Below are 105,671 nucleotides of genomic sequence, written 5' to 3' on the forward strand. Positions count from 1 at the left end.
GATGTTCCCTTCCTCCTCTGCCAACAGCCATTTTACCTGCCTGGTTTTCTGCTGCACCTGAAAACCTGACCACATTGCACTTTTTATTTGAATTTTTAGATCCGGCTGAAGCTGCATCGGATGAAGGTTTCCCAATCAAATCTACTTTAATTGCTGCCATGCAGGCAGCATCCTGTTATTACGGGCATGCAGAAAGGGAAATGTGTGAGCTTCTCCTCAATGGTCAGTGGTGCTGGGTTGGCTGCAGGAGGTCAGAGAGCCCTGGGTTTTCCCGTGCTGTGTCACCTTTCCCACCAGGGTGACCAAAGGCAGATTTGGCAGAGTCCAAAGCATGGCTCCCTTGCTGGGGTGAATGTCCTGGCCACGGTTTCAGCTCCGAGCACACCCATTTTGTAGCTCTGTGGTAACCAAAAAGTGTGTTGAGGAGAAAACAAGAGAGAAAAACATTATCTGGAGCAAGACACGTAGCACTCGAGCCTGTTGGTGTAGGGACATGCCTGGCTGAATCCTATGGAGGCTGGCAGGGAAACGTGAATCCAGGTGACTCCAAAAAAGGCTTCAGGCAGTCAAAACCACACGGATGGTACCGGAAAAGTCACACCTAATGCTAGAAGGCTGTGTCTGTACAGTCCCTGACATCCTGGGGATGGGAGCACCAGCACACGTGGAGGCTGCTGGGCATACAGGAGGCATTGGCCTGGCACTGGTGAGCGTGGCTCCATCCTCCCTCGGTGCTATATTGCCTCGCTGAGTTATAAACCTCTCCCTTATGTTCTATGTGCCAGCCTGCAGGGAACCCACGAGGTAGTGCGAACACGTGTGTGCTTCTCGGTGGAGGGAGAGGGGCAAGCGGGGTGAGACTTGAGGCTGCTGAAGGTGATGGGGACAAAGAAAGTGCATAGAACATCGAGAGCTGCTTAGATTCAGACATACAAAAATAAAAGGGTGCCTCCATCAGTGTGGCACAGCAGGAGCTGGACTGAAATGACCAGCACAGTGCTCACACCTCCTCCTGGGGAGGAATTAGCTCGGCACCAGGCTCACTTCCCACCTGTAGAAGTGGCACTGGGACGTGGTTTGGGGTCTGGGCAGCAGGGTGATGCTGTGGTCCCCTTTTCTCCCTCCTGCATGCACTCTGCTCTGACATCCTCGTGGTCTCAGCGTGATGCTAAGCGTGCAGAATGCCAAATACCCAACCCACGAGAGAGGAAAGCAAACCCCCGATCACCAGGCAGGCACATCCCCTTGTTCACAACTGTCCCAGCCCTCACCCTACATACGCCATACCTGGGTGAAACAGATGAAATTCATCCCCGAAGCCAGGCTCTTCTACAGGGTTTTCATTCCTTTGTCTCCACTTCCTCTTCTTTGCTCTTATATACATATAAGTGTATATCTATATTTATTTTTTCTCTAATACACGTGAACACAAATGTGATGTGGAGATAAATTCCCTTCTCTAAAACACTTTGTGGTCACAGTAATGTACACATTTGGATTTACATACCCACACACATTCCAAATATCAAAAAAAAATATAGTCCCAAAACTAAGATGCTTTTAAAAAAAAAAAAAAGAAGTTAAAAGGCCAGATTCCTCTATTGGCTTTTATCCTTCATTAAGAGTGCGAAGATTACCTGAAATCATGATTTTTTTCTTCATATTCTGCCTGAGTTCATTTTGAAATTCCAATCAACAGATGCAAGAAGGAGAAGGGGAAAAGCTAGTGGGGGGTCACACTAGGCTTTGAAAAGGAAAATTAGAGAGAATATTTTTCTTTCTAATTTTTTTTTTCCTCTCTGGGTTGCAGGTTATAAGAAGGTTTTTTAAAGGATGCTTTCTCCAAAGCGTTGGCTTCAAATTACGTCCCCATGGCATCTGGATTAAACAGAGTCAATCAGAAAAATTTGGAGTGGGAGTGGGAGGGAAAAAAGAAACAAAAGCCCTAAACCAAGCCCTTCTTTCTATTCTTGGTTGGTTCTGAGCATCTTTCAGTGTAAGCATCTTATTATTTGGTTCAGCAACCTTGGCTGTTTAGTTGTTTGCAACAGGGATTTCCCATCCCCACTGCCAAGGGGGAAAACAGTTTTCTCCAAGGGAGTAAAAAAAAAACCTCCAGCCTCAGATTTGGGCACTGGCCGGGCTTTGAAACTTCACACAAGCTGGAAGAAGGGTTGTGGAGGATCCACACCTGGCTACTCTGGTGCAAGCAGTGCAGAGAGGGACACGAGGGGACCTACGGACATTTAATGGGGTCGGGCACATCCCATCCCACACGGGGCAGCTGCCACCCGCCTATGCATGCATGCACACAGCCAGCTTGGTACAGGGGGGCCAGCACGAGAGAAGAAAGGTTCAAGAGCTGGATGAGATGTGGGCGAAGGCAGTGCTCCCTCGAGCATTAGCAAGCCAGGCAGATACTTAACCTAATCACGTCGCTTACAACCGCACCGAAATTTAGAAATCAATAAATAAAATAAGCAACGGCAAAGTGTGTGTCGGGGAGGGGGGGTTAAAAGGCCTTGGCTGTTGAGCGACGGGGTCGGGAGGTGTGAAAAACATTTAGCTTCGTCTTTTTGCTGTGCTGACACTTCAGACGTACTGTTCCTTAGGACAGATGTAAGGGGCCCGGGAGCCGGGGGGTGGGCAGCAGAAGGAGACGTCGGGGTGCTGAGGGTAGAGGTCTCGCGGGAGGTCTGACAGGGGGGCGTAGGCGTGGGGGATCTTCTCCAGGTATCGACCTTCGCGTGGGTAGCAGCGGCTCAGGTAATCACTCGCATTCGGTACCTCTGAGTGACACTTTCCAAAGTCCTGGAAGCAGAGAGACACAAGGGTGATTTGTCACCCGGGTGATAAATCCTCGCATTTTTAACATCTTCACATTTTTAACATCCTGCCTCACTTCCCAAAATGCCCATTTTGCTACAGAATAAAGGATTTTGCATCCTCTGCCCCTTGCCTGTAAGGGCTCTGCCTCTCTCAAAAAAATAAGTGTCAGGGCAAGAAAGGGCAGTTTATTTTCAGTCTTCCCAACTCTTCCACACCTGAGTTTGGAAAAAAGCCCTGCTTGTACGCATCGCTGATCTAACACAGCCTCGTGCTCTTTTATACAAAGGTCACATTGCTCTGAGCACAGGCTCGGGAGGCACAATGGGTTATTGTGCCCGGTGTTTGCCCAGCAGCTCCCAGTGCCTCTGCTCAGCTTTACCTGGGTGAGCAGCTCCTTTGTCAGCCACATTTGTGAGTTAAAAGGACTGCGGGAAACATGAAGGACTTGCAAGACAGAGGTGGTCCCAGCACCTTCCTGGGGTGCTTGGAGAGTGTTTTTAGGGACGCTTTGCAAAACGTGATTCTTCCTCCCCAAGTGCCACATGAAATGAAAAGCTCCCGGAGTCCAAAGCGCTTTGATTCCCATTGAGGTAATTTTGCGGAGGGGCAGCAAGCAATGCTGAACAAACGCTGCTTGTTTGAGTGCAAAAAATCACAGAGACACCTTTTCCCAAAAAAGCTCTGGGCAAACAGCACGGGCGCTGGGATGGCAGCGTGAGCTCCCAGTAGTGCAGAGCAACCTCCCAGCCCCAGCCCTGCTCCCCAGGGGGTGGCAGCAGGTGGGGAGGGCTCCTCCTGCTCAAATTCCCTTTCCTCCCAGTTGAATCCCTGCAAAAGGACCCAAGCAGGAGGGACGCGTAGCACTCACCAAGGTCTTGGTCTCAATAAGGGCTATTCTCATCTCTAAGAGGCAGCAAATCCACTGGCAATCACCTTTTATGCCTGTGGATTGATTTGGGGCTGGCTGGAGCAAGTAACTTGCCCTGCAGTCCTTCCTTGTTCTCTTTCAAAGTACCAGAAACAATCAGTTTAGAGAAGAGGACAAAGATTTGACCCTCGGGAGAAAAAGCCTGAAGGAACAGAACAATCTACTCAGCTCCTCCGCCGCCAGTGCCTGGATAAATATTTCACCAGGACACTTAAAAAATCACATAGAAAACAAAGTGTCGACAATAATTTATTGATGGTTCAGCCTGCTACAAGAGGCAACAAGAAAGCTGAAGGGCTGCACAGTCTTAGGCCAGCAGCAGCCTCGCAAAGAGCCGTGGAGGCCACCAGAGGATGGGAGGCTGGAGCTGCAGGAAAGGAGCTGCAGTGCTAAGGTCAATCTGACTTTATTTCTCTTTCCTTGGCAAAACGCTGCACCCACTGCTCAAGCTTTTTAAAGTCAGTGATCCTGACCTGGGCAGACAGCAAGGGGCCGCATGTTCAGCTCTAGATCCCTTCTATTTGGAGCTGCTGGGCTGGTGTCTCTGAAATTCAAGTGAGCCGTTCCCACACCTATCTCCTAAGGTTTTCATCCACTTCTGGCTTCTAAGTGCAAAGTGTAAAAGGGAAGAAGCTGGGCAGCAGCATTACAGCTGTTTAACAGGATCAATCCAAGCTGGGGACATTAGGAAGCTGCTCTTGGTCCCTTACTGCTAAGGCACAGCAGCACTGAACCTTAACCCCTATAATCTCTTCCCAGAGGGTTTGGGCAGCCCTGCCATACAGCTCTCAGGTGGGAGTTATGTTTACGCAGCAAGTCGAGGCCTCTAAAGGATTGAAGGCTGAACTGTGCACAGCCCTGTGGCTGGAAAACTGGGCAGGCTGTGGCAACACGCTTAGAGAACAAGAGAACAATCCCCCTACAAATCCCATAGCAGGCACAGGGATCCATACCATGATGGGAGAAGGGAACAAACAACAGCTGATTGTTATTCTTCTGATTGTAACAGCTGATAAAAACGGATGGAGAAGGGCTAGCAGTTAAGGAGAGGGGTAACTAGAATGTGCAGAGGTGCTCTCCCTGCATAATCTGCTCTCAGGAAATGTTAGATGCAGCAGAAAACTCCTGAAAACTTCTTTCCATACCTGTGGGGAGGGTGGAAATGTATTAACCCTGCTCTCCTGCTTTAAGTGGTAAGTCATTAATGGGTAACTGAACCTCCTGGGTAAAGCTAACCTGAAAGGGAAGTGGTCTCAGGGACTGGGGTCCAGTAGGACATAGCAGGAGAGGAGCTCTTAGCCAGCAATCAATCCTCAGTTAATGGGAGGGTGGGTTTATGTGTGTTTGGGGCATACAATGGAAAAATATAGGGCTTCGTACAAAAATGAGTGCTCAAAAGGTCTGGTAGCAAAGAGGCTCTCAGTTAACACAAATAGACATCTTGTGTAAACCGAGCTCGTGGGTAGCATCCGGAGCTGCAAGAAGCACATCATGAGGCGCTACTTTGTGGGATGCCCATTAGCAATGTGCTGGCTCAGCAAAAACATCTTTCCTTTTTTCTGTCTAATGATTAATGTGGGCACGAAACAAGCATCCATGAAGCAAGGCTAGAGAGAATCAGTGCAGTTCTGCCAGCTCTTCTGGGCAGGTGAGTACAAGCATGCTTTCCTTTCCTTTCTTGCCATTTTGGGCTCACTTTTCATGGGTCAGCAGGGCCAGGGCTGGGCAGCTGGAGAATGCCAGCACTGGGGCAGAGGAAGGGAGTTCCCTGTCTCTTTTCACCTTCCTTTAGCCCATGAAGCCAGGAGTCAATTGCTCCTGCTTTGTTCCCTTATCTCATTTCTAAGTACCGAAAGGGAAGAGAAGAGAATCAGCCTGATGTTTATTAACATCTAGCAGCCGGTGCCCTTTGACTTCCTTCCCCAGTCCCACTGTGACTTTTTCCAAATCTAATTTATCTTTAACAAAGTTTGAAATTAAATTAGGGATAATGAACTAATTAAATTGAACTGCCACTTTCCCCCACCTGACTTCTCCTGCTTGTCTTTGTTTCCAGTATGGCTGCATACAATTCCTCGTTATCTGGGTTACATCCTCCCCCCTCAGTTTTATTTTCAAGGGCTTGATTAAAGGGGATGTCAGCAATCTATCCATTTCAGACAGCCCAGCAGATTACCTTTAAACGGTCTTTATTTGATTGAATTAGAGAGCTTTCATTTCTGCTATGACTTATTCTCATCCCTTCTCCATCTCCTATGCACTTGTGATCATCTCCTTGGTAGGACTAGCTGTGCCACAGCTTTCCCTCCAATCTGACCACGTGCAATACTTCTTATCACTAAATAATCAGCTCTTACTGATCTAAAAGAGACAAGTTCCTTCTCAATGTTCTGAGGATTTACCTGCTCCAGTCTCTGGAAAACCCCAGAGCTGAAATTCCCCCAAATTAGGGAAGGAGCTATGATGAAGGATGCACCCACAGATACATGCAAGTACTATTTCTGCAGTAAGCTCACTCCTAAGGTTGCATTCCTCCTTACGGCATGCTTTTAGCTCTTCAGCTATAGCTACTAACCTGTTCTCTCTTCCTACAGCATCTTAGGCCATCAATAACCTTAAACCTTTACCCTCATGCTGTTTCCCTTGTGAGCTGTCTCTAAAACTTCACAGCCAGGGTAGGGTTGGTGCCCTCATCCTACAGCTGGGCAACTAATGGGGAGCCACCTCAGCACTTTTCTTAATTCCTCCCACAAACTGGAAATGGGTTATTGAACAGGGGCGTGCTCAGGCAACTTCTGTGTTGATAGGAAGGAGAAGTGGTAAACGGGAGCTGAGCCAGTGTTTGGTGGTTCTTCAGTATCCCCAGCTCACACTGTGCCAAATCTGTGATGGGTGCAGATTTAGTGGTTTTATAGTGGGTTTTGTAGGGAAAACAGAGCTGGGAATCTGATCCCGGCTCTCTGATTTACTGGGATCTTGATGCAAGTCTCAAGGTTTGAGCTATTCTTGCTCTAACAGGGACAAGAAATTCCCAAACAAAAGTGAGAACAGGAGTGTGGGGAGGTGAAGGGGGAGGAAATAATTAAAAAAGCATAAAAAAAATAAAAAATCACCCTGATCTGTGGTGTGTCATAGCAGGGAGATTTCGTGGCGGTGAGATTACACCTTCAAAGCACCATATGACTGGCTTTATTTTTGCTTCAGAGAAGCTGGGAGGATTTCCAAATTTGGATTTAGAGGATTACTGTCCTTTTGCTGACAGTAAAATCCCCCACCCTGGGGAGGACGAGGTGAGACCTCCCAGGATGGATTAGGCAGCGCCTGCCTTGTTCGTACCCAGGCGAGTGGTCCTCTGGTGCAGCCCGAGGAGCTGCAGCGATGCGGAGGTGAAGGCGTAAAGAAAAGAGGCTGCTCCCAACCACAGCCTCCTCCAGCCTGTTGGAGCTGGGCAGGCTGGTGCCTGGTGCCTGAGCACAAATAGACCCCAAAATCGAATGGAGATGAAAAAGCAACCCCAAAGCGACCCAGAACTTACTGTCCGCTCTCGCTCGTTACGTCTACGAAGACCTTGATCCTCATTCTGGGAGCAGGGGTGGGCAAGACACCGCAAGAGAGAGAGGTTACCGCTGCGCTCCGGGGCCGGCCCCGCTGCAGGCACTTACCTAGGGAGGTTTTTGCTACAGCAGGGGAACTACAGGGCTCCTTCCAGCACGGGAAAGCCAGGGGGCACGGGGGTAGAGGCAAACTGAACCAGCCCACCACGCGCCTTCCTCTCAGGCTGCTCTGCCCCACTGTCACCCACCTGGTGGCACTGATGTTCCTGGTCTGCAAGGGGACTTCTTTAAAAGTCGTTTTCCTCCCGCTCACCCCCCTGCATAGAGCTATTTCCTTCCAAGGGAATTCCCAAGGTTTCAATTCCCTTGCCACTTATTCTCTCCTCCAACCCAGCCCTCTCCATCCCCAAGCTGCTGTTTCTGTGAGCATCCTCTGGTGACCCCGGAGGGATTTGGGGTGCTGCAGAGCACTCCAGTACCCCCTCTACTTTGGATAGGGAACTGGTGGCTTTAATCCCTGAGAAAGGGGTAGGATTATAGGGTAAGGGGGTGGGAGAAGACCTTGAGGACACCAGTTTTCTCTTCAAATGCCATTCTGCTTCACAGTGTCACTGGTAAATAGAGAGGCCCCAGGACCACCACTGGTGGGTTTGAATGTGAACCGAGTCCTAAGCAGTCCCTGCTGTGGGACCTGAGCCTAAAGGGCCTGGGTGACACTCCGAGTGGAACAAACAGGGAACAAATGAGCGGGTCTGATTGCTGGTTTTGAGAAGGAGAGCACCAAAGGAAAAATCTCCCTCCCTCTCTCAAGCACTCCAACATGCCATCTGCATCAGCCCCGTGCAACGCAAGCTCTTTATTTTGCATACGCAGTCCCTCCCTGGCTGCCTCGCGTTCACTTTCAGATGCAGGAACCTTTCCGTGTTCCCATATTCTCTCACATACTCTCCCACCTTGTTCTTTCACACATGCACATATGCTCCCTCTTATCTATAGTCTCTTCCACGCACACAAACCCATTTTTCCCCCCCTCCTTCTTTCAGTCCCATTCTCTCCCTCCCCTTCTTGTACTGGGTAGCTTGGGAGGGCCTGTTTAACATCTCCCCAAAGTTTTGTCCTCAGCCTCTGCACGTCCTAGTGATGCTGCTTTGCTTTGCAAAAAAAATGCCCCCAGACAAGCTGTGCCTTTCAAACCCACCTCATTCCTCCCTGTGCCTCCAGCCCAGCTGGCTGCAGAGGGGCTGCTTGGGTCAGAAACCACCCCATTAACACTTCCCCCACCCCATGCCTCTCATCGCTGCAGAAAGCAAAGGAAAACGCTGCAGAGAGCATGCACAGAAGGCAAGGAGATCCCTGCCAGCCCCCCCCCGGCACGAGGGGAGCAGAGGGGCAGCATCGCGTGCAGGGCTATGGGGTGGGTAGGATGGGGCCGGGGGGCTGCTGAATGGGGAGGGCAGGAGGTGCAGGGCAAGCACTGGCTGCAGAGGAGCAGGGGGAGGAAGGCAGAGTGCGATCGTGTACCTTGAGGCCAGAATCTGAGGGGAAAGGGCCTAGAGTGACATGCGCTAGCGTAAGTTGGGCTGGATGGTTGCGTACTCGACTAGGTCTCCGCCAGCATGGATGGAGCTCCGAGGGCTGGGTGACGAGGCCAGAGCGGACGTGTCCAGCTCTGCATAGTGGACATCACAGTCCTTGTTGCCAGAGTTCTGGAGAGAAGAGAGCAGCAAGGCGGTGGGGACACAGGAGGAGAGGATTTGGGGGTCAGGAGGGGGGGGGTGAGGACACGGGAGCCGAGCCAAAGGGAGCGAGTGAATGAGGTGGGAGAGGGGGGTGTGTAATGGGACGGGGAGAAAGAAGAGAAGGGTGAAGGGGGGAGGAAGAAAAAAGAGTTAGAAAGAGGGAGGGAGGGATGTAATGAACAATCAGTCAGGTAAAATCCCAAATCAAACCACAGGCCCCCCTGGCATTGCTCCCCAGAGCTGCCGGTGAGCAGAGCTCTGAGCCCCCCTGCCCTGCACCTGCTCCGATCTCCCCCTCACCCCCTCTGGGACCAGCACCTTCCTCACCCGGGGCTGGTTCAGTGATTTCAAGCCTTACAGGCTACCTGAGCTGGCACTTGACCCAGGAATTTGGGGTGATGATGATGGGGAAGGATTGAGTGTGGGGTGTCAGGCGGGAGATGCCTGCAGGGAGTGGGTCCAGAGCCATGGCACCAAGGGTGGGGGGAGGCTGCAGGCACATTGCTGTAGGAAAATGCTACGGCTTAGCCAGTGCTGCTGTTTTTTATTTTTTTTTTTTTGCCCAAGTGTGGGGGCTGTAATGGTCTTTTTTACATGCTGTGTTTTTGCACAAGGCTTTACTGCACATTATGCTGCTGCGGATTAACTCTGCAGCGTGATTTTGTCATTGTGGTAATGTAATAGATGCTAAAAGCATCCTTCTTTTGGCATGAAAATATTTACGGGCTTTTCCTTTCTAAGCAGGCTTATCAGCAAGAACTGCATGAATGGAATATTACCCAATTTGTCTGATCACTCCTATCCAGACATCCTTCATGCTTTGCAAACGGCAATGGCCAGAGGACCTTGGGAAGCAGCAGGACCTGGAGCCCTCAGTGCTCCATAGGGGAAAACAGCCACCAGCACGAGGAAAGGTGCATTTTTGGGACAGCCCTGATGTCAGTAGCCAAGGTGTGAGGGGTACCCTGGCTCCTTCCCCCGTGGAGTTGCTTTAATTTCCATGCTAGCATTCAGCAAACATCTGCTGAGCCTCTCTGAGAGGAGAGACCTTGCTCTTCCACATGAAATAGCTTTCACATTTCCCCAGCCTTTTTCCAAAAAGGCCACATCGCGCAGAAATTATGCAAAAGGTGTTGAATCCAAAAACGTTTCCCTTCCTTTGGTTTGGAGCTGTCCTCAGCCACGCAGCAGCTGTGGCAGAGCCATTCTCAGGAGTTTATGGCCCTGTAACGATGTGGTTTAATGCCTCTTGCTGGAAGGGGCTGTTTGGGGATGATCAGCTCTGGCCATTGCAGATTAAATATCCATGGATGTTGAAGAGGATGAGTGGTGCCAACTCCATTCTCAAACCTAAATCTATGCCCTGCAGAACTGTCCCCTTGGTCGTTGTGTCTCAGCACCCTCTCCAACCCCAGGGAAGGGCAGACCAAGCCTTTATCTCCTTCTCCAAACTAGTGCTGCCTTCCCCTGGTGGTGATATCTCTGTGGAGTTCCCCTGCTCTCTGCCACTCCTGGGCTTGCTCCTGCTCCCTGCTGCTTGTTTGGAACAAAATTTATTACAATATCAATAATGTGACTTGTATACAAGGTCTAGCACTGCTACATGCAAGCGCTCTGTGTAAATCATCAGCATCGGCACCCTGGTAATTGCCCTGTAAACCGAGAGGAATTATTTTGCTGTCTGCAGCAATGAAACTTTCCTTTCTGCTCCGCAAATGGGTATCGCTGACACTTACACTAATCACACCACAGCTCCCACATGCGCTCGTGCTTCCACCCCTCACGCTCCTCCTCGCTGCCAAGCACGCAGCGTTTGCATGGCGCAGGCACTGCTGGGCACGCCTCTGCTTTTGCACACCCACTTTATTTAACACACCCACTGATGTGCATGGATGCCACCGCTCACAGACACACGTCCTGCTGGTAGGTGTCACCTGAAGCGCACACACATCCACCCCATTCACTCCTGCTTGGATGCCCTCGCATCAACCAAAGCTTTTGCCCCACGAGGGCTTGGAGACAAACGCTGCAGGCAGCCTCTTGCACACATCTGTGCCCTTAATTGGCCCCTGCGCTGTCCTTGAGTGTCTGTGCACTCAGCTTTATGTTCATGGTATCTTTCCCACAGCTTAAAACGCCCAAGCACCCCTGTTCACTTGAAGCCCCTGTCCCTGCAGATGTGCTTCAGCTTTTTACCTTGCCTGGGTCCTGCTGGCACACACCCACATGCTGTACCCGCACTTGGGGCTGCTCCCTCCCCACCTCTCCAATGTTTTCTCCTCCTGGCACCTCTCCCACTCCCCCCACCCTCCCTCTTTGCCATCTCTCATTGGTTTCTGACTCCCATTCTCGTGCCATGAAATTGTCGACCCCAGGCAGTGGCTCTCACACAGCCTGGCGATGAAGCCGGCTTATCCCAAATGAGGAGGGTTTGCCCAATCCATTTAAAGCCAAATGCGCCTGCTCCGTTTTCCTGCAGAATCGCTTCCCTTCAAAAAGGAAAATGGGGTGTCTGTGAGCGGTCCTGCAGGGAGGGGGGCAGGAGCTGGCTCCTCTGCAAAGCACGGCTGGGCAGCGTGATGCGCACCTGGCCCTGGCTGCGTTATCCGAGCAGGATCCAGCACATCCAGCCCGTGCTGGCAGCAAAGGGACACCCTCCCTCCCCTTGCCAGCCACAAACCCGCACAGCCTGCTGCCTGCCCAGCGGATACGGCGATTTAGCAAGAAGCAGGAGCAAGCCTCATCTCGCTCCTGCAGCACGAAGCCACAGCGCGGTGCGCACGTGTGATGGGAGCCCAGTGGCACCAGCACAGCCAGCAGGACAGGGGACACGGCCAACCCACAGATCAGTGCCAAGAGCGGTCACAGCTGCAGCAGCAATGGCCGAGACACCCGGACCCCATCCCCAGCGCAGAGGGACTTTTATCACGGGACAGAGGAAGCCAGGGCTGCGCAGCTCGTCGCCACTTGGCTCGAGGCACAGCGAAGGAGCAGCGAGTGCCAAGCATGGGATGTGGAGATGCATCTTCTCAGACCAGGATTGAGAGCAGCAAACTCTGTTCCCATGGTTACTGAGCAGCTACCCATCAGGCCCCATCTCACATCACTAACTCTGCCACTTAATTAACCGACTGCTCGTTATTTCCCGAAACGAGCTCCTCCATCCTCCTGCTTGCCTGAAACTCAGCTCTCAGATGCTCTCCACAGAGCAGCCCGTCTGGCTCTAGTGCCCTGTTTCATTTAAACCTCATCTGCCACTCAGCGAGGGTTGGAAAGGGCTGGAGACAAGCCCCGGGACTGCGGGAGGGCTCCAAGGGGAAGTTTTTCTTTGGGGACACCAGCCACTTCCAGCTCGGGTGAAGTAAATAAGATCACATCGGCACAGAGCCGCGTCTGAGCCCTTTTATCGCTGAGCCCTCGGCGCCTGCCTTGCTGCAGACTTCTGCTAGCGAAAGGTCACTGGGCCCCATCCTTCCATTATCCGCACAGGAATGCGCATCGAGGGGTCATTTCGGGATGAGCCGGAGGGAAGGGAATAATTAGCCGCGTTCATAAAATATTACTCAGTATTGGCTGGTATTTCTGCTGCCCCCTCAAACAAACGGGCTCACACTGCAGGGGTGCAGAGGCTCACGCGCAGGACCCTGAGCCCTGCCTTGTTGTCCCAGGCCTGCTGGGAGGAAAGTTTTTGGTTTTCCCTTCGTGGAAGGACTCCAGAGCTACCTGTGCTCCGTCTCCTCTGCCTTTGCCCTTCTGTACTCAACCTTTTCTCCAGCAGCCTCCCTCCTTGACGAGCAGCCCTTCCCGCTAGCAGCTCTCCCTGACCCTTAATCTCCCTGCTGCTGCTGCCTCACATTAGCATCCCTTTCTCTGCGAGGCTGAACAAATCCACACAAAACAAGGGGGTTTAAAGAACTTGTCGATTGAGTCAAACTCTGGCACACTCTGCCCGGCAGATAATTGCTTGGAGGAGCTGCTGCTTTCGGCTGCAGGCACTCGCGGGGCTCAGCTGCAGGAGGTGACCGGGGTGGGACAGGGGGTTTAACTCTACAGAGGAGGTCCTCTGACGGAGATTTGGAAGAAGAAAGGTGTTTCAGTGGGGAATGACCCCTAAAACCCCAGCTGGAGGACCTGTGGAAGCCAAGAGGCAGGTGCTGAAGCAGGGCCACCAGTCTGTGCTCTGGGATGGGATGCTCCTTGCTCTGAAGGCTGCTGGTGCACCCGCTGGCTTTTGGGGTTTTTGGTTTCGTGGGGTGAGGGATCTTGGGGGAAAGCAGTGAGGCCGGGGCTGAGGATGCCTCCTGTCTCCTTACCAGCTTGTCGGTGTAGGGAGAGGGCTCGCTGGCTGCCATGTCGTAGTACGGAGGCTGCAGGGGGAGCTTCTGGATTTCCTCCTCGTGCTTCATGTTGTCCAGGTGAACAACCTGTAACAGGAGGGAGAAGAGGGGTGAGGGGAGCAAGTACAGTCCTTCTGTCACAGCCTGGGACACCACACGGTGCCGCCATGAAGGGCAGTGCCTCTTACCTTCTCCCTGGCCATATTATTTGCCTCCTGTTCTTATTTCATTCTCACATTCCTCTTCTCATCACCACCACTCACGCCATACAAAAAAAAGTGAGGATGCTCAAAAGCCCTCACACCTAAGAGCCCGTCTGAACACCAGCTCGTTCTGAATTCAATCCCTCCTGAAGGGAGCAAGCAGGATCCAAAGCACCCCTTTCCGTTTGCACTTTGGGCTCATGTTTTCCCTGCCAGGGGAAGGGGCTCGCCGCGAGGCTGGGGAGCCGTACCTGGATGTCTTCTGCAGTCAGGTGGCTTTTCAGCTCCTGTTTCCTCTTCGGTGGAGGGGCAGGCTTGTGGGATGGAGGCAAGTCAATTCTGCAGGTAAAGAAGTGGCTGGTGGTTAGAGGGCAGGAGGAAGGGGTCTCGTACACCAGGACAGGCTGGATCCTGCGTGCACTAAGGGTCTGGTTGTGTTTGTCTGCCAATGCAGTCACTTGTTCCTCTCCTGGGGCACCACAGAGCACCCAGCAGTGGTAATGGGTAATTAGCAGGAGGTAATATCACACCCACGGCAAGCTCGGGAGCTGCTCTGGAGCCCTAGCCCCTGCCCCAGGCTTTCCATTAGGGGATTGAATCTTCCTCCTCCATGCCAAAGGGGTTTTGTCCCCGACCCCCCATCAGGGGATCAGCTCCTGTCCCAGGGCACAGGGCTTGGCAGCCGTTGTAATCCCAGCCCGGAGCCTGTCTCTCTGCATTCTGTTCGTGCGCGCAGATGTGTCTAATCCTGTTACAAAACTTATTAAAACTCCGATCTGCTAATTAGCCGGCTTCCCCTCTCCAAAATTCACCAGATCTTCTGATAGGGATGGGCGGCTTCCCTGGGCAGCCTAACAGCTTGCAGCATGGGACCCGAATTTATGGGTGAGAGGAGGAGTAAAATGGGTCCCAGAGGCTCTGCAAAACACGGACTTGATGGCTCGAAAGAAAAGAAAAGCTATTAACTTTCCGAGGCTTTGGAGCAGACCCCACAATAGAGGCAGCACCTCTGCAGTCCAGGGCACCGTTGTGTTTCTATTCTCAGCTAAAGTGGCTGTTCCCTGTTCCTTCCTGGAGGGCCATTGTGGGAAGTGGATGGTCTGAATGCATCTCTGTCATGGGGCTGATGCTGTTGATGCAATTTCACCTTGTGGTGCTGTTTTTTTGTTGTTGTTCGTGTGCCTTTCTGTCTCCCTTCCTGCTTTCCGCGGTTCCCTTCCCTCCCTCCCTCGCTATCCTCCGCTGCCCTCTCTCAAATGGGATTAAATGGAGCACAAAATGTGGCCGCGTGTAGCAGCGGCGCGCTGGGGAGTGCGGAAGATGAAAGCAACTTGTGGCCTTGGGGCTCTCAGGGCAAGGTGGGAAGGGAGGGGGTGCCGCAGCGAGGCAGAGCTCTGCGGGGAGAGGACAGGGAGAACATCTCTGCAGAGGGCTCTGTCCGTGCTGCACTTGGCTCTGAGCTCCACGCCATGCATGGAAAATCCAGGAAAATATATTTCCCTCCTGGCTTTTCTTGCGTGCAGGCAGGGAAAGGACCGGCAGCGCCCTGCGTCTGCTGCCCCATCCCGCGGCACCCGCGGGCAGCACAGCACTACTCACAGGTCGTGGTCGGCGTCCGTGCGGTTCTTCTGTTGCCTCCTGTAGACGACGAACACGGTGACAGCCACGCCGATGATGAGCACCGCGGCGATGACGCCTCCCATGATCCCAATGATGCCGCCCGGGGCGCCCTGAGGTAGCGGCTTGTCTGCAACACACAGCGAAGCACAGGGCAGGGGGTTAGAGCCACACGGCTCACCGTGCCTCCAAGGGCTGGCAGCTTCCTAATTCTGCTATTTGCCCTTAAATTGGGTGGTTATTCCTGGATGTTCCCTTGTTCTGTGCTGGAAGAAGGAAGGGTCAGGGAATAAAGGTGCCCCAAAGCAGCCTCCCATGTTGGGCACTCCTGTGGGACTCATGCGGACCTGCCACTAGATATTATTTAATTATCTCAAAATTATCTCATTCTGCAGGGCTTGGTCACAGCCTCTTCACTGAAATCCTGTCCCTGTTGAGATGAAGAAGAGCTTTGCTTTAAATGTAGAGCTTAGAAAAGCTGAGGACCAACGCTCGATTCATTGAGGTGGAGCAGAGGGATGTGCATCAGAGCCTGGCACCCCTAAACCTTACAAAATGGGTGTCCCGAGTGGAGGATTTGGGGATGAGGGAGGGATGGATCACATCTCGTGCTCCATCTCCTGTCTGGCCCATTGCTCTGTGGCATGGGACGGCTCCTCGGTGACTACCGTGGACCTCATCCAAAGGAAGCCAATCCCATGGGCCTGACGGGAAACCGCTTTGAAACGTACGATAAAAGGATTTAATTTGCTCTACCTTCCAACCTAATTAAACTTGAAAAGTAGCTAATTGGTACTTTGTACTTACAGCGCTGGCAGTGATGAAAGAAGGAGATAATTGGAATGGAGGAAGAAGGAGGAGGAGGAGGAGAAGGAAGAGAAATCCAGGGGAAGGAGCAAGACAGGGAAGAAGGAAAAAAGTGCTTTGTAGAACTTGTCTGTCACACCTAGTTTTTGTGCTTTTCTTGATGGCTACTGGCTGCTCTCAGAGAGTAGATATTGGACTATAGATATTGGATAGAGACAGAGAGAGAGATAGAGAGAGTAGATACTGGACCAGCCTGGTGCAGAGTTGGCTGCGCTGACCCTTTGGCAGCAGCCCCGTTCCCAGCGCCCACCTCACCGCCAGCCTTCACCATCCACCTTCCCTCCTGTCATCCAGGACTGAACCAAGATGTACAAACATTTCCCAGGGAAATCCCCTCTCCAGCAAATCACAGCCCAGAGACCCGGAGCATTTAGTGCACCAGCGCCAACCACGGAAATTCCCAGCACCACGCCAGGACACTGCAACCGATGAGGAATTCGCCCCGAGAACTGCCTTGACACTGATCCCGCACCCCTTTCCCCATGACTTCCATGCAAACCTGCTTTTCCCTTACTTCATGAGGACACCGGCAGCCCCCTCCCTGCCTCCCCACACCCCCGCTCCCCAATTAAGAGCTCCGAGCTGGATGTCTTCAAGTGGCAGGATGCCGGAGTCATCAAGACGCGAGGTTCCTCTCCCCATCGTCCTCATCTCCGGCAGTCACTTTTCTCTCTCTTCCCTTCTCCACATTATCTTGTAAATAATATTTCTGCCCTGAGACAGCTTGCTTACAGCCGCGCTCGGGCAGACAGCTGACAAGTCACAATCCGAGCCCCCGGACGGCATTTGAGATTGTGGCAGGGATGGTGACGGTGAAGGATCTCCCAGTCACTTTGGCTGGGGCATTTCCATGATGGATCAGCCCCTAATGGCTCTCGGGCTGGCAGGTAACGAGCAGGGAACATCAGCCTCCTGCTATTGCTGTAAATCAGCAGGTGTGTGCGTGAGAGATGGGGACGGGGGCGGGAGGAGAAAAGGAGGGGTGGGGAGGCAGATGGATAAAGCTGAAAGGAGTCTGCAGGAGCTGGAACGGGGCTGTGCCACAGCAGAAAGGGGGCACGGAGGTTTGGAGAAATGGAAATGCAGCCAACAGGTTGCAGATTTAAACATAAAGCACTGGGTAAAGAGAGTAAGGGGATGAGGGGAGGAAAAGATGGGGGAGCACAAGGAGAAACGTGTTTTGGGGGGTCAATCACAGCGCTTCCCTATAACCAAGCTCTCACCGCTGTGGTGTGAGCATCCTGCTGTTGGTACCCACTCCGGCTGCCTAAGACAGGGCTGCACAGCCATGCAGCTCTTCCAGAGAGATGGCTGAGCTGTGACAAAATCCTGCCACAAGTCCTGCCCCTGCACGTGTGGGTCTGCTCCCCTAGGGCTGAGCCAGCCTGCAGAAGTGCTGGGCTCGTCTCTGCAGGACTCCAGCTAGAAGAAAAAGAGTAAGAGGCAAAAAGACCTTCCCTTCTGCTTTCTCTTCCCTCTTTTTATTTATTTATTTTTCATTCTCCTCTCATCTGCATCCCCAGCTGTTTGTTTCCTCGCTCTCCCCTTTCCTGGGGCAGGGCTGCAGCTGGTATATTGCGTATTTTGAGGGCTGCTTCCCCAGGTCGCCTCCTGCCAGACCCCGCTGTCCTGGAGGGCAGGAGGCTGTGGGAAGGCTGCTGGGCTCCAACTGGAGGGCACTGGGGAAACATCAGGAGCAGATTGTACAAAGCAGGGGGTGAGGGCTCGGTTACACTGACAGGGCTTTTGGGCAGCCCCAGGAAGATGTTTGCAAGGCTGGAGAATCGGGGATCAGAATAAATTGGCAGGACAGCTCAAGGGCCTCTGGAGTGGAGTGGGAAAAGGCTTTGCCAATTAAGAATGCAAAACCCCTTGCTCTGTGTCACGCTCAAATAATTTAAAACTCTCCAAAAAGTTGGTGTGAGGCACTTGGCAGGGAGGCAGGTACCAGGGAACCCAAAGGGGCTGAATGAGCAGCTCAGCCTTATCTGGATGTCTGAGGGCTGCTGGGAACTCCTCGTTCCTGCTGGAAACTGAATTAATTCAAAGTATTACAATTAAGGAGAAAACAAGGACACCCCGCCCCCAGCCTCCTTCGGAGCAGTTTGGTTCATTGCTTTGTTCTCCCACGGCTCTTCTGGAGATGGAAGCAGACACAGGAAAGGAAGAAATGTGGTTATCTGCCCATAAAGCCTCCTTCCAGCCACCTGGTAGCGTGTCTGGCTTTCCAAGAGGAACCAGCGCTAGGCGAGGATCTTTCTAGCAAGAAGATCGATTGAACCATTTTCCTGAGATGCTGATACTGTAATCCACCAGCGCGGATCCTCAGTTAAATCACGTCCAGCAGCCCAAAGGTGCTGGCTGTCCCCACCTCCCCAAAAAATTAAGGATGCCCACTAACAGGAGAGCCACACCGGGCGCAATCTCAGCACGCAGCCCACGCAGAGCTTCCTAGCTCTGGCTGTGAACCCTCCCTTGTCCAAACAGCCTCAGGGCTGATGGCTCCGTGGAGCCGTGGCTGTGATTTACTGCCCGGGCCCTGCAAACAGCCGTGGTAGCGTTTCAAACCAGCAAGACAAAGGGATGGAGCTGTCCACACACGCCGTGCCCGCGGGGTGAAATAGTGCAGCTGCAGAGCGCACCAGTAAATAAAAACAGGGGAACAATGAAGGCTTTGGAGAACCAGCTCACAGGAGAGAGAGAGAGATGTTCCCAAAGGGAACTCAAAGTGAGGCGAAGACGGGTGAACTGGAAAGCTTCCAGAGGAGGGCACGCCGGAGCAGAGGAAATGACTCACATGCCCTCGGTGCGGGGGGAGCGATGTGGAGGACTTCACGGGAGGAGCAGAAAGGAGAGGTGGTGTCTGCCACGCTTTTGGGGGTAGTCTCCTCTTAAAGATGCTTCAGTGGCTGGGTTGGTTGCATCGTGAAGCACCTGGATGGTCTTGGGGTCCTGACAGCAGGACCCATCACATCCCCACCGAGGGTCTGTGCTGCCCTGGGGCTGGCTCGTAATATCATCTTGTAATGTCCCTGTGCACAGGGATGTCCCAGGGCACAGAATGGGTCCTGCATGCCCTGCTGGCATGAACAGGGTGGGATGGAGGTGCTGCTGGGCAGAAAGGCTTTATTTATGAGGATTCTGTCCCATATTTTCTGTCCTGGCCATCTCCCATGGGGCCAGCTGAGAGCGAGCCCGAGCCCCATCGAGCTGCTGGTGCTCAGCCTTCATCCCCCAGGAAACCTGAGGCTGGGTCATTCCCCAGCCCCAGCTCACTGCAGCTCACACTCTTCTGCCTCTGCCTCCTCCTAACTTCAGCCTGATCCTTCAGTGCTTCACAGAAAGCAGCACAGCAACTCGCAGCACTTCTAATAAACCATTTGCTGAAAGGTCTGCCCGCATCTGTAACCAGCTGCGAAGAAGGGTTCCGTTTCTGCTTATCCCCTCCCCACACAAAACAAATCCCCGTCTATTTCATGGCTGGCTAGCCAAGGCACTCAGCAACGTGCAGCTTTGCTCGCAGACACATTGCAAATCAATGGGAGGGAGTCGTGATTCTTCTCCTTTCATTAGGCTGGCAGCTAGCAGAGCCTCAAAGCTGCCAGCCTTGCTAGAGTTAACGCAGCCTCAGCACGAAATTGCACCCCTGTTTGGGCACACAGAGCCCGTGTGGCTAAAGCAGGCTGTCCCAGTACAGCGCCAGCTCCCAGTAAGCCTGTCTGTGCCCTGGATTGCTGTCCTGATCCAGTGGAAGGGCTGAGCCCTTTTGCTGGACTCCTCCTGCCCGCTGAACCTCCGAGTAACACGATGAGATCAGACGATGCATATTTATAATGCACCCCACCTGACACATTCCAGGGAGCCTGAGACGCAGCGAGTTTGCCGAGCTAAATTAAACCGAGCTGAAAAGCTTGGCAGAGCAAATACGTCCCCGGTTAGGTTTTAAAGACGAGCAGGATTGTCTAATTCGAGACGCGCCGCAGTAGCGCGCACACCCCCGGGCACAAGCTGCTTGGGAGCCTCGTGGCACCTCGTGTCTGCAAAGGGTTAAAGACACTTAAATAAAGGCTGCTCCCAGGGGATGTGGGCACAGGGCTGATGGTGGGATAAGCAGCGGTCCCTGGAGGTTTTAAAGGGATCTTAAGTCCGAGGGAGGTGGGTTTCTCAGGGGCAGCCCCATTCACCGAGTAGCTTAAGTGAAGCCCTCGCAGGGACAGTTACCGGGTGCTCATCTGGTGACCTAAGCTGGGAGAAACTGGGGGAGGCAGGCCTCAGCCTGGGGAAAAGAGGAGCATTTTGGCTAGCCGAGGTTGCTAGCAGGGATTTCGGAGCAGGAGGAGCCTCATGGCTTCACCTGGTGGCAAAGGCATTGCAGGAGCAGAGCGGATCCAGCAGCCCTCCCCAACCCTGCCCAGAGACTCAGCCAGCCACAGAAGGAGCTCAGGACCTCTCTGGTTGCAGGAGAAGATTTTTCTGGTTTTATATCCCCCGAGGAGCTGGAGGTGCACCCAGACCCCTCTGCGAGTGACCTGGTGCATCCCCCCCCCCCCCAAATTGCTCTGCTGGGAACCGAGGGGCTGGGTATCCCGAGAGCATGCAGGGACACGGGTACCCCGCTGTCTGGGCACTCATCGTGACATCCCTTTAAGATCCCTGCCCGTTTTGTTCCCCTCTGTAATTTTTACAAGCCCGACCAGTAATTAAAACCTCTGCAAGCCACTCGTTCGTCTCAGATGTGGTCTGGGGAGACCCTGGCAGAGCGGTGGCCGAGCCAGCCCTCCGCGGGGAGCCGCTTGGAGCAGCGCGCCCAGCTGCAAGCAGACACAGGGACGAGCTGGGTTTTATCAGGGATTTCACACACATTCCTGCACAGGCAATCTCTTTGCCATGCACCGCGGGTGGGGGCAGCTCAGCCCCGTCCCATAACCACCAGCTCCCTCCCTTTCCCCTCCTGCATGGGAAGCGCAGAGCCAGCCCTGGTTAAGTAGCTGCTGGCTGCAAAAGCATGTCTGGAATGCGGCTTTAACCCCTGCTGACCTTCCCTCGCATGCCTCCCGAGCCTCCTCCTAGCCACTAGCAGGGAGGATGTTGGATTAGAGCAGGGGGAGCAGCCCATTAACCCCCTGGGATCCAGCAGAGGTAGGGCGAGTTGTGCTGGGAGATGCCCCGCAGGTTCCTCTGGCCGCGCTGGCTTCTCTCCTGCTTCTGGAGCAAAGCGTGGCAGCTGTCAAACAGCACCTGGAAACGCGCCCTGACAGCTCAGGAAGGAAGCTCTTCGCTTTGTGGGAGGACAGAGCTCAGCACGAAGAGCCAGGAGACCAGAGGATGCGACAGCAGCCGCGTGTTTGCAGCAGAGGCAGCGCCCTTCTGCACGCACACTGCACCCCAGCCAGGATCTGTCCCCGTTACCTCCAGGCTCTGTGATGTCCCTGGCTCTCGGTGGCACTTGGTGGCTCTAGCAAAGAGGGGGACCTTATTTCTGCTGTCTCCAGCTCTGCCCTCTCTGCAGCCAACACCACGGACTGCCCGGCTTCCCAGGGTGTCTCGGTGCAGTTAGGTGGAGAGCACCCAGGCTGGGCTGGGGGCTGATGAGCCCCGGGTTATCTGATGTTTCCTCTGCCTCCCAAGCCTTAATTTTAGTTCTGCTTCATTTCCTTGCAGCTCGGCAGAGTAATGAACAATCAAATCCCTTTTGTAATTTATTTCTCCTGCTGTACAGTCTCGAGGAGGTGATGGCACTCGAAATTGCCTCTCCTGGAGGAAGGAAGGGGCCGGATCCCAACTCCCCTTACACCACAGCATCTCCCTGGACCTCGGCAGCCAGCCCCAGCTGCCCAGAGAGCAGCAGGTCTCAAATCCGTGTTTAGCCAGAGCTACAGCCTCGCTTCCTTGATGAGCCCATTAAGGTCGTGCTATTACAAGCAGCCACCAGATGAATCGTGTCAGATCGACGGCACAGGGACTGCAGCTCAGGCTCTGTGTTAATAGAGTTAATTTGCTCAGCAATCTTCAGCATCACTCCTGGGAAACATCTCACTCTGCTCGGCCACGGGTCCTGGGCCACTTTTACCTGGTTTTGCCCGCAGGGTGCTTGCACCCCAGGACTGGTGAACCCTGGATGTCCCCAAGGGATGAGCTCAGCTCCCTGCTGGCATCAGCTGGAGGCTGCTTGGGGCTGGGTGCGGGCACAAGGTGTGCGTGACACGAGGGGGAACTGCTCTGCGTCCCTGTCACACGGCCAAAAACAAAGAATTGTGCAAATGGAAAGGGGAGCAGGGCCACAGCTCTCACAAGAGGCAGCCCAGGCATTGTTTTCTCGGCCTTTTTCCTGCTTTTCTGTCTCCTTCTCACCGGAAGGAAAGACTCCTAACAAAGGATGCCTCCCAGCTTCCCAAACGTCTCGCAAGCAGTCTCTGCCTTAGCATGCAACCACCAATATTTATCCACGTCACCTTCTCCAGCTGGGCGTGTGCTGGCTTCCCCCACCTCCAGTACAGATCAAACAGAAATGCTGCAAGAAGAAGGACCCGTGAGTACGAATGAGAAGCTGTGAAGCTGTTGATACAAAAGCTAAGGTCACCCTGGGGAATGCAACAGGGGGAAAAAAAATTTGCAGTGCTGCATAGGCACTTTACCAGATGGAGATGGTCAAGAGGGCAGTGATCATTCAGAAAAGGCAGAAGATTTGAATAACTGTTCATGATCTGTCTCGGGAGAGAAACGGAAATTTGTTCGTGGCTTTTGAGATGACAAAACAATTTCTGCATGTTAGGAGATGGCAGAACCAAGCAATTGCTGGGCAGCATCTCTTAGGATACTCCACTTATTATAAGAAAATATGTTGGAAACTTAGCCAAAGAGCCATCTAACTCACCTCTGTTAGCTTCTTCTGTTTTTAAATACATTGGGCCAGTTAAATTCTAGAAGGTTAATTCTGGCAGACTGGAAGAGGGCACAGAAAATGACCTGAAACCTGTAGGCTGATTTGCTGGCATCAAAGAAAAAGCTAACACGGGCTGCAGTTAATAAAGAATTAAGAGGCAGGAATATAATCAATGCCAGTCTACACGGTTCATGGAAATAGGTCTTGTCAGTCAAACACAATGTCATTTTTTGCCCACTAAACCAGTCATCTCATCAAAGTAAGCACAGAGATGGAACAGAAAACAGATTAAGAGTGACTAACTGACAGGTCTCGGGAGGAGCTGTCAGGAGGGAATCGCCCCTGGTGGACACGTTTCTGCCCAGGGTAATGGGGGAAGGAGTGGAGGGCCTGATCCAGCTCGGTGCTTTCATCAGGTGTGTGCAGATAATCGCTGCCTGGGTGCCTCAGCGGTGCTGGGAGAGGCTGAGGATGCTGCATAAAGGCCACGATGGATGCAGGATGCTGTAATGCAATCAGTTATAATTGTACGGCCACAGTACCCTGCATCCGCATCCTTACCCTTAGTTTTAAAAGGAAAAGAAGAAATGAGAAAATAATTGAGTAAATCTAGGTTTCCAGTATGTCTACTGCAAACAGGCCTTAAGGGGTGTTCCTTGACACCTCCCTGCAAGAAATAAACCGGTGGCAAGGTGCAGCAGGCGTGCTGGGAGCTGCACACATTGCCCCAGGGGCTGCCAGGGCTGAGCACAGCCCCAGGGTCATGTCGTAACCACCCCACGAGCCTTCCCCATCCCCAAATCTCCTTCTCCCCACCCTAATCCCTTGCCATGTGTCAGCCTTTTTGGCTCAGCAGTCAGCCGGATGCTGAGAGCGGGGACGTGACCTCCTCTCCGACACAGGGAAGGTGGCGAGCCCCAAGGAAAAACCATCCTGGGGGGGGGGAAAGGGGTCCTGAGGCTGTCGGGGAGGGTGCGGAGCTGCTCCGTGCCTGCTCCTCTCCTGTTGCTCAGGTAACACTTCCAAGGCAGGTCCTCCAAGCAAATTTTTAGGTCAGTTATAATTGGGAAACCTCGCATGGAGCTATAAAACATCGGTTAATATGCTGGAACTATCTAGTTAAATGCCAATTATAAAACCCCATAAGCTCCTCAACTCAAATATATTAATAACATAATTAAACATTTATTGCTTATGCAAATTAAAAGTTAAGTTAATCGGACATCAACGAAACCCTGGGAAGTGACCATTTAAGTAACTAATTTCTATTTAATTACGATTTCTTCCTATTATAAAGCCCCCATGCCATTATTTCTGGACTGCTCGGCAGTGTTTACTGGAGACTCAGCATTCCCACCCCGCTACCCATCGCTAATCCCAGACAGCTGCAGCATTCATCCCGCAGCCGGGGCCTCGCACAGCTGGCAGCAGCTGGGCTGGGTGCCCCCGTTCCCTGCTCCTTCTCCCACCTCCTCCTTCGTTAAGCTGCTGGGGAGGCACAGCCGGGATTAAATCTCCTCCGTCCTGGAGCGGAAAAGGGAAGGGAGATGCACCAGACCCATGGCGAGGCACCTGCTGGGGATGCCAATGATGGGTGTTGGTATAGATCCGACAGGCAGAAGGGAAGGATTTAGCTCTTCCGAGCTCCTCCCCGAGCCTTGTCCCTGGTTCCCTCCACCCTTTTGCCAAAATCACATCACTTTCTCCGCATCGCCGCTGGGCCAGGGCACTTTTTGCACAGTGGGGAGATCGCCGGCCTCGGAGGATGTGTTCCAGCTCCTCGGGTGGACAAAGCTGCGTGCCAGCAGCAAGCTCCTGTTCATTACTGTTGTAAAGCGGTAATTGAAAGGGCTGGGAGCTACAGCAGGACAGTGAAATGAGGCCGGGAGATGGGAAATGAAGCATTTCGTTCCTCGAGGGATGGAGATGTTTCCCCTGGCGAGCCCAGCCTGTGAGGCCAGGGCCATACGGATGGGCTCCCTCCCTCCAAGCGACAGGCAATCAGTTAAACCTGACAGGTGTGAAGTTGGCAATTTTCTTTTCAAAACTGTGAGATAAACAGGCTGGCAGGAGTTTGAGAGGAGCCGAGAGATAAGGGAGAAATAGAAACGTTTCAGGCACCTCTCTCCGTGGGGCTCGCGATGGATGGAGGAAAAAAGTCTGCCCCAGATGTAGATCGGGAGCTAGATTAGAAACAAGGCTTGGTGAACAGGCAGGAATGATCGAGAGGAAGCCCTTCCCCTCCCGGATGCTCAGAGGGTGATGCCCTCGGTCCCACAGGATTTGGTTTGTGTTCATTTCTAAGGATTTTGCAAGAACAGAATTCCTCCCCCTGAGCCCCCCAACAAGCCACAGGGCAGGGTTTTCTGCAAAGGGGCAGAAAGAGCATTCGATGCCTCTTTTGCACTCAGACCATTTTCTTCCCCAAATTCAGACCTTTCAGTCCCCCTGGGGCTGAAGCAACCTTTTCCATGCACATTTAAATCACGTACACATGCACAGCGCGGTGCCCCTGCTTTGCTTGCGCAGCCACGCTTGGTTCTCTTCCTTCTGCGAGCTAGTATGTAAAATTTTAGGAGTGCAACACCCGTTGGTATTTTACAGGCTGATCCTTGTTCTGCAAACACTATATAAGAGGGAGCCTGCATCCAAACACGTCCGGGAAGGCTGTGAAATGCCTTGTTGGGAGGAGGAGTGAGCCAGCCCCCCCTTCGCCTTCTGCCAGGCACCACGGAGGGCATCTGAGGCTCAACAGCACTTCTCGGTGTCACAGGTCCCCCAGCTGGAATACATTTGCATAAAGCAATTTCCTCTAACAAATACGTTCGTACAAACCAAACTCAAGTTCGCAAATAACCTGAAAACATGGGGGGAAAAAAAAATAATCAGGCGTATTTGTTACTACAAGTAATTCACCCAGCTCTGCTCTGAAGCAGCGAAGTTCTCTCGGTTCGACTTTTCGGGCACCGGCTATAGGGGGCTCGGAGGGATGTGTGACCTTTACCTCTCACATTTACGTTAATCTGCATGGGTGGCAATGAGCATCACTCTGTCCTAGTCAGGAAAGCTGGGTGTGCTTACACCACCCGGGAGCCTGGCTCTGTACCTTCAATGTGGATATTTCCCTCCTGCACCCTGCGCACAGCCAGCCCCAGGCAGGCACATCCCCTGCTGCTTGCTTGGAGCTCGCTGCTGGAGCAAACACGATCCCCTTGGTCATCCCCAGCCACCCCGACCTCGCTCCTCCACCACCTCCCTGCTGGCTTCTCTGCTCACTGACCGGCCTCTGATGTTGCTTTTGTGGCCAGCAGCGCTCGCCTGCAGAGCCGTGGCTTTGGGAAGAGATCCCAGCCACGCTGCCACCTTTCCTGCACGCATTTGCTGGCGTTCCTGACCCAGCGTGCTTCTGGTTTGTTCCAGAGAAACACGAGACGTGGGGGTGCTCCAGGGGAGTCAGCTCCCGCCGCGCTCAGCGCTCTGCAACCTGAGCTGCCCAGGAGAGGCCCCCTGCCATGGGTTTTATCCATCATCGCTTCGCTGCAAGGCACGGCCTGGGAAATCAGCGCAGCATTTCCCTAGGGCTCATCCCAGCAGCACCACGGGCACAGGCAGCGCCTCCTTTTCTCCTTTTTACCATCCTCGACCCCCCAAAAAAACTACACCTCCAACTTCTGTCCTTCCTAGGAGGGGCTGGCAGAAGGGGAAAGCAAAGGTGGTGATTACAGGAGCGCACAGATCCAGCCTGGACAGTGGTCACAGCTCCCTTGGCCATGCTGCAGGCTGATGACAAGTCTTCCTGGGTTTTAATCCTTCACATTTGGGGGCGATGCTCAAGGATAGGGCTCTGGGGAGCTGCTGCCAGGCGCACACAGAGCATCCATCCATCCGTCCGTCTGTCCGTCCGTCCGTCCATCCATCCATCCATCCATCCATCCAGCTGCTGTGCCTGCACACAGCCCACGGGCTGCACCAAACCTCTCCTTGGTGCCTAACCCCAACCCTTCCCTCTCCGTCCAGCTCATCCCTTCACGGAGAAGACCAGGCCAGGCTCAGACGTGGCTCAGGATCCCCCATCCTCTCCCCCAGTGTCGGGGATTTTGGTTCACGCCTCCAGCAGCCAGCCACGTGCCGCAGTCAGGCACGAAGATGCTTTCCCTGGGAGCCTTCTCCAGGCCAGAGGCACGGCAAAGCTCCTGTTGGTATCAGCACGAGGAAGAACGTGCACGTTTTCTCTGATCTCTTGCTTCCTTTGTCTCTCACTCCCTTGCAAAACCCCGGGACTCACAGGGCTGCCTGCCTTGATCTTTGGGAACAAGGCTGCCTTTGCAGCGTGTGCTCACGGCCACGGAGCTGGATGAAAAGGGGAAAGGCAAAGCAGCGACCTGACTGATCCTTCCTCCCGAAGCACCCTGGGCATCCCTACGGCTTTTACATGGTTTTGGTGCCCGATCGCCACGGTAGCCAAGCTGCAGGAGCATCCTACAACCTCAGCCCAAAGGTTGGCCCAGCCCCGTGTCCTGGCCCAGCCACTTAGCCCTGGCTAAGTTTCAGCCTCAGCAGCATCCTTTGACAAGGAATTTCACTGTTTGCACTGTAAACAGTGGGAAAAAAACAACTCCTTTTAATTTTTTTACACTATAAACAGGGAAAAAAAAGAAAAAAAAATCCCATCTCATTTATTTTGAATCTATTGCCCAAGAATTTCTCATAAGACCACCCACTCCACTGGCAAAAGCCATCGCTCCATGTCCCCTTTCTGGGGTGCTGTTTTTAGGAGGCTCCCAAGATCTCCAGACTTGTTTCGGAGATCTCCTAAGCCTCCTCCTTCATCCGCAAGGAATTCCCACTGCAAAGCACTGCAGAGCACAGGAGCAGCCCCGGGGTGCTGGAAGCAAATCCCATTCCTGCCCCCACCACCCCTGACAGCCACAAGCCACGGGATGCAGAAGGACGCAGCCAGAGGTGCGCAAAAAGAGGAGAGTGTTTCTTTTTTTAAAATTCTTTATTTATAAAAAAGTACATTTTTTTTTTCCACAGCTGAGCCACTATTGTGTTTTTTTTTTTTTTTGTACAAGTAAAAGGAAGGGTGATGCAACACCCTGCCCACACAAATTATAACCATGAAAATGTCCCCCTGGACCCCAAACAAACAAATCATTACAAAGGATGGAAAACAAAAAACAAACAAACAAAAAAAAATCATAAAAGTCCATTACATTATTATTATTTTTATTTTTTATTTTTTACAAAAGCACTTACAACACAGATTAAAAAAAAAAAAAAAAAAAAGAAGTGGGGTTGGGGCTGTTTGTCTGTCTGCAGTCTTTATTCCACACTGACAATTACAGCAAGAGGAAGAAGAAAACGAGATAAAATCACCGGATTTAAGGAATCACGTTTTAAAAAAATAATAAAATAAAAAAAGGCAAAAAGAAAAGAAAAAAGCAGATCCTCAGCGAGAACACCTCGGTCAGCACCGGGGTGTGCCAGCGAGGATCCTGCCTGTTGCCTTCACCCCAAGCACATTTTGTGGCTCTGGTGCTCTCCCCGCGGCACCGGGTGCCACCGCGAGCCCCTCACCCCCCTGCTTCTCCCCATCCTGGGACCCCCGACCCATTTTGGACCCCCTTGAGCTTCGTGCAGCCGCCGGCACGATGCCCTCACCCACCTCCCGGCCTCTCGGCCATGGGGGCTTTCCCTCTGAGCTCTGAGCCCAAAACTGCCCAAATCCACGTGTGCGTGCTTGTGTAGGGGAAAGGCAAACAGCAAAGGAGATCTGCAGCCCCCTTTCTAATTGCATTCCCTTCTCTAATTGCTTGAAGATCAATCTTTTGAGTCTCTCTCTCTCTCCCTCAACCCCTCGGTGATTTCTGCTGAACAGTTGTGTTTCTTTTTTATTTTTTTTTTTGACTCAACACCAGGAAAATGGCTCCCTTTGTCCCTCGTGTCTTTGCAATCAATTTGGTGCTACCATTTCAGTTTGATTTTTTTTTTTTTTACTAAAGAAATCTTCAGGTTTTATTTTTTTTTCCCCCTTGACTGAATGAAAACGATTTTACAACCGGGGGAAAAAAAAAAAAAAAGTAATTAAATAAGGGAAAATAACATCACTGGGGCGAATTGCAATGAATAATCCTAGACGTAAGCCCCAGCAGGAAAACTGCTGGGGTGTCTGTACGTCAACTATAGGATCGTTTGGGGTTGTGACACCAATGTGCCAGCTCCTGAGCACGTGGAGGGAAGGAGCTGGGGCTCAGCCCTTGTTCATCTGGGTGAGCTCCACCAGGATGCCCGGGGGGCTTGGGGCAGCCCCCAGCTCCCTGCTCACCTCTCCTGCCTGGCTGGCTCTGGAGGTGCTCTCTGGGGACCCTTTCCAAACCCAAAGCTGACTCAACTAACGAGCTGCAGCATAAATTGGGACTTTTCCAGCAGCTCCTGGCACCTCAGCAAGGCAGGGCAGCGCCGTGCCCTCAGCAGGTGATGGGTGGGAGAGGACAGGGACGTGCTGGGAGTGGGTCCCAGCCTCCTGCCTGCCCTCGGTTGGGCCCGGCGGGGTTTTACACCTCCACAGCACTTTTTGATGGCAGGGGAGTGGAGGAGCAGGAGGCTTGGGCTTGGGTTTGGGTCAGCTGAGACCCTCCTGGGAAGCTGGGGGGGCTCGTGGTGGGACCCCTGGTGCCCAGGGTATTACACCAGGGAATTTTGGCCATGCCCTACCCGCTACCTCCTCTTCTTCCTCCGAGCCCCCTGTTCTCCGGAGCCCCCAGATGGGCAATGGACAAGCCAAGGAGGTTATATCCCCAAAATGACACCTCAAAGTGAGGGCAATAACTACGGTGTCAGCAAATTGGGAGCAGTTTGGGGTTCTGAAATGCTGGGGAGGCGAATTTGCCTCCTGGAAGAATCGCTGCTGGACCCCACGGCGTGCAACAGCCCCATATCATCTATTACAGAGGGATGGCAGAGATTTCATCCCCTGCGGGGGCTGCTTGGTTCTGGGGTGCTCCTGCTGGGGTTGGAGGGACACGGGAAGGGCTGGCCATGTTTTGGTAAGGGTCAGCTTTAGGGCTGAGGTGGCCACAGGGCTTCCTGCAGCGCGGGGCTGTTCTGCCAGCAGCCAGGAAGCAGGAAAGCACCGAGGAAAGCACCAGAGGCTGCTTGGATCAGAGCTGAGCTGGACTCATCTGCGTGGGTCTGGCTCTGCAGCAGGAAAACCGCTGGATGCTGGGGAACAAAACCCAGCGGGCAGGGCAGGAGGAGAAAGCAGCCCTGCTGGTGGTAGAGGGGCGTGATAACACAGCGCGGAGAACTGGGGGTTTCTTTTCAAACAAAAGATTTATTTATACATCCAATTAAAAAAACAAAACAAAAAAATAAAATAAAAATTAAAAAAAAAAAAAAAGAAGAAGAAGAAGAAGAGCGATAATCCCCAACCCAGTGAATCTGATTTGGATAAGGTCAGTGTCAGAGCGCCCGGGAGCCTGGAGTCCCATTTACCCACGGAGCAGAGATAGCAGCAGCCCGAGCCCTAAATCCCACTGTGGGGGCCCGGGGGAAGGAGGACGAGATCAGTAGCCCAGGCTCCCTCCCTCCTGCCCTATCTCCCGAGGCTTTGCTGATCAGAGGGAGAGGACATGGGAAAAGTGGCAACCAAAGCAGGCCAAGCAACGCACCCATGGGCTCGGGCTGCTGCTAGAGGGATTAAGCACCGCTCGCATGCTCTGACCGAAAGAAAGAGGAAAAAAAAAATAAACAAAATCAAGTGTAAACACATGACAATTAAGTCTTAGTGGTATAATAAAAGCACGGGGCCTGTCCCCAGCCCCTGCAGTACGGTGGGCAGGGGGGGAGCGCTGCCCCCCGGGTGCAGCCCGGGGCTGGGGGCTGCGAGAAGGGGCCAGGGCTGCTTCGAGCCATCACAGGGGGGGGAAAAAAAATGTCAGCAATAAATACTCCTCGTCTTTCTGTTATAAAGAACGCTCCGACAAAGACGGAAAACGAACAGGCAGGAGGTGATGGATGGGAGGAGGAAAATGGCAGCTCCGCTCCCCTGCCCTGCTATCAGCCCACGCACCCGGGGCTGGTTTTGGGGCTTTCCTCCCCCTTCTCTCCTCATTTTCCTTTTCTCGAGTCATTCCGGCCCGGGAGCGGATCCCCCAGGCGTGCAGCAGGCGATGGGGACAATGCCCAAGCCCTGCTGGGAGCAACGTGCTCAGGAAGAAAAGTCCTTCCAGCCGGCCCTGGCACCTCCGTTTCCTTCGCCACCAGCTCCTCTGGCCTCTGTCCTGCGGACAGCCCGGCCGGCCCCCTCCCCGGGTTAAAACAAAGCAGAAGACGACAACATACAAACAAATTCCAGTGTTTCAGGGGTGCCGAAGTGGGAGGAGGAACCTTGGGGAGGGACGCGGGGCCAAAGGGCCCCCTGAGCTATGAAGACACGAACAGAGTGTAATATACAGGCTGGGCACCAGTCGTTAAAGCAAAGAGGAACACCTACGCCACCGACCAATACAAACACCACAGAAGGGGACGAAAATTTTCCAGAGAAATTAAAAAGGCAAAAAACCAAAACCGAGAAAATAATTACCCGACCTCCCACCTCCCGTCCCCTCCCCGCCGCCCCCCCCCCAAAAAAAAACAAAACAAAAAAAAAACAAAAAACGATCCGTAAGCAAAGCTTTTCCCCCCCCCCACACACACACCCCCCGTGTCCCCCTCCCCAACCCGCTCGCCAGCGCCGGAGCCTCCGAAGTCCTTGGGGGGCGTGCGGGGGGCTTGGGGGCCCCGGGGGGGCTCGGCGGCACCTCAGGGGGAGCTGGCGGGCGCGTGGCTGCGTGCGGGCGCGTGGCTGGAGCCGGGAGGCGAGCTACACGTACCACTCCTTTTTGGAAATGAAGGAGCCGTCGTTCTGCGACACCATGTTCTCGGCGATGTCGAGCTGCTCGGGGTCGTACTGGAAGCCGAGTGTCCGCTCGTCGTAGGGCTCGGGGTGCGCCTCGCCCTCGTCCACCGTGAAGTAAGGCCGCTTGGCGTCCTCCTCGTACTTGTTGGGGCCGCCCAGCTTGCGCTCGCCGCCCGCGTCCTCGTCCTCGTCTTCGTAGGTGCTGCCTCCCAGGGGGCCCGGCTTCTTCTCGTCGTCCGAGTCGTCGGGGTACTGCAGGTTTTGGGCCATGGGGGGGTGATGCTGCGGGATGCCGGCCTTGCTGTAGCCGTTGCCGTAGACGTGCTTCTTTGTGCTGTAGTCACCCTTGAAGGTGTGACGCCGGCGCCGGAGTACCACAAAGAGCACCACGGCCACCACCAGGACCAGCGAGACGCCTCCCACTATGCCCCCGATCACGGGGGTGGGGATGTTCGGCTGCACCATGGATTTGCGATCATCGATTGGAGACGGGGTGTAGGGAAATTCTGGGTAGGAAAAGACAGATGGAAGGGGGAACAGTGTCAAACCATGCGGAAACGCGCCCTCCCTCCATGCTCTCATTGCCTTTTTTTTTTTTTTTTTTTTTTTTTTTGGGTGGGGTGGGTGGGAGGGGTGGGAAGATGAGGGTAAGGAACAGGGAAGGGAAAAAAGCAGGGAAAGGGGAGAAGGGTGCGTCAGAGCAGGGGTCGGGGCAGGAGCTCTGCCCCGGCGCGGGGATGCGGCCATGCCGTGCCAAGCTGCCCAAGCTGCATGCAGGAGCCCAGCAGGCTGGAAGCGGCGTTTCCCTTCCCACCCCTCCCGGTTCCTCCAGGCGTGCTCAGATCCCACACCCCCAGTGCCATCGGTCCGGGTGTTTTCCATTTCACGGGGAGCTTTCACGCGTCCCCACAGCCCTACGATGCTCCGGCACCAGGAGCAGGACCCCAAACCCACCCAGTAGTGGGCACCAAGCGGCTGCGGTGCTCCGTGTCCCCCTCCTCAGCACCCCAGCCCACCCTGAGCCCACCCCCAAGGGCAGCAGCACCTCGTTGCCCCCACACACACCCCACGGGCACACGGTGATGCTCGGGGTCGGGGCTGGCTGCCCGGCGGCGCAGGGACACCGACCTCCCCCCCTGCTGCTCCTACGGCCGGCGCGGTGCCATGGCTCAAGCTAATCTTGTTCCAGCAGATACCCCGACCCCCCATAAACAAACAATGCCAGAAAGAGTAGAAGAGATATGGGAAAGCTGCTCCCTGCTCTCTCACGCACTTTGAGCCATGCTTTTTGGCACGGATAAAGTCTGACCCAGGACGTAAGTCACCCTCCCCAGCCCTCCCTCGGCACACTTGACAGCCCCTGGCCAAATTCTGCTCTTTTTCTCCAACTGCCCGTCAAGCAGCGGTGTCCAGGAGGCTTCAAGCACCAAGTGGCTGTCTCTGTCCTTCACCTGCCTCTGAATTTCAGCCAGGTTAACACCCCCTGGCACCCCTAGGTATTGTTAAGGGGGGTCCTCAGGGCCCATCCTGTGTCATGCTGGTCATTTTGGGCTCTGCTGTGCCCGGACCCTCCATCCCTCACCCCCATCCATGTGGGCAGGGGGAGAAGAGAGGGACAGAAAGCCACGACAGCATGAGCAGACCGTGGGACCAGCACCCAGCCACGAGCCCTTTTATTGCTGCTCAGGACCCTCCCAACCCTCACTTTATACCCGGCAGGCACCGCAGGACCTCAGCACGTCCTCCACAAGAGCAGCCAGGATGGGCGATGGGCTGGGAGGGGTTGAAAGAAAGCGGATCTGGGGCTGGATCTGCTTTTTGTCCCCTCGTCACGGGCCTGTGGGAGTCTGCTGCTGGCAGCCAAGTTTCTGCAGGAGGGCAGGAAACCCTGAGCAAGGCAGAGCAGTGCAGGGAGCTGCCCTGCAGCACAAGGCAGCCCAGCCACGAAGGGAGAGGGGAGAAAAGAGTTTGCTTCCTCTCCGCAGAGGCAGTTCCAGGAGCAGCTGCACGTTTTGGACACGGGCTCTGAATGCGAGCAATCGCCGGCCTGATCTTTTTGGCACAAGCTTTTTGCTCGTGCCTGGGAGCTGTTTCACCCCTGCCTTTCCCGAGACATCGTCCCAGCCGCGGCACCGTGGTTTCTGCAGCGCTGCCTCGCCTCGAGCGAAGCCTCACGAGCCTGAAAGCAGGCGCCGAGCAGCACAGTGGGCAGGACGGGCTGGGGGGCAGGCAGATGGAAGGCTCCCTGCTGCAGCCAGAACCAGGAGAAAGATGCTGCGCAGGCAGGAGTCAGCATCTCCTTCCAAAGACAGCCCTCGGAGCAGGAGCGAGGGCATGCATTTCAGCACGGGGAGCTGAGGCTGGGCTCTGGGAAGCCAAAACCACATGTTGCTTCACCAGAAGGCTTGTCAGAGCCAGCTGCTGAATGCAAAGCCTCTCTGCCGAGCCAGCAAGAAATGTCACGTCCATCCCCTGCTAGTCCTGGCTGCCGAGGGCTCCGCTTCAACCACACGAGCATCCGCGCAGCATCCAGCCCTGCTCGTGCCAGCTCCCGTGCTGCCCAGACCCCAAAGTTCCCATGACGAGCCTCCTTATCAGCCCAGGTTGGAGGCACGAAAGGCAAAGGCGAACGTTTTCCTCCCTCTCCCGTGTGTATTTATTTTCTCCTGCCCTTTGTGCTGCCCGCCCCTGAGATAACGCTCGCCTACGGGCCACCCCTGTGCCAAGGCCACCGCCGCGGCCACGGCAGCCAGCGCGCCGCTCCCGGGCTTTTCACACCTTCTTCTGCTGAATTTATTTTCTGCTCAGCTCCCGTCCACGTCCTCCTCGCCGTGGCCCACTTCCCATGCCGGAGAAACCAAAACCGAACCGTGGGAAGAGAGGGATTGGGCAAGTGGGAAGCCCGCAGCCCAAATCTCCCACCTTCCTGCCCAAACCGCGCTCCGAGCCTGCGGGACCAAGGGGCTCAGGGGGCGCAGAAGGGGAGCGTGGCCAAGCCTGGGGTGTGGGGGGGGCGGTCAGAAATGGGTAAAAAAAAGAGGAAAGAGGGATCCAGGGCGGGCCGAGGCGTGCCACCACCGCTGGATGGCGGTGCAGACCACCGCTGCCTCCCAGCGCCCCTCTCCGTGGCCTCTGGGCACCCCCCCTGCAGGGTTGGGAGAGGGACCCTTGGGTGCCCCTGCCCTGCCACAAGGACACCGAGGACACCGCCAGGCTCCTTGGTGGCTCGGGATGGAGCGGGTTCTGGGCACGCAGCCCCACAAAGGGGAGGCAGGGTGCTGCCCACCCGCTTTTCGGGCGCAGGGCGTCAAGGAGGGGGAAGTGTGGGAACAGGATCCCCCCCCCTTTTTGTGTCCGAGGGGTGCGTGAAATTTTTTTTTGGAGAGCGGTGCGGTGCCTGAGCGCGCTGGGGGCCCTCCATGTGAAAAATCCATTAGGAAGAGAGTCTGGAGAGAATTAAAGCCGCTGTGAAAAGCAGAGTGGGGAAACAGGAGACGGCGGAGAGCGGGGAGGGGGAACAAGCCGGGCTTTAATGCCAGCATAAAGAGCCTGTCCTCCTCCTGCTCCCCCCCTCCCAGCCCTCATAAAAACAGGGAGCGCTGTGTGAATAGGAATTAGAGCAGCAACACTATCTGCCCGCTGCCCGGCTCTGCCAGCTGTTGCTTTCAGCCCAGCTCCCTGTCCCCGTGCCAGCTCCCGCACGGCAGCTGGGAGCGAGGGGGCTGGGGATGGCCCCGGGGCTTCGCTCCCCTTCCCTTTGATCCCACCAGCATCGTCCTGCTCCTGCCTCCCCCAGGAGGGGGCTCGGGGGCTTCTCCCGCTGCTGGGAGCTGGGAGCTGGCAGCACCCAGGGGTGACGACGCCGACCGTCCCCATCACGAGGGTGGCTTTGGAAAAAATACAGGTGTTAAAATCGCTCCTTTCTGTTCATGGCTGGTTTCCAGCACAAAAAAAAAAGGGACCTATGCAGATCACGCTGCCCGCCCATCCATCCCTCAGCTTTTTGAGCCTGCTGGCCAATTTCGGTGCTATCTGATGGAGAAGGAGCAGAATTATCCCCACCACACAGCTCTCGGAGGTGGGATCCCTGGCAGAGGTGGGACCTAAACCTCATTAGACATCAGAGAACCCACAGGGACAAGAGCTTGCTCCCAAGGGCAGGAAGGGCCCTGATCAGAAAAAAAAGGTATTTTTAGCCACCAGATTATTCTTCTATGATGATGAGGAAAGGGTTTTTCAAAAGCCCAGTGCTCATTGTGCTGCTTGGGTGTTTTATAAGGGGCTGCTTCCTGTGGGCACGGCTCCTCGTGGAGTCACAGCCCCGTCCTCTTCCCTTCAATCAAGGGCCAAGGAGAAACTCAGCACCGGCCCCCGATGCAGCAGCAGCTGGTAGGGGCGAGCAGCAGCTCTGGGGAGGAGCAGGAGCCCTAAAACCAGTGGGTTCCCAGCTCCCAGCTGGCACCAAGCAAACAGAGTGGTTCATTTTATTATTTTTTGGAGACAGATTGCTGGCGGCAACCCATCCACGCCAAATTATCCCGGGACTTTGACCCATTCTGCTCCTGAGTCACAACAGGGAGACACCTCAGCCCTGGCAGGGCTGGTTGGAGAACCTGGCAGCTTTGCTGCCCTTTTCCCTCTCAGCATCCCACCTCCTGCAGCAGGGGTCCTGCCTTCCCGTCCCCATGGCGCAGGGAGCAGAGGAGGCAGAGGGGGGAGAACAAACCTCTGGCGACCCATCCAGCAGTGCAGCAGCTGCCGCTGGCGTGTCAGAGGGTGACGGCTTTCAGGCCAGATGCCAAGCGAGGTTTTAATCTCCTGCCAGGTCACCTACCGCTTGTCAATCAGGATGCCAGCAGGCGGGGAGCAGCAGATGCCGTCTGGAGGGGCAGCAGCAGGCAGAGCCCCCCCATCCAGCTGCCCTTAGCCCCCTGCCCCGCGTCCTCTTAGCACCCAGGAGCTGGGTGGTGGCTGGGCTGTGGTGCTGCCCGGAGAGCTCTTCATCTCGTGCTCGGAGCCCGTCACAACCCCACGGGCTGTTTGCTGTGACCTTGCTGCGCTGGGCTGGCTGCTGGTGTGCGAATAACTCCCTGCTGAGAGCTCCTGCAGCTCTCCCCTACCCGAACTGCAAACCCCCCCAAATTTGTACGCACCCCCGTGTGCCCGAGGGCCAGGGCACGCAATAATCATGTCACGGGGCAACAAAAGCTGCTGCACCCCAGCACGGCCCCGAAAACACGTGCGTGCTCACACGTGCGCCGATGCTCACGCACGGCTGCACAGCAGGGCAGCCCCGTGCCAGCGGGCGGTTTTTGGGGTCGCAGACGGAGGGGAGCTCCCCTCCACACGCGTGTGCAAGCAGGCAGGGCAGCCCCAGGCAGTCCATACCCCCAGACTTTGATTATGTCACCCTCCCGGCCGGAATAAAGAGCTACATGTCACACTACACGGCTTGGCTGCCACTGACAAAGGTCCTGCAAGGCGGGAGAAGCTATTACAGGAACAGATTGCAGGAATAAAATATTAAATTTCCACTTATCAATCCCTTTAATACGCTCAAACTCCAGCAGAAGCGTGCAGCCGTCTCCCCCCCGAAACGAATCGGGGCTGACCCAGCCCTGCTCCTCCTCCCGGGGGCTGGGATGGAGGATGCTGGGCGGCTGCTGCAGGTTTTTCTCTGCATCAACCTTCTGTGGTTTTTATTTATTTATTTTTTTTCTCCCCAGGCTGGCTGCTCACTAGATTGAGCTCCGTTTACGGCATGCATCTCTTGAAAGATGTTTCGTGGTCTGCTGACAATCCCGAAATTGTCTGCAAGACCCAAACAAATGTACCTGTAATAGCTGAGCGAGGGCGGCTGAGCCCTCCCCAGCACTGGCCTAATCGGTCCTGAGGGAGAGCTGGATAAACATATTCAGATCCCATGAATTATTAAAAGCGTGGTGGTTTTTATTTTTATTTTTTTACATGCCGGAGCCCTGCCTTAGCGTGTCGGCTGCTCCCTGCTCCTAGCGGGGGCTGCTGGTGCGTCCCTCTGTCCCTCTTGTTCAACCTCAGCACCACGATTTGGATTTTGGGGAATAAACTGGGAATGCAGGCAGACCTCTACCCAACGTTGTGTGCTGCCCCTGTGGGGCTGGCAGTTTGCAGAGCCCCAGGAACGCGGCGCTCTGCTGGGCACCTCCAGCAGCTGGCTGGGTTTTGGCCACGACCTTGCCCTTTTTTTGGGGTTTTGGGCAGGGATGTGCTCAGCACAGAGCTCTGTCTGTCTGGTTCCTTCCCCCCAGCAAACAAAAAATCCCCCAGAGAAAAGCATGTACCGGGAACAACTCAGCAGGCACGGCTCCAGGACAGGAGGTGTGAATTAAAGGCCTGCCACAGTGATAATGATCATAAATAAATGCTTCGTAATTAGCATCTAATTAGCACATCCCATCCATTGACCTCCGAGCGCTCGGATAGAGGAAGATTCGCCCGCTTCCCCCACGTCACAGCGAGGGGAAGGCAGCGGCGAGGGTGCCGGCTGCGGTGTCACGGCTCCTGGCTGCCCAGTTCTCCCAGTTTCACCAGCTCGGCGCTCACCACTGCAGCCCCCCAGCCTCTCTGTGCACCCCCAGCCCCGGGGGGCACAGCTCTGGAGCCCCAGCACCCTGTGAGCTCAGCTAGCTTGTGCTGCCTGGATATTGTCCCCTGGGGACAAGGGACACCAGGAGGAGCCCACCACAGACCCCCCATGCATCACCCCAGCCACCAAGCAGGTGTCCCGGGGGGCTGTGGCAGGTGTCACCGTCTTCTCCTGACCTATCTGTGTGCTTTTTTTCCTTCCCTCTGTCCTCATCCCACTCCTTCCACCTTCCAGCAAGCACCTCCCCGACATGTCTCAGCTCTTAACACGTCCAATGAGCCACCCGAGCCCGAAGCAGAAAAGAAGACGAGGGGAACGAGACCGAAGGCCTCTTGGTGTAAGAAAGGAAAAGACGACGAGAGAAAAGGAGAAAAAAAATCCAAGCAAACCCAGGAGAAAGCAAAGAGCCCCTGCTCCCTTTGCACCAAGACTTTTCCCCCCAGGGACACCGGGGGTTCAGACAGACATTGAGAAGACATCGCTGGCTGGCAGAGGTCAGCAGCTCACCCCCACCTCCTCTCCCCACCTCCTCCTCCTCTTTCAGAGCACGCCGAGTGCTTTCCTACCTGTGACATTGACTTCCACCAAGCCCGACCGGGTCCCGATGGCGTTGGAGGCCTCGCAGATGTAGGTGCCGGCCACGCTGTAGGAGACGGGCCCCTTGAAGTAGATGGTGTTGTTCTGGATCTCCACACTGCCGGGCAGCGTCCCGTTTGGCCTAGGGGAGAATAAAACCATGGCAGAGCCCAGAGGTGGTGCTCAAGACGACCAAGGAGCCCTGCAGGGGTGATGCTGAAATGCTGCTTCTGCTCCTGCCACGTAGCCAGGCTTGAAACCAAACCCTGGGGCTGAAGCGTTACAGGGAAAAGTCTGGGGTGTCTCCGGGGTAAATCCTTTGCGTGATGAGGATCAGCTCTTTGTATGGATCTTTTGTTCTCGGTGATTTCAAGGGAGACCGGCAATATTTGGGTCACAGCTAGCCCCTTGGGTTTGGCTAATGGCATGCGGAGTGCTTTTAGACCATTTTCTCCCTGTCCAGAGCACAGCCTGGGAGCTTAAAGTGCTTCATTTCCCAGCACAATCCCCACGTGGGTGCAAACGTGGGGTAAAGCAGCCAGCTGATGGGTTTGTTTCAGGCAGCTCACCCCTAGCAGGCCCATGTTGAGGGTGTTTCTCCAGCCTTAACTTCCCATTTGATGGAAAATATGGGAATGGGACATTGACCTAACCCTGCTTTACTCCACTTTCCTGCCCGTGTAACTGCTGGCCGATCAGCCGGTGTTAATTGTAACTCCAGCTCGAGTAAAGTGGTGCTAATTTACAGCCCTGCCATCGCTGGCCTGCCCGTGTCAGCAGAGTCAGAGAAGTGTGAAGTTGGAACCATGCAAAGCTAAGTCTAGAGGTACACAGAGTAAATGAACAAAGGCAGATAAAAATAAAAAAAAGCCTGTGTGTTAGGAAACGACACACATGGCCTGGTTATTCTTAATTACTGAAGCAAAGTAAAGTAATTACTTCTCTTAGGCAATTAAAAATTACTCAAGTAGTTCTTTCCCCTCCTCCCAACAAAAATGTGCACATATTGTCAGCAATTTGTAAGAAACAAAAGCCAATAATGGGGCATAATTATATTTGCAAAGAAGTGCCTAAATGCACACGGGCAAATTTGGCCTGTCTATATAGACACACGGGCACATGCGGGGAGCAAACAGCTGGGGCAGAAAAAGGGGCACTCCTCCCCAGCCACCCCGAGCCAGGGATGCTGGTGGAGGAGCAGAGCAGCCTGGGGGTGAAGTAGGGCTCCGAATTTACAGACAAGGCACACCTGGAAGCTGCTGAGGGAGGCTGGGGCTGCTTCTATCAGCTCCTCACCGGGAAAGGAGAGGAGAGGAAGCTTGGCCAGCCTTGCTCGCTCTCACCCTCTGCTTCCCTTGTCTCCTGCCTGCCCTCTCCTTACCTTCAGCTGCAGTCCAGCTTTCCTTTCCGTCCTCTTTCAGGTCAATAATCCTATTTTCCGTCCTAACTGACCCAACAAGTGTGCCAAAGGGAGAGGCTGGGAAATTGGATCGAAGAGCTGTTGGGCTTAGAAGCCTGTACTCTCTAATTCCGTGCTCTCCCTCTCTCCCTTCTTCTCCCCACAGGCCCTCCTCAAAGCCAAGTATTGCTGCTCCCTCTGCCTCTGAGCTGTACATCAAGCAACCCTCACCAGGACAGCGGGTTAAAGACAGACAAATGGACACACTCACAGCTCACGGAGAATTCACAGGAAAAGCTTTCTTTCCAGTGTTAAAAAAAAAATAAATCACCAACCCCACAAGCACAGAGGAACCAACTCAGTGCCTGGCTCAAAAACGCGAAGTTGCCAGGAATTATTTCTGCCAGAGCTGAATTTATTCCCCCCAGCGTGCCAACCAGGTGTGGAAACGAAGCGCCGGAGCCGGTGATGCTGTGCCGTGCTCAGCCCTGACACCTGCATCCCCTGTTGTGCTTGAGCCCAGTCGGTAGCTAACCCTTTTTCCTGCCCTGGGCTACGAGAACATCACCTGGCTGAGAAATCTGGCAGCGGGTTGCCCCATGCTTCTGCTCTCAGCCTGCCTTCAGCATGGCTGCGGGGCAGGAGCTGGAGATGCTCGTGCCGCTGGCTGTGAGCTCCTGCTGCGGACAGCCTGCTGCCCAGGTGCCCAGCAAGAGCTCAGCCTTGCATGAAAGACCAGAACAAAGGGATGACTTGCCCAAAAGCTGAGAGAAAACCTGCCTCCTGTCCTCGGCTCCATCCCACAGGGCTCACTTCAGCTCAATTCTTCAGCTCTGCTGCATGGAGAGCCGGCATCTCCTCTGCCTTGGGTGCCACAAGGGGCATCTCTGCCTCCAACACCTTCCTGGCAATGCTGAGAGGAACCCAGAGAGACCCCTCAGAGTTTAAATCAAGCTAGAAGAACCACCAGAGAGAGCTGGGGATGAGAACAGAAAAAAAAAAGCAAGAAAAACAATCCTCTTCAGGCTTGCATTGTGAGCAGTTTGATCTGGAAGCAAAATGAGAGACAATATGCCCAGCTCCTTGCAAAGCCATTTTGAGAGCCTCTTTCCCGATGACAAATGCCAGATGAAAAGAAGAAAGGATCCATTTTATCTCTCTATTTTTTTAAAGCTACATAAGTGCTTATAGAAAAGGCAGAGAGGGAGGGAGAACCACCTCAGGTTCCATCAATTCCCACCCGGCTCCCCGGGCATCCCCCGCTCGCTGCTCAGTCCCTTTGGTGTGTTCAGCCAAGAGCTGGAGCCCTGGAGGACGAGGAATTACTTCTGGTTAATGTCAGATGCGTGGGGATGAGCGCTCCAAAGGGGAGCTCCTGCTCACAGCCAGGGCTGCTTCCAAGGAAAGTTTGGGGTTTTTTTTACACGCAGAGGAATTTTGCGCTATTTGTGCCCCTTTAAGGAAGGGAAATCCCTTGTTGTTTGGCAGCGGAGCAATGATATACGCAGGGGCACTGCGAGGTGATGGTACTAGGAGGTTATTCTGGGTGCTGAGGCTGTGCTGGTACTGGTAGCAAGCTCCAGCTCAAAGGCAGGGAGTCAGGATCCTCTCCATTGCCCTTCTTCCTCCCAAGGAAGGTGACTGGAAGGTGACATTTGGGGACAGCAGGAGCACTGCGGGTACTTACAGCTTCCACTCGTAGGTGTGAGCGGGGGGGTTGGCGTCAGACTTGCAGATCAGCTTCACGTCCTTCCGATTGAGAAACCAGTTGCCATCGAACCCCTCGATAGTGACTTCTGGCTCGTCTGCAGGGGGCAGAAAAAAAGGAAAGCAGGACGGGAAAGCAGAGGGAAGGGGAGCAAGCAGGAAGAGAAGAGGGGGCAGGCAGAGAGAAAAAGGTAGGGACAAAGGGATATGGTAGAGGCAGCGAGGGAAAGGAGGTAGGAGAAAGGGAAAACATCATTATTCCAAGGGATCACTTCCATCTGCACCCTCCAGAACAAGAAAGCAGCCCCCACTCCCACCCCTCCACCCGACCAGCACCACTCCTTCAGCAAACCCCTCTTTGGCCAAGTTTTATCCCCCAACCCATGCACCGATGCTGGATCTCTGCTCCCCAGCCCTGCCCCAGCTCACTTACACTGCACGTTGAGGGTCATGCTGTCGGTGAAGCGCTCCAGCTGGTAGTTGACCACGCACATGAGCTGCTGCCGGTGGGCTTCGCGGCTCGGCACCAGGCGGTAGCGGCTGATCACCGTGATGGTGCCGTTGCTGTTGCGGATCTCCTGGAACTCCGCTTCCCCTTTGAGCTTGGTGTCCCAGGTGACGGTGCTGGGGGGCTTCCCGTTCGAGGAGATGCACGTGGCTACCAGGATCTTCTCCGTCCTGCCAGCCTTGGCGATGAGGGGCCGCGTGGTGCCCTCCATCCGATTCGTGGGCTTGGCTGCAAGAAGTGCGAAGAAGGAGGAGGAGGAGAAAAGGGTGCGAAGGGATGGTTAGAAAAGCCAACGCTACCTTCTCTGCTACAACCCAAGAGACATCTAGCACCACTGCGCCCGTGACAGACCTCGTTGGGAATCCAGAACTGGTGCAAATTGCTAGCAGGGAAAGACTGGTGGAGGTGCCCTGGATGCAGATACATGATGAAGTTGGTGCTTTCCTGCTACAGGTTTTCAGCCCTGTTACTATGAGAGAAACCCCAACTGGAGAGCAAATGAATCACGTAGACCTTGGGTGGGGTCTCTTCACTCACAGCTCTAAGCTCTGCTTGTGCTCAGGGCCTCTCTGTTGTCTTTTCTCCCTGTTCCTTTGACAGATACAGGTACATTAACTCACCACTCCCCTGGGGAACAGGTCACTTATACGGTGCCTGTAGTAAGTGACAGGGGAGCTGAGGCCTGGAAGGAGGAGGAGACGTTCCCAGGACCTACCCTGTGTTCCCAGCCCTTCACCTCTTCACAGTCACCTTAAAAGAGCATGGGAGGTAACATTTACACCCAGGATTCGCCTTCTCCCTGAGTCCCAAGGAAGGGAGCCTCAGATCCCTCTACGTGTGTTTAACCAGAGGAAAAGGTCTGCACCCCAAAACCTGCCCAGTGTCTTACCCAGCACGGTGAGGTTGAGCTGACCTTCCCGGTTGCCGGTGGGGAAGGTGGCAAACTCGCAGATGTACACCCCCTCATCCTCCAGCTCCAGCCGGGAGAGCTGAATGGTGCCGTCTTTGAAGGACGGGTTGCGGAAAGTCACCCGCTCTTTGTAGGGCGAGAGGATGGAGACCCCCATGGCCGGGTTGTAGATGGCCACATTCTGCTTGCTGTTGTTGGTGGCTTTCTGCCAAGTGACCTGCGTGATCTTCACATTGGGGAGCGGGTTGGTGAAGCTGCAGTGCAGGACCACGTCCGTCCCGATGTACCCCGAGACTGTGTCATTGACTAAGACAGTCTGAGCTTGCACCCCTGCAACGACATGGGAAGATGTGAATATACACACGCTTCTTGGGGAAGGAAAACAAAAGAACAGCTGGTGGATACTGGGCCCGTGAACTCCTTTATTTATTCGCTCTTTTCTTCTCGTCACGGCCGATCCAAGAGCAGGCTATGGCTACAGGCTGGCAGCAACAACCTGCCTCCACCTGCAGCTCCGTTCCCATTTGGAAGCACCTCCTGCCCCACCACAACCAGCCCCAGTGCTCTGCAGCCTCCCTGGGGCTCGGGATCACCAAAAGGCACGAGGTTGGATCAGGAATAACTTCCCTTCCCTTTGCCTTCAACCTTGGAAGGCTCTGCCTCAGTTATTGCAAGTTACACACAACTTGTGTGTCTGTAGGCATACGAAGGCGCAGATATTTATCAGCACAGCATGTACTAACATATGCTAACACACACTCAGGCATCCATTTAATCCTATTGGAAGTGCACCAGTAATTAAATGAGCTGCAAAGACCGAGGCCTGGATTTCAGAGCAGCAACAGCTCCTGGAGAAGAGCAGATTTATGGCGGTGCCCATCCACCTTGCATGATCTATCTGCATGATCCGGATACCTTCTGTGGCCTTTTTTTTTAAAAAAAAAAAGCACAAACAAACAGAAGTGACTGCGTTTAGGAGCCTTCCATCTTAATTCTGCAGAGGGAAGACGAAAGGTGCTTGGGAGAAGTGGTGGCTGGTGCTCACGACCGCGATTCTGTCTCATTCAATTCCTCCCCTGCCAGATGGAGAAAAATGTCTCCCACCAGACTGACCCCAAAATTCATCTTTGGCTGCCACCGTGTCTTTCCCTAATCTGTATGTTTAGAGATAATGCGCTGGTAATTACACAGCCGGTATTTATATGAGAAATACAATGGAGGAGCGAGGTGGTGAGAACAAGAAAAGCGCGTTCTGCTCACTCCTGGCACAGCCTGGGCCGGGATGTGTTCTGGGAGGGGAAAGGGAAGAAAGGGGTAAGAAGAAAAGAGAGATGCACAAAGAGGGAGGAACATGAAAGGGTAGTGAAAGAAAGACTGGGGAAAGAGGAAAAAAATGGAAGGTAGGAGAAACGGGACAGCATCTTCTAGCTGAGGGGATGGAGCATTTCTGGAGTCCCCCCAACCATGTTCCTGCAGGGACCAAAGGGCTCCCCGAGTGCTAGGGCAGTGTAAACTCCCCGCTCCCAGCCCCCAGCACTGCTCCTTCTGCCTTCCCCACAGGAACGTGGCCTCGAGTGGCTCCTTCCTGCAGCTTCCCACGCAGCCAGACGCACCTCATCTCGCCCACGAACACCACTTCTACCTCTCTCCCCACCGTGCCGCCCCCTCCACGCCTGCTCGGCCCGATCTCAGCCCCCTTCCCACCTCGGCCTCTCCTCAATCCCCTTCTCCTTCATGCCGAGCCCGTGACCCCGAGGACAAGCCTCAACAACCCAGCCCGGCCACGAGACGCCAGCAGCTGACCACAGTCAGCAGCAATTAAGCCCGAAACTCAGTCTCTGGAGCTTTGTGTGAACTTGCCCCCTTCCTGAGTCAAGCGCCAGTTGGCCCCACACCCTACCACGCCGGCTGGGTGCTGAGGAATGTTTTTTTTTTCAGCACAGCCACAGCAAAGCACTGGTGCCCTCATGTGCCTGCATGCGTGAAGCCAGCGAGTCCTGGGAGATGGCAGGGGAGCTGCTGGGGCTGCACCAGCCCCTCCCAGCACAGCCAGGGCCGTTTTGGGATGGGTGTCCCACCAGAAAGCAGAGGGAAGGGATGTTCCTGCTCTGATGGAGTCATGGCTGGACCAGCTATCTCCGTGCCACCTCAGGCTCAGGCCTCCAGAAGGTTCAGGCCTCCAGAAGGCTCATGCCTCCAGGATGTCCAAGCATTTAGACACCACAAAACCTTCCTGACACCAGCCCGGCCTGCACACTTGGCCCAGAGGGGCCTCCTGATGAAACGGGGGCAGCGGGTGCAGATCAGGGCTGGGTTTGGGTACGTTGTGCTGGGATTTGGGGCAAGAACAGCTAAAAGCGCTCCTCACCGAGGAGCCTCTCGCCGAGCTGCCTGCACCTGCGGGGCTGAGCCCCAGCTCTGCCAAGCGGCCCGGCTCTGAAGCCCTTTTGCGCCTGGCGAGGCGTGTGGGAGCTTGCCGAGGAGCAAAAGCAAAAGCAATCCTGTAGCACAAGCCCTGGGAACAACCTGCGGTGTGCTCAGCACACCCTCCTCCTCCCAGCGCCGCAGCGGAGCGGCTTCAGCAGCGCTGGTCCCCACCTCTTTTAGGGCCCCCCGAGCGGGACCTGCCCGGGGCTGGGGCGCTGGTGCTGCTGGCCCCGCTCCCACACGAGCTCCCTGGCCCCCCACAGGCCCCAGCTGCTCGCTCGGAGCCATGTTTTCGAAATCCCACTCCAAGAGGCCACGTTGGTGGTGGCCTCGTGGTGTCACAAACACCAGAGCTGGGCTGGACCCCGCAGAAGGCCGGGAAGCCACCGGGCCCTGCTTGGAGGAGCCTTGCAGGGCTGTGTGGGCTCCATGGACAAGGGACACGGCATGAAGGAGGCTGTGCCAGGCTTGAGGCCAAGGGGATGGCCACCAGCGGTGTGTCCCTTAATATACAGCCAGCCAGGCTGGCAGGGGTGGGTGTGTAGCATGAGAGGGGTCAACCCAACCCCTCGCTCATCATTACGGCATTCCTGTTTGTGCTATTTCTCTGAAAATTAACCAAATGCCTTCTCACAAAGCCAGTGGTTCTCCTTGACCTTGGGTGAGGAGCTCCCAGTTCTGACCTCCCCCTTTTGCCCTGCTCCTGCCATGGGATCCATGCGTCGGCACAGACCGTACTGGGACATAAACTGGGGAAAAGGCAAACTTTCGGGCTGATGATCCTCAACCAGAAAGGTGCTGCAGAGCCCTCAGCATCCCAGGTGCAAAGTGTCAGACTTTCGGCCGGGGAAAAAGCCGGTGCCAGCTGCAGATTGCCTGCCAAGGGCGCAGCGCTGCCAACGCCACGATTCAGGCCCCTACACGCAGCAGCTGTAACAAAAACAAATTCCAAACTTTCTAGAGGCTTCAGGGGAAAAGGGAAAAAAAAAAAAAAAAGCAGTGAAGAAATAACAAACAATAAAAAAAAAAAAAAAGAACACAAACACCGTGCGGAAATCGCGTTTCCTTTCCAGGTGACTGAATAACTCACGGCTCTTTTGCAAGACGGGGTAAAGTCCTCGTGTGCTGCTCCTCCAAACCTCCCATCGGGGGCAATAAGGCACCCATTGCACTGCTCCACACCGCAGCAATAACACCCACACCCCAGCAGGGACGGCGAGGAACGGGAACAGACGGAGGAAAGGGGTTTTGCAAGGAGCTGGAGCCGCTTCCCATGCTCCCCATCCTAAATCAGAAGCCAGAGGGCAAAGCGGGTGCTGTCATGCTCCTGGGAGGGTTCGTTTGCAAGGTGACTGAGCCGGGACGGCGGGTCCTCGCCCCGTTACACACTCAATAATTCATCAGGGTGAACGCATAGATTATTGATGGCACCGAGTGTGCAAGCCAGGGAGAGGAGGAGAAACTAAAATCCCTAATCAGCCCCTGGAGAGGCTCGGGCATATTAAGCAGGATGTGTGTGTGCATGTGCCGTGCTGGGGCTCTTCGCCTTGCTTTTTCTCTGCTGAATGATGTGTGTGGTCGACATGGCAGAGAAAAGGCTTGGGATACATCCTGCCATTCCTATGCCAGATCTCCCGGTGCCCACCGATCCACTCCGACACCTCCCAGGGGCAGCCGGCACACCAGGAAGGATGAGCTGTATAGGTTGAAGCTTGCCGAGCTGCAATTTACTCATTAGTTTTTTGGTGGTGTGTGTTTTTTTTTTTTTGTTTCGCTTTGTTTTGTTTTTAAGGGCCAAAAGCAGTAAAAAAGGCCCAGCTGAGCGCCAAAGACATGTTGGTGCCAAGACCTCATTAGTGGAGACCTCTGGGATCCTACTCCTCCACCCTGGCTTCTGAAGTGGTTTGCGTTGCTGCCTTTCCCCACGATCCCGAGCCCAGATATTCACTAGGTCATGCAAGGCCTTGGGGGCTCCGTGCAGAGCTCGGGTGCCCTGCGGCACAGGCAGGGGGCTGGGAGCGAAGGTCTGGGTGCACTTCGGTGCCTGGATCCTGAGAAAGAACCAAGGAACCTGATGACCCTTGAGGGCTTTGCAGAATCCTTTCAGCGCCGAAAGGGGACCTGCGCCCAGCTGCTGCCTGATGCTAAGATGCAAAAGCTAAGAGGCAGAGAGAGGAGAAAAGCCATGTGAAAGGTGCCAGTGGAGTCCTGCCATGATCAATAAGCAATAAGCACTCAGCCTGGTGAGGACACAAAGGTTTCGAGGCCACTAGCTGCCATCAGGGCATCATCTCTCTCCTCCTCCCCTCCACCCAGCTGCACGTAACGCCACCAGGAGCAGAGGTGGCTGACTCAGCCAAGGCAGCTGGTGGCTCCTGAACCTTGAACCCTTTCTCCGAAGAGCCCAGGAGGTGCTGTTACGTGGCTGCTCCCACACTTGCAAGACCTGGTTCCTGCTCCCTCATATAGAAAGCTCTGGAACTGATCTCCAGGCATTAGCGAGCTCTGTCACAACAGCCAGCCTCCAATCAATGCCTCTTTGTTAAGTACCCTGTGAACTCCACTCTGCTTTGCACAACCTTGCCTCCGCTGAGCCTCTCGCTGATTTCTCGCTCTCCTGTTCCCTGATACTCATCTCACCCCGAGGGCATTGAAACAGCCCTTGGCAGCGGTGTGATGAGCCGCCCTTTGGTGTGGCAATATCACGGCTGATGCAAATGTCAGAGGATCCATCCTAATAGACTTGGCATCACTGAGAACTGAAGGGGATGTGGAGAAGGTCACAGCAGCTGGACCTCCCACAAGGACAAGGCGATGCCTCGTGCTGCCACCTACAAAAGACCCTGCAGCAAGCACCTGGCTTCGAGCTGGCCCCTTGCCCTGCAGCTCGGTATGAGGGATGCTGCCCGAAACAGGGGCTTGCACACCTCAGAGACACTTCAAGATGTCTACAAGCTCCTCATGATGGTACAAATGGGATGAAACTGGAAGTTGGAATTTCCCAGCTGTTGGTAGTCGTTTCTTTTTCTCCTTATATTCCTGAATTCCTATTTCAAGTCCCCCCGGTTTTTAAGCGGAGATCAAGGGCTGAGATGCAGCACGCAGGGCAGCATGCACCCAGCATCCAAAAGCCCAAAGGAACACCACAGGTGCGTTAGGCAGGGTGGGAAATGGGAAAGAAAGATCCTAAAGCCAAGCAGGGGAATTTCAGGTGGCAGGAAGCAAAGGCTTGAGCTGGCGCTGGGCCACGACGTTGGGGTTAAAAACCTTCCCTCTTGCCAGGGAGACCTGGTATGGATTGCCAGGTGTATTCAGTACCCTGCTGCTCTTCCAGAAGAGGACAGAGCTCGCCTTGCCCGCTTTGTAGATGGCTTGGAGCTCATTACAAAGCTGGAGAGGTCTCTCTGCCCAAGTTTCCTGCAGCAGCACACCTCCCCTGCAGGTCTCCATCCAGCTCAGCCCCCTCTTACATGCACCAAAGGGGTTAGGAGGGGAAGGCTGCCTGCCCAGAACAACAGGACGTGGCCTCGGAAAAGAGAAGTGGGAAGATTGCAGCTCCAGGTGACCCAGCTGCAAGGGAAAGGCCTGAGATAACTGATGGGGTAGGGGCACGCCGAGAGGAACTGTGAGCCTGAGCATCCCTTGGCCCCAGCTGTGAGCTGGGAGCTTTATGGGAGCTGACAGGAGATGGCAGCGTGCACAATGGCCCACCTGGCTCTCACCCAAGTACCTTGCGAAAAGAAAAAGAAAAATAAAAAAAGAAGGAAAAAAAAAAGGAACAGGCTTGTTGCTGGCTTGTGGGGTTCATGTCCAGAGCCAGCACACAGCAGTGACAGCAGTGTTTGAGGCTGGCAGTGGGTGAGCTCTCTTGCCAGCCCTTCACTGACTGTCTGCTGGGACAGGACAGCGGAGATGCCTTTGGGATAAAGCAGGGTTGCCTTCTGCTGCCCATGCAGTTTTTCCTCTTTGGATAATGAGAGCACAAAGCAGCCTCGGGATCCCCTTGGATGAAAGATCTTTCCCAGGGGGTCTGATCCTCTGATGCTCCCCGCGTTCTCTGTTACGGTTTGGGAAGCCTCAATCGAGCCTTCACAAAGGCCCCAACCAAGACTAAAGCCACGCTTGTCCTGGGTGTTCTCCATACAGAGAGATGAAAGAAAAGCAGACGCCGGGGTGAGACCAAACAGATCAAACAGCGGCGAGGAGCGGGGCTGCACCCCAGCTCCTGCTGCCCGTGCTTCCCCCTTGCAAACAGCCCCAGCTGCAGCCGGCCTCCCACTTCCCCACCAGGGCTGCACCCCGGAGGAGTGGGAAGGCACCAACCATGCCTGCTTTGCTCCCGGCTCTCGCTCCTTGCCGTACCTTCCCTGACTTTCACACAGCTGCTTTGCTTCGCCCCCGAGACCAGGGGAGGGGAACATGCCCCGTGGCAGCAGCGGGGAGGCTGGCAGAGCAAGGGCTCTGGCTGCAAGTGCTGACGCAGCGCTGGGAAAGGCCTTCCTGCAATAAAGCCGCCAAATCCCGTGCTCAGCAACAAAGCACAAAGGCTCCTCAGTCACGGCGGAGGAGCCAGCCCCTGCTGCCCGCCCCGCCTCGCCAGCACGTCAGCTAATCCCTCGGCCGGTTCCCACACACCTGAGCAGCCGCTGCCCCTCGCCGCTGCCTGGCTTGCACCAGCTCCCGGCCGTGCAGCCCGTCCCTCCGGGCTTTTTGGGGCTGGACTCGGCTCCAGCTCCTTCCCTCAGCTCTTTTCCCACCGTGTGCTCTTGCTCATACCTGTCCGGTCCTTCTCCTCCCCTCACGGCCTCGTGGGACACCCCCCAGCTGAGGCGCATCGCCCTCCTGCCCCCCATCTGTCCCCGTCACCGAGGAGCCTCTCAGCTGGTCCACAAGGCTCATTTTGTTGACTTGTCCTCTCTCTATTCAAGCCTTACAAATTTTCACACCCCTCTTGTGTCTCTCCACCATCATCACTTTCCTCTTCCTCTGGACAGGCACCAAGTGGATGCGTCCAGGGTCCCAAGTCGGTGCTAGGAAAAGCAGGCAGGGGGCAGGAAGAGCCAAGGGTGGGCAAAAAAACAACACCTCAAAGACCTTCATCCCAAGAGTCATCCCTTGTCTGTCAGCAAGATATAACCTGAGCTCCTCTCGCTTACCAACTCTGACCTCTAAGCAAATGGGAAAATTGATCCTGGGCATGTCTGATGGCCTGAGAAAGGGGACCAGACTCAGAGACAATGTCTAATATGTCTGCTTGGAGCTTGGGGGGGGAAGCAAGGGCAGAAAAGAACAACACAGCCAGAAAAGTGAGTACAAGGGAGGGGAAAGAAGCTGAAGCCTTGAGTAGGGGAAAGCCAGTTCAGTTGAGATTGAAGGTCACGACACCTTATCACGATGGACTGAGCCCCTAAAATGTGCGTGAGTATTTTCTCTGCCTTGCCTCTTCCTTGGTTTTCTGCAGTACCTCAGATGTTGCTCAAAGAGCCCCGGTCCGAGGCTAAATATTCTCCCTATTACAGCTCTCCAGGTGCCGAGGAGGAGGGATTTAATGAAGAGCTGTGAAGAGGGGATCAAGATAGCAACCCATAGAGAGTCTCATTTCCGAAATGGAGGAACTTGAGTCTGAAGAGATTCAATAATAAAAAAAAAAAAAGGAAAAAAATAAAAATAAACTTGACGGCACAAAAGGAGAGAGCACGAAATCCTTCCCTCCCCGGGCTGCCAGCTCAGAGCAAGAAACCCGGCCCCGCTGGTGACTCACTCGCCTCCACAATGGGAACGCGACAAAGCCGAAACTCTGCTGACTCAGGTGTGACTCCAGCGCAGGGGTTAGTGGCTGGCAGCCCCATTTTGGCTGCCCCCACCAGCCTCGGCCCCGGTTCCCTGTGTCCTGACTCGAACCAAACCTCTTCTATCGGCAGGGGAGGTGCCGGGTCGCAGGGAATTACAGCACGCACAAACCCTCCGCTCCCCTGGCCAAGGCATGGTGAAAAAAAGCCCTGCCAAACCATGCTGGTGGTGACCGGGCCTGGAATTTCTGCGGAGGAGATCAAAACTCCTCTTTGCTTTCCTGTAGTTTAAAGGCTTGCTAACCAGGCACAGCCTTCTGACTTGTGGTCTTGCTTTCCTCTTGTCTTTCCTCCCATTATCCATTGGGGATATAACATATTGCTGGATATTTCACCAGCTCCTAACGTTAAAGAGAAATATTTTCTACAACGGCACGTGGGAATGCCATGCTCTTTGCTAGTATAATTTGTCCACAGACAGAAGCAGTTCATTTCTTTTTTGTGACCAGACAAATGGGATATAAGTTCTGGTGGCTCACAACCCATCAGGGCTGTCAAGAAACCTTTGCAAGCAGCATGAACACAAGCATGGCACCCCCAGATGCCCAGGACAGGCACCCTTCACCGCCTGCCTGCTTGTATTTTTTCTTATAATGCATTTTCTCTTGTCCTAGAGATCTTTCTGCAGGAAAATGGGAAGAGACCTCCCAGCTGTTTGGGTTGTTTGAGGACTCCTGCCCATGAACAGCGGGCTGTGAAGAACAGTGTGTACATGTAAACCAAAAACCCAGTGCCTGGCCTGACTGCCAGGCTGCTACTGCTCGGACTTCTTATCACAAAGTCCCTGCACAAGGAAACAATTTTACAGATTCCTCCTTTTCCCAGATTTATGATCCCCACAGCACTGTGACACCACGTTTCAGTCCTACCCCCCCCCCGCCCCACCTGTAGGAATAACTCTGCATATTTATGGACAACCTCGCATCTTCAAAAGGCTTTTCAGAGAGAAACTAATTAATCCTCCAGCACCCGAGAGGCAGGTAAGTATTATTACCCCCTGCTTTCAGGGATGGGGAAATCAGAGGTGCTGAATGACAAAGAAATGTGCCCAAGGCCACCCAGGTAATCATTGGCAGCCTCACCTCAATGGCTTCGGCTTGCTGTGGGCCTCTGAATATTCTGGTGACAACTCTCACCTCCCTGCCCCACCTACAACTCGTGCAGACCTCAGGTCACCTTCACTTTTACGGCTGGGGAAACTGAGGCACGGGCAGATGAAGTGGGAAAGCTCTGCTGCCAGAGCCTGGAAGAGACCCTAAGCATTATTCATCTTAACAGCTACGCTAAAATTCCCGAAATACGGCTCGAGTTCTTCCTGGCAATGAACAGATCCATGACATTTTGTGTTAACGTGCCAGAAATTATGAGAGGCACCCAGGCTATTAGGGCTGCTGTTAAGGTCGCGGCCTACATTGCGGCCTCCCTCCAGGAGGATGCAGGAATGGCTGCTGAGCCTCAGAAGGGTCTCACAGGTGGGTTTTGGGGAAGCCTGCTGAGTTTCGGAGACGTGGGGCTGTAAACAAGGGCCAGGACCACCCATCGGAGGCAGCCCCGGTGGGAGCAGCGAGGGTCAGAGCTGGCGGGAGGCCCCCCATGAGGGGTCACGCTCCCTGCCTCCTCCTGCCCCCCACACGGCCCCGGGACGTGGATTTGCTTTTTGGGAGAGGTAGATAAGTGGGAACAACACTGCTACATCCACTCATATCAGCCAGCGAGGGCTCGGGGAGGCAGTGCTCAGCCCAGAGCACAGGGCAGGGCCGGAGGAGCAGGGGTCAGTGATTGCAGTGCAATGAGAGAAGCCAGAAAACCCCCGTGAAAAGAAACCCGGGATTTTTCCTGCCCTCATTATCCACCCCCTCCTCAGACAAGGTGGCTTTGTGCTTCCAGGCAGCCCCGGGGAGGAACTGAGCTGTGACGGAGCATTCAGGGAACTTGCTGCTAAATCGAGTCACTTGGAGGTGGCTCCACATGCTGTGTGCTCTGTGACTCACCGGGGCTCCTGGGGCAGAGATATCCCTGCATGAAACTCAGTGACACTGGGGCTCCTGTGGCCCCAAAGCAGAGATATCCCTGCATGAAACTCAGTGGCACCAGGGCTCTTGTGGCCCTGGAGCAGAGATGTCCCTCCATGCACATCCTGGAGCACCTCAGCTGCACATCACCCCGACCCTGATGGGTGATGCCTCAACAGGTACCAACACCAAGTCAATGCTGGTTTTCTGGCTGATTTTTGAGGCCTCTCACAGCACAGAGGAGGCTCAGCCTCACTTTTTTTCCCCCCTCATCTGGGGATGCTCAAGCAGGAAGGCTGGGATATCAGCAACAGCGACAGGAGCTGTGGGTAGCTACAAGGCTTGAATCTCGATGGCGTGCGTGATTCACATATTTCCTCTAAACCTAAGTGTTCCTAATGTCTAAATTTATGATAGAGACAAGCCAGAACCAAAAAGCAATCACTTCCCCATAAAGATACATTAACAGTCGACAAGACAGGGCAAGCTGAGAGTACACATCCCATTCCCAGCCTCACTCTGGAGAAACTAAGCCCAGGGACCGGGGGTTAAATAGCTCTGTCGGCCCTAATTGGCGCATTTCATCGCTGTTCAGAGTTCCTTTATTGACTCCTGTTCAGACTGCAGCAGCACTGGGCTCCCTGAGTCCTTCTCATGCAGAAACAGGCGGTGATCTGAGGGTGGCAGAGCTCTGGTGGATCGCCCACCCTACAAAACCCCAAGGGCAGCTGCTCCCAGGGGATGGCCGGGTGCTGGGTCCCAGCAGGGACCAGGGACTAAGAGGCCACAGAAATGGGAAACATGTGAAAAAGAGAAACGAGAGCTAGTGGAAAATTTTCCAGCGCAGCATGTTTTTCTGATGGGAAGTGCCACTTGGTCCAAGCCAAAACTATCCAGTGGAACGTGCTGATTTTGACAGAACTAAAGTCAAAAACTAAAAAGCCTTTTGATAAGGTTGAGATTGGTTTGTGCTAACCTTGGAACAGAATGTTTCCTTTTTTTGTGGCGTTAGAGTTTCCCACTCTAAAACAAGTTTTCTTTTCTTTTTTTTTTCTTTTTGAAGGCTTGTATTTATTTTAGGGCAACTTCTTCTGGACTCTCATTCCTTTTAAATGGTGTATGGCAAAGCACTGACCAGAACTGCAACCAGAATGAAATGCTTTGGTTGTAACGCCATGAGACACTTTGGATTACAGCAGACCCATGTTTTCTTCAGAAATTTCATTTCTGCAGAAATTCTTGTACGTCCATTTGTTTCGAGGCAGAAACAAAGCTCAGTCTGAAATGCCCAGCATCCCCACATGCCAACCTGATCCAGTCACCTCCAGAGCTCACCTTCCCAACAGCTCTTACACCCAAGGACAAGGCACCTCCTGCATCTCGTCCCCTTCAAACACAAAGCGGACCAGTACATTTTTTTAGCAGACGTGACAACACGGACACAGTTCCTGCAGAAAATCCTACATTTCTTAAAGATAAACTTTACCCCAAAAGTGTCAGCCAGCTCTCCTGGTGGGAGGTAAATGAAAAAATAATAATAATTAAAAAAAATCCTGCACCTCTGGGGGTCTAAGTGAGGGCAGCACTGCTGTGATAGATTTCCCTGACCCCCCCATGCCAGGTCCCACGATAGCTGAGGACCACCAGATGGCCACCACACAACTGAGGGGGGCAAGGAGGGAATGAATCCCTGTAACACAACCTAAACCTGGGCTCCCAGTGCTCCCCAGAAGGGAATGAGCCTGCCCAGGACTCCCCTTGGGGCTTCCCAACCTCTGGGCACGGCAGCTGGGCTTGAAATGCTCACAAGCTGCTCGGGTGTCCCTCGTTGGCCACCCCTGCTCGAGAGCAGCCACTGCTGGAGCTAACAGCTGCTAAGAAACATCCTCACTTGTTGCTATCTCCAAGGTGATAGATAGAACACAGCTGGATGCCTGAATATCTAAAAAGACAGATGGAAGGATATAAATAGCCAAGAGAAAAAAAAGAGGACAAAAAGTCCCATCTCCAACCTTGTAAAAAATGACCAGAATAGTAGCGCAGGAAGGCTTCCAGAAATAACCAGATGGGTACTGAATGGATGTAAATGAAACATTAAAAAAAAATAATAGAAAAGAAACCAGGGAAAAGAGATCAAAGAAGGTTTCTTAATGTCTCTGAACTGTAATTCTCCCATCAGGGTCAGAGAGCTAATGTCATCTGGGTGCCACCACCAGTTCCTGGCAGTCCGGTACCCAGATACTGCAGTGGGAGAGGCAGTGGGAGAGGAAGATAAGCCCAGAGATAAATGTCATTAACTCCTATTAGTGTGTGTCAGGGAGTTCAAAGGGTCACTGCAGTGATGGGTGGGAGTCTCAGGGGCTGTGCCTGGCAGCAGAGGTTTGTTTGCACAGCCTCGGAAGGAGGTGAGCTGGGAGGGAAGGGATGCCAGCTCTCACGGTGCCATGCAGAAATAATTGCCACTTGTGGGGCTGAAGGCAACATAAAGGGACAAACCAGTGTCATCCCCGAGGCTGCCTTCACCCCCGGGGGCTACAGGAGCTCAGCAAGCACCAAGGCAAGGGCTGGGCTTTGGGCTGTGGATGTTGGACAGCCAAGGACTCGACGGGGCAGCAGCAGGAAGCCCGAGAGGAAGTTTACAGCTGGCCTCGGAAAGGTGAGCCTGGCCTGGCCTCCAAGAGCTTCCATGTCCCACAGGGAAGTGTAAGAGCTGAGATGCAAGCCTGCACAGGGCCCGGTGGGAGCCTGAACCTCGGGCTGACAGCTCACTGGCGCGGTGTGAATCTGAAGTAATTGCACTGTTTGCTCTGGGAATACTCCAGATGCACTCGGCGTAACTGAGAAATAGACTCCACGCTCCCATCGCAGGACCTGGAAATCTTTGGCTTTTCCACATCCTTCTAGCTAGGACTTTTTTTCCCCCTTTTTTTTTCATATTCTCTTTCCTTCCATTGCCCTTATTCCAGGAAAAAAGAAAAAAAGGGTGTTTGAGTTTCTGCCTTCCCTCCCTCGCTGTTCCACGCAATGCCTGCATCCTCCAGACTTGCCCTGCAGCTGACGGGTGCTGTGCACCAGACGATGAGCTAAGGGTCCCTTGGGCACGGAGGCACGCTCTGTGCCAGCAGCTGTTTGGGCTGCAGGGTTAAGCCGTTTTAATTACCTGGAAGCAGAGCCCCAGCCAAAGCCTGGGCAGCGCGTACAGCAAGACCTGCTGTCCCAGCGGGCTGGGATGGCTCAAGCAGGCTGCCTGCTGATCTCCGGCTAGATTAAATTCTTCTGCAAGAGCAGGACCACAGCTTTATGGCAGCGGGGATAACCTCCTTCCTGCACCTGGGGTCTCTGTTTGCTTTGGGGCAATGCCTGTGTCCCAGGACAAATGCAAAGCCCCAAGCCCTGTGCCTTCAGCAGGGTCTGAAGCTGCCTTTTTCCATTCATAGCACTGCAGAGAGGCAGACCTCACTTCTCCAAGCCTTAAGAGTTTCAGATCAGCAGTGTGTCATCCCAGAAAGGGCCACTGGTAGGGCAGACACAGCACATGCCATGGCTAGCACAGAAACCCCAAAAACTGCCACGCAGCTTATGAAGAGCGGGATTTATTTTTTTTTCTAAACAAACCAAGGACAAATTAATAAGGAAAAAAAAAAAGCCAGACGCGTCCTGAACTTCCCAACCTGTCTGCTGTTTGTTGTTTGCTGGAGGTTCAAAGGGTTCTGGTCACCTTTCTGCCTCCTGGCCGCCTCTGCAGTCCCCGCTCTGGCTGGCACCGGGTGTGCAAGGTTTTGCCCAGCTGCTCTCGCTCCGAGCAGCCTGCTGCCAGGACAAACACCCTCACCACGGCTCAGCGGGGCTGAAACAGAGCACGGGACTGAGCTGTGCCAGGGGAACCCCTCGGTCAAGCTTCCCTCACTGCTGAAATCCCCAAATCCCAAACAAGCCCGCAGCACACCCAAGTGAAAGAGAAACGTGTTTGGGTGCGTTTATCTGCAGGAAGAGGGCAGGGACGGATTTTTCCCAGGGGAGGCAGCGCTGGGCAAGGGGCATTTCCCTGCAGCTGAGTCACCCCGGCCACAGGAAGCCACACGGGGCCGTGGCAGCGTTCCCCATCAGCAGCTCAAATAACCCCCACGTGGCAGGCTGCTCGGCAGGCTGTGTTTCCATCCCAGGGGTTGCAGATGCCCGGCTCCCCTCTCTGCTCTCCCCACGCCCCTTCCCCAAGCACCCCGCGGAGCAGCTGATGGGGATATTATGGGGTAAACCTCTTCCCCCCCCTCTCCAGCTGCTCAGACCCTACGCAGAGCTCCCCGAGGAGCTGCTCCGGGCTCCCTGCCTCTTTCCCTTTCTCTCTCCACGCTTGCAGGAAAGCCCCAGCCTGGTCCCACGGGACTCGGGGGCTCCAGCACGCTCCCGTTCCTCCTTCCCTGCCACGCGGGGAGCCGCACCCTGACCCCTTCGAGCTCCGACTTGCTTTTCCAACTTGGACTGGTTCTGGGCAGGACGTGCTGGGGCCTGCCTCCTCCTCCCGGCCCTCTGAGCACAAACACGTAGGCAGCGAGGCACGCGGGATGCAGCTGCACACCGCGGGATCCAGCGCTCACGCTTTGGTGTGGAAAACGCCGAAATCCATGAGTCACCGGGATCCGGCGGGGCCCTCTTCCCTTCCCTCGCCCCGTGGGACAGCCATGGTCCCCGGGCAGCACGTGCACCCCCTTCCCGATCCTATAACCAGCTGGAGCTCCTAGGGGGGACAGGTGCTGGGAGCGGGATCTCAGCCCCAGAGCTCAGCTGCTGGAGACGTTGCATCACCGGCACGGCCTGGGGACAGGGGAAGGGGAGGCCCCCGTGCCATCTGCTGTCCCCAGAGGGCGAATTAGGTGGTGGAGATCCAGCCTCAGCCCTGGAGACACCACCGGAGACAGGGGGTGCAGAGGAGGGTGGGAGCAAAAAGGACATTTAGGGGGAGAGGGGGCGCACGCAGCGTTGCACCAGCTTTTAGGGCCTGGCACTCGTTTCTCTGATTTGTGCAGAAATCCCCTCTCCAAGGCCATTTTTGCAAAGAGGCAACAGCCACCAGGCACAGACAGCCCACCAGGGGCAGCCTGCCCCCGCTGCCCCCTCGGTGGAGCGCGACACAATGCGTAATTAGGTTAATGAGCTAAGCACGGATTTTAATTGGGATTCCCTGATTTACTGGTCTATCTCCTCCTTTTGTTTTAGGTGAAGGTTCCTAAAAGCTGCCCTTGCTAATGGCTCTGATATCAGAAAGGTCTTACGGATCTTTAATTGTATTTAATCATCAGGGTAATTAATGATCCTTGAGCAAAATGGAGATTGCATCTAGAGGAGCTCCAGTCTTGCCCTTCAGTGTCTGTTGTGTCTGGGCAGAGGCGTCCTGCAGACACACGGGGAGGGGGCGAAACGAGACAAAAGGATGGGAGAGAGGGGAAGCACGGGAAAAGGCTTGGAAAATCAGGTGAAAAAGGGCTGAATGGAGGAGAGGGAAGAGGAGAAAGGGAAGTCTGGAGCTCCTGGGGGTGGTTGACCACCCCAACCCCTCCATCTCCAACAGGCTCAACCTCCAGCACGTTTCTCCCCCTAAAACAGAACCACCTGCCTCAGCCGTTCTCCTTTTTTTCCATCCCTGCTTCCCTCTGGCACCGTTTCACGCCCTTTTCTGCAGGAAGACACCTCCAAAGTTCAAACCCCTGGGAGGGAAGTGGTGAGAGGGGGAGCAGTGGGCAGCAAGCTGCGGCACGTCCCCTCTCCCCAGCCCCAACCGTGCGACTCCGCTCCCCAGCGGGGCCGGCAGCCAACGGCCCCGTCTCTCCCAGAGCACAAACAGAGCCAGTCCGACCAGAAACCGGGCTGCCTGCTCCGACTTGCCCCAGAAATGCAGCTTCAGTCAGAAATATCAGCGAGGAGGGCCACGGAGCCAGCCCCCGTGGCGCGGGGACCAAGGGCCAGCAAAGACACGGGGCAGCGCGAAGCAGGTGGAGGTGTGCGTGGCCGTGCTGGCTGGACAAGGAGCGTGTCCCAGCTCCTAGCTGAATGCCAAGGGATGGTTTAGGGCAGGGAACCGCTGTCCTTCCTGCTCCAGCCTCAGGGAGTGAGGCCGGGCTATGCTCAGCAGCTCTGGTGCAAGAACCAAGGAGAGCTGCAAGCGTGGCATGGGAACCAGAGCAGGGACTGGCGGGGCCTGGGGGCACGGTGCTGTGCAGGGCTGTGACAGTCCTCTGCAGGGGAGACATCCAGCTGCCAAAGCAGGATGCCCCAAAAAGCTTCCCCCTCTGATTCCTTCAGTGCTGGGCTCTCTGCAGCTGAGCACGAAGGCAAAACCCTGGCATGGTGCTGGAAGGAGCCCGGTGGGGAGCTGGGCTCACATTGCCACCTGGGCACATGCTGGGGTCACAGGCTCGGAGCAGCCCGAAGGCTGAGGGCAGGGGGTAGAGCTTAAAAGGACCGAAAGGCCAGCTCTTCCTGGAAACCCTGGGCCCCATTTCCATGAGAAAGGGCCGTGCAGAGCTGGTTGGGACAGGGAACCTGCCCCTTCCCGCTCCGGAGCAGCCTCCTCACCAGGCAGGTTTCAGCTTGCTGGGGCTGTCAGCTTGGCGGCTCTCGCTCCTAGTGGTTTTTTTCTCCTTTATTGCCTACGTATCCACCCCAGGGCCTGAGAAAAGGCAGCCTCCTTCTTTGCAGCATTAGCAAACATGCCAATTTTCCCCACTTGGAATATTTCGTACACAGGCCCTTTTCTCCCACGCTCGCTCCCTTCTCCACCCTCTCCATCCCGCACTGGGCTGTGGCTACCGCAGCAGCTCGGCAGGTGTGCGTTCAGGTGCTGGCTGCTTCTCCCTGCTTCACCCCAGCAAATCCGTGCCAGCAGGGATACCAGACGTGAAATCCAGGCTGGGACAGAGGGCCAGGAGCTGCAGGAGAAGGGGTGCAACTCAGGAGCAAGCCAGCACGACGCACGGCGGACAGAAAATAGGAGGAAGGTGCAGGCTGGCTGGTGCCCGACCACCGTGCTGGGCTTCAGAAAGCGTGGCACTGCTGCAGGGAGAAAAAAAAGGGCTGGAGAAGTGGGAAAGAGATCTGGTTACAGCCCTGCTGCCCTCCCTGCAGGCAGAGCAGGGTCTCTGTCTCCCTGCCATGGCCGATCCCGGCAGCCCCTGACTCTGGGAACGGCTAAGCTGATTGCAGCAGCAGTGAAGATCTGCATCAATCCTCCCCTCCCTTCCCAGCGCGGAAGATCAGGCCGCCTGATTGTGTCATTTATTCCCCTGTAAACAAAGCAGCCAAAAGAAAAACCCAGCCCAGAAATGAGAAACCTTCCCGGAGACGCAGCTCGGCGGCGCAGGGCAGAGCAGGGCCGGGGCTTCCTGGTGCGGACGGTGGCCAGCCCAGAGGGCTTTTAGCCACTGCTCTGGAGGAAAAAAAAGCACGTTCAGCATCGCAGCCCTCCCTCGTGCTGCAGGGCAGGAGCTAGGTCCAAAGCCAGAAGCCGGTCTCCAGTCCTACAGCCTGCTACCCACTGCCTTGTTTCGCATCCCATACAGAGACACTTTGCCAAGCCCACACACCCCGTTGGGATGCGGGATGCTTGTAGGGTGACCCAGGCAGCGAGCCTTGCTGCCCACCGGCCGGTCACACACCAAAAAGGTGGCAGCAGGGAGCTGAGGATGCTCCCTTGACCCCATCCCGCTGCAGCAGCCCTCCCCTGCTGACAGCGCCTCGAAACATCACAAACACGAAGGCGAAGATGCCCAGCAACAAAAAGCCACCACCAGAGGCTTTTTGAGCCACGGCTCTTCAAAGAGCCCGGCTGCCTTTGTTTGCTGCTGCCTGCTGAGGAAGGATCAGGCCCAAGGACCCTCGCAGTACACGGCGAGTTGGTTTGAAAACTGATCCCAGCCCATTGCCTTCGCTTTTTCATGAAGTGGAAACGGAGCAAAAGGTCTGGAGGGGATGCGGTAAAGTCGCCAGCGAGATGCACGGCCTGCAGAACCTCACCAAGACGTGGTGGGGCCTTTGAGCCACTGTGCAAATTGGTTTTAAATGGAGTCCCGGGCCTCGCCGCGCTGAAGGTGATGGAGAAGAAAATGAACTGAGCGTTTCTGAAGGGGCTGTGCGCTGAGGACAAATGGCTTTTTCATTGGTAACGCCAGGGGCTGGAGCCAAGGGATTCATCAGCATGTTTTGGCATCCCGAGGGGCTGCAGGGCTCTGCCCATCCTCACATTAAATCGCACATTAACAGGAGCAGAAGTGAAAGGAGAGCGAGGCCTTCCAGCAGCCAGAAATCCACGTGAGCTGCTGCCAGAAGCACCCGGGGACTTCAGCTTTTGGATAAAACAGCTCCTTTAGATGAACAGACACCCATCCTCCTGGGCTGTGGACACCAGCCCACTGGGTTTGGGCTCTCCCCTGCCCCACATCACCCCCAGTGGGTACAAGAAGGCAAAAGGGAGGCAATGGCTCAGCTCCTGCCTGGTTCCTCCTGCTCTAACTTAGCCACAGATTTCTCTGCCATCGTGCCCGGCCTGCCCAGGCTGCGTGCTTTGCTCTTCATTCCCCTCATGAAGCTCCTCTCAGCCTCTCCATCACTTTAATGTGACTCCTGGGACTGAGTCACTGGCATGTGGGAGCCCAGGCAAGGAGATGAATCTTGGAGAGACATTAATTAGTCCTGCCATATTCATAAATTAATAAATCTCTCATCTATCCTCCAGATTTAATTTCCCATCCCTGTGTTTTCCCTTCCTGTCACACAAACACTACCAAGAAATGGGGGAAGGCACAAGGGGCGATCGAAAGGCTTCACGAAAGGGCCCACCTTCCACAACGCAGGGCTCCTGAGCATCTCCAGGAGATGCCACCAACCCAGGGAAATGCTCCTGAGGTCGCAGGGGCAGAAAGGTGAGAGGAGAAGAAACCCTGCCCTCTCTGTGTAAAACTCTGCATTTTTTACAGGGGCTGCCTCGCTGGAGAGCCTGTTCTATCCACAAGTGACACACAAAGTGCTGGCCTCCTGAAAATGTTTTAATTTGGACCCCCCAAATCGCAAGACCTCCTCCTCCCCCAGAGCCCCGTTGGCAGGGTGACTTCCTACCCCGATTTCTAAGCCAAGCTCTGGGCTTTTTCCTTCTCCCTTTGCAAGCTGCCCCTCTCTGAAAACTGACCCTGCGTGCGGATCACGTTCCTGACTCATCTCTAAAAGATGAAGCCTTTGGCCCCGTGCTCAGCCCAGCCTTTGTAAAACGATGCTCGGCCCCTCCGCAGGTGGAGGCAGCGCTGAGCCAGCTGTGTTGGCTTTAGGGGAGGAATTTGTGACCCCCAGCCTGCTGCTGCTCCCCACCTCGGCAAAGGCAGGGGCTCAGGAGGAGCAGGAAGGGGAGGCTCCCAAACATCCCCCCGTGGTCCATCAGCTCCTTTCCTTCCCGGAGGCACACACCCCACCTCACAGCCCAGCACTTCCCAGCCTCGCTCGCCGTTTCTTGCTGGGAAAAAAAAGGGCAAAGTGAGGATTCTTGCCCCAAAATATGCGCCCATACCGGGAATAAGAGCAGGGGCACATCCTGGGCACCGGGACGTTCACCTGGCACAGCCCCAGGGCAAAGCCAAGGTTTTCCTCCGTCGTTGCTTGGGGAAAGCAGAGGCAACCCCCCCAAAGACAGCACGAACCCATTGTGCAGGCGGCGACCTATATTCTGGCCACATGCAGCGGAAAAGCAACAACAAAAGACAGCAGCCCTGCCCCCTGCCCCACTCCCCGCAGATGTCTGCTGTCTGCTGGCTAATCCGCCAGGGGAACCAGGCACCGAGCTCCCTCCCGCCTCGGTCAGCAGTGTCACACTGCAGGAGGTCACGGCAGCTGGCCCCAAGCCCTGTTCCCACCCCCATTCCCATCCCTATCCTCATCTCCATCCTCTGTCCTCATCCCCATCCCCATCTGCACCCCCATCCCCATCCTCTTTCTCAGCCCCTTCCTCATTTCCTATCCCCATCCCCATCCCTATTCTCCTCTCTCGCCCCATCTCCATCCCCATCCCCATTCCCATTTCCCATCCCCATCCCCAGGGATCTGTCCCCTCTCCCCACCCCGAGCATCCCTGAGCACGGGGAGGGGGCTCAGCAGAGCCTGGGGAAGGGGGGGCCGGGCGGGGGGTTGGTTTTATCATCTGGGCTCCTGCCATGAGCAGGAACAAAGCGATGGGGCCAGGAATGCAGAGCAACCAACAGCATTTCTATGCTAATGAGCTCTCCGAGTCAGATCCCGCCGCCTGTGGCAAATTGAAGTGAAAATCCAGGCTTGAAGAGAGGCAACTTTCACGGCCGAGGAGCGTCGCTGGGCTCCAGCACCGCTCCTGCTCCCTCGGTTTTATTTTTCATTGACTCCTACAAAACCAGAGTTCCGAACGGAATGGTTGCTGCAACCAAAAATCAGCACCGTACGGTGCTAACAGACAGATTTGGTGCTGTCTGCTCCCTGATCTCCATCCCCAAACCTCAGCAGCTCTGCCCAGAACAAAGGATGAGGGGATGGGGGAGAGCCGAGCCCTCCCTGCAACCCTCGCCTCCCCTCGTGCCTGTGCAGGGGATGGAGACGGATCCTGCCCTGCACGCCGATGGATGGGGCCGTGCGAGGTGGCAGACGGGAGCAGACCTGTCCCACATGGCCTCCAGAACCTGTACAGGATTATACCTGCTCCTCCTCTGACATCTCTAATGGATCTGGCACCCAGGACACCAGCAATATTTAGGGAAAATCGTAAAATCTGCCCTAAGCTACAGCATTTCCATGCTTTGCCCCAGCTCCAGCTCTGCACCCACCGGCACGGCCAGCACCCAGCGCCCTGCTCCTGCAGAAACAAGACCTGACAAGGCTCTGACCCCTGCGGGTGGGCTGCTGGCCTCCCTGACCTAATCCAGGAGATGTTTTTTTCGCAGGCACCGATGTTCCCATCAGCAGGAAGCAGAGCTGACGTGCCGGCGCTTGGTCCCTCTTGCAAACAAACCGTGCCCTCCTACACGAGGCAAACAGCAGCTGGGTAAAGCCTCGGCCATCCCGCTGCTTATTCCCAGGGGATGGTAATCCAGAGGCCTCGCGTTGCAAAACGTCCTGGAGATCTCCACGGATTGCCAAATTCCTAAAGCGAGCCCGAGTCAGGGTGGAAATGTTGCCAACGTGGGCGCTGCGCAGAGGCGCAAGGAGCCAGCAGCTGGGCGCGAGCTGTGGGGTCTGGCGGCTCCCAGCACGGGCAGGGTTCGCCCCCGTCTCCCTGGAAAGAGGCTGTAGCTGGAGGTGAGCAGCAAGGTTTGAAGGTTAGCGTGCCAGCGCCTCTCCAAAAGAAGGGAGAAGAGGAGAAGAGAAGCTCCCCGAGGCCCGGGAGGGGCAGGATGCTGCAGCCGGGCTGCTGGGTGGTATCCTGCCCGCGGCACCGCCTCAGGCTCCGGGCTGGGGACAAGGAGAGCTGCTGGATGCTCGCCTCTGAATGCTTCAGCTGCCACCTTCCAGGTTGGCAACGGGCTCCCCAAAAACCTGCGTGCCTCTTCTGTGGGCTGACCTTGGCCCGAAGGTGGTTTTTTGTGGGGAATGGTAAAGCAACGACCCAGATGGTCTGGCTGCGGGGCCCAGGATGCTTCCAACCAGAGGTGCCCGCTGCAAAGCGTTTCTGTCGGTGGCCAGAATTGCAAATGGGGGAATCAAAGCTCAGCTTTTCTCCCCCAGGAGCCTGCGGCAGGGTTTCTGCACTAATGGCTGTGCAAAGCCTGGCTGCCTAACGCCACCAGAGCCAGAGGGAAGGCTCGCTGGGAAAGCCAGGTCCTCTCCCTCCCACCTGCATCCAACCATGCGAGCAGACCTGCAGGAAAACCCCGAGGAGGAGCAGGAGAAGGGACACAGCACTTCTATAAATAATACTCCTCGCTGGGTGCCAGGCATTTCAGCTGCCCTGGCGTTTGGTAAGGTGGTTCGCTGGGACCCGAGGTGTTTGGGAAACCTGTCACCGAGCAGCCCGCTGCAAGCTGAGAACCACCGATCAATTAAAAGCTGACCCTGAGCTTTTCGGAACGGCTGGCCCTAGCTGCCTAGCTCTAAAACCAGAAAAAGCGATTTTCATGTTTCGCCGACCAACCGAATCCAGCTCCAGCCCTCCGATTAAATATTAACCGCTCCGCGCAGACCACAAGCAGGATCCACAGCTATTTATTGCTCCGAAGGCAGCTGCAGCAAGAAGCAAAACCAAACGGAGCCAGCCGGGAAGGAATGGTGTCGTCCCCAGCGAGCCTCCCATGCGCTCCTGAGTCAGCGCGCAGCCAGGAGGCATTTCAGAGCACGTGTCACTGGGCGCAGCGCTGCTGCTGGGGGGGATCTCTGCTGGGAACACGGGGCCGAGCCACCGACAGCCCCATCCAGGGCTGCTCACGTCAATGCTCTCCCCTCCAGACCCCGCTGCAGAGCCTGGAGAGCTCGCACGGCTCCGGGAGGGTGAGGTGCTGCCGCTTGGTTCAGCCCTTTTGTTCCCTCTGCAAAGGAGGGTGGTGGCCGTGGCTTGGAAATGATGTTTAGGGATGTAACAGGAGGTGAGTGTGGGGTGGTGGGACCACGCTGAGCGGTGCTCAGCCAGCACCCAGAGCCTGCAGCTGCAGGAATCCATGCAGACACCTTCCTGCATCGCTCAGCTTTGAGCAGGGACAGCAGGGACAAAAGTGTGGGACGTGGGTGGGAGGCAAAGACAGAGCCCCCAGGCCAGCACTGCCCATTTCGTGCTCCTCCTGCAGCATCCCGGCTCGCCCCGTGCCACCCATGGCTGGGGGATGCTAACGCCGCCCGCGCGCCCCGTGCCATGCTTTGAAGGCTTTTCCCAGGCTTCCTAGTGTCACCCGATGCCCTGGAGCAAGAGGACAGGTGATTGTTCCCCCTTTTATTTCTAATTGTGATCAGAAATCAAAAAGCAGCCGTGCTCCTGGTGTCCCTGCCCCCGGTTTCCCAGCCGTACGCTCGGGTTTCTGATGCCCAGAGATCAAATAACCCATCACTCGGGGTAGGATATTATCCCCTATTACCAATTCAATGCAAACGGCTCTCCTCTCCCCCAGATTAAAAGCCAATTAACAAATGCTGCTTTTCAAGGGGAGAGGGAGCCGGGAGGAGGTTTTTTTTTCATGTTTTCTTTTCCTTTTGGTCTCTGGCAAGGAGGCGACGTCCCGCCTGTGTTACCGAAGAGTTCTCTTCACATCGTATTGATTTTGCTCAGAATATTTTGGGACTCTCTGTCAGCAGAGGAAAAGAGAAACCCGGAAAGGCCAACAACAGAACCTCAACATCTTGCGTCCTAAAATAGACAAGAAGGAAGAAATTTGACTTGCTGGGGGATCAATGGTGTTTGCTTAAGTCAGCAAGCGGTGTTTTGGGTTTCAGACCCGTCTCGGGGCGCGGAAGCCGTACTCTCAAGGTGAAGAGCAAGCTCATAAATCTGGGAGAAGCTTCGAGCCCAGAACATGCTGATTCCCTGCCGCGGGGAGGGCAGAGCCAGCAGGAAAAGGGCATTTGCTCTGCAAACAAGGCGCAGGATGAGCGCTTGTAAATCGCGAGTCCCAGGGGAGCAGGTGACATTCAGCCCTGCTGCACTCGGATCTGGGACATGAGAGGAGGGAGGAAGGTGACTTTATGCCAGCTCCGTGTTCCTAAGGGCCACGGGGCTGGTTCTCTGCTTCCCACAGCAATCGCTGGGCCACTGGGGTTGTATTTAGGGCCGCAGGCTCGGCTCTGGCCCCAAGTGCCCCCTCCTGCCCCGGGAGCAGACAGGTCCAGGGACACGTCCAGTGGAAACCTTAAAGCCAGAGAAAATCCCCCAGCAGGGACTGCAGCCAGCACGGCGGGCCTCCAGCGCAAGGTACACAGCGATAACTCACTTAATCGATCCCGTTTCCCTAGATTTAGTAAAAACAAACAAAAAGCCTCATCATCGAGCAGCCCCGGCTGCCTTTCCAGCCAGCATCGCACCCAGGTGGGGAGGGCGAGCTTCCCCGATGCCTGCTGCCCCCCGCCTGGCTCATGGGCACCAAAAAACAGGCTCCTGCCTTCCGATCCCATGCACGGCCCTGCACTGGCCTCTCCCACAGGAAATTTGGTTCAAAAAGAGGCATTTAGCACAGCCGTCTGCTTCGGCAGGTAGGCAGGCGACCTGACGAGGTCCTCCGCAACCCGAATTATCTCCTGTTTCCACAAGGATGCTGAAGCGGCGCACAAACATGTCTGTCTATCTGTCAATCTGTCACTTTGCGTTCGCTTCATTTTCGTCTGTCACACGTTAGCCCGGATCTCGCCGTCTACACGCAGATAGTTATTTGTTGCTTCCTCTTTCGTCTGCTTTTTAAAAGCCATTTCTGCTCGAATTAGACGCAGCCACGCGTGGATACACGCACCCATATACAGACAGGGGCAGCCCAGCCTCACTCTCTGCCCTGAACTTATTTAATGCAAAAAAAACAGGGGCAGCTCGCTCTGAGCAGCGCCCCTGTGTGTAAAACCCCACGGCCAAACTCTCCCCAGCCTCCTCCAGCTCACTTTTGCCTCCGGTGCCGGGGCAGAGCAGGCAGCACGGGGCGCAGCTCGCAGCCCGCTTGCCAGCACTTGCCCACCTGCAGACGTGTTCCCCTGCGACCGCAGGCTTTGCATGGCGAGAGGAGGGGCCCCAACGCAGCCTGGCACGCAGGAACCCTAAATTTTGCTCCCATTGCCAGGGCTGAGCGCGAGCAGATGCTGGGGACGTCCCCTGGCTTGGAACCGCACCGGTGGCTGCAGCCTGGGGAGCCACCGTGGGTAGAAAGTGATGGGACAGGGACATTGCCACGGACATGGACACGGACAATGGGGACAAAATGGGTGCGCCCTGGCTGGGTGTGCGCTGATATCGTGCGTCTTGGGGATGGGAGCAGGATGGGAACATCGGGGGGAGGCAGGGGCCGGGACGCAGGCTCCGTGGCTGGATCCCTCCCTCTCCCCTCCATTTCCGCCCAGGAAAAGGAAGACTTCTCCCCGCCTGTGTTATTTTCCCGGCGTTCCCCCAACCGCTGCTGCTGGTGAAACCCCAGCTCAAAGCCTCCCCGTCGCCACGGCAACGGGCCGAAAATGAACAGATGGTCCTGGGCGGCCGGAGCCCACCCCAGGGGGAGCGATGCGGGGCCGTGGCCGCACGCCTCGGGGACAGGGACGTGCCCACGGGGGGACCTGTGTGCTCCCCTCCCGAGGGGCAGGAACCCTCTGGGACCCATCACCCATGGACTCCCCATCCTATGGGGCGAGCTGGGTGCTGCCAGGCCCGTGGAGCATCCCCCTGCCCTCCCCAAACCTCAGTTTCGGGGATCACAGAGCGGGAGGGTGCAAGGCTCAGCTGCTGCTGGGTCTCCCAGAGGGGTTCAGACTGGGATGGGTGATGATAAAACCGGGCTGCTAATCCCCTTTGGGATTACATGGGGCTGTGGCATGGGGCTTTGGAGCCACTAAACACCCAGTCCCTCCTGGAAATACCCAAATATCCCAGACTACATGTGGGAAGATGTGCAGCACGTCCCCCTGGCGCACGGGGAGGATGCACGGGGGCCAAACGCACCTCCCTGCGCCACGCCGCTGCCTTTCCCGCAGCCCTGGCACGGGAACGGGGCTCCTGGCCTCGAGGGGGGGCCCGGCCCGGCCCAACCGGCTCCCAACCCACACCCGTGAGAAGAGCCGGAGCCCGTCCTGCCTCTCAGGTGTGGCCCTTCGCCTCCGGGCTCCTGCTGCTGCCAGCCTGGATGCGGCCGGGAGGAGGGAGCGGGAGGCGCTCGGCAGCCTCCAGGCTCGGATGGGGGTGTCCGCAGCACCCCCAGCTCCATCCCCCCGCCCTGGGATTTTGGGTTTCTGCTCGGGGTCAGACCCCTCAGGAGGCTGTGGGTTGTGGCACCCCGAACTCGGTGCTCGGTGATGAGCGCAGGTCTCCAAGCAGGCACAGCGCTTCGCCCCAGCCAGCTTGGGGGGACCAGCGACAGAAATGGGTACAAACCCCAGGTGTTTGGGTTCCTCCGCCACCAGAACCCACGCCTTTACCAACAAAGAGCCAAACCCAGCCTCCCACGGCCAGCGGGCTCCCGGCCCTCTCACCGGGCTGGGCTGCAAGAGGGAATGGCGCAGCCACAGCCCCCAGCGGAGCGGAGCGCAGGGCTGGCGTGCCGGCCCTGGAGCTGCTCCAGCCCTTTCTTCCCCAGCCCGGCAAGCCCTAAAACCCACAGCTCGTCTCTGCAGAACAGGTTCAGCACAGCAGCAGAGCCGTGCCAGCTTCCCACGCAGCAGCACAGCCCAGCCTGCCCCGCACCCCCTGCCCCAATAGCCCTTTTTTTTTTTTTTTTTTTCCCCTCCCTGCTCTCTTCCTGGATCAAAGCTGCCTCCCCTCCCCGTATTACAAACATTATTCGGCTCGGAGATAAGAAGCTCTCCAGCAGCTCTTTATTAATCCCACTGGAGGCAGAAGAAGGCAGCGAGGAAGGCCTCGGCGTGGCCAGGACAGAGACAAATGGCCCACAAAACACCTCTGCGGCAGGGAGGCATGTGAGGGTTTGCTTCTTCTTCCAGCAGGTCTCACGGGAAGCACGGCTAATAATTAACAATTATCGAACTTTAAACTTTCCATTCTGTCCCGACAAGGCTTTTGTAATAACTCACCAGGTATGGAGCACTGCCAGCCGGGGCAGGGGGGGCTGCAGCAGGAGGCTGGGGCTCAGCCCGCTGCTCCCGAGCATCTCTGCACCCCTCACCTACCACCAAAACACCCCTCCAAGTAATGACTGCAAGCCAGAAGTGACCCAAAAGCAGCGTTAGTGGGGTGGAAATCAGAAGGCCTTTGAATGAAAGCAGGCAGGGAAGGCAGTGGACCGCGTCCTCCCACCTCCATGGCTCCAACCCACGCAGCGCGCACTCAGAAACCCTGGCAGAGCGTTGGTGCAAATTGTGCAAAACCGTTCTCAAGTCTAATCGTCTTCTAAAATCCCTGGGCAGGGAGCTGTGCGATCTCGGCAGGCTGAGGAAAATGGCAGAAGAAAGGGGAGTCGCCTTCCCCCGTGCCTTTTAGATGATCTCCAGCTCGAAGGGAGGCATGAGGCACCCTGATGCGGGGTAGGAGACGAGGACAGCCAGCAGCAGCTCCGGACAAGGCAAGGCACACGGAGGAGAAAGGAGCTGGCCAAGGATATTCCAGGGAGCTTGTGGCAAAGCCAAGAAACGCTGCCAGCCCTCCTGAGCTCAGCCTGCCTTTGCCATCACCTCCAGGCCAAGCTTTCCCTTGAAGTAAAAGCTGATTCACGCCCGGTGGAAGCCGGCGTGAGGCAGCGGGTCCACCCGCTGCCAGCGAGCACCATGGGCCCGCAAGGATGCAAAATAGCCATGTGTCCAAAAAGAATGACTTTAGCCTCGGATTTCTGAGGTGAATTTAGAGCCTGTGAAAGGCCTGGGATCGATAGCAACAGAGCTGCGAGCTGGAGTCCTCCCCTCAGCCACAGACAGGGCACGGCTGAGGCAGCATCTGCACAGCGGGCCTCGCTCCGACCTTGCCGGGTCGCCTTGAAGAGCAAGAGGGAAACTCCCCCTCCTTCCTTCCTCCCCCTTCCGAGCAGCTTTTGTTCCCCGGCACCACGAGGAGACTTCACCCGGCTGCGCTGTGCCTGGAGGAGAGGCCGCGTGCGGACAAACCCCGCGCCCGCCCAGCTGCCTCCCTGCCCCGTACACAGCCAGTCCCACGGGGCTCAAGGCCGTTTGGGAGCAGATTTTGAGGCAAAAGCAGCCCTAGAGAGAGTTTATCTATGGGGCTGGCTGTGGCATGATGCTCTGCTACACACAGGCCCAACAGCTTAACGCAGGGCTGGGTTACCCAGACGAGGCAGGGACTGGCAGCCCGGACCTCCTTGCCTCCCCAGAGCCTGGCCATAAACAAAACTTCAATAATTAGAGTGCTTGGGCGGAGATGCAGCCTCTAAGTATTCCTAGGCTCACGCAAATAAAGGAAATAAATTCTTGGAAGGTGCCAGGCTGGATGGGGCAGAGGGAGGCTCATTTTCCACATCACTTGAGAGCAGCCGCTATAAATCTCGCTGGAAGATGCACCTCCCCAGGCTAGCGATATTTTTAAACTCCAGGAGAGAGGGGAGAGGAAAAAAAAACACAAAAAACACATCTTAGTATTTACACCACAGGCAAAAAGAGTATTTAAAAATCAGGATACATTTTTGAAAGTCTGTTCCTGCCATGCCAAGGAAAAAAAGAAAGAATTGACTTTCTAGAGAGTGATAAGTGGAAAAATCAGCCCCGGAGAATGCGCTCCTATCCCCATCCTGCCCTTGTAGGCTGCAAAGTCAAATTCCCAGCAGGGCTGGGGGGTCGGGGGATAAAGGCTCTCCCACTGGCAGCTTGCTGGTGCACCTCCCAGCTGGACCAGTCCCAAAGGCAAAGCAGCTCCCCTGAATCCTGGGGGTGACTCCGGCGCTGCCCCTGCTTGCGCCTGGGACAAGGTCCCGGGAAGAGGAGGTGACACGGCACCCCCCCGGGATCTGCAGCCAGGATTACTGGGCTGGGAGCCCGAGCCTGTAACCAGACACAGCGGGGACGAGATCAGGGACCTGCTGCTGGATGTCGAGTGAAGGACATGGCCCTGGAGCCGGCACAGCCCCGCGTGGTTTTTCCCCCCCTTGAGCAGCACGTCCCAGCCCTGCTGCATGGCAAGGCCACCAGGGCTCTGGGGCAGGGGAATGCAGGCGGCACCCTGCTCTGAATCACCATGCCCGCTTTAATTTCTGCTAATTTAATGTCCCTGGTGGTTAGTGCTTCTGTCCCTGCACAGAGCGGGGAGCGAGGCCAGGTCCCTTTTGGGCAGCCATCTAGGAAACCCCACTGACAGAGCGCAGGTGAAGCAGCCCTGCACGACCACAGGGGGAGATGCAAAGCCCTCAGCCTTGCTCTCTGGGTTCCTGAGGATAAACCAGACCCTGCTGGAGCATCCCCATCCTCTGCAACCACTGCAGCGCTCCTCCTGCGTAACTCAGCCCCTAATTGCCCCCGGGTCCTCGGGCTCTGACAGCATTCCCCTTTTTACGAGCTGTGCTCTGTGCAAGCTTCTCTACTTCCCATCCCTCCCACCTCCTTCCAGGACTGCTGCCATCCTCCCAGGAGGATCCCATTCCGCCTGTATCAAAGGGATACACGAACACACCCATCAGACATCAGAGCACCAAGCAAATCCCCAAACAAGCCGCCTCTCGAGATCAGAGCGCGCTGCAATCATCCCTCTGCAAGGAGATCCCACGAAGCCTTGCCCCGTCCCTGGGTTCCCGCTGAGGTAGGTTTGGCAAGCTCAGACCCATCACCAGTAAAAGTCTGCACCGAATTTGCACCAGAGAGCTCCAGGCCTCATGCAGGTCCCCTTTCAGCACGCAGTGGATGTCCAGAGGCTGTCCCTGCCTGCAGCAGGGCGATGCTGCTGCCTGGACCTCACGTCCCCCTGCAGCAGGAGCTGAGCTGGGCCATGCTGAAGGTGTCCTGAGCCGTGGCAGCACCTCCCCTCTGCTGAACACCCCTGGACCCAGGGGAAAAGCAGCACGGGGTGCCCGGAGAGCTGCCCGCAGGCTGGACGTGCCCGCGCTGGGGCAAGCACCGGAGCAGAAGTGGCGCTTGCGTGTCGGTTCACGTGTTGGTGCACGAGTGCCTTTCATAACCCTGGCCTCGAAGGGAAAAGCCAGGAGCTTTTTCTCCAGGCTTTCGTAAGAAACCATGTGCACTCTGACACAAGGAGCGGCGCGCTTGGCTTTGAAGCTGTGCCGGTCGGTGTCCTGCAGGTTTTGCCCCCCAGGCTGTGCTGCGACCACCCTGTTCAGCCCCTAACCCCCAGCTCTCAACCCCAAAATCCAAGACCGTGAGCTCAGTCCTCCCGAGTGAGATGCCGAGCGTGTCCAGCGGGGGGGACACCACAGACTGCAGCACCCAGCAGCACTGCCAGCACAGCCCAGAGGGGTCCCGTATCCCGTGGAAACGGCGGCAGCTGATCCGAATTAGGAGATGGCAGGGAGGCTGCCGTGCGACACGGCCCTTTCCAAAATGCCTATACATGGGCACAGCCTCGCTTCCCCCCCGCGTCCCCAAGAAGCCGGTCGGTGCCGAAACCCCGTGCCGATGCTGGGAAGAGCACGGGCAGCCCCAGCACAAGCAGCTGGTGCCGTCGTCCCCGCTGCGCTCTGCCAAACCACGACAGCCCCAAGTGGCACAGGCCTTGGGTAGGCGACACGGGCAGGAGCCTGCGTGCTGGGAGCTCCCTGGTGCAGGGGAGATTTTTTTCCTGGTGTGCACTTCCAGCCCCTGAACAGACTTTGATTTGCCATCCTTAACATTTCCTCCAGACTTAGCTCCCCCGGGCTACGCAGACCATCAGCACAAGGGCTGTGGTGGGGAGGTGGCTCAGGGCTGGGCTACCAGGGGTCTCCGTTTGGTTTGGGCTAGGGGCAAGCTGTGACGCCACGGGGCGCTGATAGCTCAGTGAGCCCCGGACTCTGAGCTCGGGCAGTTTCTGTGGGCTGGTCAAGGACGGGCAGGGTTCATTCCGCCCTCGCTGCTCGCCCCTGCCCCGAGTGCCACCGTGCCTCCTACAGGCAGCACCATGGCGAAATATTGAGCTGCTCGGCACAGAAACTGTGAGAGGATGGTGACGGAGATGCCGACCTTTCTCCTCACCTAGCCAGCTCTGTGTTTGCCTCCAGTAATCCCCGCTCATCGTATTAAACTCTCCCCTGCTCTATGACTTCTGCCCATCAGGGACGGGGTGTAACCCCGGCTTTGCTAGGACACTCGGCACAACATCCCCTAATCGAAGGGCTCTGCTTGGCCTCTCAAGTCCTGTCAGCCTCTTCTACGTGCTGGCATCGAGTCCTTAGCCACAGCTCTGCCCCCAGACCTCCTCCTCGGGCTGTCTCTCTTCCCGAAAACCCTTCCCAACCAGCACACCCCTTGGTCCAGGGGTATCCTATTCCATAAGAAATGACAGCGGTGTCTGCCTGACGTGGCCACAGACCCCCCGACAAGGCTGGCTTTGCTCTCAGGTGGCCGTGCCAGCCCCGTGCCTCGCACACAGCTGTGCCTTTGCTGCATGGCCCCTCTGTCCTGCTCCTGCCTCCCTCCAGCATGGGGAGAGGAAGGGATCTTCCACGGGAAAGGAAAATCAGGCTGGAGCTCGGTCTGATCACGGGGGTTTCCCAGGTAGGGAGAGAAGTGCTGGGAAGAGAGATGGAGGCAGAGATCTCGTGGCTAACCAGGCTTGGGAGCACCTTCTGTCTCCGAGCCAGGTGGCCCATCTGGTACCTGCCGCCGCTGCGAGGCAGTGATGTGATTTGAGGGCCTGTCCCTCACATTCCTGCACGGTCGGGAGCAGACGGAGCCACTTTGCCACCTCCTGCAGTCGGGAAGGCACATGGCCAGCCCTGGGCAGTGGTTTTCGGTCACCTCCTTCAGCCCCTTCCCTTCCAGAGCAGGGGAATGGAGACGAGAAGGTTCAGCAGCAGGTTGGGTCCAGCCCCAGCACGCCACGGAGAAGCCAAAGGGACCGGAGACGCTGGCCAAGCTCCCCCAAACCCGTGCCATGTGGGGCACGAGCAGCCTGGGATGGGCACAGAGCAGGGACCGCAGCTCGTGCTCCCCCTCTCACACCAGCAGCTGCTGCTCATCTGCCTCGGGACTGCTGCAGAGCAGAGAGCTGCTGCAGATTTTACCACACCAGCCTGAGCAAATGCTGTTACCAGCCCCGGGGATGGGGAGAAACAGCAAATGGACAGCAGTGCCTCAAACCCCTCGGGTGCCCGTGGAGGCAGGGAGAGGCAGAAATGGCAGCAGAGGGCATTAACGTGACTTGGTGCTGGCAATGACAGCCCCTGAACCTGCAGCTTTCACTTCCCTCCTTTAAGTGCATGATGGAGGGTGGGAATGGAGGACTTGAAACCCGGCACAGGGGCACGCTGAAAGGCCAGAGCGGTGCCTGTCTGCCTGCCCGGGGCTTTAACTTGCAGATCAGGCAGAACTGTCCTTCCTCCCGCGGCCAGCACTTCTGCATTTCGGCAGCTCGGGCAGGAGTTCCTCCTCTGTCACGGATTCCCCGTGGAGCCAGGCTGCTTTGGATGCTCCGTGCGTCACCTTCACCTGGGCTGAACCTCCCCTGGGAGCCGAGGAAACCGAAAGGCCAGGAGGGTGCCTGCAGCTCGACAGCAGGAGGGAAAGCAGAGGAACATTTCACACGAGGCTTCGTGCTTTACTTCAACAAACGTTCACCTGCAACATCGTTCTGGGTTCGGAAGCGCTTGGCGCAGAGCTCCAAATTCTCTGTGCTGGGCTGGGGAGGCTGTGGTAATTAACACCAGAGGTGTCTCATGTGCAAACTGGGTCCCAGCTCCAGCAGCTGGTGGCACCAGCTCGCCCTGCATCGGCGCTGCTCTCAGTTAATGACATGGTTTTGAAGGCAACATCTCTGGGGATGGCAGCCCCTGTGTCCCCCTCCCGCTTTTCGCACCGCTGCGCCTTGCTGGCTTCTGAAAACGACACCAAGAGCCACCACAACCTTCAGCAATGCTGTTGCGAGATGCAAACCTCTTCTCAGAGGCACCAAGGACCGAGCAGCTCCTCCCTGCAGCCTTCTGCTCTTCCCCAAAGTCCTTTTCCCGGGTGCTGTCCCCATCTCCCCCCGGGGCTGGCGGTGCTGTGCAGCACCCCGGGGTGCTGCCGATGGGAAAGAGCCTTCCCCTGGCTTTGTGGCTGCCATGGCCAACTTGGGATGTGCTGTCCCTGCTGTCCCCAGCCTTAGCGGCCCAAGCAGAAGGCGCGGGGTGCCCGTGGACGCACGGCCCTGGGAAGCAGGTCACAGCAACAGGCTCTTCTGGTTCCATCTCCGTGATTCAGCCGAGGCGTGCGCGGTGCCCAGAGGATCCTTTGGGTGCCTCCCTGCAACTCAGCGTCGTGGCCAGCCCCGGCTGCAGCCCAGAGGAGGGGCGATGTGATGCGAGGAGGGATGCGCCCGGCACCGCCACCGCCACCACCAGCACCTCATCAGCCACCAGCTGGCTGCAAGCACCTGCCTGGTGCTAGCCACGACGTGGCGATGCCCCCGCTTTGCACAGCCCTTTGCAAACGGGTCTAAAAATTCGTCAAAAAATTGGTTAATGCTGCTGGAAGAGGGAGCGAGGAGCACAAACCCCAGCTGCTCGGGGGCTTGGCTGGCTCCCGGCGCCTCGCTCGCCGATTCACGCCGGGTGAGGACTCGCCGGGTCGGTTCCACTGCAGCGAGCTGGGTTTAATGAGGAAACATCAGCCAAGGGCACTGCCTCGCTGCCTGACACGGCCTGGTGTTGTTTTTTCAGAGTTTCAGGAGGACAGGAAAATATAAAAACAAACCAAGCAAAGGCTGAGCAAAACTTCGGCGACTTTTGGCCTTCTGGAAGCTGTTTCGGGACATTAAAGGGGATGGGTCGGCTCTCCCCTGCTGGGGATCTCAAAGCACTTCGCAGAGAAAGACTCGCAGGGCCCTGCCTGAGCCCGAGAGGTGGCTGGTGATGGCAGGCAGGAATTTGTCCCCAGCCAGAGGGGACAAAAACAGGGCCTCTGCTCCTCCTGGCTGCACCGAGCATCACGCGGGGATACACGGGCAGATTGTTGCAGCTTGCAAAGCAGAAATCCAACCACAAGTGTTTGCAGCCTCTGACAATCAGCTGGCGGGGATCTTCCCTCCCCAGCACCCTACGGCTTTACCACGGCCCCTGTTTGCTCTAACACCTTGACACCCCGATCCCACAGCCAGGTGGGACCTGGCGAGGGGTCCCAAGCAGGCAGGCAGACGGGCACGGAAGGCTGCAGGAACCCTGCTCTGAACCCTTTTTGGATGACTGAGACGACTGCATTAAGGATGATTTGTAAAGCAGGTTTTTACAGGGGCTCCTTACAGCTGCTACAGCGGGTAAATCCTATTTCCTTGTCAGCAAGAAGGGCAACGTTGGCAGAAAGGGGAAGCAGTGTGCATGGATGGGAACAAAATCAAATGGCATTGATCAGACGGGCACAAAAGGCTTTCCTGAAAGCCCGTGGTGCCTCCTGCCTTCCTCCCATCCTTCCGGTGCTAGGCACCAAGCAGCATTTCCCAAAAAAAGTCCACAGCCACTAATTGACTTCCAGCAGAGAATCCTAAGTTACCCTCTCCCCTTCTCCTCGATGAGCAAGCCCGTCTGCGTTCGGCGCTCACATATGGCTTGTTATATATATATATATATACACATCCCCCCAGCTTCTTGCGGCACAACACGCTGCCAAACCTGCCTCGGCGTGCCTTTCAGACCCCAACTCCAGCAAGAGCCACGAGTATGGGGTGGTTTTGTGCAGCACCCAGCACCCTAATGTGCTGCTCCCCCCCTGCAGCTCCGGGATGCGCCCGCAGAAGCCCCTGAATGAATGGGAGGGCTGAGTGAAGGGAGGCACAGCGAGCACCAGGCAGATTCACAAATGTGCTGCAGCCACCCCCAAACTGGTCCGGCCGAGAGCGGCGCCCACGCAGGCTGCAGGGCACCCCGTGATCCTGATGGATGGGGTCTGGGGGGATTTTTCCCACCTGTGCCCTTCGCTTTGCTGGGTGCACCCGGTGCTGGCTCGCTCCGGTGGAGCTGTCAGCAGGACAGGGCAGGACAAAGTGCCAGGCTACCACGGAGTGGCAGGAGACGAGGGTGGCTGAGTGCTGGCAGCGCAGCCCCAACGCCAGCCAGAAATAGAAGAGGTGGGGAGAAGAAATCTCCCGTGGCAGGGCAAGGTGAAATGCCAGGCTTGCCCCCGAGCGCTGCCGGTGTCTCTCCTTGGTGGAAGCAATTCCTGCGGGGATTTGGGGGAGGATAAACCCCCTCTGGCTAACCTGGCACCGTCACCGCCGCGTCACTGCAGCCCCAGCGCCTTTCCCAGGGCCGTGGGGAGGGTTTTGTGCGTGGGGCTGCCTGGTGGAGGGGCAGGAGGGAGGCAAGCCCCCGGGAGGAACTGCACGGAAAGTTTTGAGCCTCCTCCGGAGCTCAGCCAGGCACCTGCCTGCAGCACAGAGCAGGCAGGGAGCCCCAGGCTGTCCCTTCCATCACCCCTTTTTGCAATGCACAGCAGATCCCTTTGTCCTGGCAGCACGGAGGCATTACCCAGCCCGGATTTCTCTTCGCTCCCCTCTCACCCATCCGCCTGGTTTCTTGCCCAGCCAGCCCCTGTTTCACCCCTGCCTTTATCCATTTTAGCCGGACCCCCCCTGGGCGCTGCGCTCTGCCCACCTCCCGTGCCCGGGGTGATGCCACCTCCAGCTCTGCCAGCACCCACAGCCCCCAGGCCCTGGCGTTTGCCCCGGTGGCCACAGCTTTGGCTCCCACCCTGCTTCCAGCTCCCAGCCCAGCCAGCCTGGCCGCTCCTCTAGCCCCAAAAGAGGAGAAACAGAGGCAATGCCACAACTTCTGCAGACACAGGCTGCCCCTCGCCCTGCCCGGGGGTGGCACACGCGCCCGCTGCCCCTTCTCCAGACCCAGCCACCCCCAGATTGCCCCCAAAAAGCAAACCAGCGTCCTGCTTTCACCTCCCAGCTCATTCACAAGCCCTGCAAACCCAAAGTGCTGGTCGCCCTGCCATGGGAACGTTTCCACAGCCCTCCAGGATGGCGTGAACCAGCAGAACAAACCCCCCCCCCCCCCATGGGCACGTTATGCAGCGGGGTCACCCACCCAGTGCCGAGAGCTGGGCTGGAGCCCAGGGCAGCACCGAGCCCTGGGTGGGGGGGACACAACCCAAATCCTTGCCCATCTCCTTCCCAACAACCCCAAGCAGGCTCGCCGAGCACAAAGCAAGCAGGGGAAGAAGCTCGGAGACCTGGGAGCTGCCAAAAGGGCCCGTGGGAAGCGTGTGTGAGAAGGGAGGAGGCATTTTTTTTTTTTTTTTTTTTTTTGGGGGGGGGGGGGGAAATCTCTCTGCCTCCTCCCGAAGCATCTGGGCTCAGCCTCGTGGCTCCCTTCCCCGGGGCAGCCCGGCTGCTGCGCCTCGCCAGCCGTTTGCTCGAGCCCCAAAAAGCAAACAAAACCGCCTCGGTTCCCAAACAAACCATCGCCTTGTTCCTCCCCACACCGGGGGGGGGGGATCCGGCCACGACCCCCCTCCCACTCCCAGGCAGATGCACCCACACCCTCTCCAAAGGCGCACCCCAAAAAGCCTCTCCCATCCTCCCCAGCACCCTTCATCCCCCCCAAACACCCCAAAACCCCCTCGGGGGGGTCGCCCCCATCCCGAAAAGCCCCGACCCGGAGCCGGGGGGGGGTCCGGCCGGCAGCAGCTCACCTGGGGAGAGCGCGGCCGCCAGGATGCAAACTCCGATAGTCCACCAAGATGCAGGGCAACTTGTGTGCAGCTGTGAAGCCATGAGAGTTCCTTCCGAGAAATGGGCAAGGGGCGGTCTGGCAGCGTCGCTGGCCCCCCCCCCTTTAGCCCTCCCCGCCCGCGGTGCTGCTTAAAAAAAAAAAAAAAAAAAAAAAAAAAAAAAGGGAAAAATGGAGGTGCGGGAGGGTGAAGAGGTAATAGGGGAGGCTGGAGAGCAGGCAGGAGGCTGGGGGGGGGACCGGGGAGCTTGGCACATCCGCGGGGGCCCCGGGGATCGGAGGGGAGCGGGGATGTCCGCCGGGGAGGCTGGTTGGGAGGGGAGGGGAAATCCACCCAAAAAAAAAAAAAAAAAAAAAAAAGGATGGGAAAAAAAGGGAGAGGGTGAAAAGAGGAAGGAGAAAAAAAAGGGGAAAAATGGAAAAAGGGGAAAGGTAAAAGGAGAAAGGTTGAAAGAGAAAGGTAAAAAAAAAAAAAGGGGGGGTTGAAATGAGGGGAAAAGGTTAAAGGAAAAAGGAGAAAGGTTAAAAGAGAAAGGAAAGGGGAAAAAATAAAAGGGTTAGAAAAGGAAAAGGGTTAAAGGAAAAGGTTAAAAAAGGAAAAGGGTTGAAAGAGGTTAAAAGAAGCAAAAAGGGTTAAAAAAGAGGGAAAAGGTTAGAAGAGGGAAAGGTTTAAGGAAAGAGGGAAAAGGTAAAATTAAGAGGGAAAAGGTAAAAAATAAGAGGGAAAAGGTAAAAAATAAGAGGGAAAGGGTTAAAGATAAGAGGGGAAAGGTTAAAAATAAGAGCGGAAAGGTTAAAAATAAGAGGGGAAAGGTAAAAAATAAGAGGGAAAAGGTTCAAAAAAGAGCAAAAACCTTTTCAAAAAAAGGCAAAAACCTTCCAAAAAAAAAAAAAAGACCGAAAAGCTTTCAAAAAAAAATAAAAAATCGGTGTTGTAAAGCAGCCGAAGAGAAGCAGGGAGCAGCCCTGGGCCGTGCCGTGGCTCCGGCGGCGGGGCTGGGCTGGGAGCAGCCCCCGGCCGCTGCCTCCGCTCGGGGTTAGGGGGGGGGGGGAGCGCGCCGGGAGCCCGGCGGCGGCGCTCAGGGGGCCGGGAGCGGGGTCGGAGCCGGGGCCGGGGCCGGGACGAGCCGGTGTCGGAGCTCCATGGCCGGGCAGGGGCTGTGCCCGGGCGGGCAGGGCACGGCCGGCCGCTGGCTGCGCCGCGCTCACACTCACACGCGCGCTCCCGGGCGGGGCGGAGGCGGCGGCGCTCGCCCTCTCCTCCGTGATGTCAGTGCGGAGCGGCGGGGAGGAGGGAGCCGCGTTAACTCTTTGCCTGCTCCGTAGCATCCCTTTCGGGAGCCCCGGGGCTGGCTCGGGAAGAGGGGAGGTTGTGGGCGAGCCCCGGCCTCGCTCCGTGCCTCCCCGGCTCCTCCGCAGCCTCCTCGCCGCCGCCTTTTGTTCCCCAAAGCCGGGGGAAGGATGGAGGCTGGGCGCCTCTCCAAGGTGTCCCCTGCTCATCTCCGCTGCTTCATCAGCCGGGTTTTTGGGGGCTCTCCCCAGGTTTTGGGGGGTCTGGAGGCTCGCCCCCCAAATTTCCCCGGCGGTGCTGGCACGCAGCGGGTCAATGCACCTTACACAAACCCTGCGGGAGCTGCGTGCGGCCGGCGTGTGGAATCTGCAGCCACACTCCCCAATATATCTATTTATTTTTTGTGTGTGAATCCCAACGTACAGCGTTTTCATGGAGGAAGGAGCCTGTTCTGGCCACGCTCTGCATGCCTCGAGAAGGGAAGGGCTTCCCAAGCAGCACAAGGGCTGAAACGCAGGAGGAGGGAGGCTCTGCTCCTCCGCCTCGTAGCAGCCCTTGTTTCGTGGGCACGGCTGCAGCCTTCGTGGCTCCCTTGCTCAGGAGGTGTTCAGCCTGCAAACGGAGCCACCCGGGCCTCGCCGAGGATGCTGAGCCCCAAACAAAGATGCGAACGGCAAGGACAACAACCGACAACAGAAGTCCTGTTGATTGCAAGCTCCACTAGAACAACGCGGGAACAAATCAATGCCTGGCGAGCAAAAAAAGGACAAGAAGCAGTGGGGAGGGATACCACACATCGAGGAGAAGGGAAGCAGAGGTGGGGGGGGGGCAGCCAGCAGCTATAAAAAGACACCTCGAAGGACCCCTCCAGCAGTCTCCTCCTCCTTTTAATTCCCTTCGAAGTTAATTCCCGTTCAGGGGAAGGATGGGCAGCTCTGGAACAAAGCGGATTAGCCGGATGCGAGGTTTGGTCTAAAATAACAAAAGTTATTACGTAGTAATGAGGTTTAGTCAATAAGATACACGGTCCTTTAGGGCCAGTGGGATTCCTCTGGAGGTCCTGTGTGCCGAGCAGAGGCTGCTGCCCCCGTGCCTGCTGCCTCCTGCACACAGCTGCAGGAGCACAACCCCAGCCCTCGTGGGCAGGGAAGCTCTGGAGAGCCCCCGGCTCCCTTCCGCAGTAGTTTCAGCCCTTGGTTTTCCAGCCCTCGTGTTTTATCTGGCTCAGTTTCACCCTTGATCCATGGGTTCTCGTTATTTCTTTTCCCGACTTCATTTTAGAGAGGGCTTCACTCAGAAATCACCCTGGGCAGGTCTCCCACTGTCCCCAGGTCCCCCACGTCCACCTCCCGTTGTTCCCAGCACGATGCTCTCCCATCTCCTTTCTAACACATTGCCACCAGCACCTGAGATGCTGGGGGCAGGCCGGAGCTCAGCACATTGCTTTAAGCCTCCTGCACACCCCCAAAAAGACATCCTGAGTTGGTTCCCGACACCAAAACTGCCCAAATCTGGGCTGGGAAGGGGAGCGCTGCTCCCGGGGGCTTGCAGTGGCTCAGGAGAGCCGTGGCGGATGCACCAAGTTCGAAGGAAGGAAGGCGATCGAAGGAAGGTGACTCTTGAGTGCTGGATTTAGGGCACAATTAGGATTTCCCTTCAGGGACACGGGGAGATTTGATAGAGCCTTGGGCCTTGGCCTCCCAAATCACAGCCCTCGAACAGAGGAGACAAAAATGTAAATCCGCCAGCAGCAGCAGCAGCAGCGGGCCATTAGCCTTGGTGCATCAGGCCTAACTTACTGAGCCAGAATGTATTATTTTCAGGACCCTGCACAAAGCAAAACCCATCACATTTGGCACAGTTCTGGCTGTTAACTTCTAAGATTTATTACACAGTGCCATGGGGCCCCTGTTCTGCAGCTTTTTGTGAGTCCAAAATTTCCGTGAAGCCCAAGGGGACTTCTGCATGAGCAGGAAAGGCAGGAGCAGAATGCTTTGGTTTGGCAGTTTTTTGTTATTTCTAAGGGAGGAAGATCATAATGTGTAACATATTTAATTGCATCATACTTATTTTTTTGATTTGGGGAGGTCTCTGTGTGCATGTCCTGCGAGGGGCTAATGGGGCTGCCTTCTGCTTTGCAGTATCAGCCGGTTTTTCTTTCTCCCTTGCTTGTGACCCTCCCAGCAGTGGGTTTCTGAAGCTCGTCCCAAGCCAGAGAGGTGGGAGCAGGAGCCCTAAATACTTTTAATGCCTGCAATAATAATAGGGCAGGAGCCGCAAGGGTTGCCCATCCTTTCCGCTCCTAATGCATCAGCACAGGCATGGCTCTGAGGCTCAGAAATCCCTTTCATGCATCTATAAATATATCCTACTACAGACAAAGAGAAAAATACAACCCAGCACACTGACTGTGCTTCAGGTAGTCCGAAGGGCTGGGCTGGGCTGAATCCCCCTCTTTTCCAAGGAAAATCATTCCCAGCGCTGTACAAAAGTGCTATTTACCCCTTTGTGGTATCCAGGGATGGCAGAAATCTCATTTCAGATGGCAGCTGGCCATCCGAACAGAGCCCCCAAAGTTGTACAAGCCCCTTCCTATACCCCCCTGTGAAATCTGCTTTAGGCACAGATACTAGAAGTGGTATAGTAACTTGGCCGGCACTTATATAAATTGTCATGCTAATATAGTTCTTGAAAATTGCAATTACAGCATGAAACAACATTTGGCTGAATTAAAAAAAAAAAAAAAAAAAAGGCTTGCTTGTAGCGAGCACTGTTTTGTTCACCCAGCATTTTGGCTGTTCAGCCAGCGCGAGAGTTTTCTGCTGATGCTGACATGTGAGGTAACGTCTCTGCAGCAACCTGCTGTAATAGGACATTCTGTGTGCACCTCCCCAAATCCTGCCCACTGCCTGACATGGTCGAGCACAGGCTTCCTGAAAACGTGCAGGGCGCAGGCTGGGCTCGGTGTGGGGTCAGCAGTGACACAACCCCTTCGGATGGGGTCTTCCCTTGCAAGGAGATAGACATCGCTCCCCGGGGCTGAGCAGAGTGCTGGGTTGGAGTCAGGGCACGACAGCTCGGCCAAAGCTTTGTAGAAGCAGCTCCTATCTGCTCCGGGACCAGCAGCAGCTGGGAACAATGGGGCTGGGCTGATGGATAGCCCCCAGGGGAGCGCTGCCTCTCCGCCGCCCTGCCATGGAGGAGAAATGTCACCCCAGAGTGAAATGTCACCCAGGAATGAAATGTCACCCTGGAATAAAAAGTCCCCCCCAGTATGAAATGCCCCCCCAGTATGAAATGTCCCCCTGGACCCCTTCCACACCAGTTCCCCACCGACGTGGGGCTGTGTCCCCGCACCCACCCCGAGCAGTGGCTGCTTTCCAAGGGCTCCCCACGCGCGCAAGCGCTGCGACTTGAAAGGCTCAGTGGGAACGGGTACCTTATATTATTTTTTTTTACAATTACGATTACCGGAGGGGATTGGAAGGAGGGAAGAAGGGGAGGGAGAAATTGCTCTTTAAAACATTCCTCAGTGTTGTTTTTTTTTTTTTTATTTTTTTCAGCTGCTTTTGTTTGATGAAGAGCCCCCAGCAGAGGCCTGTCATTCTGCGCTGGGAGCGCATTTGACACTCCTGTCTCCACCGTGTACCTGGTGTGTATTTGCTGCAGTGCTGATTACATTAACTCCTGTGTTTATAAACATTTTGAATCAGTGCAGAAGGCTGTGCTGAACAGAATTTTAAAGCCAGCGTCAGTTTTATTTTTGCTTTTTCATCTGTAAACACACATAATGTGTCTGCGGCGCAGTCAACAATGAGGGATCAGAGGTGCAAAGGGCTTCCAGAGCTGATTCTCTGCTTGGCTTCACTTCTGAGCTCTCCTGATACAGCCTCCCACATGCTTACACGAACACACCAACATGCGCTCACATACACACCACACAGAGCACAGAGCACCCTGCAGGTCTGAAAGCCCCATCCTTTCGGAAGGCAATTCAGGGCTGACGGTCGCTCCCGTCCTGCCGTTCTCTGGGTAGTGCCAGCAGTTGGAGATGAAATTAAATCTGAACTGGCAAGAAAATTGCCTTCCAGTTAATGGAAGCCGATGCAAGTTCTAAGCAGTTTGCAAACAGCAGTGTTTTTTTTTCTTTTTCTTTTTTTCTTTTTCTGTCCCCTGCCATTGAAAGGTTTATAATGGCCTTGCTGCAGTGAATCTGAGTGCCTTAACCCTCTCGATCCCCACAGCACCCCCTTGTGAGGCAGGAATTACACCATAATCCTCATTATACGCGGAGAAAAGAAGCCCATGGAGGTTAGGAACCCCAGCTCTGCAGAAAGCAGTGTGGATTCTGCTGTGGGTTTCAGTGTAAATGCCCCTGGAAATGCCCAGCCACAGCTTCTGGGTTTCTCCCAACCCTACAGCCCCAAACTGGAGCTGGATTTGGGCTGGAGGGTGCGACGCTGCTGCAGGCAGCATCCACGCCTTGTGCAAACGGCAGCATCATGCAGCAATTTGGTCAGCTCTTTTCTTCTGGGCATCCTGTCCCATCGCCAGCGAGCATCCTGCTGGGAGGCGCCTTTAGCTTTGGCTCCCCTCTGAGCTAGGCAGAGGAAGGGACGGAGCCTCCATCCGTGGACAGGTCAGGAAAAGGGCGAGCAGCCCTCCCCCGAGCGCCCTGGCGGTGCCTCCCGGCTTCCAGCTGCAGGACCAGGGGCGCAGCTGCAGCCGGGCCGGCACCTTGCGAGGAAATAGGGCGGGCAGAGCACCAAGCACAACCGCCGAGCACCACCTAGTGTCAGCGGGGCCGCCGCCGCTGCCCCACCGAGGCGGCCGCAGCCCGGGCAGGATCCGGCCCCGCGCCTCCGTGCGCCCCCGTGCGCCCCCGTGCGCCCCTGGGGCCGTGGGAAGGGCGGCGGGGCCGGGGACCGGGGGTGCTGGTGGAGGAGCTGGCAGCAAGGAGGGCACGGAAAGGGGTGCCGGGATCCCCCATGGGCACCTGGTGTGTGCTGGGCATCGTGCGTGTGTGGGGGGTCATGTGTGGGTTTGGGATTGTGTGTGGGTTTGGGATTGTGTGTGGGTTTGGGATTGTGCGTGGGCTTGGATCGCGCATGCACTCGGCATCACGCATGTGCTTGGGATCACACATGAGTTTGGGATTGTGCATGAGCTTGGGATTGTGCTTGTGCTTGGGTTTGTGCATGTGTTTGGCATCGTGCATGTGCTTGGGATCCTGCGTGCGCTCAGGGTTGTGCATGCCCTTGGGACTGTGTGTCCCCTTAGGATCGTGCACGCACATGGCCCTGCACAGAGGTGCTGGGCAGAAGGTGGAAGGTGACATTCACGGAGATGCCATGGCACAGGGAAAGAAAACACAGAGGGGAAATATACGACAGAACCATCAGGAATATTTCAAAGGACGTGTGTTGCAGGCATTGTTAACGAGGTCCAGCAAGGGAATTTGCCTCTCCTCTCCTCCAGGCTCATCTCTCAGCTCCAAAATCTGAACCGATGCACACTCCAGCCCTGGTGCAGCTCGCTCACAGTGTGCACGAGCTCCAGCAGCTGCAGTATTAGAAAATAGCATGCATTATTGAACAGCACCACAGCTCTGCCTTCCTGAGAGCCTTGGCCATGCCCGTGCGTGGCGGGGAAGGCAGGACACAGAGTCCCAACCCGGTACCCAGAATAGCCGTCTGGCAGAGGGTTTAGAAGCTGCACTGCTCAGCCAGGAGGGAAAAGCCACAGAGATTTCTTCTGCACTGGACATTCAGTGACTTCGGATCTGAACCAGGATTGGGTTTTGCTGTAGACTTCCAAGTGGAAGCAAGCCCTTTGCTTCCAGTAGCTGGACAAATTGGCTTCTCTCCGTGCGTAAGCTGTGCTGGGACCTGGTCTCCGGATCACAGGGCAAGCAGGCAAGAGGTGTGCGGGCCTGTCTCATTTGCAGGCCCTCAGGTCAATAGCATGAGAGCATAAATTTGATGCTGGGACATGGAGCAATGCCCCCCCAGCCAGCACAGGGAGCCTGGAGGGCACGTTGCCATCAGCAGGGTGACTCCCCTGTCCTCACGGGAACTTCTGGGGTCAGACCAGACCATGTCCTCCCATCCAGATGTGCCACTGGAGCAGCTCCAATGCATCAATTTCAGCAAATTTTGGGGTGAATCCAGCCTGGGAATGGGAATCTGTGGTGTGAGCTAAGTTTAGCACAGTCACTGCTATGAGCACGGAGCAGCTCCAGCTGGTCACGGAGCTGTGTCACAGAGCCCCCCGTGTCCTGCTGCTGTGGTGGCACCCCGGGGGCAGCCCAAGGCCCATTCCTGGGTGGTGCAGCCGGGTGCCAGCTTTATTAAAATCCCCATCCAAGCGGGAAATGGTTCTTCTTCCCCATTCATTCCCTGCCATTTGCTTCTGAGGCACAGCCAGCAAAGAGCACCCTCTGCCTCCGTTCGTCCCCAGCTGTCACAACCGAGCCTCTGCCCCCCTCCACCCAGCGAGGCAGGCATCAGCCTTGTCAGCATCGCCATCGGCCGCAGGAATCAACACATCCCGGTGATGCTGATTTATCGCCCTCTAGGTTGTCAGCATAAATACTTGATAAATAGAGATATGAATAATACAGCCTGAGTTTACCTTGTCGGCATTAATGATTCTCCCCTCGGTGAGCGGGGGGAGGCTGCTGCCGGGCTGTGCGTGCCGGGGAGGTCCCTCGTGCGTGCCCTGCCACCATCCAGGGAAGGCAAAGAGGGCTTCTGAGAACCTGGACAAATCCCCCTGGCAGCCAGTTTTGGAAATGCCAAAGTGGGGTTGGCTGATGTCCATTCAGGGGAATTTTGCTGCAGTTTGTGGTGCGAATTTGGAGAGGTTCCAGGGAAACGTTTCCATCATCCCAGAGTCACAGAGGTGGGGACAGTGAGGTGACATTCCCGCTCCCCCTCCCAGGACAAACCTCTCCTCGTGGGCCAGTTTCCTCCAGTCTCTGGCTGTGGAAGGAGCACCCTTCCTCCTCCACCGTTAGCTCCTTCCTGCTGCAGATGCTGGAGGCAGGGGGTCACCATCCTCGTGCTGAGCTCCCCAGAGGTTTATTTGCAGACCCATTCTTCCCAGTGCTCAGGGATAACTGGGGACCATAGCGAGCATCCTTCCCAGCGCTGCGACACCCTGGGCACCCAGCGAGAGCTGCAGCCCAGCTCCGTGAGTCATCCCTTCCCGAGCGGGGAGAAAAATGTCACATTACATTTTTGTTTGCAAATTTTCGAGTGTGTAGTTGGAGCTCTCGCCACAAATGAGCTCGCAGTGGAAGCTGTCTGCGGGGCTGAATTTTCCCCGGCCGGGTTTTTTGGTGGGGGTTTGGCAACGCTGCTGCCTTCCAACCCCCCTCGCGGAGTGACAGCTAAGCCAGCACCTACGTGGAGCTTCGTGGTAGTAAAATCCAACGTGTCTCCTACGGGTCTGTGGGAAGGAGGCAGAGATGTTTCAGCAGCAGAAATAACTCCTCAGCTCAGCCTGCATTTCTGACACATATTTTCCTGTGTAATCTTCTGGGTGGTGTTCAAGGCCAGTTAGGGCTTGGGTGTAATTTTTTTGCCCTGATATGGATGGTTGGGATGAGAAATCACTTTGCAGCGGAGCCACCAGCACCTGTCTGTGACATCTCTTCTGCCTCCGAGCGCCTAAATCCTGAGCTGGGGCTGAGCCTTCACCAGTCCCTGCCTCAGTTTACCACCAGCCAAAGTGGCTAACGGGAAAATTTGGAGGCCAAAAGCCATCGGTGGCTGGAAGGTGCTCAGCCAGAGCCTGGATAAGAGAATAAATAGACGGTCTCCATCTGGAGGATTTTGGGAAGCTGGACCTCTTCAAAGGTGATGTGTTGTGAGGTGGATAACAGCAGGGACAAGCTGCTAAGGGCTCTCTGTCCTGTGGGCACCAAAGGTCGCTGTTATCTTTTGAGGTAACCCCAAGAGGAGCAGCTCTATGGACTCACTCCGTTTGTTGAGTCATTTTTTAAGCGTATTTAAATACTTTTGCAGTGGCTGTTAATGAAACTTTGGTGACCCTGGGGCTCCTGAGGGAATCCATCTGCAGCTAAGTGATGGAAAATGAACTCGTTAATGGCTGGGGCCGTCCCGTCAATATGGGAAATCGATGCCTGGTGGGGGAGGGCTGAGTGGGAAGGGGCTCGGCCAAGTGGGTGCTGTCCTCGGGATGAGCAGGGCTGGGTGGGTGCGGAGCACTGCCTGGTGAAGAGGAGCAAACTGGAAAAATGCCTCATTTTCACTGCTAACTGCAGAGATTTGGAAGGTTTTGCCAAACGGAGCGACTTGTGCCTGAAGGACATGTGGGAAGCCTGTGGAAGATCCGATTACAATCTCTCTACCTCTCGCTTTCATGCTTGCACAGCACCCAGCAGCATGGGGGGCCTTCCTTCCCTCCCTCCCCAGTTCCCCTCTGGGAAGGGGCTGTCTCCCCAAATCCTCTCCATCCAACCTGAGCTCCTCCTGTCACAAAGGGGTCGGTGTGGGGAGGGAGAGCAGAGCTAGAAGTGCTCATACTACGGGTAATAACCGGGAATAAAGGTTGGCTCTAACAGAAATCCACCAGAAAACCATGGAGAAGGTTCCTGGGTCCTCTGGAAAGTGCGGTCACCTCCAGCTCCCCCTTTCCCCTGTGGGCTCTCTGCACGGACACAGGAGCCCCGACCTGCTGCCGAGCCTGTGCTCAGGTTGGGGTCACAGCTCCAGGGGTGCCTGGCCTGGGGGAGTCACATCATGGGGGAAAAAAGCTCATTCCTGGGTATTTGGCAGCCTGCTGCAGGATGGGAATCATCCTGTGGCCTTGGGCACTTGGGGGGAAAGGTATGGAGATGGGGGGCGAGGGGTGATGGATTGAAGGAGGGAGGAAAGGAACAAAAAATATGTTTTTTCTGCATTTGGGGATGTTGTGTGAGAAGCTGGCGTGCAACCCCCCCGTGCACACCATCCGTGCATGGGTGAAGCCACTGGGGTCCCTTTAGCTTTGCCCTCTCATCTCCCACGCAGGGCAAACCGCGCACCCTGAGCTGGGAGCGGGGCCCCAGGCTGCGCAAATTGGTCCCGTCCTGCTGGCTGTCAGCACAGGGGCGATGGCCCGGCGAGATCAGAGCAGCAGGGCCGCCACGCAGGGACCCTTCACCCCCTCTCTATGCCCCGAGGGGATCGCCCTGATTTGGAGCAGCTGAGCCCTCAGGGAGCATGTGGCAAAAGGCGAGCTTGGAGACAGGAGCGAAGCTTTTACAGCTCCGGGCGGCTGCAAAATGCTTTGAGATCTGCGGCCGGCGCTGAGCAGTGTGATTACGGCGTGCTTGGCGCTCTGCCCTCCAAAAACACGCACATCCCATGGGTCAGATCCTGGGCTGATAAAAGCTGGGCGAGCTGAATTGATTTACATCCACCGAAGAGGAGCCGCGGCGAGCCCGCGTCGTGCCACTTGATGAAGAGCCCGTTCCCTCTCTCTTCCCTCTCCACTTGCCTTTAGTCACTAAAATCTGCTTCATTAGCAAGCCCTCCCTAATCACTGCTCCTGAGCAGCGGAGCACTCTGCCCAGTGGGGCTCTGCACGAAGCCTCTGCCCAAGGATTGCTCCAGCGAGGGCGACGTGCGCGTTAATGGCTCTGCTGCTCCTCGGTGAGCTGTCGGAGGACACGGAGCCGTGATTCTGCGGCGCTCGCTGTGCCGGGAGTCTCTCATGGGTGGCTGGCTCTTAGCTGTGCATCTGCTCGTGTCCTGAACAACAGCACATTTCCCTTCCCTGAGCAGAGTCTTTCAGCCGAAGGTTTTTTTTCAGAGTCAGGCAGCGAAGAGCAGGAGGAAGTGGAGGTGATGCTTCAGGTTTTAGGAATGTCCTGGAAAGGGTTTTGGGGTCTCGAAGGATTGGGGTTTTGTGCCAGGATTTGGAGAGAGATTTCTGAATAAAGAGATCTTCCAGGAAACACGCTTGCCTGCTCTGGAAGCGATTAGATTTTGGCTACGATGTAAAGGAAGGAGAGGTGGGGATTGCAAAGAGCAGGTTGGGACCTGCAGGTGTAATGGGGATACGTGAGCAAACCCTCGGCAGATGCTCACCGCCCTGATCCATCGGCACGGGCTGACGGAGACCCACACCTAGCCTTGCGAGGCGAGGCGAGGAGGATAATTCCAGCTCTTCTATTCCCATCCTGGCGTGAAGCCCTTCCTCTGAGACGTAAGAGTCTCCCCCACAGCTCCCTGCCGCGGGGAGCTCGTGCGGCGCTGCGGAGCCGGGGGCGCAGCCCACGCGGCATCAGCCCGGGGGTGGCCTGGGTCTCATCCTGCCCACCCTCCCGCTGACGAGCAGGACTATTTTTCTCCCCTTCCATGTGCAGAAATAGCTCGCCTTGCTCGTGAAGCACCTCGGTGAGTCACCGGTTGATCAGAGGCAGGGCCCTCTCCCGGGTCTGAGGGGAAGAAATCTCTGGGAGTGGGCACGAAAGGGAGTTTCCACCAGATTTAACGAGAAAACCTCACCTTCCCCTTGCGTTTTTCCCCATGGCTTGAGTAGTATAAATTGCAGATTTTAGTGGCATGGCTGGAGATTCCTGATTTTGGGTCACTGCTATAGGTATTTCTGGGTGGCGAGCAGCAGCTTCGTGCCCTAACCACGTCTGGAGAGGAGCAAGGGGGAACAGGGACACGCCATGTCAACACATGCCATGCACCAGCAGGCAACACAATACAAAATGCAAGATCTGAGGAGCAGAGGGGGGCACAGGGGGATCGGGCAGCCCCCCGGCCATCCCCCAGGAGCTGCAGCCCTCCTCTCTCGCACCCCTGGCACGTCTGAAGGCAGCCTCTCCTTGCCGGGAAGGAGGGGATCAATGGCTCTCGAGTCAGAGCCTGAGTTGAAAGCCGAGCAGATGAAGGGTTTGCCATCTGTGAACAAGTTGTTCTGATTGAATTAGGGAACATTTAACATTTACAGATAATTAGAAACAGCCACCCATTACAAAGGGAGCGAGCGGCAGCGGGGAGAAGGGAAGCTTTTGAACGGCGATTGGAAGCTCCTTGGCACATCAGCCCAGGGAGCCGCTCAGACACAACTTCTGAGCACTTCCAAACGCTTTGTGCTCGCCCCAGCCCCACACCTGGGAGCCAAGCACCTACCTGCAGCTCTTTCATCTGTCCTCTCTGCTGTTTCGGAACCACCTCTCGCCTTTCCCTCCCAGCACCCGGTGCTCAGCCTGTCAAACCGAGGGGAGGAAATTGGCTTTTCCTGCTCCAGGACCAGCACAGCCTCCTCGGCCTTGCTGCTGTGGGCAGGGACATCTCTGAATGCTGGGTGTAACTGGACATAGAGCTGGCTGATTTTTTATCAAGCCAAACTCCTTGCACAAAAATATAAGTACCCTGGGAACTAAAAAGTAAAAATTTGTTGTTACAGATTTAGTTAAATAAAGCAAAATACATAAAACAATCCCTTTTCCATTGATAAACATCTTCCCACTTTCTATTTTTTTAAAAATCTTGTGTTTCTGTAGTATGTTTTTGCACCAACAGTTATAAGAAAAGCATCCTTCTCCTACTTCTCCTTCGAGAGGAAAAGAAGCCGGTGGAAAGTCAAAATTTCCTGAGACGCAAGAAGAGACGGTTTCCTTCCCAACCTTCCTCCGAAAAATAACCAGCGTTTCTCAAGCAGCTCGAGCAGTAATTGCGCTTACATCAGTGCTGGTAATTGCACTGCATCTGCTGCAAAGAGTTGCCCAAGAGGTGGAATCGCGAGGCAGCAGCTGCCCTGGCATGGGGAAAACCTTGCGCTGCCTCTCGGGCAGCGGCTGCTGGACGTGAGCTGCCTCCAGTGCCCCGTCCCGGCTGCATATTGTGGATCTGGAGGCTGGCACAGCCTCAGCAGCTCCTCAGCTCCCTGCCACGTGCAAGGCATCTGCTGGCCTCCTCCTCCCAGACAAGCTGCCACCCTCCGGAGCCTGCCACCTCTCCTGACATGTGCAGAGCTCGGTTGTGAGAAATGGAGAAGGAGCCGCTGAGGGTTCCCGTCCCCGTGATTTATCTCGTGGGGCAGCAGCTGCGGCGCGAGGCCAGATTCATCACTCCCTTTGGGATGGACGGACACAGCTCCCAGCAGGACCACAGCAGGTCCCCCAGGCCGGGCAGGCTGAGCCTGGCAGATGAGGAGAGCAGAGCCAAAAAGAGAGTGGAGTGGTGAGACAGGGACGTGCTCCTGGATGTCTACAGCTGGGACCTGGTGAGCTTAGGACAGGACAAGCTCACTTGGGAGCAGGACAACAAGGCCATGATGTGGCACTTGCAGGGCATCCCCACTATTCACAGGAATATTTTTGTCCTCGTAGCAAGTTCCTACAAGGTTTCACACCTGTTTTTGCCCTTGGCTTGTATGGGAACAGCACCTCTGCTGTCCATGTCCCCATGGCAGGGCAGCGGTGAGGCTTGGTGGTGAGATGTTCGGATAAATCGCAGGCTTTAGGGAATAAAAGTCCCTTGCGTTGGCATCCATCTGATGGGAGGAGAAAGGGAGAGCCCTGTGGTGTAGCAGCGTTATTTCTTGGAGAGCCAGGCTGAGCACAGAGGACTGGCTCACCCCGCACAACCCGTCCCAGTGCCACTGGTTCCCACACCGCTGTCGGTGGGGCAGCCCCGTGCCAGCAGGGACAGCGCAGGCTGGGGGATCTGCACGTGCCCACATCTTGGCTGGGAGCAGGAGAAAATGCCCCCGAGGGGGTGTCAGACACAGTTACAGCGACACATGATATTTATAACAAAGTGTGGGGGAAGGTGTCACATCGCATTATGCTGATGCTCCGGCACCAGAGACGCGGGGACAGCGCGGCGGAGTGGGACGTGGTGAGGGCCAGCAGGGAGGAAGACGGCTTCGCTCTGCGAGTGCTGGTTCTTCTCTGGAATGGTAGAAAAAAAAAAAAAAAGAAATAAATCCAGAAATCTTAGTCCTTAAACACTGGTCTATTTTTTATTTTGTGCGTCCGCATTTCCCACTTGCTTTTGCATCAGAGCACGAAGGCCAGCCGAGGAGCTCGACCTTGCTGGTGGAGCTTCCCTTCCAAGCTGACATTAGGTGCTGTAATCTTTGGAATAACTTTTCAATAACAGCCTGGCTTCCTCCAAAATTGTCACTGCAAGCAGCTGGGGTTGCACAACTCCCTCCCTGAGGAGCGAGGCTCTCAAAGTGTCGAGCCCTTCTGAATTCCTGCTGTCAGTGCGCCCAGAAGCAGAAAGCCGAAGCCGAGGTCCTGGAGCTGCATTTTCCCTGTGCTGCAGGGGGAAACCTGCCTCCTAGTGCCAAAATATCTGCCCAGGTCAGAAGGAGAGCAGTGGGAGCTCAGCACCCGCAGGGACTGATGCTCTTCTCAGGGTGGCAGGGGGACACAACAGCCATATGAGCACAGAAAGCAGCCGGGTCCCTGTGCACCGCCTCTGTACGTGGGTGCTACATCCACGCATCCTGCCCTGGAGAGGTTTATGCCAGCACCTGAATGCAGACATCACATCCACGTGGCGTGATGGGCTGGGGAGGGATGATGGGCTGGGGAGGGATGGCATGTGCGTGGCTGGAAGGCATCGCAGCTCCTCGCAGCCCCATCTGCAGGTCCCCAACACGCCCCGTGTGAGCCGAGCAGTGGGTCAGGATGGCCCCGGGTGCCCGTGTGGGTCCCCAGCTGAAGGTGCCTGCTTCTCAGGGTGCCTTCTGTGGCACACATGTCCCCTCTGTCTGCTCCCTGTGTGCCCCCCAGGCTCCCACCCACCCCGTCCCCATGGCCGTGCCCGGAGTGTGGCCGCTGCTCCCGCACCGCACAGGCAGCTTGGAAGAAGCCGTCCTTGTCCCGCAGAGCCGGTGACTCAGGCAGCCTGGCATTTACCCAGGATTTATTTGGACACTCCAGAGCCAGCTGCGCAATTCATTCATTTATTTATTTATATATTTTTTTGGGGTCTGATTTCATGCCCTTTTGGTGATCGCTTCTAGCCCTGGTTGTACGGGACCAACCCTCGCTGCTGTCTGGGGAGGGAGAGCCATGCAGCATCCTCCAGATGCTGGCAGACCAAAAAGGAAGCAAGCAGAAAAAAAAAAAAAAAAAAAGAAAAAGAATAGCAAAGCTCGTGCATTATCTGCAGCATGTTCTTTGTACAGCTCTCTTTGACTTTTTAGGGAAAGATTTATTTTCCTCTTCTCCATGACAGCAGGGTTTGCCGTGTTCCTGTGAGCCTGGAACAGCCCAGATTAACTGTGCATCGTCAGTGTCTGATTAGCTCTGTTTGCTGTGTTGTTATTGACCTATGCGAGGGAGAAACTAGGTCAAGCCCAGCTGATGAGGCTCGAGCTGGCTCGGCGGTACAAACGAGGCCATCCGCTCGCTGAGCCATCAAATCCCGCTCCGGGGCGGGTCGCCTCTGAAGTGTCCAGGGGACATCATTAGGAACTTTCCCGAGCTGCCTGTCAGAAGTCAAGCGTGGTTCGGAGGTAGAAGGCGGGCGGATTATTTCAGAGGCTTCTCCTTGTTTGTGTGGCGAGGAGCGTTTTATCAGCAAGCGGGTGAAGCGCAGGCGCTGGGGTGGCTGCAAATAGAAATGTCTGTGCCTGTCCACGACTCTGAGGATGGGGTGAAGATTTTTTACAGGAGCAGGAGGAGAGGGGAGAAACCTGTCACCAGCTACCTGGCAGACTTTGTTGACGGAAGGGGAATGGCTTTTGCCACGCAGAGGGAAGGGCTGCACAAAAGCTGGTGGTTTGGGTCTGTGGGGTGGGCTCAGCCGTGATTTCAGTGCACAGGGACAGCTCTCAGCATCTTCCAAACTTTTTGGGGACCTCCCATAAGCGTCAGGCCACAAATACCTCATTCTTCATCCCAGAGAATATCTGCAGCCCCTTGCCATGGAGGGGATTTCAGGTGGTGCAATCCGCAGGGCAGTTTTGGGGTGTCCAAAACCCGCTGCTGTGAGCCATCCACTGTCATCTGCACAGCTGTGCACCAGCTCTGTACCACGGGTGTCAAACGTACAGGAAATCCTATTCCCCCGGGGAAAACAGGGCTGGGAAAACGAGGGGAATGTCAGCTTCTGTGCAGAAAGGCAGAGCTGATGAAGCCTGGCTGCTAAGAGCCTGCTGGAGCTGCAAGGTATCCGCCACTGAGCCCCAGTGTCCGTGACGGAGAGGGAAGAGGAGCCACGGAGACCCCAGCTGGTGGAGGGCTGGGGAGGATTTCTGCTGATTTCTGCTCCTGTGTGGCTGCAGGCAGAAGTGAAGGTCTGGTTGGTGGTTAGACAAGCGCTTGGATGCCCAGGGTCCCTGGATGCTGCCCGCAGACCTGTTGGCACAACAGCATCTCCTGTAATGTGCGCTCCTGGGTTTTGCCACACGTCTGAGAGGAGGAGCAGGCTGCAGCAGCAGGGGAGCAGGGCTCCTGGCTTCGTTTCCCATTAAGTGATGTGTTCCTACTTCTGGGCGATTTCCAAAGCGTTCCCAGCAGGCATTCCTCAGCTTCTCCATCACCTGCCCCTCCTCTCCCGACTTCACCTTCTCTCCAGCTGAACTTCTGGCTAAGCTGCGAGATCAGGAAGCCGAGGAAAGAAGGAAAATCAGAAACGGGAGCGAGCGCACAAGTCGTAAGCCAGGCTCACGACAGGGCACAGCTCCATGCAGCTCGAAGCACGGCTTCGTTTGTGCCTGGGTGTGTTGGAACATCTCCATCCTCGGGAGCTAATTTAGGACGTCCTCTGCTCTCTGCCTAGGGAGAAAACAGCTTCTGTGCAGAAGGCACTTGTCTGTGACAGATCTCTTGTAAACAGCGTGATAGCTCCATGTCAGACATGCCGAAGACATCTTTATCAGGTGCTTCGCCAAAGCCCCTGGGGGAAGCTGCGGGACAGACCTCGGTCAGCAGAGATTTCCAGGCACAGGCTGCTGCAGATTCAGAGCCAGGCTGCACGGAGCCCGGGATAAGCAGGGGCTGGGGCAGGCTGCTGGCTGGTAATAAAAAGGCAGCGTGTGTCACACCGCCCTGCTGCACAGCCCCAGCTGCCTCTCCGCAGAGGAACTTTGCTGAGATATTGTAGGCAGGGGCACTGAAGATGAGATTATATCAAAAATGAGGCAGGTCAGAAGAACAGGCTGGGTAGAGGATTTCCAGCTCGGGGGGAAGGTCAAAGCTTTTTTTTTATTTTATTTTTTTTTCCAGAATGAAAATCCTGGTGGTTTTCATCAATCATCAAAACCCATTTCTGTCTGAGCTTTATCACAACAATTCAGCTTTGTGTAGCCTTTTTATATTTTTTTTCCACTACTCCTGTGCGTGCATTAGCTACCTGCGCAATGAAACATCTCTTCATAGCAGCAGTCCCTGAAGTCTTGCCTTAAAAACTGGAAGAAAAAAATCTCTACGTTCCTTTTCCACCAGAATTGTTATTAAGCGAGGAGATCACTTTTGCCTCTTCGTGGATGATTTTGGGGTTTGGTGTTTTGTGGGAAGCTGAGAGCAGAACAATTTCAGCGGGCTTCAGAGCTCCTCTGGTGCTGTGCTGGTCTCCGAAAGCAGGCAGCCCTGTGCTGCTGCCGGTCCCTGCATCCATCCCCATCCCTCCCCGCGTGCCAGAAACCCCTCTGGCCAAGCTGCGACACACCGAGCTGCAGAAATCGTGCGTGAGGTGGAGAAATTGCAGAAGCAGAAGGAGCCCTTGCAGCAACCAGTCTATTTATTGATATTTTATTATGCTGTTTAGCAGGACCCTGGTGCCTGTAATAAAGCATTAAGGAAGTGCAGCAGCACATTCTCATTGATCCCGTTCAGCGCTGTGATCTGAGCGTGAGGGCTGGTGACAAAGAACAGAAATTATTCTGTTCCCCTCCCCTGTGCTGATGGCGAGGTGCCCGGCGGGCCTGGAGATCAGCTGCTCGTGCTGTCACCCCGGCTGAACGGGCACAAAGGGCATGGAAAATGGGAAAGGTGTGCCGAAATCCCTGACGATGCAGGAGAGCCCGTGGTGGTTCCTGGCTGAAGATGGAACGGGGATGGGATGGTCCTGAAGAGCAGCTGGGGATGAGCTGGGAGCTTCTAGGCGTGATGGAGATGCCGTGGCTGTGTCTGCGAGGGATGCTCAGCGAGGGATGACCCCCTGAGGGATGACAGGGAGATGCAGCCCCTCTCCCAGCCCTGCTGCTGGTTCCCAACATAGGGACGAGCCCCGTGGCTGCTGCTAACCTTCCTCCTCCGCTCAGTCCCCACCCGGGCACTTCATCTCCTGATGCTCCTTTCTCTCCTCCCCATGCAAATTAGGGTAATAACAACAGTAGCCCTCGGGATGGCTGGAAGATGATGAATCATTAGCTCCAGCGCTGCTCCCCAGGGCCTAAACCTCTCATTTTGTGTGTGTGTGGGGGGTCACAGCAGCATGAACCTGCTTCCTCCTATCTCAGCAATCTCCGCATTCCCCCACTGTGGCTGTGGGGACAATTAGGTGTGCGAGGAAGGAAGGCTCCAGTAATACCTGGCTGGGATTCGGCGCGGATTAATTAGCTCCCATTTGCACAGCGCTTTGAAGCTGCAAAGCTATTGGAGTGTAAGCATTATTATTAAATAGTGATCCATTAGTTCTGTTCGTTGGCCACGGCCTCTCCGTAGCTCTCGGCTCTCACTTTCTACAGCATCCTATATTTGTCTTTGCTATTCCACAAAAAAAAAAATAAAAAAATTAGGAAGGAGACGCTGCAGTAAAGGCAAACCTGCAGGTTTGGTGTTGGCAACCCCACTCCTGATGGCAGGGTTATCGGTGTGCTAGGCAGCAAGAAGGGCTTTAATCCTGTGCCCTCCTGGATCTGTCACCAGCTCCTGGGCAGCAGAGACCCCGGTGAGCTGAACATGCTGCTCTCATCACGGGGGTGCACCCTGCCTGGGGTATTACCGGGGGTTAAGCCCTTTCCTGCTTTGGCAACTGGAGTTCTAGCTGACACCAGAAATGGGCAAGGAATGTGTTAGCTCAGAGCTCGGGGAAAGCTCTGAGGGATCCAAATCAGCCCTGAGATGTGCCCAGCTGATTGCCACAGTGGGGCTGGTGACCCACGGAGCTGTGGGGATGGGTCCAGAGGGATGCTGCTGTCTGAGCACGGCACCAGGGCCCGGGGGAAAGCAGGGCTCCCCCATTCCCATGCATGATGCCACGGTGCTGGGGTGAGCTGTAAAGGGAATGGAGCTGCCAAGCTCCCTGTGAGCCAGGAGCAGCTGCTGGAGCCAGCTGAGGACCCCGTGCAGCTGTGGCCTCGCTCCTGGTGCCACCACCGGGAAGGGCTCACGGCCTCTGGCACCAACACGGGTACATGGTGCGTGCTGCTAGCTGGGGCTGAGGTTTTTTTCTTGAAAAAATTGTATTTATTATTTAAAAAAAAACAACACGCAGGCTGCCGAATGCATATTGCACAAAAAAGCCATAAACCTCCCGCTAAAGAGCCGGAAAAATGCTCTGAGGAGAACAAACCAGGCATATATCACCGTGTTTGGCCAATCTTAAACCCAGCCATGGCATCACAAATAAAACGCACCGGGCTCCTTTCACCACAAGAGTATTCTCAATCAAAAAAGAAATATATATAATTCAAGATCTGATACACTCTAAATCAAGATGTGGCTTATGTTCAGGAAGCACAAAGATAAAAAAAATAAAATAAAAATCTGGGCAATTTCAAAATCATTCAGGTCTCCGACTGCTCGTCCTTCAGCTGCTGTTTAAGGGAGAGGCTTTGGGAGCAAGCAAAGATTTTTAAGTGGGATCAGTAATTCAGGATTGCCTCCAATTCTGAGGCTGCTTCCACTCCGCTATCACAACAATGAAGGCAGTCAATATTGCTGCCTGCTTCTGAGCAGATTTTAGCTGTTCCCCGCATATTAAAATTGTATCTGTATGGGATGGTTTAACTCCTGCTCTGCCTGATGCAGGCTGAAAAGGGTGCTTGTAAGCCCACAGTTTCCTCTCTGGGGTCCTTTCACCTGTCAGTCCTTTCAGCCCTTATTATTTCAGGTCAGATTGGGTTACAGTTTCCAAGCTGGGGCAGAGAAGAGGTTTCCTGATAAAATGAGCATTTCCCAAGGAAAAGAAGGTTTATCCGAAAACTCCAAACTTATTTAACAACACCATCTCCTTTCTCATACACACAATGCTCCTCATTTTTTTCAACCCACTGGTTTAAAACTGTGCTCTGCAAGTCTGGGCAGCTTTTGGGCTCTCCAAACGGTGCCGCAGTGCAGAGCTGCTGCCTGCCTGTACCCGGTGCCGCTCCGGAGCTTCCCAAGGCGAGCTGGACTTGGTCTGCAGCCCTTCGCTGTGCCATTTGGGTCGTGTCCGAAGCAGTTCTCTAAAACATCTGAGCAGAGCCGTTAACCAGCATTTGATCCTTTTTCCTGATAACGGGATGGGTTTTAGTGGGATAATTTATTTTTTATTTTTTTTTGCTTCCAAGATTTCTGAGCAAGAGCCCGCAAATTTGGGCAGGGACCACCTCAAACGCTGTGTGCCTGCTGCTCCATGCCGAGAGCAGTGAAAATTGGTATTTTTATGCCCGCAATATTGTGGTGGACCTACCCCAGGACGCGGCTGAGCCTTACCCCGTTGGGGTTTTTAGCCTAAATCCCATTCCCAAGCTCAGGGTGCCCAGGCAGCCAGCAGAGAGGCAGAGAGGAGCAGGCAGGGCTGTTATTGCTGCTGTCGTACAGCTGGGGGCTCTGAGCCACAGCGGGACCCAGGGCTCTGCCCACAGCCCTGCAGGCTGCTGCTTTGCTCCTTTTCCACGAGGGGAACCCTGCAGGGACCGTGGGGTTTCCTTGGCTCCATCAGACCAGGGCTGAGGTCCCCAGGAGGCACAGAACCACACAGCACCTGCCTGCACCCACTGCCCCTGCACCCACTGCCCCTGCGCCCTTTGGCTCAGCATCCTTTGGCTCAGCACCCTTTGGCCTCTCTCAGCACGCACAGGGCTGGGAGCTTTGCCTTCACAGCTTCTCCTGCGCTTTCTGCTTGCGGCGTGGTTTATTAAACACACAGTTGGGAGTGAGGCTGCATCTCCTCTCCTTAGTCTTGGAGACCCTGCCTGCACACATGTGGTTTCAATATAAATACAGCCTGCCGGGAAGCTTTTTTCTGACTCGGGGAGAAGGTGTAAACCCTTGCAGGATAAACATACCTCCATCAGGAAGGGAGAATGACTTCACTTCTGGCTCACAATCATTGCTTATGTGAGCTTTAATCATTCTGCTCTTTGTACTAAGTGAAGCCCTTATGATCAATCAGAACTTTGAAGTTTTGTTATAAAAATGTAAATGAAATGCATTTCTAAATGAAGCCTTTTTTTCTGCCTCGCGTGCCTCTCCATCCTTCCAGGCACGCTCCCGGGAAGCTCACCGGGGCTGATAACGGCGATAGCAGCACTGGGCTGTGTCACCACGGCTCCCTTCCCTGCCCCTGCTCTTTTCTTGTACAAGAAAAGATAGAAAAAAAGGAGCGGAGCTGCCCCCCAGATACTTCCAGACGTTCTGATCTGGTTGGGAGACAAAATGTTCTTTGGTTCGCGGCTCTAAAAATAAAGACGGGCTTGTAGGGAGAGCGGTGTGCTGTCGGTTGCTTCTTTTTCGATGTCAGCCCGCCTCCCTGGGGAGGCAAGGTGTGTGCAACCTGCTGTCTGGCTGCTTCGCTCCGGTAATAACTTCTGGTCCCACTGGCCTCGTTCCCCTGACTCTCACAGCGAGAGAAATGTCTCCGAGGAAGGAAATTCCCACAAGCTTCGGAAAATCCCATCTGTCCAAGCATGCTGGTTGCGTTCCAGTACCTGAGACGTGGGAAAACAAAATCAGCATCTCCAACAAGTTCTTCCTGAGCCTGGCCCTGGAGATGCCCAGCTCTCATCCAGCTGGCTGCAGACCCCTGAGAACCACTCCTCAAGGCTTTGGCCAGGGTCTGGTCAAAGCTGGTGGACCTGTGATGGTTGGGCTAGGTGGAAGGAGGAGAAGAAAAGCCCGGTATTTAATTTCAAGCTGTTTCCTTCATTTCTGCTTTCACTGACACCCTTAGGAACTTCCTGCGAAGCAACGCTGGCCAAGTCTGGCAGATGTCTGGGACAAATACAGATTTATCATGACCTAAACTCTTGTTCTGGCCACGTGGGTGGATTGTTTCCAGTATTTTTCCGCACTCAGTGTTTTGCTGATGATTTGGTGAAACCTCCCAGTGACAATAAACCCCTGTTTTTCTGGAGACCTCTGCAAAGCCCTCGCTTGAGCATCAACGTGCTGCCATGCACCCCTGCAGGGCAAGGCAAGGCTCAGTGGGACCCACGGGACCCCCACCTGGGAGCAAGGGGCACACATGAGCCATGTGCCCTGTGCTGGTATCAGATCCAAAGCCTCCCATCATTGCCCAAAGAATTTCTTTTCTCCACTTTTCCCCTGCTGCAGCACTTTCCCAAGGAGCTGATGCCCGCTGGCACCCTGAGGACGGTCTGGCCCTTTCGTGATGCACACAGCATCCCTCTCCCATCGCTGCCGGCAGCAGGCAGCCTCACCTGTCCACGAGACAGTTAGGGAGACTAATTGCACACCTAAAAGTGCTGACAGGACAGAGCTCTATCCCTTCACTCGTAATTGGTATCGACGTGGTCCTCCCCCAGCCCTGGGGTGCTCCGCAGCTGAACAGGCTTCAGGCTTTTAGTCCGGCCAGCTTGCTTTGTAAAGGCTTTCATGGATGTAAGGGGGGATAATCCTTTTTTATAGGAATGCATACAGATAACTATTAAGTGTTTTATTTGTTCCTTACTGCAGCCAAACTCAGCAGTGCTTTTAGCCCAGCTCCCTGTCCCTGCCTGCCTGCCAGCCCTGCCCTTCATCAGCCTGACCCCACTGCCTGATTTCAGCAGGTCCAAGTTCTGATGGGGTTTGCCAGCTGGGAGAATGAGCCCAACATTACTTCCCCAGCTAAAGGGAGAGCTGAAGAGTGAGCACAGCAGCGGCAATAGCCACCAGAGAGCCCATGGAGGCCAGGGGCAGGCTGATTGCTCAGCCCAGAGAAAAGGCTCCATCACAGCTTGCGACGCATTTGTTACGGGAGAGCTGTGTTGCACGGAGCCTCCCCAGCCAGCTAATGCTTTGTTAGCTCATGGTTCACAACGATACTTCTTTTTTTTATGCCAGCTGGATGTCTTAAATCTGGTGTCATGTTTTTAAAGTGCTGCAGGTCCCGGCACCATTTTGAAAAGGATGCTTAGGCAGGCTCCTGACTCACTGGCCACAAGAAGAAATTTCTCTTTTGATCTTCTATTCCTAATCCAGCAGCGCTGTTTATTGCTGAGCAAGGAGCTTTGTTCTCCTCTGAGCACTTGCATGGGACTGGCAGGTCAGCAGATGCACCAGGAGATGTTTTGCCTTGTCCTATGTTGTGTAGCAGCACATCAGTGCTGGCTTTCAAGCTGCAGTCCACGGGCTCCAGGCAACCCACTGACTATCTCCAATTGTTTGGTGAAAACAAACCAGTTGGCAGGAGACTTGTGTTTGCTGTATCAGGATCTGCAATTCCAGGAGAAAATTCTAAGGATTCAGCAACAGGGGGAGGGGAAGGAATGAAAGAAAGGGAAAAAAAAAAGGAAAAGTGCTCACCCAGGCTGATGCATTTTGTTATCTAAGCCAGACATTAGGTTTTAGAGCGGGTTTTGATTTTAGTTTGGATCCAGCATAGATCAGCTGATTCTAATGTCCACAGACAACTAGGCTGGTGAGAGATTTCTTAGATACTAGTTGGTAGACTCTGCAAATTGATAGTGCAGCATCCTCACTCCGAAAGTATTTTACTGAGCATTAGATTTATGCCATTTACTGCTTTTCAGATAAAACAGTCGCTGTGTTTGAAACCGCTGATGTACTTAGAATGGGGAATGGACTAGCTTAGTGGCTGCTGAATTTGATTGCTCAGAGGCCGGTTTATTTCTGGATTGGAGAGCCTGTGTTCTAAATTACACAGCTACAGCTTTTATGAATCGAGCGGTGCGCGGATGAAGCAGGTGAGGGGCTGGCTGCGCTGACTGCTGGCTCCACAGCTTTCGGGATGAGTGGCTGAGGTCAATTCGAGTTCATTACACTGGAAGGAGTTTATGATTTCTTTGTTATGGAGGTTCAATACAAATTGATTTTAAAATAAACTCTTTTTGACCATTTTAATAAATTCACTTTTTTTTTTGCTCAGGCTTTGATGTGTTGGTGTTTTTTTTTGTTTTGTTTTATTTCCATGTGATCAGCATAAAGCATTTCCCTTGCTACCCCCATCACTATGAATATTATTTAGACCTTGCGGCTCTTCTTTTCTTCTCTTCCAAAACTTGATCAAGAGATGGGCAATAACTCAAACTCATTTGAGGCTTAGCTCCAGGTGCCAGTCTTTCAGCTGTGGTTCAGGAATTCAGCCAGTACAAGACAGTGTAAGGAAAACCCTTATGCTGTAAGACAATATTTTCCCAGGTAGTTTTGTTGGAATTAAATAATTTCAATGAGTATTAATAGGTGGAAAATTTCAAATGCTCAGTCATCGTTTACATCACAGTGCAATTTTGATAATACTTGCAGCTATTCCCTGGGGACATTTGAGAACCAGCTTGACATGGGGGGTTCTTTTCCACCCATCCAAGCAAGGAATGAGAGCAAAGAAACCTTATCCATGTTGCAAACCTAAATGTATTACAAAATAAGCCCTTGCAGCAGGGGAACCTGTGGACTTCTAATTCCAGAAATGAGCTTTTGGAGCTTCTTCAATGCCTAAAAGACTCGTGCTGTAGCTTTTCCTTCAGTGGAGACTCCTAGGAACTGTTTCTCCCCAGCCCTAAAACGCAGAAATCTGTCAGAATTTTACTATTGTATTCTGTCCTGTCTCCTATGGGAGAAACAACAAAGCACCAGAAACACAGACAACAAAATCATTTCCCCACGAAGCAGGTGAGGGTGGTGTCAGCCTGGCTTAGGCACGCAGCTGGCTCAGTTAATGGAGACAATGAACTTTTCTCCTTAGACTTAACGAGAGAATTACTTCTC

General features: G+C 55.3%; 1 protein-coding gene and 1 long non-coding RNA gene across 4 annotated transcripts; one reads left to right on the forward strand and one right to left on the reverse strand.

The window, feature by feature from the left end:
* Positions 1 to 1,325: 1,325 nt before the first annotated feature.
* NECTIN1 (nectin cell adhesion molecule 1) lies at positions 1,326 to 81,538 on the reverse strand. Of its 3 annotated transcripts, XM_027444244.3 has the most exons (10): positions 80,255 to 81,538; positions 43,564 to 43,914; positions 42,600 to 42,902; positions 42,147 to 42,264; positions 39,051 to 39,202; positions 15,190 to 15,337; positions 13,842 to 13,929; positions 13,364 to 13,474; positions 8,833 to 9,017; positions 2,710 to 2,811 (listed from the first exon to the last, which is right to left on the reverse strand). In XM_027444244.3, the coding sequence occupies exons 1-9, from the start codon at positions 80,334 to 80,336 to the stop codon at positions 8,877 to 8,879; spliced, it is 1,494 nt and encodes a 497-aa protein (XP_027300045.2). In that variant the 5' UTR covers positions 80,337 to 81,538; the 3' UTR covers positions 2,710 to 2,811; positions 8,833 to 8,876. The 3 variants fall into 3 exon arrangements, with proteins under 3 accessions (XP_038023528.2, XP_027300045.2, XP_027300044.2); XM_038167600.2 differs by lacking the exon at positions 8,833 to 9,017 and having other exon boundaries at positions 1,326 to 2,811; XM_027444243.3 differs by lacking the exons at positions 2,710 to 2,811; positions 8,833 to 9,017; positions 13,364 to 13,474; positions 13,842 to 13,929; positions 15,190 to 15,337 and adding an exon at positions 28,937 to 32,365 and having other exon boundaries at positions 80,255 to 80,733.
* Positions 4,781 to 13,368, forward strand: LOC106018229 (uncharacterized). Its single transcript, XR_001192207.5, has 3 exons — positions 4,781 to 4,950; positions 5,349 to 5,405; positions 9,795 to 13,368. It is a non-coding gene; the product is annotated as an uncharacterized lncRNA (long non-coding RNA).
* Positions 81,539 to 105,671: the final 24,133 nt, after the last annotated feature.

Source organism: Anas platyrhynchos, chromosome 25, assembly GCF_047663525.1.
Source record: "Anas platyrhynchos isolate ZD024472 breed Pekin duck chromosome 25, IASCAAS_PekinDuck_T2T, whole genome shotgun sequence".
Taxonomy (NCBI): Eukaryota; Metazoa; Chordata; class Aves; order Anseriformes; family Anatidae; genus Anas; species Anas platyrhynchos.

What these genes read in the sequence shown, in the direction of transcription:
- NECTIN1 (XM_038167600.2), bottom strand. Translation starts at nt 80,336, where the DNA reads ATGGCTTCACAGCTGCACACAAGTTGCCCTGCATCTTGGTGGACTATC. An exon ending in CACACCTACGAGTGGAAGCT is followed by an intron (nt 39,203 to 42,146) that starts GTAAGTACCCGC and finishes ATTCTCCCCTAG; the next exon opens with GCCAAACGGGACGCTGCCCG. An exon ending in ACGGACGCCGACCACGACCT is followed by an intron (nt 13,930 to 15,189) that starts GTGAGTAGTGCT and finishes CTTTACCTGCAG; the next exon opens with AATTGACTTGCCTCCATCCC.